The 144,179-nt window shown below is 38.5% G+C and overlaps 1 long non-coding RNA gene, 1 other non-coding gene and 1 pseudogene across 3 annotated transcripts; 1 reads left to right on the top strand and 2 right to left on the bottom strand.

The window, feature by feature from the left end:
* Positions 1-37,647: 37,647 nt before the first annotated feature.
* Positions 37,648-40,523, bottom strand: LOC143661771 (signal peptide peptidase-like 2A pseudogene; annotated as a pseudogene).
* Positions 40,524-40,761: 238 nt separating this feature from the next.
* LOC143661770 (uncharacterized) lies at positions 40,762-143,532 on the top strand. 2 transcript variants are annotated; one of them, XR_013164818.1, is made up of 4 exons: positions 40,762-40,948; positions 64,718-64,944; positions 143,019-143,182; positions 143,309-143,532. It is a non-coding gene; the product is annotated as an uncharacterized LOC143661770 (long non-coding RNA). The 2 variants fall into 2 exon arrangements; XR_013164819.1 differs by having other exon boundaries at positions 143,295-143,532.
* LOC143661786 (U1 spliceosomal RNA) lies at positions 105,005-105,167 on the bottom strand. Its single transcript, XR_013164839.1, has one exon. It is a non-coding gene; the product is annotated as a U1 spliceosomal RNA (small nuclear RNA).
* Positions 143,533-144,179: the final 647 nt, after the last annotated feature.

Genomic DNA, 144,179 nt, shown 5'->3' with positions numbered 1-144,179 from the left:
CGGAAAGAACACTGATTTAGGAGTCAGAAGCCATGAGTCTTTATCCTGAGTACTACTTGTGCTTTGGGACAACATTCTGGGTGACTTCTGTGGTTTTTGTGAGAACCATGAGAGGTAACACATGGAAAGTGCTTTGAAGAGCAAAGTACTAAACTGATAGAAACCATTCTTTACTTCCTAGTTATTTCAATCAATAGATTTCCCTCATTTCTCACTTTTCTGCATTTGGCAGGTTTGATTAATCACTATCTCCTCTTTTATCTCTTGCATGTTCCTGTTATATTCCTTTCTTTTGGAAGATTTTTCATAATTCTTTGGTTTTTCATTTTCTGCCCACTTCCTAGGTTTCTACCTTCATCATCTTTTCTTCCTGCTTCAAACTTTTTCTGTTAGTCTCCCATGGCTTCAAAATCCATTTATAGACAGTTGAATCCTAGATCTTTATCTTCAGTCCTGACTGCTCTCCTAAGCTTAAGACCTTCCTTTCCAAATTGTTGTATGCTTGGTATCTTCCCCTGTGATTTGTTCCTTGGGCACCACAAAAACTAAGATGTTTCAAAAACAACTTCTTATATCTCAATCTATATCTTCTCTTCCATGTGTCCACAAATGGCACCACCTACTGTTTGACTTCAGCTAGAAACTTCAGAACCATCTTTAACTCTTTATCTTCCTGAATGCTATGGCAATGTGGAGATGGAAGAGAAAAGGGAGAAATATAGATGGAGGATATTGGAAGGCAAATCTTTTAGTGAGACAAAGAGAGAAAAGGGAAGCATGGAGGTGCTAAGTGGTGACAGAAAGATCTTAACGGGTACTATAAGTCATGCTAAGGAATTTGGATTTGATCCTGAGGGCAATGGACATCCATTGGAAAGCTTCAGGAGGGGAGAGATGTGATGAGTTTTGGGTTTGAGGAGGCTATACCTGGCTGTAGTGTGAAGAATGGATTGTAGGGTCTCAGACTTGAAGTGGGGGAGAATGTCAGGACCTGAATATAGTAGAGGAAAAAGATGAGATGACATAGAGGAGAAAGGATGAACAAAAGAAGGAACAAATTCAGGGTGTGGGATCAGCCAGACACGGTTGGATTCTTATGTGAAGAAGAAACCTGGAGGGCTACTCCTACCTCAGCTAAGGAGAAGGTGAAGGGGACTGGGAGGAGAAGGCTGTATGAGTGTGAGAATGTGGAGACAAGTAAGCCCATGAGAGTGAGAGCAGGACCAGCTCTCTGACCCAATATTTTGTCTTATCATAGTTGGAGTTTATTTTGCTGGCTGAGAATTGTAGAGAAAGATCAAGAGGTGAAGAATAAAAATAAGTTTGGAGTAAATCACAAAGGGAAGAACTTATTGTAAAAAACTGGTGCAAGACAACTGAAATAGGAACTGAAAAGAAAGCAAGGCTTATTTCCTTACAAACTATAGTTGTTGGTTATTCACAAGCCCTAATGAGGACCGATTTTAATTCCCAACTGTCTTAGTTTGTAAAAGCTGCCAGAATGCAATATACCACAAATGGAATGGCTATTAGAAAGGAGAATTTATTAAGCTGCAAGTTTATAGTTCTAAGGCCATGAAAATGTCTAAACTAAGGCATCCAGTGAAAGATACCTGTCCTAAGGCAAAATTGTACTCTGGCTGTGGACCTGTAAAACTCAGAAGTTATCTCCTAACAATATACAAAGGAGGGACAGTCATAGGATACATGTTTTCATTGCCATAGGGAGAAATAGAAAGGTAAATGGGTCACTGGACCCAAACAGTTCCTAAAACCTGCAGGGCAAACTCCATTGGTTTCCAAAGTCTGAGAGTCATTTTTTCTTGGGGCTTTAGAAAGCAGAAGTCCCACCTTTTCTAAAGGCCTACGTATTGGCCTGGCTCTTTCCAAATGCAACCTTGGGGGACACTGGGGAGACCACATTTTTCTCAGCTCCACCCTCTCCAAGCATCAAGGAAGCACCCAGGATCTCTGCCATCTCTGGAGCACATGCTCAACTCCTCCAGAACAATGGGGTGGTAGCCAGGCTCCCCACAATCCCCAAGGAATGGGCTCCACCCTCACTGAGTCCTGGAACACTGAAACTCCTGACCTATGCCTTCAAGGCAAGAAAGAAATCTCAGCCAAGGCCAGGAGAGTCGACCTACCCATGCACTTGGAGAAGGTAAGTAGAAAGGTCACCTTCTCCAAGTTCATGGGTAGGTCCACTCTCCTGGCCTTGGCCTGAGATTTCTTGGCTTCAGGCTTTAGCTTCCATGGTTCTGCCTTTGAAGTCACTTTTCCTTCAATCTGCCCCTTTTAGTTCAGATTGGCTGTGGTTTCTTTTATACAGATCCCGCAACACTTTTGGTTTCCTATGTAGTATGCAGGGCTTGTAACCATCAGACAAGAGGACTTTCCACAAATCCTTCTTTGATAACTCCATCTCTGATTCTGGCCTTTTCTGAAAAAGGCTGACTGGTTCCCTGTTTGGTTAAATCCTCATGTGGAGCACTATTCTCTTGGGTCTCCCTTTCTGGAAACTTAGAATTTTTCAGACCATCACTATCTGGTTTCTTTGTATCTAGGAGTTCAATCCTTAGCTTATCTCTTTCCTGAACATTTCACTATAAGCTGCAAGGAGAAACCAGGCTGCACTTTCCACATTTAATTTGGAAATCTCCTCTACTAAATATCCAAGTTCATAGCTTTTAAAATCTGCCTTCCATCCAAAAACCAGTAATCAATTTTGCTAAATTTTGTGCCACTTTAAAATAAGGATCACGTTCCTTCCAGTTTGCAATAACACATGCATCGCTTCTGCCTAAGGTCTTATCAGAGGTATCTTTAGAGTCCACGCTTCTACCAACAGTCTCTTCAAAACATTCTAGGCCTTCTCTATCAAGCTCCTCGCAACTCTTCCAGATCTTCCCCTTATCCACTTAAAAAGCCATTCCAAAATGTTTGATATTTGCAGACTGCAGCAGCACCCCACTTCTCCAGTACCAAAATCTGTTTTCATTTGTAAAAGCTGCCAGAATATAATATATCAGAAATGGACTGGCTTTTTAAAAGGGGAATTTATTAAGTTGCAAGTTCACAGTTCTAAGGCCATGAAAATGTCCAAATTAAGGGATCCAGGGAAAGATATCTTGATTCAAGAAAGGCCAATGGGTCCAGAACACCTCTGTCAGCTGGAAAGGCACATGGTGACATTGCTAGCTTTATCTTCTCATTTCATAAGACTTCCCCAGAGGCATTTTCCTTCTATATCTCCAAAGTTCCCTGGCTATGTGGGCTCTTGTCAACACTTTCCAAAATGGTTCCCTCTTAAAGGGCTCTACTAAATGACCCACCTTGGATGGATAGAGACACATCTCCATGGAAACCATCTAATAAAAAACCATCTAATCAAACATCTCCATGGACACAATTAAAAAAGATCCCACCCAGCAATAATGAATGATGATTAAAGGACATGGCTTTTCTGGGGGTACACAATAGCTTCAAACTGGCCCACCAACTATCAGTCCTGATCCCAAAACACTAATGTGGGACTACAAAGAAAAGTAAAGAAAAAAGTATGTTGTTTGGTGTTGCTCCAAAGCCTATATGAATCAGTCCCTGAAGATAAAGGATTTTTTCAAAGATGCAATGTTTATAAATTCATAGTTGCTTTTCTGCTTATAAAAATGTGAAAGCGGTAAAGAAAAGTCAGGAAAGAGAAATTACTTATATCTGGTGCCTCTGCTAATAGAGAGTTGGGGTTATGCTAATGAGGCAGCATTTGTTATTTTGTTGGGAATAATTAGAGAGGAGAGAAATGTCTATTTCTTTTTCAGTGTGACCTGTGACCTATGAAGGGAGTGGCTCAGGGTGCTGACTCAGGTCAGTTTCTACAGTGGACTGAATTCTGCACCCTGCAAAGGCATGCTCTTAGTCTTAGTCTGTGAACTTAGGTGTGAATAGGACCTTCTGCAGATGTTAGTTTTCTTTTCTTTTTTTTCTGCAGACGTTACTTTTAGTTAACAACTAAATCCTTGTTACCTGAGGCCTTATAAAGAGTATCTGGAAGTGACAGAAGCCAGAAAGTAAAGGACATTGCCATATGAGGGGTGGCAGAGATACGAGCTGAGGCACCCGCAAGGATTGCCGGCAGCCAGCACCAGACTGCTGCAGACACCAGGAGAAAGCCAGCCTTGTGCCATCTTGATTTGAGACATCTTCTAGCCTAAAAACTGTGAGTTTAAGCCAACCCATTCTGCGGTATTTATCATAGCAGCATGGCAAACTGAGACAGTTTCTATCAGGCTCTTTAATGCTCTGGGAAAAGTTAATGTGGGTAAAGCTTATGCCTTAGGGAGGAGATTAGCAAATTCCACCTTCTATCCCTATGGGAAAGTGGGCACTTGCTCCTTAGTTTCATTAGATGACTTAGTAGTCTTTCCTTAAAATGTGTAAACTTAAGCTTTTTTTATTTTTCAGAAAAAATAACTCAATGAAGATTAAATTTCATTTAAAAACTCTTCAAATTCTTATATAGTCCTTGTTAGTGCACATCCAGGTATGTTTAAGTTGTTTCATGCACTGGACTTTAAGAATCGTTCAGACACTGGTCTCTTTATTTCTTCACGTGTTCTGCAGGAGCTCTACAAGAAATGGATTGTAAAGGCTTAGGTGAACAAGTCATTTCCATGCCTGAGTTTTCTGCTTAAATCACCCACACATTCAAGCACTTAAAGCCAGTAGCTTCATTTCATACGTTTGATGCAATTTTTCAGAACTAGTCTTCTCATTAAGCAACAGATATTTCCATATATTGAAATGCCCCTTATAAATGTATTTTATCAAAAACTGAGAAAAGGATCTCGAAACCATTAAGTCAGGTGTTTTGTGGTAAGAAAAGAACATGCAGGTTTCCTAAGAGGCAGAAGCTCAAGGCTATAGCTAAGTTTCGAGAGAGCATGGCATATCATTTAAAGTGGGATCCTGATGGCCTTGTTGAAGTAGATAATGATGCTTACTTCTAAGTGAAGGCTCACTTGAGAGTGAAGATTTGCTTTGATATTAATATCACAAATATGGATAAAGTGTTGAACCAGCTATTATTACTGGAAGTACAAATTCTACTGCCTCTCATTCCAACATCAGAATAGTCCTTCATACATTTTGTTCTTCCCTTTCTAGTATGTCACACTCTATGAAAAAAGAAAAACTAAATAAATGACACTGAATCAACATGCCTGATAGATCTTGTTACTTTGATAATTAAGAAGATTGTAACTAATACTTTGCCTTTTTTGTGAAGAGACTGAGGTGCAAATTTCCACATCAAATATGATTTTCTGAAATGAAAGTGATAATTTTTAAATTCATAATCTGTATTTTGTTTTGATAAAAGGAATATTCTTAATAGCTGGTTCAATACTTTAGGTCTTGCCAGTACCATGAGAAGGCCAGATAACCACATCTTAATTTATGGCTATTTTTGTAAAAATGGAAATTATTGCTTGTATTTCTAAAATAAAGGAAAAAGGAATGCCCTTTTGATCCCTGCAAGGTGCCATGACTCCTACCTGTTGCAAGTAATTCAGACCTTCTGATGGGCATCAGATGGTTCCCAGACACCTGGACGATTGATCAGGTTGTGTCAGTGGTTCAGGCACATGGAAATCTTTTGGTCATTTTAGTCATTTCCAGTTGCCTCTGTAACAGATTACCACAAACTCGTGGCTTTAAACTACACACATTATTCTTTTACAGAAGTCCAAAATCAGTTTTCACTGAGCTAAACCAAAGTCTTGACAGGGCCATGTTCGCTCTGTGGCTCATAATCAGTTTCCTTGCCTTTTCCCCCTTCCGGAGTGACCCTCCTCACATTATTTGGCTCGTGCCCCTTTCTCCATCTTCTAAATCCTCAGTGTAGTATCTTCAAATCTTTCTCTGCTAAGGTTGTCACATTGCCTTCTTTCTTTTCTACTAGAATTTCCTTTTGACTCTTTCTTGTAAGGAAATCTGGGATAAATTTAGGACCCACCTAGATAAACCGGGATAATCCCCTTAATGTAATCACACCTGCAAAGTCCCATTGGTTCTAGGGATTAGGACCTGGCTATCCTTGGAGGCTATTAGTCAGCCTGCCCCAGTCATGAATCCTCCTTCCATCCTTCCATTCCGTGAGTTCCTATCATATGTCCAGCCTTGTGAGAGTCCCTAAAGATACACAGATTAATGAGACTTTGCCAGTTTCTTCAAAGAATTCCATTCAGATGGGGAGACATATGCATATTAATGGCTGTAATGCAAGGGCACCACCAAAGAGGTTTAGAAATAGCTTTTTCACAGCATGAGAAGGGATGGTTAATTCTCCATCTGGAAAAGCCTTACCAAACTGGAAAAGCCTTAGACAGGTAGCCAATTAAAATATTTTAAGTGGAACATTAGCTTTTCAATCCAGAGAAGAATGATGAGGATGGTAAGGAATTTGTAAACTGCCATCTGAGGAACGAGTAAATAGCCTAAGAGAAGAAAACTTGGTAGTGGATATTTTTGGGAGAAGAATTGTTCTATCTTCCTGTTGCATTAGAGAAGAATTGTTAGTAATTAGTAGAAATACTGGGGAAGCAGATTTGTTTCCACATAGGAATGGACTTCACAATATAGTGTGAAACCTTGTCACTAAGAGTGGTGTGTAGAGCAGGATGGTTGTGTATTGGGTTTGGGAGGAAGCATTTCTATTTATATGGGAACTTTGGGTAGGCATTTTCCAAGGAAGAATTCTGAATTACAAAGACCAAGAAGATTTCAAAGTTATTTGGGGAATTCACATAAGGAAAGTTATGAGTTAGGATAGGTTATGAAATGAGGTGTTAACAAAAAGCACCATAAAACACCTTATATTTATTGCTCATGCTACATGTCCATTAAAGGGTGACAGGTGCTCTGACTTATATTGTCACACTCAGGAATCCTGGTTGACATAATCTGGAATATTGTCAGCTGCTGAGGTAGGGGAAGGGAATTCTAGAGTGTCTCACACTGTCATCGCCTCATATTAAAAATGTCCCCAATTTATCACCCAAAACCAGTTACATGGTCAAGCCTACTACATATCTGGAAGGAGGAGAACCAGAAATATGGATAAAAAGACACAGTATCCACCATAATCCAATTCCCTGGACACTAAATATTTGGCTCACTTTCCTTCCTGCACACAGGATGCCACAAAATCACCCCAAGAGAGATTACTTCAAAACCAAGTTTTCCTGGGCGAAGCCTAGAGTCTCCATAGGCAGTACATTTGTGACTCTTGATTGTGAAATTTATGAACTGGAAATACAATTTATCTACCTCCCGGCCTCTGCAATTCAACCTCTGTCCAATAATGGAACATGGGTAGGATAACCACAGTAAACACTCCCATTCTAAAAGGAAAACATTGGGAGCAATAGATACTGATCTGCAGCAATTCTGAAACTCACCTTCATTTTTGAGGGACTCTTACACTATACGGTCATAATGTTCCTAGATTAGGCCCCAGTAGACTTCCTCAGAGGACTCTATAGCTCATGCACTATATCCCTTGTTTTTTTTTTTTTAATTTTTTATTAATTAAAAAAAATTACAAGAAACACAAACATTCCCAACACATACACTAGCAATTCACAATATCATCACATAGTTGCATATTCATCATCATGATCATTTCCCAGAACACTAGCATCAATTCAGAAAAAGAAATAAAAAGACAACAGAAAAATATAACAAACAGAAAAAAAAAATTCTACATGCCATACCCCTTACTGATCCCTTTCATTGATCACTAGCATTTCAAACTAAATCTATTTTAATATTTGTTCCCCCTATTATTTAATTTTATTCCATATGTTCTATTCATCTGTTGACAAGGTAGATAAAAGGAGCATCAGACACAAGGTTTTCACAATCACACAGTCACATTGTGAAAGCTATATCATTATACAATCATCGTCAAGAAACATGGCTACTGGAACACAGTTCTACATTTTCAGGCAGTTCCCTCCAGTCTCTCCATTACATCTTGGATAACAAGGCGATATCTACTTAATGCATAAGAATAACCTCCAGAATAGCCTCTTGACTCTGTTTGGAATCTCTCAGCCATTGACACTTTGTCTCATTTCACTCTTCCCCCTTTTGGTCAAGAAGGCTTTCTCAGTCCCTTGATGCTGAGTCTCAGCTCATTCTAGGGTTTTTCTCAATCCCTTCATGCTGAATCTCCACTCATTCTAGGATTTCTGTCCCACATTGCCAGGAAGGTCCACACTCCTGGGAGTCATATCCCACATAGACAGGGGGATGGTGGTGAGATTGCTTGTTGTGTTGGCTGGAGAGAGAGGCCACATCTGAGCAACAAAAGGGACTCTCTTGGGGGTGAGTCTTAGGCCTAATTTTAAGTAGTATTGACCTATCCTTTGTGGGGTTAAGTTTCATATGAACAAACCCCACTGGGGCCTCAGCCTATAGCTTTGGCTGTCCACACTGCTTGTGAGAATATCAAGAATCCAACTGGGGGGGTTGAATTTTCCCCCATTCTCACCATTCCCCAAAGGGGACTTTGCAAATACTTTTCCACTTACTGATCAAATCACTCTGGGATTCATCAGGGAATCACTCTGGACAAACCAACAAAATCTCATGTCCTACTTAAGGTTCCATGTACTTATGTTGTTCAACCAACTATCTATATAAGTTATACTAGGACATGCACTAGTCAAAATATAAATTTTGTACCAAATAAACATTTCTTGCTTTAGTCTCACACATAAGTTGAAATTTTAAAATACTAATTACCATCAATTTTCAGCACCCTGTATAAAATGATATTCCTTTGTTCTTCCTCATGCAAAAACACTTTTTAAATTTGTACACTTAGTCACCACCACTATACACTCCAGGCACTCCTAGATCACACCATCTCAATCTTTATCACCTATTTTTCTTTGTGATTTCATTTATGCCTCCAGCCCTCCTCCCTCCATCATTCTCACACTCAGCCTCACCCAGAGTTTTAACATAACTGTATTACAGTTAGGTAGTATTGTGCTGTCCATTTCTGAGTTCTTACATTCAGTCCTGTTGCACAATCTGTATCCCTCCAGCTCCAACCACCCAACATCTTACCCTATTTCCATCTCCCCATGGTCTCTGTCACCAATGAAATATTCCAAGTTTGTTCACTAATGTCAGTTCATATCAGTAAGACCATACAGTATTTGTCCTCCTGTTTTTGACAAATCTCACTCAGCATAATGTCCCCAAGGTCCATCCATGTTGTTACATACTTCATAACTTTATTCTGTCTTACAGCGGCACAACACTCCATCGTATTTATATGCCACAGTTTGTTTAGCCACCTGTCTGTTGATGGACATTTTGGATGTTTCCGTCTCTTGATAATTGTAAATAATGCTGCCATAAACATTGGTGTGCAAATGTCCATTTGTGTCCCTGCCCTCATGTCCTTTGAGTAGAGACAACATATAGATGGGTCCTGTTTTTTAATCCATCCTGCCAGTCTATGTCTTTTGATTGGGGAGTTAAATCCATTACCATTTAGTGTTATTACTGCACAGGTAGTACTTTCTTCTACTATTTTGTCTTCTAGATTTTGTATGTCATATCTGGTTTTCATACTACATTCTTCTCCTGCCTTCATAAATAGTTCACTTTGCATGAACCATCCTAATTTGAAGGCACTATCTATTTCCACTTGAGACCTTGAGTACATATATTATCAATCCTCATTGTTCTCAGATTCTATATTTGCAAATTCTCCTACTTTCTAAAATTTATTTGTAACTTTTGCGATTCTTTCATGGTTATTCACGGACAGCTGCAGATGGCAAAAATTTTGTGATTCCCATTGCACACTTTCCCAGCTGAGGTTGAACAAGGTGTTGTTCTTGTTTTAGCTTTCATACTATGAATAAATCATCTTTTCATGTTATATTTAGTGACATGTTTTTTGAAATTTTGTTCCTTTTGTTGATGAGCTCATGGTTTAAAATGATCCCAAGCATAGTGCTGAAATGCTGCTTAGTGTTCCTAAGTGCAAAAAGGCTGTAACATGCCTTATGGAGAAAATATGTGTGTTAGATAAGCTTTGTTCAGGCATAAGTTATAGTTGCTGTTGGGTGTGAGTTCAGTGTTAATGAATCAATGCTGTATATTAAATAAGATGTCTTTAAATGGAAACATATAAAACAACATGATATGTTGATTCTTCGAAGAAAAACTTGTGACCAGAGGCTTGCAGGAATCTTCCCCTGTATTTTTCCTAGGAGTAATAATGGGTCAGCATTTGCTAATACAGTGTACTTTGAGACTTTATAAAACACGGCCACTGTGAATAATGAAAATTGACTATATATACACATGCAAAAATGTATATATTTATACTTTAAACTTCCTCAACATGATAAAGGGCATATATGAAAAACTCACAGCTAACATCATGCTCAATGGTGGAAGACTGAAACATTTCCCTCTAAGATCAGGAATGAGACAAGGATGCCCACTGTCACCACTATTATTCAATATTGTGACAGAAGTTCTAGCCAGAGCAATTAGGCAAAAAAAAAAGAAATAAAAGCCACCCAAATTGGAAAGGAAGAAGTAAAACTTTCACTATTTGCAGATGACAAGATCCTATATTTAGAAAGCCCAGAAAAAAACTATTATAAAGCTACTAGAGCTAATAAACAAATTCAGCAAAGTGGCCAGATAAAAGATAAGTATGTCAAAATCAGTACTGTTTTTATAGTATTTACATCTACCCAATTTATTTTAAGCTTTGTCCCCCTGTTATTTATTTTTTATCCATAGTTGTTACTCATCTGTCCATACCCTAGATAAAAGGAGCATCAGACACAAGGTTTTCACAATCGCACAGTCACAGTGTAAAAGCCATTATACAATCATCTTCAAGAAACAAGGCTACTGGAACACAGTTTTACAGTTTCAGATACTTCCCTCTAGCCACTCCAATACAGCATACACTAAAAAGGATACCTATATAATGAGTCAGAATGACCTCCAAGGTAACTTCTTGACTCTGTTTGAAATCTCTCAGCCACTGACACTTTATTTTTTCTCATTTCTCTCTTCTCCATTTTGGTCAAGAAGTTTTTCTCAATCCTTTGATGCCAGGTCCCAGCTTATCCTAGGATTTCTGTCCCACATTGCCAGGAAGATTTACACTCTTGGTAGTCATGTCCTGTGGGGAGTGGTGATGGTGGAGGGGAGTGAGTTCACTTGCCTTTTGATTAATTTTTTTTCCATGGAGACATGATCATGACCTTTCAAGATGGGTCTTAATCCACTTATTAGAGTTCTATAAGAGGGAGACATTTGGAGAAAGCACAGAAAGCTTAGACAGCATTGCCCGTGTAGATGTTAAGCGAGGACTCAGAGAACCTGAAGGACCCAGAACCTGGAGAGAGCTGAGAGAAGCTAAGAGATGAAATCCAGAGTTTGCCCCTGGGAAGTTAAGAGAGAGCCCACACTGAGCCCTCAATCTTGGGGTTTGCCCCTATGAAACTTATTCCTGGAAAGGAAAAGCTAAGACTACTTATACTTATGTTTAGAGTCACCCCCAGAGAACCACTTTTGTTGCTCAGATGTGGCCTCTCTCTCTAAGCCAACTTGGCAGGTGAACTCATTGCCCTACCTGCCATGTGGTACATGACTCTTAGGGTTTAAATCTCCCTAGCAACATAGACAAGACTCCCAGGATGAGCCAGGACCCAGCACGATGGAATTGAGAAAGGCTTCTTGACCAAAAGGGGGAAAGTAGAAATGAGAGAAAGTAGAGTTTCAGTGGCTGAGAGATATCAAACAGAGTCAACAGGTAATCCTGGAGGTTATATAGATATACCCTTTTAGTTTATGGTGTGTTGTAGTGGCTAGAGGGTAGTACCTGAAACTGTTGAAGTGTGTTCCAGTAGCCTTGTTTCTTGAAGATGATTGTTGTGGTAGTTAGATTCAGTTGTCAACTTGGCCAGGTGAACATGCCTAGTTCTGTTGCTGTCGACATGAGCCAATGGTACGTGAACCTCATCTGTTGTTCATTGCATCTGCAGTCGGCTAGGAGGTGTGCCTGCTGTAATGAATGATGCTTGATTTAATTGACTGGTTCTTAAATGAGAGAGCTCAATGTAGCACAGCAAAAGCAGCTCAGCATACCTCATCTCAGCACTCGCAGTTCAGTCCAGGCCTTTGGAGATGCAGAAAGGAATCACCCCAGGGAAAGATGTTGGAACCCAGAGGCCTGGAGAGAGGGCCAGCAGAGATTGCCTTGTGCCTTCCCATGTAAACAAAGAACCTCAGTCAAAAGTGAGCTGCCTTTCCGCTGAAGAACTATACATTGGCTAAATAAATCCCCTTTTATTGAAAGCCAGTCCATCTCTGGTGTGTTGCATTCCACCAGCTAGCAAACTAAAACAACTGTATAATGGATTTTACAATGTGACTGTGTGATTGTGAAAACCTTTTGTATAATGCTCCTTTCATCTAGGGTATAGACAGATAAGTAAAAAAAATGGATAAAAATAAATAATAGGGAGGATAAAGGGTAAAAAATTGGGTAGATTGAAATACTAGTGGTCAATGAGAGTGAGGGTAAGGGATATGAGATATATGAGTTTTTTTATTTTTACTTTCTATTTCTTTTTCTGGAGTGACCCCAATGTTCTTAAAATCATCATGGTGATGAATACACAAGTATATGATGATATTGTGAGTCATTGATTGTATACTATGTGTGTGAAGGTTTCTCAATAAGAATGTTTTTTAAAAAAAGTTTGAGGTAATGCAAGGAAAGAGCCACAAGCCAAAGAACATAGGACTCTAGAATATGAAAAAAAGGCAAGAAAACATCCTCCCTGAAGCTTCCAGAATAATTCAACCTTGCAAAATGCTTTTATTTTAGACTTCTGGCCTCCAGAATTGTTTTAAGTCCCAAGGTTTGTGGTAATTTGTGATAGCAACAATAGGAAACAAATATAGATTCTCTCTCTAAAATATGTTCCTACTCATACTCTGCCTAGATCTGTATTAATCCACTGAATGCATATGTTGCAATATGTTTTTAAAAGTATTACTATCTGACTTTCCAGATGTTCATATATCCTTAAATACAGACATAGTAAGTTACTCATCTCTTTATGTTCAGCACCTGCAGAGTTAAACAAGATAGATATTGGCTAAATGAGTGAAAAATTGTGACACTGACATCTATTAAGATACATTCAAATTTCAATCTTAAAACAGATTTTCCCACTGCTCAACAAATAACTATTTACAGCTTTCTAAGTGTGAGGCTCTGTGCTTAACACACAAAAATATATGAAAGCTTGAGCAAGACATTTATGAAAATTTTTCTTGCTGAAATTTTGTTACAAAATGATAGACTTGACTACAAGTAAATCCAGAGGTGAATGTTGATATTAATTGTGTACAAGAGTATGATTTAAATTTCAAAAGGACCAGATGGAATGCATAGGAAATTGATCTTTTTTTTTGCATGGACAGGCATCAGGAATTGAACCCAGGTCTCCAGCATGACAGGTGAGAACTCTGCCTGCTGAGCCACCATGGCCCGGAAATTGATCTTATACCATGTGTGCTGGTTGGAAGCAATGCACCTCATAAAATCCATGTTCTTTTAATCCAATTTTGTGGGGGCAGATCTATTGATGGGTGGGACTTCTTGATTAGGTTGTTTCCATGGAAATGTGACCATCCAATTGTAGGTGAGACTTTTCAATTAGTTGTTTCCTTGGAGATGTTGCCTATTAATTGTAGGTGGGTGTTCTGATTAGGTTGTTTCCTTGAGATGTGACTCCACCAATTCACAGTGGGTCTTAATCCTTTCCTGGAACCTGTTGTGAAAGAGAACTCAGAACTGAGAGATGAAACTAAGACAAAGACATTTGGAAATGCTGAGTTAAGAGATGAAATCTAGTTTGCCCTGGAGAAACCCACAGATGTTTTGAGAGAAAACCACTGAAATCAAAAGCTGAAAGCAATGAACCAGCAAATGCCTGCCATATGCCTTCCTAGCTGACAGAGGTGTTCCAGACACCACTAGCCTTTCTTCAAAGTCAAAGTATCTTTCTCTGGATGTCTTAATTTGGACATTTTCATGGCCTTATAACTGTAAACTTGTAACCTAATAAACCCCCTTTGTAAAAGTCAATAAAAGAGGGCCACACAGATGCTCAGAAAGTGAAAGCAATGAATCTGCAGCAAGGAGCAGCAGATATCATCACGTGCCTTCCCATGTGACAGAGAAATCTCAGATGCAATCCTTCTTTCTTGAGTGAAAGTATCCTCTTAGAAATTTAAATTTGTAGCCTAATAAATTCCCTTTGTAAAAACCAATCCATTTCTGATATATTGCATTCTGGCAGCATTAGCAAACCAAAACATGCTTCTTGAAACTTTTTAAAAATTATGTTCTTAAACATTTAGAATTGCTCTATCATTCTGATAAATTGACTCTCTTTTCACTATGAAATAGTTCTCTCTATCTCTACTAATGTTATTTTTATGATCTAAAGTTCATCTCTTTCAAATTTCAGGGTATGTTCAATAGCTTTCTTTTGTTTAGTATTGCCTAGTGTATTATTTTTCCATTCAGCTTTTCTTAAAATATTGTTTAGCAGTTCCTCTTCCTGAACCCATGTCTAATGTGGAACACATATATTCTGTTTTTACTCCTTTAGGAATTACCCTAAAAATTCTGCCATGCATATTTACCTCTAAAAAGTACAAAGTGGTTTAGTATTTTTCTCTATATTTCAGAAAAATACAAAGACTTTAGAATGCTTGCTCCTAATTTCTTTTCTTGGTGTATGTGATATTATTTGTTAGTATTTCATCTCTATCTTTTAAATTTCTTTTTCTGCCCCATACATTCGACATTATTACTATGGTTTTAGATTGTTAATGTTGTTCAGATTTTCATATTTTTACCATTTTCTTTTATTCATATTTTTCTTGGATATTGGGATTATTTTCCTTCTTGAAGTGCATCTTTGAGAAGATCTTTTAATTGACTATTTATTGAGGTTAAACTGTCTTATTTTGTGAGTGAAAATCTCTTTATTTTGAAGAACAGTTTTACTGAATGTTAAATTTTAGTTTGAAGAATTTTCTTTCACCATTTTATGTATATTTCCTACTTTCAGTAGATTCTAATTTTGTTATTATGTCAGATGTCAGCATAATTGTACCTTAGTAGTTAATCTATAGTTTATTTCTGTCAGCTTTGTAGATTATTCCTGAGTTTTTTTGTATTCTTTGGTTTTATTCCAGTTTGTCTTTTATGGATTATTTATATTCATTGTGTTTGGTATTTGTATTTTTCATTAGGTTTAGTTTTAACCATTACCTCTTCAATTGTGCTTCATTCCCATTTTTTCCCCTTTCTTTCTGGAAATCCAATTAAATGTATGTTGGACATTTTCCTTCTGAATCATATGATTTAATCTTTCTTTTATATTTAAAAATTATCTTTCTTTTTGAGCTACATTTTTGATAATTTCTTCAGCTCTTGTTTCCAGTTCATCAATTTTACCTTTAGCTTGTTCAATCGGCTGCTTAATTCTTTCACAGTGTTATAAATTTTAATCATTATGTTTTTACATTCTTGATATTCTTTTTCATTATTTTCCAAGTTGTCTGATCATTTTTTATAATCTATTGAGTTAAATAAAATAAATTGTTTATGTACATTGATATTGCTAGGTGTAACTCCTTTTCTGACAAGTGACAGGGAATTGTTAAAAGTTTAAGTACAAAAGTGGGGACTTTTTGAAAACAAAATAAAACAAAACCAAAGCAGAATATACCCTGCAAAAATTTCAGTGTAAGCAACAATGAAAATAAGCTGGTTTTGGTCCAATAGAGATAACCTATCAAAAATAGACAAATAATTGTAATAACAAATTTTGGGTTATTTCCTATTTTGGATGATCCTCCTTTATAATAAGGAAACTTGTTCTAGTTTGCTAGCTGCTGGAATGCAATGTACCAGAAACAGAATGGCTTTTAAAAAAGGAATTTAATAAGTTGCTAGTTTACAGTTCTAAGGCTGAGAAAATGTTCCAATTAAAGCAAGTCTATAGAAATGTCTAATCTAACACATCCAGGGAAAGATACCTTGGTTCAAGAAGGCTGATGAAGTTCAGGGTTTCTCTCTCAAGTGGAAGGGCACATGGCAATCACAGTTAGAGTTTCTCTGTCATCTGGAAAGGCACATGGTGAACACGGTCAGGGTTCCTCTCTCATCTGGAAGGGCACATGGTGAACATATGGTGTCATCTGCTAGCTTCTTCTCCTGGCTTCCTGTTTCATGAAGCTCCCTGGGAAGCCTTTTCCTTCTTCATCTCCAAAGGTTGCTGGGAGGTGAACTCTGCTTCTCGTGGCTATGTCATTCTGCTCTGCTCTCTCTGAATCTCTCTTTCTCCAAAATGCTTCCTTTTTTTAGGATTCCAGTAGACCAATCAAGGCCCACCCAAATAGGTGGAGACATGCCTCCCCTAATCCATCTTAACAACCACTCTTAATTGAGTTACATCTCCAGGGAGATGATCTAATTACATACAGTATTGACTAGGGATAATTCTGCCTTATGAAATGGGATTTTGATTAAAGCATGGCTTCTCAAGGGTACATACATCCTTTCAAACCAGCCCAAGCCTAAATGTCAACCAGTAATTGCAACTTCCCCTTTGGAAATTACTTAGTTGTCTATATAAGCTAATGTAACTTGTATCTATTTTGAGATTCTTATTTTGGTTTCATCTCTCCCTGCTCAAGCAGTTTCTTTTTCTGTAAGCCTATTACACTGATTATTATTGGTGACTCTGTTTGTTTTGACAGTTTCTGGCATCAGAAGTAGGATCTGGAAAAGACACCAATCATCCCCATGCATGTGAGTGACCAAGTGTTGGTGCCCACAGAACTGTGTCCACTGCTCATAAGGTGTAGGTTTCTCCTGGATCTGAGCTCCACTTTCTTTGTATTAAGCTCTTTGGGTTTATTGTTAGACTTTGTTTTGGTCTAGTGCAGATGTCTCTTTGGTGAGTACCTGATTCTGTCTGGGTAGAGAAGGTATGGAAATTCTGGTACACCTTCAGACAACTGCCTTTCTGCTTGTGGGTCCCCTGTATAATTTCCATTTTCAGAACCCTCAATTGAATCTAGACTCTTCTCAATTTAAACTTAAATCTCTCTGTTCTCATTCAGCAAAGCCACCTGTTACTTTAATTTTTTCCCACTATGGCCCTAGTTCATTTTTGCATTTGAATAAAAGGGTAAGTTTCACTAGGGATGACTTGAGTTCACATTGGCTGTGTTGGGGGACATTTGTGCTAACTAAAACAATATATTTGAGATGTATACTTAAAAAAGAGGTTCCCAGACTTCATAAAAGGGGTGAAGAGCATTTTTCAATTGGTATTCAGAAGCTTCTGAAGAACAAAATGACTCTAAAATAACTTCATTAAAAGATTATTGAAGGCACACAGAAGAAAATCTAAAAATTCTTGATACTAGTCCTATTGCTCTCACTTAGAGTCCCACAGGACCCCCTCACCCACTTCCCTGTTCACCTGATCCCTAGGGTCCTGTAAGTTATTTGCCTCTAAAAATGAGACCATTTGCAGAATCCAGTGCTCTTACAGGGGGTGAACTTTGTCCCCTCATAAAGGATTTCCAGGACCCCACGAAATGATATCAACTAGTTCAGATGTTCTTTTGCCCATGACCCTAACCTCTTATCACAACAATAGGGCCACCAAATGATGAGCCTCGCTTTACTTTGTGAAATGTCTTCTCACAAAATAAAATTACATTCCATATCACCCAGTGCCTTTATGCATGGCACAAGTTCAATTAGACTTCCATTTTGAGGACACACCAAAATAATGACCATAAAAAATACAAATGGACATTTCCAAGCAATTACCTAAATAATCTCTAATCAAAATATTTTTTGAAACATGCTGGCTTCTGTTGCCAGTGAATCTTAAACATCTTTCAATTGGCTATTCCTCTTTGTACATTAACCAAAACTTCAGCTCACGAACTGGTACAATGCTTGGCCAACATAAATCTAGAGACTTTTTTTTTTTAATCTTTTAATTTTATTTTTTTAAATACCAAAAAACACAAAGAAAATGCAAACATTCTTATTTTGATCATTCCGTTCTACATATATAATCAGTAATTCACAATATCCTCACCTAGTTGCATATTCATCATCATAATAATTTCTTGGAACATTTGCATCTATTCAGAAAAAGAAAACAGAAAAAAATTTTATGCATACCATACCCCTTACCCCTCCCTTTCATTGATCACTAGCATTTCAAACTAAATTTATTTTAACATTTGTTCCCCCTATTATTTATTTTTATTCCATATGTTCTACTCATCTGTTGACAAAGTAATCTAAAGACATTTTAATGCACCCAAACCCTAGGCTTACCTAACTACAATTTACCCTTCAGAAGCATAGAGGTCAATAGACACCCACTATCTGTCAAGGCAATGACAAAAGGCCAATATATTTATAATAATCTTGTAGTTTTTTCTCTGTGACTTAACTTTTCATGTTTTTAAGAGTCAAATTATTCAATACATGGTTAAAACTTTGAGTTGTAAGTTTTTATTGTGTTCATTTAATGTTTATATATGTGATTTTTTCAACCTCTAGATGGTATTGCCAAAATAATATGTAAAATTCCTTAAAGGAACTTTGTTCAACTTGACTTTAGAATAAGCACTTATATAAATTAAATACCCCTAAAGTCCAGGAATTAAAGAAATTGAACTTTTAGTGCTTCAGGTATTCTTAAAAATTAACTCACGTGTTTTTTAAAAAATTCAATTTGACTCAATCTAGGTAGATTTTTAACAAATGAGACTAAAACTTGGTTAAATTTGAATTATTAATGCTAGATGCAATACAAGAATTTTTATTTCTACTTGGGTATTTTTGTCTTAATTTCTTTGGTCGATCAAGCAAATTCTATGAAATGGGTCAGGTTAAACAATGGGAAATTATTCATTCATGATTTTGGGCTAAAAAAGTCCAAATATCAAGATGTCCTAAGGGGATACTTTCCTTCTGAAGACTGATGTTCTGGAATTGGATGCCAGTGATCCTTAGTTCTTGGGTCCTCTGTGACATGGTAATGTACATGGTGGATTCTCCAGTTTCTCTTCCAGGTTCCATTGAATTTCAACTTCCTTCTTCTGTGGCTTTTTATCTCTGTATGGATTTCATTCTCATAATAAGATTAAGACCTATCCTGACTGGCTGAGCCATACCTTAACTGAAGTAACCTTATCAAAAGGTCCTTCTTACAATGGGTTCACACCCGCAGGGATGGATTAGACTTAAGAACATGTTTTTCTGGGGTACATACAGCTTTTAACCACTGCAATATTCTTCCTAAATTTATAGAAGTCTAGGATTTATTGATCAGATAAATGAAAATTATATTTACTAGATGCTTAAAATGATAAAGTTTGTAAAGCTTGCATTAATCGTTATTTTGACAAAGTTCATTTTAACAATAATTGTGTTTTATAGAATGTCCACTTAAAGACAATTTTTAGAATCGTTTTGCTAAAAGTATGTAGGGTACATAGAATGTATTTTTAATGAGAGAAAAGAGGAAGGAGTTTTTTCCTGAAGTAAAAGGACTGGTTGCTGAATAAAAAAAGAAAATGTAGGACAAAACCTTAATGGATGTGAAAAGTTATAGAAAGTTTTTGGAAAAGGAATTTTGTCCGGGACTTCTCGCTCAGCGTCAAGCCCCCGGCCGGCGAAGGGGACAGAGGAGAGAGAGACAGACGCAGACAAACCGACTTGAATGGCAGACACGAATCCGTAACACGCGGCGGTTGTGAGCACAGACTTTTACTGGAGCTAAGCTTGCATTCTTTGTAACAGGTTCCGCGCGGGCTAAAATACCCCACGGGGGAGCAACCTCTATGCGGCCGTCAGGTACGGCTCCCTGCGGGTCGTCTCCCTTTCCCCGTCCGGGTAACGCCTTTATATACAAAATCCAAACCCAATGGGCTAACGCCACGTATACAAGGGTGATTGGTAGACAGGGTTGGCGGGCGCGTACGTCATACGCGGAGGCAGGATGCGGGCGCCATCTTGGCTCACTCGATGGGCGGGGGGAACTCTAGGGCAGGCTGCGGCGTGTCCACTAGGCCCGACCCGGGAGGCGGCTCTCCACAGAATTTCATTTCATGTAGTTAGATTTTGGTGAGATTTGATGGGTTTATTTGTAAGATTTTTTAAGAGCTTTCATGTCAGAAAGTATACCGATTTTGGTCCCTTTTTGTTATAAGAAGTTGTAAAAGTTTCTCTTTCTTTGGAGTGGTCAATGTAAAACTAAATTGTAAATTGTGAATCATCATGCTACCTCTCAAAATGACTTCTTAATTCCTATTAGTACTTTGATTAAATAGGGAACCAAGTGTTTTTCTGTAAGGACTGATGATCTTGCTTAAGTATGTATTCAAACATTTTAAAAACTTTAACCATTTTGTTTCCTGTAAGTTAAATCCTTGATGTCTTTTTCTAAATATTTAAAAAAAACATTTTTATTGTGTAATATAACACATACACAGAAATGCAATATATTTCAAAGTATGTTGTAACAAGTAGTTATAGAATAGCTTTGAGAGTTTGCTATGGATTATAGTTCCACAATTTTAGGTTTTTCCTTCTAGATTCTCAAAGACACTGGAGACTGAAAGAAATATCAACATAATGATTCAGCAGTTATACTCATTTGTTAAATCCTATCTTCTCTGTTCTAACTCCTCCTTCTCCTTTGAGCATTCTCTCAATCTTTAGGGGTATTTGGACTATTCCCATTCTAATTTTTCATGTTGTAAAGGGGTGTTGATAATATGAGATAGGAGGATAGAACTGGTTGATGTTCTTGGAGAGACTGGCACCTCTGGGTTTCAGGACTTATCTGGCCGAGGAACCATATGAAGGTTTTAGTTTTCTGAAAAGTAGACCTAGGGCATGCAACTTTTGTAGAATCTCAGATAGAGCCCTAGGTGTTCTTTAAGGTTAACAGGAATGATATTGGTAGGGGTTTGGCAAACCTCGACATTAGCAATATCTAGCTGAAGCTTGCATAGCCTCTTGACTCTATTTGAACTCCCTTAACCACAAATACTTTTTTGTTACATTTATTTTCCTCCTTTTGGCCATAAAAGCATTGCCAGTCTCACAGTGTCAGGGCCAGGCTCATCCCTGAAAGTCATGTCCCATGTTGCCAGGAAAACACACCAATGGATGTTATGTCCCACATATGGGGGAGGATAATGATTTCACTTGCAAAGTTGGACTTAGAGAGAGAGAGGGAGGCTAAATCTGAGTATCAAAAGAGGTTCTCTGGAATTAACTCTTAGGCATAATTATAGTTAGGCTTAGCTTCTCTGTTACAGAAATAAATTTCATAAGAGCAAGTCTCAAGATCAAGGGATTGGCCAATTGACTTGGGAGTTCCTAATTTTTGAGAGAGTATCTGGGGTCACCCAGGTGGGAAACTTTAATAGTTCCATATTTTTTCCCCAGTCCCTCAAGGGACTTTGCCAATACTTTGTAATTATCTGCCCAACACACTCTGGAATGTATTCAGGTATTACAGTAAGCTATTCAGAATTATAAGCCCTCATTCCCATTCTGGGCTCCATGTATTTGGGTTGTCTAAATGAGCTATACAGACAGGTTAAGTAAGATTGTGTCTACAGAAACTTTAGGTTTTGGACAAAGTAAAGCTTTCTTCCCTTGGTCTCATACAGTAAGTGAAGTTCTAAAATACAGGCACTGTCAACTGTCATCCTTTACCCTATGTTCTGATTTACCTTAGTTCCAACCAGATCAGCTTCATTCTTAGCTTTGATTGAAGCTCAATCATTTTTGTTTTCTTTAACAGTTGTTGTATGTAACAATGTGACTTTCAGAGCTTCAGAACTGCAACCCTGAGTCTTAAGTGTCACACAGGTACCCAAAGTTCCAAGGTAATACCAGGTGATACATATATAGCACAGCATCTCATAATCTAGAAATAACAAAAGTTCAGGAATAAATGGGACTGCCATTAAAGCTTACAATTTAGGCCCAGATTTTCTTATAAGTATTTTATAAGAGATATTATAATATTTGTCCTTTTGTTACTGACTTTTTTTGCGCAACATAATGTCCTCAAGGTTAGTTCACCTCATTGCAAGCCTATTGACTCCATTCCTTTATGTAGCTGCACAATATTCCATCATATATATATATACACCACAGTTCACCTTTCTTGTTCTCGGTCATTTTACCCTTTGGCTACCTCCATCAATTAGACATCATGGATAATGTCTGAAATAAAAACTCCATGTCTCACATTATACTCATTTAGTTGTATGGTCATCATCACTCTCAATTCTAGACACTTTTCAAATTGCTCCAAAGAAAAAAATAACAGATAAAAAACATTGTTACCAAAGAGAAAATCCAAAATTCCCCTTAACTTTTTCCCTCTGTCCCCAATTACTTACCCCTAGTATTGCTGTGGTATTGGTGGTATACCCTTGTTTTGGTTTACTAAAGCTGCTGGAATGCAATATTCCAGAAATGGGTTGGCTTTTATAAGGGGAATTTATTAAGTCACAAGTTGACAGTTCTTAGGCCATAAAAATGTACAAACTAGGGCATCCAGAAAAAGATACCTTGACTCAAGAAAGGGTTGATGGGTTGATGATATCCTGGGTTTCTCTGTCAGCTAGGAAGTCACATGGCAATATCTGCTAACTTTCTTTCCTGGCTTCTCAGTTCAAATGGCTTCCTTAAGGATGTTTTCTTTCTGCATCTCCAAACATCTCTTGTCTGTGTCAGCTCTGAGGCTTTTTCTAAAATGGTTCCCTCTTGAAAGCTTCCAGTTAAGTGACCCACCTTGAATGGGTGGAGAATCATCTCCATGGAAACCACTTAATAAAAATGTCCTCCACCAATTAGGTGGGTCAAATCTCCATGAAAACAACTTAACCAAAAAGATCCCACTCACAAATGGGTGGGTCACATCTTCCATCTAATCAAAAGGTCTTACTATAAACATTATTGAATCAGGATTAAAGACCATAGCTTTTCTGGGGTACACAACCATTTCAAATCAGCACATTCTACCCTCTGGACCCCCCAAAGACATGTTCTTTCCACACACAAAATACATTTATTCTATTACAATATCACAAAGCTTTAAACCATTTCAGTAACAATACAAATGCAATGCAAAGTCAAAACTAGTACAAAATCTCATCAAGGTCAGTCACAGGAATGGTTTGTCTTAAGGCAAAATTCTCTTCTGGTTCTGGCTCTGTAGGTCTCAGAACAAGCTATTTGCTGCCAACATACAAAGGAGGAACAGTCATAGAATACATGTTCCCCCTGCCATAGGGAGAAATCAAAAGGAAAACAAGGATCAGTGGACCAAAACAGTTCTGAAAACTTGTAAGACAAACTCCATTAGATTTAAGAGTCTGAGAGTCATTATTATAGTTTGCAAAAGCTGCCAGAATGTAATATACCAGAAATGGAGTGGCTTTTATGAAGGGGAATATATTAAATTGCATGTTAAGAGTTCTAAGGCCATGAAAATGTCAAAATTAAAGTAAAGCTATAAAAATGTCCAAACTAAGGCATCCAGGGAGACACTTTGGTTCAAGAAGACCAATGACATTCATTGTTTCTCTCAGCTGGGAAGATACATGGTGAGATCTGCTAGCTTTCTCTTCAATGGCTTCCCCAGGGCTCTGTCTGTTCTGTTGGCTCTGTTGGTTCTTGTAGGTCTCTGACTCTTTCCAAAATGGTTCCCTCCTAAAGAGTTCAGTTCTCAACTCATCTCTTTCCTGTCACATTTTACTGAAGCTACAAGGAGCAATAAGACTGCATTTTCCACATTTAGTTTGAAAATTTCCTCAGCTAAGTATCCCACGTTGTCACCTTTAAATTCTACCTTCCATTCAACAGCAGTAGACAGTTTTGCCAATTTCTGTGCCTCTTTAAAACATGGGTCACCTTCCTTCCAGTTTGCAATGACACATTTCTAATTTCTGTCTAAGAATTCATCAGAGGTATCTTTAGAGTTCACATTTCTACCAACAGTCTCCTCAAAACATTCTAGGCCTTCTCTATCAAATTCCTCACAATTCTTCCAAAAATTTCCCCTTATTCATTTGAAAATCTTTTCCAACAGGTTTGGTATTTGAAATCACAGCACCCCACTTTTCTGGTACCAAAATAAATTTTGGTTTGCTAAAGCTGCTGGAATGCGATATACCAGAAATGGGTTCACTTTTATAAAGGGAATTTATTAAATCACAAGTTGACAGTTTTAAGGCTATAAAAATGTACAAACTAAGGCATCCAGAGAAAGATACCCTGATTCAAGTAAAGGCAATGATGTTCAGGATTCCTCTGTCAGTTGGGAAGGCACATGGCACTGTCTACTAGCTTTCTTTCCTGGCTTCTCATTTCAAATAGCCTTCCTGGGGGCATTTTATTTCTGTGTCTCCAAACATCTCTTGTCTGTGTCAGATCTGAAGTTTTTTCTAAAATGGTTCCTTCTTAAAGGTCTCCAGTCAGTGACTCACCTTGAAAGGGTGGAGACACATCTCCATGGAAACCACTTAATCAAAAGTTCCTACCCCCAATTAGGGGATCAAATCTTCGTGAAAATAACTTAGCCAAAAATATCCTACCCACAATTGGGTGGGCCACATTTCCATGGAAACAAATTAATTAAAAGGTTCCACCATAAACAATGTTGAATCAGGATTAAAGAACATGGCTTTTCTGGGGTACACAACAATTTCAAACCAGCACACCCTTATACCCTTCTATCATTGACTCTTTGTACAAGATTCATACTTTTGATGTAGTTCATGCAAAAGCTTATTTATTGAACAGAGAGAAACAAGTCCTAGAGAATCGTGGAGCAAGAGAAGTAGCTACTCACTTTTGATAGGGAAGCTGAGAGGTGAAGCCCCTCTGGAGGGCAATGTGGTGGTTTCACAAGAGGCTAGGGTTGGGGTTGCCATATGATATTGCATATGGAACTGAGAGTAGGAACAGGAATGGACATTTATACACTGGTGTTTGCTGCAGCAGCATTCTGTGATTCACAATGGATGGAGCGATTTGTAATGGATGGAGGTGGACTGAGGGTATAACAATTGAGAAATGGAAGGGGACTGTGGTGTTTACATACAATGGACATTGAGTGGTTGCAAGAAGAAATGAAGTTGTGAGGCATGCAACTAGGTGAATGAACCTTAGGGACAGTATGTTAAATAAAATAAATATAAATATCATGCCTCACTCATATGGATTAACTATAATATACAAACTCAGAGAGTTGGAGTGGAGAAAATGTTGGGCCTATTGTAAAGGTCCCTAGATTGTAAGATCTTACAACAATCACGTATATTTAGGAGTTATGTAACTGATATTTATAAATTCTGTGATACTGAGCTACTTGTATATAATCTGGTCATTCCCTATAACTTTGGGTATTTATGTGGTACTTGAAATTCAGAGTTAGAATACGGACACTGTGATAACTAGCATTATGCCATTCAGCAACTGTTAAAAAAAAGGTGAAAAAGTGATCAGACTTTGTTTAGAGATGTGAATGAAGCTGATCTGGATAGGACTAAGGTAAATCAGAATATTGCGTAAAAGATGATATGGCCCATATTTTCACACTTTAATCTCTGTGTGAGACCAAAGGGAGAGATGCTTATTTAGTGTAAAATTTATATTTTGGGTAACACATTATGTAATTTAACTTGTATGTCAGTTTACTTGAACACCATAATTACATGAAATCTTGCATAGGGCATGAAATCTTTTTTTTTTTTTTTGGTATGATGCATGGAAGGAGTCACATTTCATTCTTTTTCTATGTGAGTATGCTGTTATTGCAGCACCATTTGTTGAATTTTTGTTTGTTTGTTTCTTTGTTTTGGGGGGAAGTGCATGGGCCAGTAATCAAACCCAGGTCTCCTGCATGGCAGGCAAGAATTCTACCACTGAACTACCCTTGCACTCAGGGCATGAGATCTTGTGGGTTTGTACATGTTAGCATGATGCCATGATATGTCCTAGAGTAATCTGGGCAGAGAATAAAAGGTATTTTCAGACTCCCCTTGGGGGACTGTCATGGTTAGGTTCATGTGTCAACTTGGCAAAGTGGTGGTACCTGTTTGTCTGGTTGGACAGCTTCTGGCCTATCTGTTGCAATAAGGACATTTCATAGAATTAAATCATGGTCATGTCAGCTACATCCACAGCTGATTACATTTGTAATCAGCCAAAGGGGAGTGTCTTCTGCATAAGTAATACTTAATCTGATCACTGGAAACCTTTTAAGGAGAATTCAGAAGAGACAGACTCTTCCTGTCTCAGCTGATGGGAGTCTCTCCTGTGGAGTTCATCCAGACCCTCCATCAGAATCATCGGCTTCACAGCCTGCCCTGTGGATTTTGGACTCTGCGTTCCCATGGTCACATAAAATTTTTTTTATATAAATTTTATATTTGCAAGTGTTCCCTGTTGATTCTGTTTCTCTAGAGAACCCTAAATAATACATCTTGGTACCAGGAGTGGTTCTTAAGAAACAGAATCTTAAAAATGGGTTTTTATGAATGGTTTCTCACTCTGACTGGGCTCAAAGACACTAAGGACTCTGATTCCCATAATCAGAAAGACACTGTTATGGTGGGAAAGGCCAAGTGGAAACCACTAGAACTGCCCCTACTGAGCAAAATTGTAAATCAGAAGCAATACTGGATTCCTAGAGGGATTGCAGAGATTACTGCCACTCTTAAGGACTTGAAGGATGCAGGGTGGTGATTCCCACCACATCCCCACTCAACTCTCCAAAACAGATGGGTCTTGGAGAATGACAGTGGATTATCGTAAACTCAACCAGGTGGTAACCCCCATTGCAGCTGCTGTTCCAGATGTAGTATCATTGCTTGAGCAAATCAATACATCCCCTGGTACCTGGTATGCAGCTATTGATCTGGCAAATGCTTTTTTCTCAATAGCTATTAGTAAGGACCACCAGAAACAGTTTGCTTTCAGCTGGCAAGGTCAGCAATATACTTTCACTGTCCTACCTCAGGGGTATATCAACTCTCCAGCCCTATGTCATAATCTTGTTCGCAGAGACCTTGATCGTTTCTGCCTCCCACAAGACATCACACTGGTCCATTATATTGATGATATCATGTTGATTGGACCTAGTGAGCAAGAAGTAGCAACTACTCTAGATTTACTGGTAAGGCATTTGCGTGTCAGAGGATGGGAGATAAATCCAACAAAAATACAGGGGCCTTCCACCTCAGTGAAATTTCTAGGTGTCCAATGGTGTGGGGCATGTCGAGATATCCTTTTGAAGGTGAAGGATAAGTTGGTGCATCTGGCCCCTACTCTGACCAAGAAAGAAGCACAATGCCTAGTTGGTCTTTTTGGATTTTGGCGACAACATATTCCTCATTTGGGTGTGCTACTCCAACCCTTTTATCGAGTGACCAGAAAAAACTGCTAGTTTTGAGTGGGGACCTGAACAAGAGGAGGCTCTGTGACAGGTCCAGGCTGCTGTACAAGATGCTCTGCCATTTAGGCTGTATGATCCAGCAGATCCAATGGTGTTGGAAGTGTCAGTGGCAAATAGAGATGCTGTCTGGAGCCTTCGGCAAGCCCCTATAAGAGAATCACAATGCAAACCCTTAGGATTTTGGAGCAAAGCCTTACCATCTGCTGCAGATAACTACCCTCCTTTTGAGAAACAGCTTTTGGCCTGCTACTGGGCCTTAGTAGAGACTTAATACTTAACCACGGGCCACCAAGTTACCATGAGACCTGAGTTGCCTATCATGAGCTGGGTATTGTCTGACCCACCAAGCCATAAAGTTGGGTGTGCACAGCAGCACTCCATTGTAAAATGGAAACGGTATATACGAAATAGGGCCACAGCAGGTTCTGAAGTCACAAGTAAGTTACATGAAGAAGTAGCCCAAATGCCCATGGTCTCCACTCCTACCACATTACCTTCTCTTTCACAGACCAGAGCTATGTCCTCTTGGGGAGATCCTTACAGTGAATTGACTGAGGAAGAGAAAACTCAGGCCTGGTTTACAGATGGTTCAGCATGATATGCAGGTACCACCTGAAACTGGACAGCTGCAGCACTACAACCCCTTTCTGGAGTGTCCTTGAAGGACAGTGTGAGGGGAAATCCTTCCAGTGGGCAGAACTTCGAGCAGTGTACCTGGTTGTTCACTTTAATTGGAAGGAAATCTGGCCAGAGGTGCATTTGTATACTGACTCACTGGCTGTTCCTAATGGTTGGCTGGATGGGCAAGGACTTGGAAAGACCATCATTGGAAAATTGGTGACAAAGAGGTCTGGGGAAGAAGTATATGGATAGACCTTTCTGAGTGGGCTAAAAACATGAAGATATTTGTGTCCCATGTGAATTTGCATCAGAGGGTGACTTCAGCAGAGGAAGGTTTTAATAATCAAGTGGATAAGATAACCCATTCTGTGGATACCAGTCAGCCTCTTTCCCCAGCCACTCCTGTCATTGCCCATTGGGCTCATGAACAAAGTGGTCATGGTGGTAAGGATGGAGGTTATGCATGGGCTCAGCAACATGGACTTCCATTCACCAAGGCTGACTTGGCTACAGCCACTGCTGAGTGCCCAATCTGCCAGCAGCAGAGACCCACACTCAGCCCCTGATATGGCACCATTCCCCGAGCTGACCAGCCAGCAGCATAGTGGCAGGTTGATTACATTGGACAACTCCCTTGATGGAAGGGGCAGTGATTTGTTCTAATTGGAATAGACACATACTTTGGATATGGGTTTGCTTTCCCTGTGCATAATGTTTCTGCCAAAACTACCATCCATGGGCTTACAGAATGCCTTATCCATCGTCATTGTATTCCACATAGCATTGCTTCTGATCAGGGAACACACTTCACAGCAAATGAAGTGCGGAAATCGGCGCGTGCTCATGGAGTTCTCTGGTCTTTCCATGTTCCCCATCATCTAGAAGCAGCTGGATTGATAGAACGGTGGAGTGGTTTTTTGAAAACTCAATTACAGTGCCAACTAGATGGCAATACCTTGAAAGGCTGGGGTAATGTTCTCCAGGAAGCTGTATATGCTCTGAATCAGCGCCCGCTGTATGGTGCTGTTTCTCCCATAGCCAGGATCCATGGGTCCAGGAACCAAGGGGTGGAAATGGGAGTGGTACCACTCACTATTACCCCTGTGATTCACTAGGAAAATTTTTGATTCCTGTCCCTGTGATCCTGAGCTCTGCTGGTCTACAGGTTTTAGTTCCAAAGTGGGGAGTGCTTCCTCCAGGAGAAACAACAATGATTCCATTGAACTGGAAGTTAAGACTGCCACCTGGTCACTTTGGGCTACTTATGCCACTGGATCAACAAGCCAAGAAGGGGATTACATTATTGTCTGGGGTGATTGACCCTGACTATCAGGGGGAAATAGGACTGCAGCTACATAATGGGGGTAAAGAAGAGTTTTCTTGGAATATAGGAGATCCCCTAGGGCGTCTTTTAGTACTACCATGCCCTGTGATTAAAATCAATGGAAAACTGCAACAACCCAATACAGGCAGGACTACCAATGGCTCTGAAATTTCAAGAATGAAGGTTTGGGTCACCCCACCAGGCAAAGAACCACAGCCAGCTGAACTGCTTGCTGAGGGTAAAGGGAACATGGAATGGGTAGTGGAAGAAGGTAGTAATAAATATGAACTTTGAGCGCGTGATCAGTTACAGAAACGAGGACTGTAATAGTGTTTTGTTCATGTTATACTATTTTAGTTGTAAGATATCAAGTTTAATAATGAATATTACCCAAGGATTTGCACCCTATTCTGGAGAAATTTAATGTGTTTTCAGTTATATGCAGGACAGTTGAGTATTATTAGGTGAAAGAACAAATGTGTGTTTTATTGTTTTTTTATTTAGAAATTTGGTATGGTTTAAGGTGGTATGTACAGCTTCCAAGTTGACAAGGGGTGGACTGTCATGATTAGGTTCATGTATCAACTTGGCCAAGTGGTGGTGCCTGTTTGTCTGGTTGGACAAGTGCTGGCCTGTCTGTTGCGATGAGGAGATTTCATAGAATTAAATCATGATCATGTCACCTACATCCACAGCTGATTAATTCGTAATCAGCCAAAGGGGAGTGTCTTCTGCAATGAGTAATGCTTAATCTGATCACTAGCATCCTTTTAAGGAGGATTCAGAAGAGACAGGCTCTTGTAAAAACAAAATGTGGTATACACATATGATGGAATATTATGGAGCAGTAAGATGAAATGAGGTCCTGAAGCATATGACAAGATGGATAAAACTAGAGAACATAATGTTGAGGAAAATAAGGGAATAAGATATCCCTTTTTAGTTTATGGTATATTGGAGTGGCTAGAGGGGAATTACCTGAATCTGTTGAGCTGTGTTCCAGTAGCCTTGATTCTTGGAGAAAACTGTATAACTATATTTTTACAATGTGACGGTGTGATTATGAAAACCTTGTGTCTGATGCTTCTTTTATTCAGGGTATGGACAGATGAGTAAAAAAAGTATAAAATAAATAAATAATAGAGGGATATGAAGGGTAAATATGAGGTATATTGAAATGTGGGTCAATGAGAGGGAGGGGTAAAGGGTATAGGATGTATAAGTTCTTTTCTTCTTTTTATTTCTTTTTTTGGAGTGATGCAAATGTTCTAAAAATGATCACATTGAGGAATACACAGCTATGTGATGATATTATGAGCCATTGATTGTATAGTATGGTTGGGACATACATGTGTGGATATTTGTCAAAATTATTTTTAAAATATTTTAAAACTTATTTAAATTTGTAGTGTTAATTGATGAGATACATGGTTCTATACAACTTGTTTCAATCATGTTCATCTTAAATATGTCAGTATTACTTATAACTAATGAACTACCATCAATTCTATCCATTACCATGCATTTAAGTTCAATTTCATAAGGTAACCATTCACCTAACATCAGCTCCTGTGTATCTCTAAGTCCCCTATATTGTACACTATAAGACTCTGAGTTTACCTTTACAAGAGTCATACTAACAAACCCATACAATATTTGCCCTTTTGTATCTGACTTATTTCCCTCAGCATTATGTTCTCTAGTTTTATCCATCCTGTCATATGCTTCAGGACCTCATTTCATCTTACTTCTCCATAGTATTCCATCATATGTATATACCACATTTTGTTTTTCCACTTTTTGGTTTATGGGCACTTGGATTGTTTCACTTTTTTGCAACTATGAATAATGCTACTATGAACAGTGATGTGCAAATGTCTATTTGTGTCACTGCTTCAGCTCTTCTGGGTATATACTGAGTAGTGGTATTGCCAGATTGTAGGTCAACTTAGTAATTTAGTTTTCTGAGGAACTGCCAAACTGTCTTCCATAGTGGCTGTACCATTATACATTCCCACCAGCAGTGAATAAGTGTTCCAATTTCCCCTTAGCCTCCCCAACATTCATAGTTTTCTGTTTAATAACAGTCATTCTTATAGGTGTGAGAGGCTATTTCAATGTAGTTTGGACTTGCATTTCCCTTATAACTAATGAAGATGACCATCTCTCTATGTGTTTTTAGCCAATTGTATTTGCTCTTGGGAAAAATGTTTATTCATATTTTTTGTCCATTTATAATTGGGCTGTTTGTTGTTTTGTTGTTGTGCTATATGAATTCTTTATATAAACTGGATATCAAACCCTTATCCAATATGTGAGCGTGTTGCTTGAAAGGATTATGTCCCATTGAAAAGTCATGCTTTAATCCTGATCCAATCCTGCTGTGGAGGCAGCCTTTCTTTTAATCCCTATGTAGCACTTTGGGTTGGAAACTTGATTAGATTATCTCCATGGCCATGTGAGTCACCCAATTATAGGCATTAACCTTTGATTAAAGGGAGATATGACTCCATCCACTCTAGGTGGATCTTGATTAGCTTTCTTGAATATTTTAAGAGAGGAAGCATTTTAAAGAAAGCTTCAGAGGACAGGAGAGCCACAAGACCCAGGAGAGCCCACACAACCAAAGACCTTTGAAGATGAAGAAGGAAAATACCCCAAAGGAACGTCATGAAATGAGAAGCCAGGTGAGAAAACTAGCAGATGTTGCAATGTTTTCCATATGCCTATCCATTTGAGAGAGAAACCCTGAACTTCATCTTGAGCCAAGGTATCTTTCCTGGATGCCTTAGATTGGACATTTCTATAGACTTGCTTTAATTTGGACATTATCATGAGCTTAGAACTGTAAACATGTAACTTAATAAATTACCCCCTTTAAAAGCCATTCTGTTTCTGGGTTATTGCATTCCAGCAGCTAGCAAACTAGAGCAGATTTTGGTACCAGAGAAGTGGGGGCTACTGCAGTTTGTAAATACCAAACACATTGGAATGGCTTTTTAAATGGATAAGGGGAGGATTCTGGGGGAATTGTGAGGAGCTTGATAGAGAATGCCTAAAATGCCTTGAAGAGACTGTTGGTAGAAATGGGAACTCTGAAAATACCTCTGACAAGACTCTAGACAGAAATGAGGCATGTATTATTGAAAACTGGAAGGAAAGTGATCCTTGTTTTAAAATGGCAAATAATCTGGCAAAATTGACTAGTGGCTTTGGCTGGAAAGCAGGTTTTAAAAGACATGAACTTGGATATTTAGCAAAAGAGATTTCCAAATTAAATGTGCAAAGTATAACCTGATTTCTTCCTGCAGATTATAGTGAAATGCAACAGGAAAGTGATAAGCTGAGAACTGATCTCTTGGGTACAAAGAAACCAGAAATTGATGCTTTGGAAAATTCTGGCCTTCCAGTAAGGGAGATTCCAGAGAATAGTGCCCCACGTGAGGATTTAACCAAATGTGGAACCAGTCAGCCATTTCAGAAAATGTCAGGATTAGAAATGGAATTATCCAGGAAGGATCCGTGGAAACTCCTGCTGTCTGATGAGAATGATCCTTGCTTAGTGCATAGAAAGCCAAAAAAAGTGCTGCAGGACCATATAAATGCAGCCATTGCCAGTCTGATCTGGGGAGCTCAGAAAAGGGACAATATGAAGGTAAAATGTTTTCAGAGGCAGAACCATGGAGGCTGCGGGCTGAAGTCAAGAGGCCTCAGGCCAGGAGAGTGGACCCACCCAAGCACATGGAGAGGGTGAGTTTTCCCTGAAGGCAGAGGATGGACCTTCCACTTCCTTGCAGTGGAACAGTCATGCATCCTCAGGCCTTGGAGAGGGTGGAGCACACTCCTTGGGAATTAGGGAGAGACTGGCTGCCACCACATGGAGGAGTTGAGCATGTACCCTGGAAATGGCAGAGTTCAGGTGTGGTCCTGATGCTTGGAGAGGGTGGAGGGAGGAAAAAGGTGGTCTTCCCAATGTCCCCCAAGTTTGCACTCAGAGAGGTGGGCTACTGTGTAGACCCTTGGAAAGTGTGGGACTTCAGTTTTCTAAAGCCCCAAAGATAAATAACTCTCAGACTTTGAAATCTAATGGAGTTTGCCCTGCAGGTTTTAAAGACTGCTTGGGTTCAGTGGTCCCTGTGTTCCTTTCAATTTCTCCCTATGGAAATGGAAATATGTATCCTATGACTGTTCCTCCTTTATATGATGGCACCAAACAAGTTGTTCTGAGTTTCATAGGTTCAGAGCCAGAGAAGAATATTGCTTTAAGATAGACCATGCCTGTACCTGACTTTGATGAGATTTTGTACTGTTTCTGACTTTGTATTGTGTTTATATTGTTACTGAAATGCTTTAAGTTTCTCTGATATTGTGATGGAGTGAATGTATTCTGTATATGGGAAACCATGTCTTTTTTTAGGGTCCTGAGGGTGGAATGTGTCCATTTTAAAGGATTATGTATCCTAGAAAAGCCATGTTTTAATCCTGATCCAATCCTGCTGTGGAGGCAGCCTTTCTTTTAATCCCTATTCAGCACTTTAGGTTGGAAACATGATTCGATTATCTCCATGGAGATGTGACTCATTCATTTGTGGGTATTAATCTTTGATTAGAGAAAGATGTCTTTCCACCCATTCCAGGTGGATCTTGATTAGTTTACTGGAATCCTTTAAAAGAAGAAGCAGTTTGGAGAAGGCTTCAGAATGATGGGAGTACAACAAGACCCAGGAGAGCCCACACAGCCAGAGATCTTTGGAGATGAAGAAGGAAAATGCCCCAGGGGAGCTTCATGACACAAGAAGCTGTGAGAGAGTTAGCAGACATTGCCATGTCGGCCATGTGCCTTTCCAGTTGAGAGAGAAACCCTGAACTTCATCGACTTTCTTGAAGCAAGATGTCTTTCCCTGGATGCCTTAGATTGGGCATTTCTATAGCCTTGTTTTAATTTGGACATTATCATGAGCTTAGAACTGTAAGCTTTCAATATAATAACCTTCCCCCTTTAAAAGCCATTCTGTTTCTGGTATATTGCATTCTGGCAGCTAACAAACTAGAACAGTGGGTTTCCAAATATTTTGTTCTATTCAATTGGTTCCCTCTTAACCTTTTTGACAAACTCCTTTGAGCATAGAAGCATCTGATTTTGAAATGTTCCCATATCCTTTTTCTTTTTTTCATTGCTGGTGCTTTCAATATGTTCTAGTTTGCTAGCTGCCAGAATGCAATATACCAGGGATGGAATGGCTTTTTAAAAGGGGAATTTAATAAGTTGCTAGTTTACAGTTCTAAGGCTGAAAAAATGTCCCAATTAAAACAAGTCTATAGAAATGTTCAATCAAAGGCATCCAGGGAAAGATACCTTGGTTCAAGAAGGCTGATGAAGTTCAGGGTTTCTTTCTCAAGTGGAAGGGCACACGGCAAGCACAGTCAGAGTTTCTCTCTCATCTGGAAAGTCACATGGTGAACCTAGTCAGGGTTCCTCTCTCATCTGGAAGGGCACATGGCAAACACGGTGTCATCTGCTAGCTTCTTCTCCTGGATCCCTGTTCCTGAAGCTCCCTGGGAGGCATTTTCCTTCTTCATCTTCAAAGGTCACTCTTGCTGGTGGACTCTGCTTCTCGTGGCTATGTTGTTCTGCTCTCTCCAAACCTCTCTCATTCTCCAAAATATTTCCTCTTTTATAGGACTCCAGAAACTAATCAAGACCCACCCAAATGGGTGGAAACACATCTCCCCTAATCCAGCTTAACAATCACTCTTGATTGGGTTATATCTTGAGGGAGATGATCTAATTACAATTTCAAACATACAGTATTGAATAGGGATTACTCTGCCTTTATGAAATGGGATTTTTATTAAAACATGGTTTTTCTAGGGTCCGTACATCCTTTCAAACCAGCATAGGGTGTAATGTTTAAGAGGTTACCTCCTATTACTAGGTCTTGAAGATGTTTCCCTGTATTTTCTTCTAGGAATTTTATGGTACTGGTTCTTATTTTTATGACTTTGATCTGCTTTCAGTTAATTTTTGTATAGGGTGTAAGGTGGGGTCCTCTTTCATTCTTTTGGCTATTGATATTCAGGTCTCCCAGACCCATTTATTGAAAAGACTATTCTGTCCCAGTTCAGTAGATTTGTGTGCCTTGTTAAAGATCAATTGACCACAGATTTGGTGGTTATTTCCACCTTCTCAATCTAATTCCATTGATCATTTTTTCTATCTTTGTACCAGTACCATGCTGTTTGATAACTGTGGCTTTATAAATCTTTAAATCTGAACGTTAGTCCTCTGTTCTAGTTTGCTAGCTGCTGGAATGCAATATACCAGAAATGGAATGGCTTTTAAAAAGGGGAATTTAATAAATTGCTAGTTTACAGTTCTAAGGCTGAGAAAATGTCCCAATTAAAACAAGTCTATAGAAATGTCCTATCAAAGGCATCCAGGGAAAGATACCTTGGTTCAAGAAAGCCAATGAAGTTCAGGGTCTCTCTCATCTGAGAAGGCACATGGTGAACACAGTCACAGTTTCTCTCTCATCTGGAAGGGCACATGGCGAACACAGCATCATCTGCTAGCTTTACCTCCTGGCTTCTGGTTTTGTGACGCTCCCCGGGTGGTGGTTTCCTTCTTCATCTCCAAAGTCTGCTGGCTCGTGGACTCTCTGCTTTATGATGCTGCAGCATTCTCTGCTCTCTCTGAATCTCTTTCATTCTCCAAAATACTTCCTCTTTTATAGGACTCCAGAAACTTATCAAGATCCGCCCAAATGGGTGAAGACATGTCATCACCTAATCCAGCTTAACAACCACTCTTGATTAAATCACATCTCCAGGGAGATGTTCTGATTACAGTTTCAAACATTGAAATATTGAATAGGGATTATTCTGCCTTTATGAAATGAGATTAGGATTAAAACATGGCTTTTCTAGGGGACATACATCCTTTCAAACCAGCACATCCTCCCACTTCATTTTTCTTCTATAGGATATTTTCAGTTATTTCAGGTCTCTTTCGCTTCCACATAAATTTGATAACCAACTTTTCCAAGTCTTCAAAATAGGTTGTTGGAATTTTGATTGGTATTTCATTGAATCTGTAGATCTATTTGGGTAGAAATGACATTTTAACATTTACTCTTCCTATCCATGAGCACCCAATGTCTTTCCACCTGTTTAGGTTTTCTTTGAATTCTTTTAGCAATGCTATGCAGATTTCTGTGGACAGGTCCTTTATATCCTGCTTAAGTTTATTCCTAAATACTTGATTCTTTTATTTTGAATAGAATTTTTTTCTGTAATTGTCTCCTCATTTAGGTCGTTTCTTGTGTATAGAAACATTACTGATTTTTGCACATTAATCTTGTATCCTGCTACTTTGCTGAATTAGTTTATTAGCTCAAATAGCTTTGTCATAGATTTCTCAAGATTTTCTAAGTATAGGATCATGCCATTTGCAAGTAATGAAAGTTTTACTCCTTCCTTTCTAATTCTGATGATTTTATTTCTGTTTCTTGCCTGATTGCTCTAGCTAGAACTTCTAGCACAATGCTGAATAATAGTGGTGACAGTGGGCATCCTTGTTTCATTCAATATTAGGGAAAATGCTTTCAGTCTCTCACTGTTTAGTATGATGCTGCGTGTGTGCTTTCATATATGCCCTTTATCATATTGAAAAAGTTTCCTTCAATTCTTACCCTTGAAGTGTTTTTATCAGAAAAGGATGCTAAATTTTGTTGAATGCTTTTTCAGCATCAATCGAGATAGTCATGTGATTTTCCCCTTTCAATTTGTTGATGTGTTGTATTATATTGATTTATTTTATTGTGTTGAACCTCCTTTGCATGCCTGGTATAAACCCCACTTGGTTGTGGTGTATAATTATCTTAATGTGTTGTTGAATTAAATTTGCAGGTATTTTTTTTTTTTTTGAGAATTCTTGCATCTATATTCACCAGGGAGATTGGCCTGTAGTTTTCCTTTCTCGTCCCGCCTTTATCTGGTTTTGGTATTAAAGTGATGTTAGCTTCATAAAATGAGTTAGATAGTCTTACTTTTTTCCTCAGTTTTTTTTGAAGAGTTTAAACAGGATTGGTGTTAGTTCTTTTTGGAATGTTTGGTAAAATTCCCCTGTGAGTGGGCTTGAGCTTTTCTTTATAGGAAGATTTTTGATGACTGAATCATTTTACTTGTGACTGGTTTGCTGAGGTCCTCTATTTCTTCTCGAGTCAGTATAGGTTGTTCATGTGCTTCTAGGAATTTGTGCATTTCATCTAAGTTGTCTAGTTTGTTGCCATATAGTTGTTCATAGTATCCTCATGACATTTTTTTTTTCTTCAGGGTCCATGGTAACAACCCCTCCCTAATTTCTAATTTTATTTATTTGCATCCTCTCTCTCTTTTTTTCTTTGCCTGCTGAGCCAGGGGTCCACAATTTTATTGATTTTCTCAAAGAACCAACTTTTGCTTTTATTGATCTTATCGTTTTTTCTGTTCTCTCATTCATTTATTTCTAATTTTTTTTATATCCATAAGTTTTGATATGATTTTTTTCTCATTTTCATTCTACTCCAGATATTTACTGTTGTCTCTTGCAATTTCTTCTTTGACTCACTGATTGTTTAAGAGTGTGTTATTTAATCTGCATGTATTTGTGAAAGCCCTGGATCTTTGGTGGCTATTTATTTCCAGCTTCATTCTGTTGTGGTCAGAGACAGTATTTTGAATAATTTCAATCTTTTAAAATTCATTAAGACCTGTTTTGGGTCCCAGTATATTTATCTATCTTGGGGAATGTTCTATGAACACTAGAGAAGAATATATATCCTGGTGTTTTGGGGTGTAACAATCTACATATATGCCTGTAACGTCTAATTCATTTGTCACATTGTTTAGGTTCTTTATGTCCTTACTGATCCTTTGTTTGGTTGTTCGATCTATAGAGGAGAGTGGCTATATTGAAGTCTCCTGCCATTACTGTTGAAACATCTATTGCTACCTTCAGTTTTGCCTCATGTACTCTGGAGCTCCTTGATTGGAAGCATAAATACTTATGATTTTTATTTCTACTTGGTGAATTGTCCCTTTTATTAATATGCAGTGTCCTTCCTTATGTTTTTTTTAAATTACACACCATATGCTTTATTTAGTGTGAAAGCACAACTTTAACATAGTTAAAAGCAAATGCATTTAATTATTTATGTTGTAATTGTCAGTACCAGCTCATAAAAATATATATTTTAAAGCATGTAATTGAAGACTTTTTTTTCAGATTGTCAATTCAAAAGTTGATTTAAAAAGTTGACCTTTATTTGTAGAGAATGAATGACACATTATTGCAGGTCCACATAACATTACTGTTGGATAATCTGATCATCAGCCATCATAGGGTTTTCTTCATTTGCTGCACAGTCCACATGATCCATCATCTGATAGTTGCTACCTTTCAGAACTTTTAAATTTCCTGACATCTCCAACCAACAAATGAGGCAGTAATAAGAGTACAAAGGTACTAAATAGCGGAGAGCAGGTTGCCCCTTCTTCATCAAACAACAAATGTATGTATCATGCCAACAGCGCAGGCAATTGTAGAGGAAATGTAGTATATAGAAGAATCAATATGAACATCAAATCTTTAACAGTATGCAAACAACAGGCCTGGTACAATAATATCTCCAAAACCCAATATTGAAACTGGCATGAGGCATACGTGCATTACTGAGAACTAGATCAGCTTTGGTACCCTGGTAACTTTTCACCATTTCCAAAAGGTCCACCTGCAAGTTCAACCATGATGTTCTCATCATTTTTTTGTGTGATGAATGCAGTTATGAAAACGAAAACACATCATAGAGGAGAAGGCCTAGAAGTATCACACATGACTTGAAGTTGTGTAACTTCAGTGTTTAAATTAAGTTCAGATAGAAAGCAATTCCCAAGATATCCTGTAAAATCCAAGCCTACCTACCTTCATTTTGAAACACAGCCCAAACAATGGGTATTGCTGTACATATTCCAGAGAGAAAAAGAAGTTTTACTTCAATGCTTTTGCCATGACACACAATCGTGCATAGTCCACATGGGATCTTATGAATTAGTGGAGCAACACAATCATACAGACTCACTGCTGACTCTATGCAGAAAATTGCTATACTAACATACACCAATCATTTGTAGAAGAAATAAAGTAAGACCAACAGGACACAGCAGATGGCCACAAATATTACAACTGTAAGAGGACTAAAAGTTAAATATTCCTCCTTCTTTCTCCTCATTTCTTGATCTTCAGTGTTTGTCACTGCCTTCAAGTTTTCTAATTCAATTAGTCCACTCCAGTATCCTCCTAATGCCACTGTGACCACAGCAATTATAAAAATAAGCACCATAGTACAGTAAAAGTTAGATCATGATGGAGAATACATTTTCACTATAATATTATTTCCAAGATTCGGCTTCATATTTTAAAAGTCTTTGAGGCTTATAAAGGCAATCAATATTTTTCACACCATGAAACTCAGATTTGATCCCTGAGAGAGGAAATTGGACACTGTTATTAGCAACCAACAATGCTTCAGCACCTCCTTTTTGTGCACTTCTGGCTTTTTCAAGAAAATGGCAGGTGTCCCGCTGCATTACAACAGCTTTGTTCTTTATCCCAGCAGGAGGAATATCAGAAGGTTTGCACAGTGGTGTGGCAGGCAGATTCATAAACTAATGTAGGTCACATTTTCTAGGGTTCTCAGAAGAGTTGTCCAATGAAGGTTACATAGCATCCAGTAGCCCTTAGATGGTAAAGGTGTGCCATTTCCAGATGCATGCAGGATAGCTTCCTAAGCAGCTGTCAGTGGTGGCAGGAAGCCCCAGAGCCAGACAGCCTTGGCCTAGGGTAGGCGCCACTGCAGCCCCATGGGAATTGTGCGCTCCCGGCGTCTCAACTTGGCGGGGGAGTGGGGGGAGATTAGTGGGGGAGTGGGGGTCGGGGTTGGGGAGACTCCAGGTCTCACCACAGGAGTGCCTCCAAGGCCTGGCCTGGTGATGGTGGGCCGCAGGGCTCCCGAGACCGCCATTGCTACCGGGCGAGCCACGGCACCGCCGACTTCCTCTTCCGGCCCCACTCGGAAGTCGCGCAAAGCCCTGTGGGAGACCCGGAGTCCTACATCCACCCGCCTGCGGACGGCATCGCTCTCTCTGCATTTTGGGGCCACGAGGTTGTCCGCTGCAGGTGTGGGCGTGTTTCTTTCCAGTCGCCTGACCTCAACTCTCCCCCGAGCTTAGGGAACTAAAAGGACCTTTCCTTCCCCTAGAAGTTGGTGAGCACCTGCCTACTTCCCCAGTAAGTACCTGAATCCTCCAACCAAAAGTCTAGTCATCCTTAATTCATCTTCCCATCAGCAGGTCGTGTCCGCTCTAACTGAAACTTTCTCCAAAACTCTGTTCAAAAGTGTACGAATCACCATATCTAGGTCAACAACATCACTCACCTGCAAGCTCGTCTCTGTTTCTGCTCCAATCCAGCAGTTCTTTACCTGCAGAGCAGTATTATAGTGCTCTTTTAAAACTGCAAATCAGATCATGCCACTCCCCATCACACTTAAGAACAAAATCAGAACTCTGCTCTGGCCTACACAATCTGGCCTTCTTCTATAACTTTGTCGTCAACTATTTTCCCATGTTTTAAAACACACTTGGGTTTTCTTTGGTTCTTCTGGACTTTGAACTGGTAGCTCTCTTGCTGGAGTGCTCTCTCTCTGAAACTTGGAAGCCTGACTCATTGATATTCAACTATCAACTTAAATGTCAGGATATACCCAATCTAAAGTAACTGTCCAGTCACATTCATATCACATGGCTTATTTTAATTCTCTGTGTTCTAGTTTGCTAAGCTGCTCAAAGCAGATACCATAAAATGTGTTGGCTTTTACTGTAGGAATTCATTAGCTTACAAGCTTACTGTTTTGAAGCCATGAAAATGTCCATATCAAGACACCGTGAAGAGGATGCTTTCTTCTTGAAGACCCGTTACTGGCAGCCCTGGACTCCTCTGTCACTTGGCATGGCACATGGCAGTGTCCACTGGTCTCTCCATTCTATTCTGGGTTTCCTTGCTTTCATCTTCTTGCTTCTTTGGTTTCCCCCTTCCTTATCTTTTATGACATCTTTACATTTAAAGTCTATTTTGTCTGATATTAGTATAGCTATTGCTTTCTTTTGGTTACCACTTACATGGGGCATCTTTATCCATCCTTCTACTTTCAATCTATTTGTATCCTTGGGTCTAAGAAGATCCTCTTGTAGGCAGCATATAGATGGATCATATATTTAAATCCATTCTGCCAAAATGTATCTTTTAATTGGTGAATTTAATCCATTAGCATTGAAAGTTATTACTATAAAGGCAGTTCTTGAATCTTGAATCTTATCCTTTGGTTTTTATTTGTCAGATCTATATATTCTTTTCCCTTTCTCTATTTTTATCCTTTCAATCACTGTTACTGATGCTCTTCAACTCTGAGCTCTCCTCTAGACCTCCCTCTCCTGAATTTTTTTTTCAGACCACAGGATACCCTTTAATATTTCTTGTAGGGCAGGTCTCTTGTTAACAAATTTTCTCAGTATTTGTTTTGTCTGTGAAAATTTTATTCTCTCCCTCACTTTTTTTTAATCTTAAGAATATTTTATTTTAACATTCATATTTTGAAAACAATTTTGTCTGCTTTGTATAGGTTATTCTGAAGTAATTGCAGTGCTTGAATTTTTCACAGGACAGATACAAAAGGAGTCTTGAGTACACACCTTTGGTTTTGATTTTGAAAGGGCAAAGATTGGACATGGAGTGTGAGAAGCAGAAATTTTGGTGAACATGAATATATGGGACCCAATACTCACATTGTAAAAGGAAATGTTTCCCATGCCCACATCCAGAAAAATCCCCACACGGGGGATTTGGATTTCACACAATTTAGGAATAGTACTGGCAGAGAAGCAGCTCTTATTTCTTAAACTCACAATCCAGAATCCAAGTTCTGAAGACAGCTGGACCCTCCCTTTTCAATTAACAGAGTCTTTACAAATGTCCAGAGTCCATTCTTTGCTTGCTGCCATGTCCACCTCCCAGAGGAAGTTTCAGCCCAGGACACACAAGGCAAGGGTGAATCTTTCAGCATGCTTTTGCTGTTTCTGCTTTATATAACCACTGTGAACACTCCTTAGGTCATCAGAAATGATGAGGAATTCATTGGCTGTGTCAACATCCCTGGTCATATGCACTTGGAAATTCAGCATTCTTGATTTCTTCTGGAGAATCCCCCTCATTTTGGGTTCCAGATCCTTGACCTTGGAAACCAGCCTCCCAAGGTTCCAACTGGACTTGATCTCATTATCCTAAGAGATCGCCAAGAATTCTGGGCCCAATATGATACCCTCAAGTGGTTTCTAGGCAGCAAATTGATGCATTGGAAATAGCCCTTGTATCCACATTTTAGGACTTTGGGTTTCTCAAGAAGGACAGGCAGATAAAAAAATCTTCTTACCATTAGAAATTGTTCAGTGATGGAAACAGTCTTTCCCAGTCATGGATTCTCCTCTGATCTCTGATGGCTACACGGATATGTCAGTTCTCTCTCCCTCCCCCCACCTTTTTTTTTTTCTGCATTGGCAGATAGCAGGAATCGAACCTGGGTCTCCAGCATGGTAGGCGAGAACTCTGCCACTGTGCCACCATCGCCCACCCTTTCTCCCTCACTTATAAAGGACTAATTGGCTGGGTACAGAATTCTTGGCTGCAAGTCTTTCTCTTTCAGAATCTTAAATGTACCACTGCCTTCTTTCCTCCATGGTGCCTTTTAATTAGTCTGAACTTAGTCTTACGTAGTTTCCCTTGTTTGTGGTGGATCATTTTTCTCTTGCTGCTTTGCTTCAGCATTTGAGAGTCTTACTAGAATGTGTCTTGGAATAGGCCTATTTGGATTTATTCTGTTTGGGGTTCATTTGGCTTCTTTGACTTGAATGTTTATGTCTTTTAAAAGGGTTTTGAAATTTCCCCCCACTGTCTCCTCAGCTAATCTTCCCAGCCCTTTACTCTTCTCTTTCTGGAACAAGAATGATTCTTATATTTGTGCACTTCATGTTGTCCATTATTTTCCTGAGATCCAATTCCAGTTTTTTTCTGTCTTTTTTTTTGCCATTTGTTTGTTTGTGCATTCAAATTCAGTTGTCCTGGTCTCTCTCTTATTCTTTCTTCTGCCTCTTCAAATCTGCTGTTATGTGTCTATAGTATATTTTTAATTTGGTCTATAATTTCTTTCATCTCTGTGAGATCCACAATTTTTCTATTTATTCTTTCAAATTCTTCTTTATGCTAGTATCTTCTCGATGTCCTTTATTTCATTAGCTATCCCACTGAATTTATTTAGGAAATTTAAATGAGTATCTTTGTATAGTTGTTCCAAATTCTGTGTCTCCTCCTGTGTTTTAATATGTTCATTTGGCTGAATCATATCTGCCTGCATCTTCATGTGCTTTGTGCTTTTCTGTTGGCTTTGAGGAAGTTGTTTATATTGATAAAGTTATTTTGAAAATTGATTTCCCTTTCTCATCTAAGGTTTGTATTTGTTTGAATTTGTATTGGAAATTTCTTTTTGCTCTTGGTTTGTCAGTCATTTCCTGCCAGGCCGGGGCCCGGAACCCATGCAGGAGCTGCAATTCTGGTTGAAGATCAGTTGAGAGTGGGGCAGATAGGCAGTTTGCCAAACTGCACTTTCCATGTCTTCCCATCAGATGTCGCTTTTGGGCCCCCTCTTCTCCCCTGCCCAGCTGTCCCCAACTGTGGCTGCTGGCTGAGCAGGATGGAGACCTAGTGCACTTCTAGTTAAGCCCGCTGGTGTTGGTGCACACTGAAAGCCATTCACCCAGTGGCTGGGAGGTAGGCAGTGTGTACCTCTGCGGAAACTCCACTTGCAGGCCTGATGGGGCTGGTGGTTGCTGGGCTCCCACTTGGGATAACCTTGGGCTGTTGGACTGCTTATTTCAACTGCCCCTGCCCTCGGCCAGCCTTGAAAAACCTGGCAGCACTGTGTGGTGGACTTCACTTTCTCGGCTGTGCCTCTCTACCCGTGTACCTTGAGGTCTTTTTTATTTCTCTTAGAGTCGTAACCTTTAGACAAATATATAAACAAATGTATATATTTGTTTGGTTGTTTGAATGGGCAGGCCACGGAAATCGAACCTGGGTCTCCGGCATGACAGGCAAGAACTCTGCCTGCTTAGTCACCATGGCCCACCCAGAAGATATATTTTAAACCTCACTAAAAAGGACCTGGTTAAACTTATGAAAAGATTTTATTGTTGTTAAATAACTGGAAATTAACCCCTGCATGCATATCTACTAATTTCAATGGGCCTCTCTGTAGAGACTAAAATTGAATATTCATCCCTGTAAGTGATTATAAATTGAAACTGCCTAGCTATCAGGACCAACCAGTCCCAGAAGCAGATGACTTCACAGTTAGACAAACTTACTTGAGATCACAGAACCAGAAACATAGATTTACACTTTCTCTATTTGGTCCCTGTACCTTATGGTTTTTATTGATCCAACTGTCAGTCTTCCCTAGTGCTGAATTAAATCTTTAGTTATACTATCACTTCTATTTATTCCAAGTATTTTAAATTGAGAATGCCCTTTAGCTCTAACAACACAAAAAATCTCTGAAATAGCTCACCTAACCAATGGCTGGTTTTGTACAAAACTATTTGAAAAAAATGCCGGGAATTTATGAAAATCTAGCTCCTGCAAAGCACCAAAAAACGGACATGAAGTATGAGTAACTACTGATGCCAATATATTCACAGACTATACTGACTCCCATGCTAATGAAAATTTCCTATGTCCCTTTAAACTTTTCTATTTATATAGAATACCGACTGAGAAAACACCATTTATGAGAAGTTCTCGCTGACTTATATTATCAAATCTTATTTTTTTATCATTAGTATTTAAAATTGTTCCCTGCTTAAAATGACACTAGCCTTAAAATAAATGATACTAAATAGTCAACATTAAACCTTCACACATAAAGTTGCAGAATATTCAGAATTTACTTAGAATTCATTCAGCTGCTGGAATAAGGCTGTTATTTCCTTATTTAACACCACTAAGTCTGATGTTCTCTGGGGTCATTAATATTGCTGTTGAACTTAGGGAGAGGATTCTACCAAACAATGACTGAATTTGCCCCCAGTCTTTTGTGGCTCCTTACCAGAAATATTGTTTGTTCTTCTAATTTAATTAAATCCTCAATTTATTGGTCGTGCATGCTCTGCCATTCAAGGTAGTTCTACTTTGAATGTAGTTATACAGTTGCCTGATGTAATGTTTATTTCTTGTGAAAAAAAGCATATAGAGCATTTTCCTGATTGGTCAAGAAGCTATGAAATAGGACACATTGTGTCTTAAATGTCTATCCTAAATTCTGGCTGAATTAGCTAGAGTTCTCTAGAGAAATAGCATCAGCAGGATATATCAGTAAATATAAATTTATAAAAGTGTCTCATGAAACTGTGTGGATGTAAGAGTCCAAGGTCTGTAAGGCAGGCCACGAGCTGGCAGCTCCAATGAAGGTCCTCAACGAGCTCTCAGGAGAGGCTGGCTGGCTGGAGCAGAAAGAGGGATACTGTTTTCTGAATCCTCCTTAAAAGCCTTCTGGTAATCAGATTAAGCATCATTCATTTCAGAAGACACTCTCCTTGTAGATGCAGCCAACATTGTCATGATTTAAATACATGAAATGTACTCATAGCAACAGATAGGCCAGCGTTTGTCTGACCAGACAACCAGGCACCACCACCTGGCCAAGTTGACATGTGAACCTGTCCGTGACACCAGCCAAATAGTTATTTTAGGTGACTTTGTACATCAAGTCTCAACCTAACTCCTTAACACACTATAATATGGGAGTTTAAAATAGGTGAACCCTTGAAATTCTAAATGCCTAGCAGGGGGGCACTTGCACCCTGATCCATGAACATTGTTGCTTTTATGTTAATAGAGCTGGTAGTGTGGTAAATAATTTGAAAGTTTTACAACATCAAATTGGAATATTCCGTGATATTGATAAAGTACAAACATGTCCATGGACAAATTTATTTCCTGACATTGTTCCTTGTTCAGTGGAATTTGGGGGTGAATAACATGCGTTATGACCATATTTTAGTAATAATTACTGGAATATACATTTTTATTTCTTATTGTACCAGTTGTGTTTCAAAAGTTTGTTCAAATTCCTTGTCATCTATGAGACGAAAGGGTGCTCCTAGAATAGCCAGTCAAAAAGAAAATAAATTAGAAATGAGCCTGTCTCTGGTGGTGAATTGAAACTAAAATTAAAAGATACAATTTATAATAGGCTCTCTGACTGGAAAAGGGGGCCATAGCCATAATCCAGTCAAACAGGTAAGGAATCCTACTCCAAGGAGTCTTGAATATAATTAAACAGCCATCCCAAATACCTCACTACAATCAGGAAAGGAAAACCAATGTGAAAGTTAAAAGGAAAGAAGCAAAATAGAGTCTGCTGGGACCATCTCATATTGAGACTGTTATGACTGACAAGAGAAAAACTGATGGTGATGATTGGAGTGTGTTTTGGTCAAGTTCTTAATAAAATCATTAGAAAAATTACCAAAGTTCGGTGGCCGGGATGGGGAGAATATTAAATAAAAGAAATTGGCTGCTTGCATTGGCATTGCTGGGAGCAACCCTCTTCCCAAGAAGTGACAGGGACTTTATTGTTGAAGTGTTAACAATAAAAATGGAGGCTTTTTGAAAAAACAAAACAAAAACAAAATCAGAACGTACCCTGTAAAAGTTAAAGTTAAGTAACAATTGAAAATAAGCTGGCTTCAATCCAATAGAGATAGCCTATCAGAAATAGTCAAATATACTGTAATAACTGATCTTGGATCATTACCCAATTTGTAAGGCCTTCCTTTATAAAAAGAAGCTTAAATAACAAATTATTGTAATTTACCCATTGGCAATGACTTAGTTCTCTTTATAAGGTAATTTAGCTTGCTAACTGTTTTGAGAGTGTTGCTTCATTTGAGCTCTCCCTGATCAAGCAGTTTTTCTTTCAATGCACCCATTATGTTGATTATTATTGGTGACTCATTTTGACAATTGCTTTTTGCCCTTGATTTTTCTTTTGTTTAAAAATGTATTTAACTAAAAAAAAAACCTCAAAACAACTTTCTAGAACTAAAAACATGATTCTTCTAACTATAAAATTTGGTTGATAGTAATTAATATATACATACTGCTCACTATGTGCCAGTCACTGTTTAAGGGCTTTGCAATAACTAACTCAATTTATTCTCACAAATAATAGGTCAGGTACTAATAGTATCCCTACTTTACAAATGAGGAAACTTGAGTACAGAAAAAATAAGCATATTCTGAGGTCTTTCAAATACTAAATGGCAGAGTCAGTTATGCGTCTCTGTGTGTTTTTCAAATCAATTGCATTGAAGCACAATTTACTTATAAAAATGATAATTGTACATTGTGATGAATTTTAACACAGTTAAAGCTGTGCAATTACCATTATAATAAAAATATAGAAAATTTCCATTGCTCATCCCCAAATCCCTTGTGTTCCAACCCAAACCATCTCCTTTCTTCTCTGGTCTCAGAAAACCACCTGTCTGCTTGTTATTGCTATTGATTAAATTTTCCTTTGTCAGATTTCACATATGGGGTCATATGGTAGATAATTCTTTGTGTCTGGCTTTTTCACTCAGCATTTTTTTTTTTTTTTGAGATTCATTGAGGCATTGCAGTAGTTAATTCCTTTTTGTTGCTGAGTAGTATTCTAATGCGTGATATGGCAAGTGTTTTTGTCCATTTGCCTCTTGGTGAGCATTTGGATTGCTTCCAGGTTTTCACAATTCTGAGTAAAGCTTCTATGGCTTAAAGTATAAGTCTTTGTGTATACTTGTTTTTTATTTTTTATGGGTAAAAAAAATGAGGAGTGAGATTGCTGGGTCAAACAGTAGGTGAAATGTGTAACTTTACAAGAAATTGAGAAACAATTTTCTGGGGTGGCTCTGCTGCTTGGCATTCTTACCAGCTACAAGGGGTTCTAATTCCTGCACATCCTTGTCAGCACTTGGTATTGTTAGTCTTTTCAATTTTGGCCATCTTGGTGGCTATATGAGGGATCTTACTGTGGTTTTGATTTGTATATCCCTTATGACTGTGATATTTAGTATATTTTGTACATATTGGCCATTTTCTTTTGTAAATAGTCTGTTTGAATATGTTGCCCATTTTTTATGATGTCATCTTATTTTTATTGGGTGTTTTGTCTTGTAAGGGTTTTTTATACATTCTGGATAATAGCTTTTTGTTAGCTATAGCAAATATTTTTGTCACTCTGTGTGGATTCCCTTTTCATTTTCTTAGCGATATCTTTTGAAGAATGGGAGTTTTTTTTTTTTTACATGTACAGGAACTGGGAATCAATCCTGGGTCTCCAGCATAGCAGGCAAAAATTCTGCCTGCTGAGCCACTGTCACATTGCCCAGGAGTGGAAGTTTGTAACTTCAATGAAGTTCAATTTATTCTTTAAGACTGAAAATTTTCATGTTTTAGCTTTCATGTATGGGGCTGTGATCCACTTCAAGTTAAATTTTATGTATGGAGTAATGTTAAAGTCAATGTTAAAAATTTCAGTATGTACAACCAGTCACTCCAGCATCGTTTTAAAGGAACTGTCTTTTCAATATTGAAATATCTTTGCTCCTTTTGCAAAAATTGATTAAATATTTTTGTGTGGGTTTGTTTCTGGACTCTAGTCTTTTTCATTGGTCTGCATGTCTGTCCTTGTGCCGGTATCATACTGTCTTGATTACTGTTGCTTTACAGTAAGTCTGAAATGGGGTAATATAAAGTCACCTTTTCTGAATTCTTTTGGCTCTTCTAGGTCCCTTGTCATGTCCATTTAAATTTCTAAAAAATGGCCTATTGGAGTTTTTATTGGTATTAAATTTGTTCTGCAGATCAGTTTGGGGGATAAATGACATGTTAACAATTTTCTATTGAATCTTCAATAGAATCTCGACAATATTGAATCTTCCAATATAAGAACACAAACTGGCTCCTTCAGTGCATAGGTCTTGCATGTATTTTGTTAAATCTATCCCAAAGCATTTCATGTGTTTCAATGTTCATATAAATTGTCAATTATCCCAACTGTTCATTGATGGTGTGTAGAGATAGAATTGATTTTTGTATATTGCCCTTGTATCCTGCTGCCTTGGCAGACTTACTTATTATTGCTAATAACTTCATTGAAGATTCATTAAGATTTTCTACTTAAATGAGCATGCTGTCTGCAGATGAGGAACTTTCATTTCTTTCAAAAAGATGTATTTAACTGTATGAAATGTACTTATTTTATAGTCTTCCTAATAATTCCAATATTTAATGTTTAATTCTGTTTTATGTTGTTTATACTAATTCTTGTTTAGTGTTTTGAATTTTTGGTTGTCAGCTCATAATAAGTAAACCCAATCTGATGGGTGGGCCATGGTGGCTCAGCAGGCAAGAATGCTCTCCTGCCATTCCAGAGGACCCAGGTTCGGTTCCCGGTGCCTGCCCATGTAAAAATAAATAAATAAATAAATAATAATAATTAAAAAAAAAATACCAACCCAAGCTGTGGATGTTTTTTTGAGGCCTCTGTTAAAAGCGGGATCTTCCATGGAATATTTGTATTTGCTTCTGACAAACACCCATGACAAAACAGAACTAGGTCCACTTTATATTAAAAATCTTCAATTTAAGTTTTTCTAGTCAGAGGAATAGTGCAAAACTGAGCTTGTATCAGGCTCCAAACCTGCATGAGGACTGGCTAGTGGTCAATAATTTTTAGGGGAGATTTTTTCCTTTTAATCTCTAGATATTTCCAAAGATAATGTAATTACAAATGTAATTTCCATTTATTTCTTCCTCTGTAGGGTTTAGCCCTTCCTGAATTCTGGCCTAAAGGTGGTGGTCTTATATATGTAGCTACCTGACCTAGTAGGTGGTCTTATATATGTAGCTACCTGACCTAGTAGGTTCAAAGCTCTTTCTCCGATCTATTTCCTTGCTCCTTGTTCTATACCAAAGCTCTAGAACAATTTGAGTCTGTAGATAGCCAAAAGTATCCAGAATCTTTAGTACTTGCTATTCTGACTGGTCTCATACTTTCACTTTATTTCTGGTCTCTGAAGACTTGCTTTATTTTCTTTGGTATCATACATTCGTTTAAATATGTGTGTTTAAATATATAAAATCTGGGACACTTTTAGAGTACAATGGAGCACTGTGCACTATTACTCATATGTAACAGGCATAAACCAGGAATGTCCTGAGCGAACCAGTACATATGCTTAGGACATTCCTGGTTTATTTATTTGACCTTCTAGATTTACGTCTCTCTTTCAAAATCTCACCATATATTCAGAAAAGAGGTGAAAATTTCATCTGTGTTCCTGAGTCATTCCCTGCCATGTTATTCTGGACTCTGGAACCTGCAGCTGCCCTGACTCAACTGGTGCAAAGCCAATTTTTGTTACTTGGAACAAAATACCCACTGATAGAGAAGGTTATGGATGAGCTTACTGGTGTGACTTTGCAGAATGAGAAGATTCTAGTAAAAAAAATCTGTCTCCAGGAATGTCAACCTTTAAGAGATGAACAGAGGCAGAGTCCCTCAAAAGACAGTGAAAAGGAGCTGCAGAGAAATAGGGGAGACAATGCACTATGTGATGACTAGGGAAGAAAAAGATTCCGGGAAAGGGAGGTTAACAGTATCCTATGAGAACTGAGTAAGATGAGGACTACAACTGTCTTTTGGGTTTAGAAGGATGTTGTGACCTCACTGAAAACTGTTCTGTGGTACAGAAGCCACTTTACATTGGTTGTGGGGTTGGTGGGAAGTAAGGGGGTAGAGACAATGGATGTAGACAATTATCTCAAGAGCATTGGCTATGAAGGAAAGGAGAGAGCTAGAAGGACAGGGACTCAAGATCCCCAGGAACTTCTGTTTTTGTTTTACTTTGTTTTTAAGAAAAAAGAGACTTAAGGATATTTGAACATGGATGTGAAAGATCGTGAAGAAATGGAAAGTTAGAAGAATGAAGAGCGAGAAGATACTGATATAATAACCCCTGAGGGAGAGGAGGGAATGGGAGCTTCACTGCTCTTTGGGCACCAGGCTGCCCTACAGAGACAACAAAACCTTAAAGAAGGTCCCTGACTTCCATAAAATACAAGGTCAAAGCAAGCTATTTTACATTTCTGTCTGTTTTTCTGAACCTCCTTTGCTTTGCCCAAAGTGATAACTTTTTTTAACTGAGAAAAAGAGGACCAAATGAAATAAACAGTTTCAAGTTTATGTAGGTGTTGGGCTGTGAAGTACAAAGCATTAAGAATGTTCTAAATGTTCTAAGTCCAGAACACTTTCATTTGGGATATTTTCTAAGAATTACATCCCCAGCTGGTAGCAAATATTCATGAACGGGATCAGGGAATGGCACACAGGAGACTTCAAAGGGAATTAGTCACAAAAAATAATATAAAAATTTTTTTTTAAAAAACCAACAAAAGAAATAGTCGCGTTCTTTTTTTGAAAATGGGTGATGAGGACAGTTGTTAGTTGCATTATTTTTCTTTATAACTATTCTTTTTAATGTACTCAATATTTAATAAAAAGCTATTAAAAAAACTCATTGTATAACAGATAAGAAAGTGTATCTAGAAGATTATGTTCCAGTTCTTAGATGGTGGTTCATGAGTATTTGTTTTATATGCATACACATGATATGTATATATGTATACTTTCCACATTTGCTGCTTTATAACCTCCAGATGATGGATTTGAGAATGTTCTTAAAAGGCATAGTTAGGAAACACTGGCATAGAGAAAAGGGATCCTAAATCTGGGGATTTGACTCGATAACCTAATCCTTGATTAGCCCTCTGCTGAAAACATTTGTTCTGACTTGTGTCTGGTGATTTCTATCCATGTTATGATCTCAGCCATGTGGTACCATGTGGAGAGGTTACTTTGATGAAAACATAGAACACTATAATTCTAAAGGTCCCTTTCAAAGGTCAACAAGGGACATCAGGTACCAACTATTTTCTATCTGCCTTGCTGGGCATTAATATCATTTATTTCTCATGACAATCTTATGGGGATAGGTCTTGTTATTTCCGTTTAGACAGGAGGAAAGTGAGGCTCACATGGGTGAAATGATCATGCATTTAAACAAGTTAGGGCTAAAATTGATTCAAACACTCTTCAGTTGATTTTAAAGCCCTTCCTTTTTCTACCTTAACATATTGCCTTTGCGATCAGCCAAATATTTCATTTTGGGCAGGAGGAAACTGAGGCACAGAGGCATGAAGTGACTTGCTGAGAATCACACTGAGAGCTATGGTAGGGACAGGATGGGATCCCAGGACTCCCTTCCATTCTCATGCTCTTTCTAATACGCCATGCAGATTCCTGATGGTGGTAGGAAGCCATGGTCCTGGGAGCCCTGCTGAGGTTTCCCACACAGAGCTTTTCCCCATGTAAGTGCCCCCAGCAGAGGTTTGCACTCTGGACTGTTAGGTGCTACTTGGCTAGCTTGACTGTGACTGAACTCAGGCACATGTCTCCCTGCCAAAATGAAATACTTTGAAAGTGTCTGTCTCTGGTTTACTGCTTCTGATACATGAGAAAATTAAGGAAACTACATCAAAGCAAATGTTTATGAGTCACATCTTTTAGATGATGTTTTTTCAAATTTCCCTTGGAAAAGAAGTTGGGCTTTTTAACTGTTGCCTGTGTAAACCTACCTGGTACTCATTAATAAAGAAGGAAATGGTTGCCAGGCAGGGGCAGTGAATGTGGAGGGGTGACCACATGTGATGAATGTGGGCAGCAGGGAGGTTCATGGTTGAACAGGCTTTGTTCTTTGACCTGGTGAATAAAGGGGGCCACGTGTGGATTACGGATTGTGCTCAGCAGCCTCAGAATGCCTGAGGGTGCAGGAACTTGCACACGGTGCCTCTTCCTCATCACCCCCACCCAGTGACCTCACAATGCTCTCAGAATACCCTCCAGTTTTCTTGTTTCCACACCTTCTCTCTTCCAGGGATGTTCTTGCAGAACCAAGTTCAAATTACACCTTCTTCATGAAAATTTTTCTCATCCCTACATGGAGAGGACCTCTCTCCCACTTTAGAATTTCCCAGTGCTCTTGATATCTCTAATAGCGTTCTTTTCAGTTATTTCCTTTACATTACGTTTACGTTGATGTCCACTTCTGCTTTAGGTGCAGGATCAGACATTCCTTAAGGGCAGAGAATCCTGCCTTTTTCATCTTGTCTTCCCTGAAGGGTCTAGTATAGCACTTTCAAGATCAACAGATATTAACAATGTATTGAGCATATACAAATATATCTCCAAACACGTGGACCAGCATTTAGAACACGCAGATGACCTTCAGCCATTAATTTCTGAGTCCCTTCTGTGAATAATCTTATGGCTACTCTCTCTCACAGCCTTCAGCATCTTCCTTTCTTTCTAAGGGCTTTCTTTGGGGAAGAAGGGAGAATGTGTTCATGGAGTGGTCATTTTGGAGCACATGGCTGGGTGCCAGGGCATGAAGAAATGCTGTTTCTGTCTCGGATGGGATGCATCTGGAATTCTGGAAGAATACATCCTATCTTCTGTTGCCTTCAGGGTGCAAGGACTTGATTTTCACTAGGATTGAAGGTTGATTGTGCATTTTGTGCCTAAAACATCCTTCATAAGCTTACTCTAGCTCTGGAACTGGTGGAATTGAGGAGGAAGCAAAGACAACAGAATGCAGGCCAGGACAGAGGGCATAGACAGGGGGACTCAGGGAGGAGGACAGGGTGTTCTTTGGGGCTAGAAATGCTCCCTCAATGTCTTGCTCCCTCAGCTCTGCCTCCTCTGAGAACATCAGAAGTCTAAGTGGGGGCCTGAGAGAGGTGGTTTGGATAGGGCTCTGAAGAACCTGAATGGGTTTTAGAGAAATTTGAAGGCAAACAATGAGGAAGGAGTGCTGGTACCAGAAATGTTCTTCAGAGAAGAGGGAGCGTGGGGAACTAAAACTAGAGGGTAAGAAATAAGAGAAGAGCTAATTCTGGGAGGGAAAAGTAGCACACAACCACAGAGCTTGGATTCCAGTAGTTTCAAACACATTCACTGGGACCCATGCAGAAACAGTCTGACTCCCAAGTGACCAAGAGAACTAAGAAATATACTTTTGGCTCTGGACTGAAGGGTGGCTAAGAAAGGGAAAATACCATCAAAAGATGTAACCCTGAACCCCAAACCCACCTGATTTCAAAGTAGTTCTTAAACCCAGTAATTTCTTAAAGCAATAAAGTAACTTGTGGACTGTGAACAGTTGATTGCTGATAGGGTAAGATGCAGGGAGAAGAACTGAGCAAAACAGAACTCTGAACTCTTACTGATGCAGACAGAAAGTCACCCAAATAGCAGATGAAAGTGGCCTAAGGGCTTATTGCTTATTTTCTGGGGTGGGAAGGTAGGAAGTGTCAGAGTGGTTTGACATGCACTGGAGTGAGATAGGCCACATTTCATTCGGTCTCAAACTTGGTATTTTATGGAAAGTTCTTGAGGGTTGGGTCTGGAACCATTTAGTTGTGTTACACATCTTCCTTGCCCTGTGTCCCACCTATTTCCCTTAGGATCATGAGAAATTGTCAATCTAGTTTTGAAGCTCAGGTCTCTATTAATAATTTTTTCCATGGTTAGATAGAAAAATACTTTTCAAGTAATTGGACCCTTAGGTTACAGAGCTGCTGTGACAAATAGCACACAATGGGTTGGCTTGATCAACAAGCATTTATCGTCACACAGTTTGGAAAGCTAGAAGTTCAAAATCAAGACATCAGCAGGCCATCAACACTACTTCTGGGATCAGTAGCATTCTGGTGATGGCAGTCATGTGTCACATGGTGATCTCTCCCTCCTCTCTCACTTCTTTTGGCCATCAAAATACTTCAACATGCATTTTTTTGAGGAAATGATTCAATCCCCAACAAACTTCCCTTTGGACTCCCAAATACGTCTTTTTTTCATATGCAAACTACATTCACCCCATCCCAATAACCCAAAGCCTTAACCCATTTCTTAACTTAACCTTTGGGCTTAACTCCAAGTCCAAATTCTCATCAAAATCAGTTAAAGTTGGGGTCCATCCTGGGGCAAAATTTGTCTGTGGGCCCATGGAACCTGAAAAAAGTTATCTGCTTCCAAAATATAATGATGGGCCAACCATAGAATAGACATTCCCATTCCAGAAGAGAAAAATTGGAAGGAAAAAGGGGTTGTGTGCTCCAAGCAAGTCCAAAACCCAGAAGGGCAAACTTTGTTAGATTCCAAGATCTAAGAATCATCTGTGGATCAATGCTTTGTCCTCTGGGCCCACTGGAGTGGCAGCCCCACTTTTCCAAGCTCTGTAGCAGTGGCTATATTCTTTTTGAACAGTGGGGCACAGGTCCCACCCTCTATGGGCACCAGGATGATAGTCAGACTCTCCCCAAATGCTAAGCATTGTGGTGGTGGCTACATTCTCCTTGAATGCTCCAAACATTGGGGCAGAAGGTATGCCTCCTCCAAGTACCAGGGTAGAAGAACTGCCCTATCCATAGGCAGGGGCAGAAGCCCCTCTTTCTTGGACCAAGGAAATTTCTTTAATTCAGATCTCTGAATCCATGGTTATCCCCTTGAAGTAATTTTTCCTTTATTTCATTCCATCTCTATATTTTCTGGCAGTGCTTCTGCTCATATAAAAATTCTCAAAAACCTCTTCAGTTGTGTGTCAGTTCAGGGGAGTCCAAATCATAAGACAAAGGATCTTCCACATATGCTTCATGGATAAATGAATTTCCAATCCTGGCTTCCTTTGGAGATGGTTGACTGAATCCATGAGTCTCTTAATCTCCTTGGCAAAGGGTGGTTCAACTATTTCATCACTTTGTGTCCCATTATCTGGGAACTCAGTCTCTAGAAGTCAGGGGAGGCCCCAGTAGAGCCACTCTGAACCTGGACTCATAGTATGCTATCTGGATAGGCTAAGAGTTTTCTGAATCATCAATTGCTAGTTCATTTTTGCTAGTTCAGCCCTCAGTTTATTCTTTTCCTCTCTCATTTTACTATAAGCAACAAAGAGTATCCCAGTCCACATATTCCATACTTATCTTGGAAATCTCAGTTATATCTCCAAGTACATTGTGTATAAAATCTGCCTTTCATCTGACATCAGAGTACAATTTTGCCAAGTTCTCTGCTACTTTATAACAAGGATCACCTTTCTTCCAATTTCCAATTATGCATTATCACCAGAAGCAACATCGTTGTCCGTATTTTTACTAAGGATCTGTTCATGATGATATATGTATATATTCTAAATCTACAGCCTTTGTTAATTTCTGAGTTCTTACCAGATATTTATATCTCTACCAAAAGCCTCTCCAAAGTAATCTAGGATTTTTCTATCATCTTAAATATACCCAATTCTTGGTACCAAAATCTGTGTTAATCAGGGTTCTTAGGAGAAACAGAACTGACAGGATTTCTCTCTCTCTTTATCTGCCTGTCTATCTTTCTGTATTACTTTGTTAAGCTGTCATAATGCATTATACCAGAAACAGGATAGCTTTTAAAAAGGGAACTTATTAAGTTGCACCTTCACAGTTCTAAGGCTATAAAAGTGTCCAAACTAAGGATTCCAGGTAAAGGTATCTTGGTTCAAGAAGGCTGATGGGTCTGGAACACCTCTGTCATCTGGGAAGGCATGTGGCTGGCATCTACTGGGTCTTTGGCTTCTCCTTTCAAACAGCTTCCCCAGAGTCATTTTCTTTCTTTATTTCCAAAAATATGGTCTCTTGTTGGCTCTGAAGCTGTTTTTGAAAATGGTTCCTTCTTAAAGGACTCCAAAAAGCAAGCCCACCTTGAATGGGTGGAGACACATCTTCATGGGAATAACCTAATCAAAAGGTCTCACCTACAATTGTATGAGTCACATCTCTACGGAAACAACTTAATAAAGATGATCCTACCCAGCAATATTGAATGAGGATTAAAGACCATGGCTTTTCTGGGGTACACAACAGCTTCAAACCAGTGCATTCTACCCTCTGGAACCCCAAAAGATATGTTCTTTCCAAATGCAAAATACATTCATACCACCACAATATCACAAATCCTTAAACCATTTCAATAACAATAAAATACAATACAAAGTCAGAAACAGTACAAACTCTCTTCTAAAAAGAGAGGTTTTTTTTTTTTTTTTTTTGCCTACTGTCCTAAGGCAAAATTCTCCTCTGGCTATGGACCTGTAAAACTCAGAACAAGCTGTCTGCTGCCAATGTACAAATGAGGGACAGTCATAGGATATGTATTCCAATTTCCATAGGGAGAAACTGGAAGGAACACAGGGGTCATTGGACCCAAACAGTTTTGAAAATCTTCAGGGCAAACTCAGTTAGATTTCAAAGTCTGAGAGTCATTTATCCTGAGGGCTTTAGAAAGCAACAGTCCCACCTTTGGAAATATCCTTGAAAGATACTGGGGAGACCACCCATTTCTCACCTTCACCCTTTCTAAGCATCAGAGCAAAATCCAGCTCTCTGCTGTCTCTAGGACACACCTTTAAACCCTTCAGAACAATGCAGTGGCAAAAAGGCTCTCCCCAACTTTCAAAGAATGTGTTCCACTATCCTCAAGGCCTGGGGCAGCAAAACACTTCCAGAACATGGAGGCAGAAGGCCTGCCCCCTGCCTTTGGGGCAAACTCACCCTCCTCAAGTGCATGAGTGGGCCCACTTTTTTGGCCAGAGGTTACTTGAATTCAGACTTTAGCTTCCATGGTTCTGCCTTTGAAGTTATTTTCCATTCTATTTGTCCCTTTTCTGTTCCCTTTAGTTCAGACTTGTAGTGGTTTTATTCATACAGGTCCCACAATACTTTTGCTGGTTTTCTATGTAGGATTCAGGGATCATAACCATCAGGCAATAGGACTTTTCACACATCCTCCCTGGATAACTCTATCTACACTCCTGGCTTTTTCTGAAATGGCTGGTTAAATCCTAATGTGGGGCACTATTCTCTGCAGTCTCCCTTTGGGAATCCCAGAATTTTCCAGACCATCAATTTCTGGTTTCTTAGTACCCAAAGTTCGGTTCTCAGATTAGTCTTTCCTATCACATTTCACTATAAGCTGCAAGGAGAACAGGCCACACTTACCACATTTAATTTGGAAATCTCTTCAGCTAAGTGTCTCAGCTTGTGACTTTTAATATCAGCCTTCCATTCAATGCCAGTAGACAATTTTGCCAGATTCTCTGCCATTTTAAAACAAAGGTCTCCTTCCTTTCAGTTTGTAATAATATGTGCATCATCTCTGTCTAAGGCCTTATTGGGAATATCTTTAGAGTCTAAATTTCTACCACTGGCTCTTCAAAGAATTCTATGCCTTCTCTATCCTACAGGTCTTCCAGAATATTCCCCTAATCCATTAAAAACGCCATTCCAACTTGTTTGGTATTTGCAAACCACAGAATCCCACTTCTGGTACCAAAATCTGTTCTAACTTGTTGAGCTGCTAGAATGCAATATACCAGAAATGGAATAGCTTTTAAAAAGGGAACTTATTAAGTTGCAAGTTCACAGTTCTAAGGCTATAAAAGTGCCCAAACTAAGGAATCCAGGTCAAGAAGGTCAATGGGTCTGGGACATTTTTGTCAGCTGAGAAAGCATGTGGCTGGCATCTACTGGGGTCTTTGACTTCTCACTTTGAAAGCGTCCCCAGGGATATATTTTTTCTTTATCTCCAAATGTGTGGACCTTCTGTTGGCACTGAAGCTTTTTTCAAAATGCTTTCATCTTAAAGGACTCCAGTAAGAAACCCCACCTCGAATGGGTGGAGACACATCTTCATTGAAACTACCTAATCAAAAGATCCCAACTATAATTGGGTGGGTCACATCTCCATGGAAACAAATTAATAAAAAGATCCCACCCAGCAATATTAAAGAACATGACTTTTCTGGACTACACAACAGTCAAACTAGCAGACTATCTATCTGTCTGTCTGTCTATCATCTATCTATCTATCATCTATCTATCTATCTATCATCTATCTATCTATCTATCTATCTATCTATCTATCTATCTATCTATCTATCTATCTATCTATCATCTATCTGTCTGTCTGTCTATCTATCTATCTATCTATCTATCTATCTATCTATCTATCTATATACCTATCTATCTATCTATCTATCTATCTATCTATCTATCTATCTATCTATCTATCTATCTATCAATCATATATCAAGGTATTTATTATGTAGAATTGTTTCATGTAACCATGGGGATTTGCAAGTCCATAATCTGTGGGGCAGGTTGCAAGCTGGAAACTCTGGTAAAGACAATTCTGAAGTCTGGCAAATCTGAACTCCATAGGACAGGCCACAAACTGGAAAATCTAATGAAGATTATTCTGAAGACTTAGGAATCCATATTCCCCACGGGAAACTGGATGACTGAAGGTGAGGCAGAAATTCTTCTTCATGATTCTGAAATCCTTGGTCCTGGCTTTTAGGATCTCAAGCTGATTGGACAAGGAAATGCCCCACATTGTGAGGGCAATATCCTTCGTTGATTGTAGATGCAATCAATGGTAGATGCAATCAAGTGATTATAGATGCAAGTCTATCTATGAAATACTCTTACAGTAGCAATCAGGCCATGCTTTTTTGACCAAACAACTGGACACCCTAACCTAGCCAATTTGAAATATGAAATTTACCATCATAGTCCCTGCTTGTGCTTTGTGCTTTCTTTTCCTAGCTGTATGTGACAGAGCCCAGCTTGGCACTTGTCCCAAGCTCTGTCATGGATCTTTCAGCTCAAGTTACAGTAATGTCAGTCCCATGGGTTTTCCACAGGCTTTCAGAAGAATTGAGGAGGGGATGGTAGTTATCTATGTAAACAGGGATTGAAGATCGTGGTGTGAGTGGAAGAGGGAAGTGGATGGGGATTGTTATTAATTTATTGGAATGGATATAGTTGTGCTTATAAAAGGTTGACAAAAAAGCAAACATTTGGAACTAGAAATGTCCCCTTCTTAATCTTCATAATTAAACTGAAGAAGATTTTTTAAGTGGGAAATTTTGAAATTAAAGTGATACACATTGCACTTTTAAAAGTAAACCCTTAAAAATTCAGACATGGTGAAGGGAAAATATGTTTTGATAAGATAGCAGTGATAATTGGAAAAGTCACAACCTAAACATTTGATGATGAATGGAGCATGTGTTCAAAACTAGCTTCTCTTGGGTCACTGTTTCACCAATGTCCTAATGGTGCCTTTCTTGGCACCCTGGAGAATGTGGGCTCCAGCATCTAAGGAAACCTAACCAACCTATTTGTGCATTTGAGTATGATGGGTAGGGCATGGTAACACCACAAGTATGACTCCAAGGATGTACAAGTAAGCAGTGTATGTGAAAGTAAATCTATCTTCCTGTGTTTTCTGGGTTAGCTGCTTTCCATAATAAGCAAAAAGGCCATTATGGAGAGATATGTCCTCAGTCAGGTGAACCTCCAAAATGACCTTTGATTCCAATTATAAGGTCTTAATGAAGGAGAATTCACATAGTAATCACATGGGCCTTGTGTTTGTACTGGCCAAACAGCATTTGAAAAAGTTCTTCTGGGTCTAAGTCCCTGTTTTTTTTTTTTTTTATGGATACTACCAAGAACTTTTTGCTCTCTGAAATAACTGAGCATCACCAGATAAAGTGAACACACAGAAAATCTCTATCCCAACCTTACACTATATGAAAAATAAACTTTAAATAGATCATGAGCATAAATGTAAAACCTAAAACATTAAAACTTCTAGAAGGAACTATTAAGAAAGAGTGTTTGCCACCTTGGGGTAGTGTTTTAGTTTGCAAAAGCTGCCGGAATATAATATACCAGACATGGCTTGGTTTTTAACTTACAATTTATAGTTCTTAGGCAGTGAAAATGTCCAACTCAAGGCATCAACATGATGATACCTGGACTCTACAGACAGACTGCTGGCAACTGGGACACCTCTGTCATATAGAAAGGCACATGGCAACATCTGCTGGTCTTTCTCTCCTGGGTTTCATTGTTTTCAGCTTATGGCTTCAGTGGTTTCTGCCCTTACCTTGTGTGTGTGTGTCCTTGTCTCTCAGTTTCTCTGGGGCTTCTTTGAGCTCTCTGGCTTTTTCTGTGCATCCTTTATCCTCATATAAAGGACTCCAGTAAGGAGATTGAGATCTATCTTGTATGGGTAACATTTCAATTGAAATAACCTAGTCAAAAGGTTGAACTACACTTGGTCTGCACCCACAGGAAAGGATAAAAAAAACATGACCTTTTCTGGGATACATAACAACAAACCACCACAGGTAGCCAAAGACTCTAAAGACAGGTTACAAAAAAACACTAACCATAACAAAATTGATAAGTTGGACATCACAAAAATTAGAAATGTCTGCCCTTCAAAAGATATTAAGAAAATAAGAAGGCAGGTGACTGACTGGCAGAAAATCTTGCAAGTAATATTTCTGACAGAGGCCTTGTATCCAGAATATATAAAGAATTCATATAACTCAATAATAAGAAACCAAACAATCTGATAAATAAGGGAAAGAGATTTGAATAGATATTTTATAAAAGAACATACCAAATGCCAAAAAGCACAAGAGAAGATTCTCAACATCTTTAGTCATGAGTGAAATACAATTTAAACTATTGTAAAATATCAATATGCATCTTCTAGAATGGCTAAAATTTAAAAGACTAGTAATTGCAAGTGTTGGTGAGGATGTGGAGAAACTAGAACTCTTGCACACTGCTCATGGGATTTAAAATGGCACAAGTATTTTAGAAAACAATTTGGAAGTTTCTGATAAAGTTAAACATATACTTAACTATGACTTAGCCATTACACTCATGACTTAGCCATTCCACTTCTAGATATTTATCCAAAAGAAATGATAACATATATCTACAATTCAAATGTCCATAGCAGCTTTATTAATAATAGCTCTCCTGTGGTGGCTTGGAGCTATGTAGAAAAACAATTTCTTAAATTTATCCCATTCCTGAGGGTATGAGAGAGACAGAGGGAAAGACGGAGGGAGGGAAGGAGGAAGGAGAGAGAGAGAGAGAGAGAGAGAGAGAGAGAGAGAGAGAGAGAGGGAGGGAGGGAGGGAGGGAGGGAGGGAGGGAGAGAGAGAGAGAGAGAGAGAACCATAGGGGAGTAGCCAGAAGCTGAAAGTTAATGGAACTGAGAAGCCAGGAGAGGCTACCATGTGCATTGCCATGTCACAGAAAAGTTCAGAACGCCAGAAGCTTCTGGGAGAAAGCATCTCCTTGATGATATCTTGATTTTTTACTTCTCCTAGCCTCAAAATTGTGACCCAATATATCCCCAATGTTTAAGCCAAAGCCATTGAATGATATTTGCTTTGGTTGCAAAGAAACTAAAATAGTCCCAACTGTTTAGTCATTCAAAAGCCCCTTTAATAAGAATGGTTGGCTTATAGAACATCTCAAACAATAAATCCTCTAGGAAACTTTAAGGCGTTGTCCCTCAGCCATCTCAGGAAAAGCCCACCATATAAAAGCACTTCTCTTAAGGAGATATGTGGATGGATCTTTTGGCTGCTAGAGTGAATTCCAAGAAGATTCACAAATTTTTTAAAGGACTTAATATGTAGAAACCTTGTCAGTTGGATTGAGAGTTAGAAAAGGTCTTTATATCCTCAATATTATACAAGCAAGAATGAGGCTGAAAAACTACTCATCTGCAAACATGAGCCACATTTAATTAAAAAGGAATGGTGACTCAGAGGGTAGAACTAAGAGCCTGGATGGTGGAGCCAAGAACCATGGTGAATTATTCAGGCCTTCAGACCTAATCAAGGGACTTTCAACATTTTCCTGGCTGGGTTTCAGAATTGCTATGAGCCAGTGAATCCCATTTCCAGCTTTTAAAAACAGGATTGTCTATGGCTATTATCCTATACCTGTCCCACCATTGTATGTGAAGTCTGTGGGGCAGACAACTTGTCTCTTTAGTATCACGTGTCTACAGATTGAGAGGAACTGAACTTTACGAGCTATACTTAAAGAACTACACCTGAGGAATCTCACACCCAGACCTGATTTAGGTGATGAAATTCTAGAGTTTAAGCTGATGCTGTAATGGGTTGAGACTGTGGGGGACTTAAAAGAGGGCAAATGTATTTTGCATGTGGGAGAGATGAACCATTGGAAGCAAGAGGGAAACTGAAACAGGCAGCCTTCAAGATAGCCCCCAATGACCCCCACCTCCTGATTCAAGTTCTTGTGTAATCTCCTTCTTGAGGCTTGGACTTATTGACTTACTCCTAATGAATAGAAGACATACAACAGAAGTGATGTGATATTGCTTTAGAGATTGTATTATAAAAAACAGTGGCTTCCACCTTGGATGTTGTATTAGTCAGGGTTCTTTAGAGAAACAGAACCAATAGGATACACTATAAGTATATCTCACACAGCTGTGGGAATGGAGGTGTCCAAAATCTGTAGGGCAGGTTGCGAAGTTGGCATCTCTGATGAAGGGTCTCAACAAAATCTGCAGGAGAGGTTCATTGGCTGACAAGCAGTGAAAAGTCTCTCTTCGTCCTTAAAAGACGTCAACAGATTGGATTATATCCTTTGTGGGAGACACACCATTAGTCAGCAGTTGATTGTGGATGTAATCAGCCACAGCTGCAGTCAACTGACTGAGGATTTAATAAACCAGCCTTCCACTTTATCAACCAGCCACAAAATATCCTTGCAACGGTTAAGCCAGTGCTTGCCTAACCAGATAACTGGGCATCACCACCTGGCCAAGTTGATACAGAACCTAACCATCACACATATCTTCTCTCAATTACTTTAGTGTTCTCTTTTCATTGCTTGCTCTAGGTGAACCAGCTGCCACATTCAAAGCAGCTGTGTGGAGAAGCCCATGTGGTGAGGACCAAGACCTGCCAACAACCACTGGCATGGGAAGCAGATCTACCCCAACCCCATCCCAGTTGAGCCTTCAAATAAGACCACTGCCCAGCTGATAACTTAATTGCACCTTCGTGAAAGACCTTGAACCAGAAGTCTCCAGTAAGCTGCACCCAGATTCCTGATTCATAGAAACTGTGAGATACTGTCTGTTATGTTAAGCTGCTAAGTTTGGGAATAATTGGTTACACTGCAATAGATAACTAAGATAGAATAGTTATAAATCTTCTCCATTTTCCTATTAAATTTATAAGCTATATTGGCTGGTTTTTAAATTTTAAGCTAAACTTCCATTCCCAGATTAAACTCTATTTGGTTATGATATAATTTATATGGACATTTCTCAATTTTCACAGTTCCAATATACATGAATTTCAATTAACTTAGTTTCATTAAATAATATCAGTCTTCCTGTAACATGGTTCAAATTTCAGTTACCATGGTATATTAACTGTGAGGAACTGCATAAAGTACAAACTTTGTTGCTAGCTCTTCAGCCACAAATCATTATATGACATCTTAAGTGACCAATCATGCCCCTTCTTTCAAGATCTAACAGCAATTGGTCATTGTGCTTCTGTTATTCAGCTCCTGGTCTCCCCATGAAAAACCCATGTGACATCTTAAAAAATGGGTAGTTGACAAATCAAAAAATGTTTTTGCATGAGAAAGAACAAAGGGATGTCAATATTGCTGGGTGTTGAAAATAGATGGTAATTCATATTTTAAAACTTTAACTTATGTGTGATGCAGAAGCAAAAAAATGTTTATTTGGGACAAAATTTATATTTTGACTAGTGCATTTCCTAATATAACTGAACACCATAAGTACTTGGAACCTTGAGTATGGCATGAGATTTTGTAAGTTTGTCCAGAGTGATGCCCTGATAAATCCCGGAGTGATTTGAACAGTGAATAAAAAGTATTTGCAAATTCTTCTTGGGGGAATGGTGAGAAAGAGGGAAAATTCAACTTCCCCACTTGGAGAAGGCCTGAAATTCTCACAAGCAGTGAGGATGACAAAATCAATAGGCTGAGCCCTCAATCTTGGGGCTTGTTCATATGAAACTTATCTCCACAAAGGATAGGCTAAGCCTACTTAAAATTAGGCCTAAGAGTCATCCCTCAGAGAACCTCTTTTGTTGCTCAGATGTGGCCTCTCTCTCTCTCTCAGCCAACACGGCAAGCAAACTCACTGCCCTCCCCCTCTCTACATGGGACATGACTCCCAGGGGTATAAACCTCCCTGGCAACATGTGACAGAAATCCTAGAATGAGCTTGGATTCAGCATCAAGGGATTGAGAAAACCTTCTTGACTGAAAGGGGGAATAGAGAAATGAGACAAAATAAAGTGTCAATGGCTGAGAGATTTCAAATAGAGTCAAAGGGTTATCCTGGAGGTTATTTTTATGTATTATATAGATAACACCTTTTTAGTTCAAGGTGTATTATAGAAGCTAGAGGGAAATGCCTGAAACTGTAGAGTTGTGTTCCAGTAGCCATGTTTCTTTAAGATGATTGTATAATGATATAGCTTTCACAAAGTGACTGTGTGATTGTGGAAACCTTGTTCTGATGCTCCTTTTATCTATGGCATGGACAGATGAGTAAAAAATATGGATTAAAAATAAATAAATAATAGGAGGAACAAATGTTAAAATAAATTATATAGAGGGAAATACTAGTGGTCAATGTGAGGGAACAGTAAGGGTATGGTATATATGAGTTTTTCTTTTTTATTTTCATTTCTTTTTCTGGAGTGATGGAAATGTTCCGAGAAATGACCAGAGTGATGAATATTCAACTATGTGATGATATTTTGAGTCACTGATTGCACACAAAGTGTGGAATGTGCATACATTAAGAATGTTTGTGTTGTATGCTGATTGGTTTTATTAATAAAAATTAAATTTAAAAATGAGTATTTGAAAGCGTGTATTGGCAAACAAAGATGAAAGCACAGCAAAGATTAACTGATAGCTCTGTAAGTGAAATTAATAAAAAATAAACAGAGTTATAGGAGAAATAGCTCTGGGTAAGTTGACACTGCTACAATTTGAGAGACTCTAGATATGTAGCCAGAGAAACTTAGTTAAGTAGAACTTAAAGCTATAAATTAGGAAAGTGATTTGTGATGAAAAGGATGAAGCTGTCTCAGGGGAAGTGATGTTGGCAAGGAAACGTCACATTAAAAGAACTCTTGGAGGTATTTCACAACATTGAAAGTTCAAAGGATAAAATGTTGGAAGCTGATCCAAACTTACAAAGGAGTGTGAAAATTCGCCAAGGCCTAGAAAAGATGCTCACTCGGTATCCTAAGTTTTAATGCAAGAATTCAGCAAGCATTATTCAAGTATTATTTAAAAAAGAAGCAAGAAATAAAATACTTTAATTTTTAATGATTCTAATATATTACATTGTGCTGAATAAATATTAGGTTATTATTCTTTTCATTTCTCTATACATTTATAACTAAGAGCAATGTTTTGACAAACATCTTTAAAGGTCATGATTGTTGAATCATTTTTTCCCATTGATTATTAAGATCGCTCTGCCCAGCTTCAACTTGCATGGACATTTTTAAGGACTTGCACTACTATGAAAGGTAAGGACTGTTCACACACACACTCACCCACACACATTTTGACTTTTAGTTTGATTTGTTAATATTTTTGGGAGGGCGGTGATTTTTGCCTGTGTTCATGAAATACGGGCCTTGCAGTAGGCTGGTTTTCTGCCCCATAAAGACTTATTCTTAAACTTAAACCATTCCTGTGGGTGTGAACCCATTGTAAGTAGAACTTAATGAAGCTGTTATTTTTTGTTAATATGTGGCCCAACTGAATGAGGTTGGGCCTTGATTCTATTACTGGAGACTTTATGAATGACAGCCATATGGAGGAGAAGCTGAAAGCCAGCAGGAACCTGGAAGATAAAGGAGAGTACATCATCCTGTACATCGCCTTGTGTGCTGGATTGAAGGGAGGTATGTCCCCTAGAAAAGCCATGTTTTAATCTAAGTCCCATTTCATAAAGGCAGAATAATCCCTGTTCAATACTGTATGTTTGAAACTATAATCAGATCATCTCCCTGAAGACTTGATTTAGTCAAGAGTGGCTGTTAAGCTGGATTAGGTAATGACATGTCTCCACCCATTTGGGTGGGTCTTGACTGGTTTACTGGAGTCTTATAAAAGAGGAAACATTTTAGAGAATGAAGGAGATTCAGAGAGAGCAGAGAATGCTGCAGCACCATGAAGCAGAGTCCATCAGCCAGTGCTTTGGAGATGAAGAAGGAAAATGCCTCCTGGGGAGCTTCGTGAAACAGGAAGCCAGGAGAAGAAGCTAGCAGATGACACTGTGTTTGCCATGTGCCCTTCCAGATGAGAGAGGAACCCTGACTGTGTTCATCATGTGCCTTTCCACTTGAGAGAGAAACCCTGAACTTCATTGGTCTTCTTGAACCAAGGTATGTTTCCTTGGATGCCTTTGATTGGACATTTCTATAGACTTGTTTTAATTGGGACATTTTCTCAGCCTTAGAACTGTAAACTAGCAACTTATTAAATTCCCCCTTTTAAAAGCCATTTCATTTCTGGTATATTGCGTTCCAGCAGCTAGCAAACTAGAATACCATGTGACGGGAAAGCCAAGGAACACAAATATCACTCTCAGCCAGCCCCAGAACACTACAGTATTCAGTGAAAAAGCATGATCTTGCTGATGTCTCAACTCTGGATAACCTACCTTCAATGCCCTAAGCCAATAATTTCCTGTAGTTCAAGCCAACCTGTCTTGTAGTATTTGTAATCACAGCTTGGAAAAGAAAACAGTTTTTGGTATTGGAAAGCAGGGCACTGCTATTACAAATACCTAAAAATGTGGAAACGATTTTGGATTAGGTGATGGGTAGAGGTTGGAAGAATTGTGAGATGCTTAATAGAAAAAGCCTAGACTGTTTTGAAGAGATGGTTATTAGAAATATGGACATTAAAGGCACTTCCAATGAGGCCTTAGAAAGAATGGGAATGTGTTATTGGAAACTGGAAGAAAGGCAATCTTTGTTATAAAGTGGCAGAAAATTTGACACAATTTTGTTCTGATATACGATAGAAGGCAGAACTTGCAAGCAATGAACTTGGATATTTAGCTGAGGAGATTTCAGAGTAAGTGTAGAAGTGTAACATGGCTTCTTCTTGAAGCCTGTAATAACATGCAAGAGGAAAGGCATAGATGAGAATTAAACTCTTAAGCACAATGAAACTAGAGATTGTGCTTAAACAACAAGAAACTATTGGCCCATGGTTTTTAGGCTAGGAGATGCTTTCTCTCTGAAGACTGGCATTCTGGGCTGGCTGCTAGTGATCCTTGGCCCTTGGCTTTTCTGTCACATGACAATGCGCATGGCAGCATCTTCTCTTTTTTTCTTCTGCTTCTTTATTTAATCAGGTCATATTTGTTAACTGTGCTATATAGGTCTTCTAAAGCCTTACTGATTTCTTGTCTGCTTGTTCTGTTGGCTAATGAAAGGAGTGTTTGTTGAATTCTCTCTCTGATTTTGGATCTGTCTGTTTCTGTTTCAATCCATTGATCTTTGCTTCATGTATTTTAAGCCATGTTGTTGGATATATACATATTTAGGATTGTTATAGTTTCCTAGCAAATTGAATACCTTTTATTATTAAGAAATATTCTCCTTTTGTTCTAGTTATTTTTAACCTTCCAGTGTACTTTGCTGAGGCTGGTTGTGCTAGCTTTTTTGTTTTTTTGAGTAAGTTTTTGCATGGTATATCTTTTTCCTTTCACTTTCAATATTTCTGTGACCCTATACTTAAGGTGTGTCTCTTATAAGTAACATAAACTTTTTTTTTTAATTCAATCTTATCTTGTCTTTTAAGTGTACATTTAGTCTATTTAAAGTTAATGTAATTACTGACACATTTGCATTTATATCTACCACCTTACTATTGTTTTCTATTTAGCTGTTCTATGTTCTTTCTTTTCTTGCCTTCTTTTGGATTAATCAGATTTTAAAAAATTCTTTCATTCTGACTTCTTTTATTTATTTATTGGTTATATATTCTTTTACTATTGTTTTAGCGGTTGCCATAGAGATTATGACATGCAAACTTGACTTATTGTGACCTAATTAATATAAATGATTACTTTTACCATTTTCTTGACAGTAATAGAGCCTTGGAATACTTAACTATATTTAGCCTCTTCCCACCTTTGCATTATTGTTGTTATGCATTTTAACTCTTTCTATATTTTAAACCTAACAAGCTCAAACCTTAGTTAATAAGGAAGTGTTAGTTTTCCAATGCTGCTATGTATCTTTCCCCAGCTTCACCCAGATTGGCCCTGAAAAACCCATGGATAAATTGGTGCTTTTCATTCATACAAGAAAACTTATCCCATTCACATACATTTTATTCTTTGTCCAATTTAGCTCCAGAAATTCCAATTTAAGAACAAAAATTTAGCAAAGGATATAGGATTCATTTGTCCAGTATAGCATGCCTCCATTGTACTCAAAACTGGCAAAGAATTTAAAATAAAACATTTGACAAAGTCAGCAGTTGCTAGAAAGAAATCCAGAGTAGGGAGTCCACCAATTACTTGAGTGCTGGTTTGTACTTCCTCGTAGTCATCATCAAAAGGGTTATGGCGTTGGTGATGGAGGGTCTGGGCCTCCTTTTGATCCTTGGCCCACTTATATTGACTGTCCTGATGGATGTCCTAGATTTGGTCAATGCAAAGAATCAAGATATGGAAGAATCTTACTATCTTAAAATCTCAAGAATTTCTTTGATTCCCAGAGATCTTTCAAGATCTGTGCTTATCTTATATGACAATATGGTAAACCTGATATATTTCACTGAAGGCTGGAGGAATTGACATTTATCAAGGCATAGTTTCTGGCCTGTGTCTTTCTGATGATCCAATAACTTGAGGAGTTGCTCTTCTTGCTTCTTTAAAGTCTTCCTCAGTACACCTCTGTCTTTCAGATAAACTATCAACTTCTGGCAATTCAGGTCTCCATTATTTCTTTCATTAGTTTTGGATATTATAGGCTCCTAAAATGCTTGGAGATATTTGTTCAAATTGATACAGACATGCAGGGCAGAAAATACATTTCTCTGTTTTTAGCCAAAGGAAATTAATAGTGAACCCTCAGAAATCCGAGGCTAAGGACTCTGAATACTCCTCCACGCATCCTGTACACAGTTATGGAGCACTGGCTTAATTTAATACATCTATTTGGAGTCAAGAATTCCATGAATTTCCAAATTTTGAAAAATTTTCTTAATTATCAAAAGGAAGAAGGATGGGATTAAGAGATTATGGCATTGACAACAGTTCTTGTGTCTCTTAAATCATTAATCTTGTTCAGGAAAATCTTAAACTACTTTCTAAATGTTTTGGGGCTTACAGATGTGTCTGGTACTGCCTCCAACTCATGAAGACTGAAAACTTTAAGCTTAGAGGCTACTTTTCCAATCTCTTTTTCCACTTCTTTGGAGAACCCCAAAATTGGACTTTATGCCTGGATGCCCCCTAGCACTCTCAAGTTGAGGGTACAGGATTTAGGTGTTATTCCCTTTCCTTCCTTCTTTTGGTAACATAGGACATATATATAGCACCACCATGTGATTTTCATATAAACAAAGACAATGTCAAAGGACATGCTATCAGTCATTATTCCAGGACAAAATGTATAATCTGGAACTGCCCTAGGTACACTAGAGCTTTTGGCCTTCCCAGGCACAAGGCTCATCAAGAGAATAGTTTAAATATCCACCTGCAGCTCTGTGTCAAAACTTTAAAGGGGAAAGACTTTGTCTCAGCAAAAACCATAGAATATGACTTTTTATTTGTTTTTTATTTTTTGGCATGGAGACCTTTTATTTTGATTATACATTTTACTGATGCACTATTAATCCCCAGATAATCCCTGATAAATTCTAATCCTCCCAGAGATGAGGTTAGCTCTACTTTACAGTCTTAAAACTGTTGCTTTTTTCTATCCTAACTGTATCACTAGAGGTTGTTTCTCTAGCAGCTATATCTGGCTTCAAGTTTCCATCCCTTCTATAAGCACAACCATACAGATCAGTAGGTCTGATCCATGGGAGAAACCCTAGAACATTGTCCTACGAATCCCTGCTATTGGGGATAGAATTTGACGGTTCCACTCCCAGCTGAGAGAGAACTTCAATTTGTTGGGTAGCATCTACTTCAGTACCTTCATGAAGGCTTGCGTCCAGGTCCATGTTACAGCCTTATATTTTATCTATCCCATATGTGAATTTTATCTTTGGTGTCTGACAAATTCAGTCGGATGTATATAAATGTGGATTTAATTTTATTCATTGGGTTTTGCACTAGCTCCCCTGATTCTGAGGATTCATGTCTTTCATCAGTTATGAAAAAAATATGTCACTATATATTTGAATTTTTCTCTCCCTTATTTTTTCCACTGTTTAAAAATAGAGCAGCAGAGAATATGGGTTTACATACTAATCTCCAAGCTTTTCCTAAACTGTTTGAAGAACGTTTTAGAGTTATAGTACTCTGGTAAATTCACACAATCCTGAATTCTTCAGAAACATCTTCTCTATTCCTCTGCAAGGAATTTATGCCATGCCTCAGCAGTCTCAACAAAATCTGTGTTATTTTTGAGTGGCATTTTTTTTTTTGGGGGGGGTGCAAGGTTCGGGAATCAAACCTGGGTTTTCCACATCAAAGGTGGGCATTATACCACTGAACTACTCGTGTACTCTTGAGTGGCATTTTAAAGGACTAATACAACTGGATCCATTTAGATTTCACAATAGTGTTCTCCTAACAATTTAGGAGCCACAGTGGTGATGTACACTTGTTTTGTTAAGAGTGTTACTGGATAAGAGAGTTATTGGATAAAAACTATGAAACAAGCATCTAAAATGATTTAAGACGTCAAAGAAGGAATCAACAGCACAAGAAAAGAACAAGGCACTACTTTTTATAAAGGTTAAGTTGATTTGAAGAAGAGCCAAGATGAACTTTTAAAAATCAAAAATAGAGTCATGAAAATAAAAAAACTCACTGAATATGGTAAACGGAGGAGTAGATACAACTAGGAGAATTAATGAACTGGAGGACTGAGCAGAAGAAACTCCTAGAATACAGCAAAATAGATAGCAAAATGGAAAAGAACAAAGAGAGGTTAAGGGATATGGGAAATAGAATAAGATTCAATATATATTTCAGAAGAATTCCAGAAAGAAAAAACAGGAAGGGTGAAAGATCTTGAGTTTTTAGAAAAATCAGGCTTATATTTGATATCTGTGTTGCTTTGAAAGGATTTATGTACCCTAGAAAAGCCATTTTTTAATCTTAATCAATCTTGTGGGAGCAACCATTTCTTTTAATCCTTATTCACTAATGTAGGTTGGAAACTTGATTAGGTTATCTCCATAGAGAGGTGACTCACCCAATTGTGGGTATTAACCTTTCACTGGAGGAAGATGAGACTTCACCTATTCCAGGTGGGTCTTGATTAGGTTACTGGAGTCCTTTAAAAGAGGAAGCATTTTGGAGAAAGCTTCAGAATAATGGGAGAGCGAAAGAGCAGAGTCACAAGAATGATGACAGAATGACGAGGGCCACAAAACAGAGAGCTCATGCCACCAGAGACCTTTGGAGATGAAGAAGAAATGTGTCCCCGGGGAAGCAAGGAAACAAGAAGCCTGGAGAGAAAGCTAGCAGACACCACCCTGTTTGCCATGTACCTTTCCAGTTGAGAGAAAAACCTTGAACTTCATCGGCCTTTCTTGAGTGAAGGTAACCTCTTGTTGGTGCCTTAATTTGGACATTTCTACAGACTTGCTTTAATTTGGACAGTTTCCCATCTTAGAACTGTAAACTTGCAACTTAATAAAGTCCCCCTTTTAAAAGCCATTCCATTCCTGGTATATTGCATTCCAGAAGCTAGCAAGCTAGAACAGTATCCAGTTTATAATTGATACACAATCTAATCCATGCTTACTAAGTGTACAGTTTGATGAATTTTGACAAATGTATACAGTCGTGTAACCACCATTACAATCAAGTAATTAACCCCCCAAATTCCTCATACCCTTCTGTAATCAATCCCCTTCCCCTGCAGCCTGGAACAATCACTGATCAGATTTTTGTACAGGGGGTTTTGCCTTTTTCAGAAAATGGAAACCATAGATGGAACCATACAGTATGTAATATTTTGTATTTGGCTTCTTTCACTTGGCATAAAATGCTTTTGAAATTCATCCATATTTTTACATGTATCAGTAATTCATTCCTTTTTATGGCTATAATTGTGAGAAAGTTTTCCCTGGTCAGAAGTCATTTGAGAAGCTCTGCCTAACACTGTGATGGTTCAGGAGACATTTCTCTGTAGCTAGCTCCTCCATCTCTGGAGGACCATTTTGAAGAGGACTCTTTGCCACCAATCACGCTGGCAGAAAAGCCTTCTCTCTAGGTGCTTCTGTGGAGTACTACTGTCCAAAAAAGGACTATAGAATGACAGGCATATTTGGAGCAACAACTACTACACCGACAGGGTTCTAGGCTTGGTACTCTTACCTCAGACAACAATCTTGAGGTAATGAACATGAAGCGAGATGAGATGGCATAAGAGAATGATCAAATATAATTTCACAAATCAGTGGAGGAGCTGACACTAGCATTTAGAGACATACCTCTGGCTCCAAATACCATTTCTCGAAACTGGCAAAAGGTCAGGATTTCTCGTGGTAACCTCACAGTGAAAAAAAAAAAAACACAAAAATTGAAGGCCAGTGCAGGCCTAAGAGGTATCAATTAAACAAACAGCTGGGGAAAAGGAAACACCTCAACAAAGCCTCCTGGGAATGCCTGCATCTTCCCCGTCCTGATGCCCTTCAGAGCCTGTGCTGATGACTTTTTGGGGAATGCCAACCCCCTGTCACCCCCCTGCCTCTTGAGCAGACAGGATGCAATACTGAAAGGGTGTTTGGAAAAACGCCTTCAGCTTGTAGTGCTCTCCCTAACGTTCTCACCAATCTGCTGGTTTAAAAGTCTTAATTCTGGAAAGTTAACTTTGAGTATACTTCCCCCTGGGGTCAATCCAGGGTCTCTCTGCAGGTAGGGGTGGAAGAGAGTTACTCTCCAGGTGGGAGCCACTGATTAACCCTTTTTCCCTGTCAGGGCCCTCTTGGGGTGTGAACTCACCTTGGCACTGCTTAAAACCAAAGGCAGGAGGTGAAGGGATAGGAGATCTATTGGAGAAAGTACAAGGAGGCTCACTGTCGAGGCCTCAGAATGGCCCAAAGCTCTTCTTTGAGGAAGTCATCCTGACCCCTTCCAATGATAAAATCAGATTTCTGGCATTGAGTGTGGCCCTGGTGCAAGGAGCCCAGAGCTTGAACTTGGTTCTGCAGCAGAGGTCCTCCGAGGCCCACTCCAAGGATGGTGCCAGTCCAAGCAACACTTTCACTAGGGTGACATGGAATGCCAGTAACCTTTCTAAAATGGTAAAGACTCTCCTTTATTCTGCAATTGTGTTTTTCTCTCTTTTTGATGTCAGAATATTATTTCTAGTATGGAATTATTATGGTGGCAAGTGAGGTGGTTTCAAAATGTATTCAGTTAGTGATGTTAAAAGTTGACAATTATTGGGTCTCAATTAAAAAAAATAAACAGTTTTCTATGAAATCCTCAACTGTGAGAACCACCATTTTTGATGATCCAAGGGAAAGACTGGTTCTCCAGAGGCTTGGGATTGGAAGGGGGTGTATTTTTTAGACAAATAGGTTTAAGGTTTCTTGCTCCTAGTTTTATGCAGCCCCTACCCTCCACATGCACTGTTTCTTAATAACACCTTGCTTGCTCTTTGCTTTGACCCAGTTTTCTCCTTATTCAAATCTGCCTCACCAAGAACACAGTGAACTTGGCCAGAGACTTGTGGCGTGTCCATCTCCATAGCTTTGATATTTACACTTCCGCTTGACTAATGGCCTGCCTCTTCTCCTTCAGGACAGAAGGGAATGTCTCCTTCTCTTCTTAATGATATTTTTGGCAGGCTGCAGTGAAAAGGATCATATTAATTCATAAAGTATCCATGGAACAGATTCTAATTTGGGGATATGATTTGAAAGTCCTGAGTCGTCCTCAAATATCTTCCAAAGAGGTCTGCCTTAAATCCTCACAGATAGTGAGTACTATTCAGGAGTCTTTCAGTAAAAAAAAAAATTTTTAGATTTACTTGAAGCTTGATCTCACTGGGGACAGGTAGTATATTGGCATAGTTATATGGCACTGTATAGTCCTCTCTCATGAAGAATTTATTTGATCATCATTTTCTTATTTCAACTAGTACATCACAGGGGCAGGTAGGTTTTGATGTAGGGATGAGATAGAACGTGCATTAGGGTTTCCTTTCCTAGCTTGCTTAGATTCCCATTCTTAGTGGAGTAGGTTGCCAAATATAGTCATGTTGTGTGTGTGATTGTGTGTTTACAGTGTTGTGTGTGGTCTCCAAACACAGGATGGAAATGAAGACTCCTTAATAAGAGGGCAGGAAGCTAAAAGAAGGTACCAAGATGCATGGATTAAAGATACTAGTTACAAACTCTGCTCTCTTCACCATTTGGTCCAGCACCAGCCCTTAGTTTGAGGAGCAGCCTATCCCTAACATGTATGGGGCTGGGTAAGAGTCAAATAGAAGCACCAATCCTTATGTCAAATATTTATGCTAATGGATGTTTAAATGAAAGTATTCTATCTTTCTAGCTTGACAAATATATATCTAAAGTGACAACAGGGAAAAATATGTATAAAGTTATAGATTGTATTTGGAGTTCAACAAAACATTAAAGATCACTGAATTTAACTTAATTATGATTCTGCATGTCTGGATGGTCTTTTTTTAGGTGTGTTATATTTGCATAAATAATAAAATAAAAAGATGTGCAATTCAGTACTTATATATGTATTTAATGATGCTTATTTTTCTTACCTTCATTACAGCAAAATCAGAAATTACAATGTTACAATCAAGATTTTTTACCTGTGTTCTATTAATGGTAAATATCAAAAGAATATTAAAAATAAAACAGAATTTATAGTGCAATTTAAATATGTTTTCATTATAAAATATGTTTATGTAAGGAAAAAATTAAAACTTTTTATATATATATTTAAAATGTTATTTTTCTTTTAAATATTCAAAATTATTTAGTAAAGAAAAATTATAATTAATGGATATCAACATTTAAAATCAACTTAATGAAGCTGATTTGCACATTTAATGTTAAATATTTGAACATTTAACTGAAATGCTGAATTTTTTATAAAAATGATATTGCTTGTAGTTCTGGTACTTAATATTCTTCAGTACTGCAAATCTATCATTATCATGCATATGTGGACATATATATGTATATATATATTTTGTGTATATATATATATATATATACACACAAAATAAAAAGGTAATATTAATTACTTAATAAAATGCTTCTCAGTTTCCACATAGAACTGTTACAAACATTGCAATTACCAAGTACCTCTAGAATCTGGACTAGAATATGAAAAGAAGCAAGAAAATATATTATGGCATTTCTTGAAGATAATACTTTGTTATTAAAGAGATGATTTCCTTTATACTAAAGATTTTAAATGATAATTTTAAATGATAAAAATAGAATTGTCTTTCTTTTACCCACATGCTTTTGCATACTTAGGCATTCTTCCCTTACTCTGAAGTAGTGTCTGGCTCTGATGTCGGTAGTGGCATAACCTTGTGGGATCCACGACTGGCTTCCAGTTATGGTGGAGTAGCTATATTGGCCCAACTTTCCTGCCTATTCTAATTTGAAAGCTGCTGGAATGTGATATACCAGAAACAGAATGGCTTTTAAGAGGGGGAATTTTTTAAGTTGCAAGTTTACAGTTCTAAGGCTGTGAAAATGTCCAAATTAAAGCAAGGTTATAGAAATGTCCAATCTAAGACATCCAGGGAAAGATACCTTGGTTCAAGAAGGCTGATGACATTCAGGGTTTCTCTCTCAGCTGGAAAGGCACATGGCAAATATGGCGATTTCTGCTAGCTTTCTCTCTAGACTTCTTATTTCAGGAAGCTCCCCCAGGAGCATTACCCTTCATCTCCAAAGATCTCTGGCTGTGTGGATTCTTGTGGCACTAAGGCTTTTTTTTCCTAAAATGGTTCCCTCTTAAAGGGCTCCTGTAAGCAACCCCACCTTGAATGGGTGGAGATGCATCTCCATGGAAACCATCTAATCAAAAGTTACCACCCACAACTGGGTGGGTCACATCTCCATAGGAACAATCAACAAGCTTCCACTGAGCAGCATTGAATGAGGATTAAAGCACATGGCTTTTCTGGGGTCCACAAATTCAAACTGGCACACTGCCTATAACATTATTAACTCTAAAAAACATTTTCTAAAGACCCAAACAATTGTTTGAAGGCACTGAAGAGTGGGCAAAAGCAGGCAGAGCTGGAGGTTATTAAAAAACTACTAGATGAAAATCTACTAGATGAGATCTACGTTTATCAGAATTTTCCACTGAGAGTGTACCCTAGTCCATGCAATGTGGAATCAGATAATTCTCAGGCAAAAATCCGTATCTTACTGTATAAGGAGTCAGATAGGGTATGGACCTGTCAGAGTGGCATATAAATGCCAACCAAATCATTGAATGACTCCTGAAACACGTCTGTACAAGGCATAACTCCACAGATATTAGAGGGAAAGAGGGGCTGGAAGGCAGAAAGAACTGAGCTTCTCATCCCAGTAAAGATAGAGTTTGGAGTTCTAGTTCAGCCACATGAGAGTGATTTGGTGGTGGCTTTGGGTTGTCCAGTGAAATCCCGGAAGGACCATGTTAGCAATAACGACCATGGTGCAGGACTAAGTGATTTGCTCTAGAAGTAGGGCAAAACCAACAGAGAGGTGTTCTAAAAAAGCCTAACATCAAGCCTCTACAAATTTAAAGTGATCAAGAGGAAGAGAATAGAATCCAAGTTTTCTGTACTACACACAATTCACAATGTACAATATACAATGCAAACTACTAAATATGTGAGGAAACAAGGAAATTTGATCCAAAGCAGAAAAATCAGTAAATAGAAGCAGATTCACAGATGTCCAGATGTTTGCATAAGCAGACAAGGACTTGAAAATAACTACCAAAAATATATTAAAGAATCTACAGGAAGAAAGATATAAATTGAAGAGTTAGGGAATTTCAGAAGAATGTGGAAACTGTAAGAAACAACCAAACAGAAGTCCTAGAAATGAAAAAACTGCATAATATCTTTATGTTAATTTTTATTGATATATTATATATTCACATACCATGTAATCATCCAAAGTGTACAATCAAAGGCTCATGATATCATCATATAGCTGTGCATTTATCATCACAATCAACTTTTTTTTTTTGGTGAAAAATAACATATATACAAAAAAGCAGGGTGGGCCACGGTGGCTCAGCAAGCAGAGTTCTTACCTGCCATGCAGGAGATCTGGGTTCGATTCCGGGTGCCTGCCCATGTTAAAAAAAAAAAAAAGCAATAAATTTCAAAGTGTATCACAACAAATTAGTTGTAGAACAAATTTCAGAGTTTGGTATGGGTTACAATTCTATAATGTTAGGTTTTTACTTCTAACTTCTCTAAGATATTGGAGACTAAAAGAAATATCAATATAATGATTCAGCAGCATACTCATTTGTTAAACCTTACTGTGCTGGTTTGAAAGGATTATCTGTCCTAGAAAAGCCATGTTTAATCCTGATCTCATTTTGTGGAGGCAGCTGTTTCTTCTAATCCCTATTAGTACTGTAGGCTAGAACTTGATTAGATTATCTCCATGGAGATGCGACTCACCTAATTGTGGATATTAACCTTTGGGGGGAGATGTGGTTCCACCCATTCCAGGTAGGTCTTGATTAGTTTCCTGGAACACTTTAAGAAGGAACCATTTTGGAAAAACAGTTCAGAGCAGTGAGAACTATGAGAGCCCACACAGCCAAATATCTTTGGAGATAAAGAAAGAAAATGCCCCTGGGGGATGTTCACGAAACAAGGAGTCTGGGGAGAAAGCTAGCAGATGTCACCATGTTCACCATGTGCCTTTCCAGTTGAGAGAGAAACCATGAACTTCATCAGCCTTTCTTGAGTGAAGGTAACCTCTTGTTGGTGCCTTAATTTGTACATTTTTATAGACTTGCTTTGACAGGGACATTTTCATGGCCTTAGAACTATAAACTTGCAACTTAATAAATTCCATCTTTTAAAAAGCTATCCCATTTCTGGTATATCACATTTTGGAAGCTAGCAAGCTAGAACACCTACATTCTCCCATCACCTTTGATCCTTCTCCCACTCTTTAGGGTATTTGGGCTATGCCCATTCTAACTTTTTCATGTTGGAAGGGGCTGTCATTAATATGAGATAGGGAAATGGATCTAGTTGATGTTCTGCAAAGGCTGGTCCCTTGGCATTTCAGGATTTATCTGGTCCAGGGACCCATCTGGAGGTTGTAGATTTCTGTAAAGTTATCCTGGTGAATGGGATCTTTGTAAAATCTCATGTTATGCCCTAAGTGTTCTTTAGGATTGGCAGGAATGGTTTTGGTTTTGGTTTGACAAGCAACATCTAACTGAAGCTTGCATAAGAGTGACCTCCAGAGTAGCCCCTTGACTCTGTTTGAACTCTCTCAGACACAGATACCTTATTTGCTACATTTCTTTCCCCCCTTTTGGTCAGGATGGCATTGTTGATCCCTGTGGGGTCCAGGGTATTTGAAGATGTAAACAGTCTGCTAAAATGGTTGCCTAAAGAATTTCTGGGTCTGAACTTCCAGGGGAGAATGATTCAGCACATGATCCATGTTAGATATTATATATAATGTGTCAGCACATTATATAATCTTTTGGCATGTGGCCACGTTTGTGTAACAATAGTATAAAAACCTTCGCTATGTAGATTGCAGTGCAGTGGGGAATGATTAAAGCGTGACCACTAGACTGGCGGCTCCTCGTGCTTTCTTTCAATTCACTACTGGGCCAGAACAACTGATCCTTGAGCTGGGACCTGACATTTGGTGGAGTTGGCAGGATACAGTGAGTGGCCCCTCTGCCTTGGATCGGATGTGGCCCCCCACAAGCTTGTGCTATCCCATAGCTGCATTGGTCTGCTCTGGAGGCTTGGGATCATGTAGATCCCACCCCACAAATTATTGCCAAGGCTTTGAAGGGCCTTGAAGCTGACATCTCTATTCCCCAGAGCAGTATGGTGGGGAAGGTGTCTTGTATTCTTTTAACCATGCTGTGAAGACAGCATAAGGAAGCTTTGGCAGCCCAAGTCCATGCTCAGAAGCTGCAGCAGAAACAAGAAGAATTAAAAACCTGGGTCTGAACCCTGGAAGAAGTGGCAGTGCCAGGGCTGCCTGGAATGGAGGGAGTCAGGAGTGAGTTAGTGCCATCCCAGGCAACTACTGCCCCCTCATTTCATGCCTGCCCATAGTAAAACAACAGGTTGAGCACAACCAGTCCTTGACTCTGGGGTTGGACCACAGGTCCGCTGACAGATGACATACATTGTGTATACTCCAAAGGGACTCGAGGATCTCATGAAATAGGTACAGAACAAAACTGGCAAAGAACTCCTGGCATGGCTGTTACATCTGTGGATCAGTGGGACCAACAGCCTGGAACTCTCAGAAAGCAAAATGGCTCACCTAGGCTCCATAGCTACCCATCCATCCCTAGGACAATGTGTACAAAGCAGCTGATGAATAGCACAAGGAAATCATTCATTGTTTAACTGGTTGATGAGTCTGGCCCGACAGCTCTAGCAAAATCCAGGAGAACTCCCAGAGACTATAAGTAAGTGGACTACATGTATGGACTTAGTCCAAATCATCTGGGAAATGGGGATGCAGCAGATGATGTTCCAGGTCTGGTATAGAATCCCTGATAATTAGCCATTTACCACCTGCATGAAAGACATGATTTTGGGCACTGCACCCCCGCTGGTAGATTTGGTGCTTTGGCTGTGATTTTGGCCCCTGATGTGTACTGTATCGTGCATGAAGTAATCACAGCCATAGCAAAATTGGGGAATGTAGAAATATGCAAATGAGAGAAAGGGGGTGCGTCCAGTGTAGAAAGGAGTAGGGCTACCACCTGAATGGAAAACACCCTGTGTATGGTGAGGGGCTGGCAAAGCTGATGGTCTCACCAAGGTATCTAGGTTACAAATGTGGGTGGGCTTGTTGGTGTCAGGGGTGGATCCAGAGAAGATTGATCCACAGGGCCATTGAAGTATTATTGGCTTTGTGGGAAGAGTTACCTGGAGAGCCATGATTCACCAAACTAAAAGGGAAAAAGCAAACAGAAAGTCACCCATTATGCTTGCGTGATGTCTTACAAAGTGATGGGGGTAACAGCCTTTGACTGACAGGCTGGCTGAGAAGCCCAGGTGGGGGGTAACTGGGAGACTGGAGGACGAATGTAGAACTATCTATACACTGGTCCCCTGACAATGTACAACATGTCTTAGCTGTAGTGGATACAGGGGCAGAGTGTATGCTGCTGTATGGAAACCCAGACAGATTTGATGGTCCCCTGATCCATACTGATGGGTACAGAGGATATATGGTTCAGGTAAGACAAGCCACAGTGGTGCTGGGTGTTGGTCATTTGTCACCCCGAGCCTATATGGTGTACATCTCTGCCATTCCAGATATATATTGGGCATGGACATTTTACAATGATTGACTTTGAGAATAAGTCAAGGAGAATTTGGGTTGCAAATTCCTTGGGTATGAGTAGCGAAATCAGTGAGCCTTCATCAACCCCCAGTGAGCCTATTGGAGCCCTGAAGAGTCATGAAGGTATGGCAACACCAGTTTCCTGAGGAAATTGGGCAAAGACCCTACAGCTAGAAAAGGCAGGAATCGTAAGGATGTCCCACAGCCCCTATAATTCCCCAGTGTGGTCCATCGAAAAGCTGGATGGCAGGTAGAGAATGACTGCTGATTACCCTGAACTTAACAAAGTCTACATGCTGCAGTACCATCAATGACTGATATAATGGACCAATTGACAATTTCCCTGGGACGATACCACTATGTGGTGGACTTGGAAAATGCATTCTTTTCCATTGACCTGGCTCCAGAGAGCCAGAACCAATTTGCTTTCACATGGGAAGGGCAGAAATGTACCTTTGTGGTATTGCCACAGGGCATCTACATAGCCCTACCATTTGCCACAGGTTCACAGCTTAAGACTTGGCCACCTGGCAGCATAGGTCCATGATTTCCTTATTTCATTATATAGATTATATTATGTTAACCTCTGATTCTCCTATAGCTCTAGAAGGAGACATGGACAGTTTGCACAGTGCCTTGGATACCTGGGGATGGGCAATCAATGAGACCAAGGTCCAAGGGCCTAGATTGTCTGAAAGTTCTTGGGAGTTTTCTGGTCAGGTAAGATCAAAGTTATTCCAGAAGCAGTAATAGATAAGACCCAAGCATATCTGAGACCAACTGCTGTAAAGCAGTTGCAAGCTTTTGTGGACCTCTTGGGGTACTGGAGAGTGTTTGTGCCCCATCTTGCCCAGATTTTATGCCCTCTGTACACCCTGGTTAAAAAAAAAGGACTCTGTAGGACTGGGGGGATGACCAGGAACGTGCATTCACAGAAGCAAAAAGGTCAATTGTGCATCCCAGGCACTACAGGTGGTGGATATGGTGATTCCTTTCCACGTGGACATGATGACCCATGAGGTAGGCTTTGGTTGGGGACTTTGGCAGTATCGGGGTAGCACAAGGTTCCCATAGGATTTTTGTCCCAGTTATGGAAGGGAGCAGTGGTGAGATACTCCCCCATTGAGCAGCAATTAGCCACTGTCTATGCTGCCCTAGCAAGCGAGTCCATTAAGGGTGCAACAGGTGTTGGTGCATACCACAGTCCCTATAGCTGGCTGGGTGTGTCCACGGATGACAGCTCCCCATACTGGTATGACTCAGACATCTATCCTGGCCAACTGGGGTTCCTATCTAAAGTAGTGAGCAGTGCTTAGCACCAGCCCCCTCGCTCAGGAGTTTCACACTCTTTTGGGCTCAATGCTTCAGGATTTGCCAGGGCCTGTGTTGTCTCAGTGCTGGAACAGTCTAGTCCATATATGGAAGGACAGCCCTCTGTACCAGTGGATGCCTGGTACACAGACAGGTCTAGTAGAGACAATCCACCCCATGGGATGGTGATGGGAATACAGCTGGATACAGATGAGATCTGATTTGAAATAGGCACAGGACAGAGTAGCTAATGGGCTGAATTCTGTGTGGTATGGATTGTCATTATGCATGAACAAGGGCCCTTGAATATTTGTACTGATAGTTGGGCAGTGTATCATGGCTTAACTCTTTGGTTGTCACAGTGGGTGGCTCAAGAACGGACAGTGGGCAAATGCTCTACTTGGGGGCATCCCATGTGGGATGACTTGTTTAAGTGCCTGATATGGAAGACCAGTAGAAATTGCAAGTGATAGGGACTCCCATTTTACTGGGTTTATGGTCCAGAATTGGGCCAAAGGTCTGGATATACAGTGGACACTGCATGTCCCATAAAGACTGCAAGCTGCTGGAATGATTGATAGGTCCAATGGTCTTCTGAAAGAGAAGCTTCAGATTTTAGCTCTGGGAGAGCCAACATTGAAGGGGTGGGCTACCTGCTTGACCACCGCTGTTCACTTATTAAATGAACAGCCTCGGTGCACAGGCTATTCCCCTTTAGACTTGGTAATAAGGGGATGGGCATTGCCCTGCACATACAAATGGAAGGAAGTGATGTATTAGAAAGACCCCATGTTTTGGAAGGGGGGTTATTATTACCAGCCCTCCATGTTTTGTGACCAGGATAAATGGAGCTGGCAATGAAAAATAATAACAGAAGCCCCTTCATGGGTGGTATGTCTTTTACCTTGGGGAGACAGGAAAACCCAAGGTTTACAGGTACAATCTTGTATTGTAAGGTGACCAGCCCCTGTGCGCATGTCCCTTCTTGACAATGGGAAAGGTTCTTTGCTTTGAGGAACTTGTGTTCTGCATTTCTGGCCTATACCCCTCATGCCTATAGAGCTTCATCCTGATCATGCTAGCATGGCCTGAGGGGACCTGATTTGGTACTCCTGCCCGGGACAGAAACATGTGGCTGCCACTATTCTTTTGCAGGATGAGCAGGTGGCCTGCATTCTGCCCAAGGGATGAGATTTGCCTACAATGGTTTCTAAAGCTTTGCTCTCTCTTTGACTAGGCTGATTGCTGCAAACAGCCTGGCATCATGGGCCCACGCCTACACAAGGGTCTGCAATGCCTCTCATTGCTGGATATGTACTGAACTTCCAGCAGATGTGGCCATGGCAGAAAGCCCCTGCTACTGAACAGAACTGGGCCTGGTTAGTGCAGACTAATCACAGATCCCCAACCTGGGAAGAAGCATGGTGAGCCGTTGAAACCTTGCTTCACCATGACATGGACATCCCCATTTTTTTGATATGCTATCCCAAATGGCTTGGGATGGCTTATGGCTGAACATGTGGATCTGAGGGAAAAGGTGCCACAATGTATTGAGCACCATCAGGGAGACCCTTGGAGAGTAGCTGGGTAGACCCTCAAATCTTTTTGTAATGTTATCATAATGTCTACAGTCCCTAGAAAATGGTGGAATGGCCGCCCATATATAGAAACAAAACCAACTGATCAGCTTCCCCGGGGTTATATGTGGGTTTGTGGATGATATGGATGGCCCTACCTACCTGCTGATTGGATGGGACAGTGCATGTGGGATGACCCTATATAAAGGGTGAATCCTCACCTCCCTTCCAGAAACATCCCACAATTGGGATATGGTATATCACCATTGGTACCATGAGAAACGAGCTGCCTGGTGGTTTTATCCTTTATCCTTTTCCCTCCCAGGAGCCAGAACCATTAAGATATAATTAGACATTGAAACTCAAGCTGAGTATATGGCTCATGCCTTTAATCAAACAAGGCAGCCCTGACATTAATAATGGATGAGACCACCCAAATGAGAAAGGTTGTTTTACAGAATAAAATGGCCCTTAACCTTCTAACTGCTGTTCAAGGAGGAACTTGTGGCATTTTGCATGTTGAGTATATGTCCCTAACAATAAAGATTCTGTTGAGGGTGCTTTATATGAAATGGATGGAGAGGTAAAAGCTATCCAAGTCCTCTCACAAGACCTTTTGCAATCCCAGTGGACGTCCATGACTGGGACTTGGTGATGGGTGATAGTCACCTTGGCTTGTCTGGCAGGTTTTTTGTAGTCTTTTGTTGCATCCTCTATTGTTGTGGTCTGTGGGCCCAAGGTGCTGCCCTGTGGAATAAGTTATCCTCCAAAACACAAGTCATTTAAGGGATGGAGTGTGGGGCCATGGTAGTCGAAGATGTAAACAGCATGCTAAAAATGGCTGCCTAAAGAGCTTTCAGGTCTGAAATTCCAGGGAAACATGATTCAGCAATGTTATATAACCATGATTCAGCACCTGTTTATATAATCATGATTCAGCATACATTATGTAATCTTTTGGCACGTTGCCATCTTTGTGTAACAATGGTATAAAAACCTGTTGCTGCTAGATTGCAGTGTGGAAGGGAATGATTAAAGCAAGACCACTCTATTGATGGCTCCTCATACTTTCTTTCAATTTACTACTGGGCCAGAACCACTGATCCTTGAGTGGCGACCTGACAATCCCACAGTGCCAGGGCCAGACTCATTCCTGGGAGTCATCTCCTACACTGCAAGGGAGATTTTCACCCTTGGATATCATGTCCCTTGTAGGGGGAAGGGCAATGGTTTCACTTGCAGAGTTGGGCTTAGAGAGAGAGGCCACATCTGAGCAACAAGAGGTCCTTTGTAACTCTTAGGCACACCTCTAGGTAAGCTAAGCTTCTCCACTACATACATAAGCTTCATAAGAGCAAATCTCAAAATCAAGGCTTTGGCCTATTGATTTGGGGATCTCTAATGTTTGACACAGTATCAGGAGTTTCCCCAGTGGTAAGATGTAATAGTTCCATATTTTTTCTCCCATCCCTTGAGGGACTTTGCCAATACTTTTTGGTTACCTGCTTAATATATTCTGGGATGTATCCAGGCTTTGCATTAAGCTATGCAGGGTTAAAGGCTGTCATTCTTATTCTGGACTTCCTGTGTTTCAATTGTTTAAATGATCTATCCAGACAGGAGGAGTTAGATTATGTGCTACATAAAATTTAAGTTCTGGACAAAAGAAATCTTTCTTCCTTTGATCTCAAAGAGTAGATGAAGTTCTAAAATACAGACAATGTCTTCCTACCCCTGTATTCTGAGTTATCTTAATCCTGACCTGATAGACTTAATTCTTATCTCTAAATACCAGGTTATGCATATATAAAATAGCCTCTCAAAAATCCAGAACTAACAGTTACTTCTCTGGATTACACACTGCTGTAAGAGCTTCCAATTAAGTTCAGGTTTTCTTATAAGTACTTTCTAAATGAGACCTTGCAATATTTGCTGTTTTGTTTCTGGCTTATTGACTCACCAAAGGTCCCACAGGTTCATTCACAACAGTGCATGCCTCACAACTTTGTTCCTTTTTTTAGCAGCACAATATATGATTATATGTATACACCGTCATTTGCCAATCTACTTCTCAGTCAGTGGATCCTTCAGACACCTCCATTCATTGGACATCATGCATAATGTCCAAAGTCAACAGTCCATCAACACTCTCAATTTTAGATAATTTCATTGTTCCCAAGAAAAAGATAACCAATAAGCACACCCTCACCAAATACAAAATCCCAACCTCCCATTAACTCTTGTCCCTCTCCCCATTATTTACCCCTAGTGTTGCTGGGGTACCATTGATGTTTTCCTGCTAAACATAATCCACAGCATGAACTAGCAGTTTCCCCCTGTACCAGGAAATCATATACTCTTTGTATAAGATCCATACCTTTGAGGTAGTTCATACAAGAACTACATGCAGTGTTAATCAGTGGGACACAAGGATCTATAGAACCCTTTTCAATCATGTCCACCTTCAGTATGGTAATGTTACTTATAGACCCACTAATGAACCACCTTCACTTCTATTTGTTCCCTTACGATTAAGTTCAACCTCATTAGCTAACCGTTTACCCATCTCTAGCTTCCATGTATCTCTGGGTCCCCTATATTCTGTATATAAGCCTCTGATTTTACCTTTACCGTGGTTATAAAATTGGAATCATACAGTATCTACCTTTTTTGTGTCCGGCTTATTTCACTCCGTTTTATGTCCTCAAGGCTCATTCATCTTGTTATGTGCTTCCAGACATTGTTTTACAGCTGCTTAATATTCCACCATATGTATATACCACATTTTGTTAATCCACACATTTGTTGATGGGCACTTGGATTGTTTCCATCTTTTGGTGATTGTGAATGATGCTGTGGTGAACATTGCTGTGCGAATGTCTGTTTTTGTCACTGCTTTCAGCTGTTCTGGGTATGTACCAAATAGTGGTATTGCTGGGTCATAAGGCAACTCAATATTTAGTTTTCTGAGGAAAGGCCAGACTGTCTTCCATAGTGGCTGTACCATTATTCCTTCCCACCAGCAGTGCATTAAGTGTCCCAATTTCTCCATATCCTCTCTTAACATTTGCAGTTTCCTGCTTGTTTACTAGCAGTCATTCTTATAGGTATGAGGTGGCATCTCATTGTTGTCTTGATATGCTATTACCTTTATAGTTAATGAAAATGAACATCTCTTCATGTGCTTTTTAGCCATCTGTATTTGCTCTTCAGAAAAATGTCTGTTCATATCCCTATCCCATTTTATAATTGGGCTTTTTTGTTCCTTTGTTGTTGAGTTTTATTATTTCTTTATGTATACAGGATATCAAACCTTTATCCAATGTGTAATTTCCAAATATTTTCTCCAATTTAATTGGCTGCCTCTTCACCTTTTTGACAAAGTCTTTTGAGGCACAAAAATATTTGACTTTGAGGAGTTACAACTTATCTATTATTTTCTTTGTTGCTTGTGCTTTGGGTGTAAGGTTTACGAAGCTGCCTCTTATTACTGGATCTTGAAGATGTTTTCCTACATTTTCTTCTAGAATCATTATGGCTCTAGTTCTTATATTTAGGTGTTTGATCTACTTTGAGTGGATCTGCACTCTCAGTTTGATTCCATTGGTCAATACTTCTATCTTAGTGCCAGTACCATGCTGTTTTGACCACTGTGGCTTTATAGTGAGTTTTAAAATCAGAAAATGTCAATCCTCCCACTTCTTTCTTCTTTTTACTTTAGGGTGCTTTTAGCTATTTGGGGTCTTTTTCCCTTCCAGATGAATTTGGTAACTAGTTTTCCCAAATCTTCAAAGTAGGTTGTTGGAATTTAGATTGGTACAGCATTGAATCTGTAGATCAATTTGGGGAAAATTGACATCTTAACTACGTTTAACCTTCCTTTCCATGAGCAGGGAATGTCTTTCCACCTATTTAGATCTTCCTTGATCTATTTTAGCTGTGTTATGTAATTTTCTGTGTACAAGTCCTTTAATCCCTAGTTAAGTTCATTCCTAGATACTTGATTCTTTTAGTTGCTATTTTGAATGGAATTTTTCTCCTTAATTGACTCCTCAGTTAGGTTATCGCTTGTGTATAGAAACATTACTGATTTTTGCACATTAATTTTATATCCTGCAACCTTGCTGAATTTGTTTATTAGCTCAAATAACTTTGTTATAAATTTCTCAGGATTTTCCAAGTAAAGTATCATGCCATCTGCAAATAGTGAAAGTTTTACTTCTTCCTTTCCAATTTGGATGCTATTTATTTCTTCTTCCTGCTTGATAACTCTGGCTAGAATTTTTAGTACAAGGGTGAATAATAGTGGTGATAGGGGGCATCCTTGTTTTATTCCTGATCTCAGGAGGAAAGATTTCAGTCTCTCTCAATTGAGCATAATGCTGGCTATGGGTTTTTCATATATGCTCTTTATCATATTGAGAAAGTTACCTTTGATTCCTACCTGTTGAACTGTTCTTTTCAAAAAAGAGATGAATTTTGTCAAATGCTTTTTCAGCATCAAATGAGATGATCATGTGATTTTCCCCTTTCAATTAGTTAATGTGCTGTATTACATTAATTGATTTTCTTGTGTTGAGTCACTTTTGCATTTCTGGTATAAACCCTACTTGGTCATGGTGTATAATTCTTTTAATGTGCCGTTGGATTCTGTTTGCTAGTATTTTGTTGAGAATTTTTGCATCTATGTTCATTAGGAAGATTGGACTTTAGTATAGCCTCTTTACCCAGTTTTGGTATTGAAGTGTTGTTAGATTAAAAAAAAATGTGTTAGGTACCTATATATGTCTGTTAGGTCTAATTCATATATCAAATTGTTTAAGTTTTCTATTTCCTTGTCGATCCTCTGTCTGATTGTTCTGTCTATAGAGGAGAGTGGTGTACTGAAGTCTCCGGCTATTACTGGTGAAATATCCATCACTCCCTTCAGTTTTGCCAGTGCTTTCTGTAGGTACTTTAGAGTTCCTCGAATGGGAGCATAAACATTTATGATTGTTATTTCTTCTTGGTGAATTGTCCCTTTAATTAATATTTAGTGTCCTTCTTTGTCTCTTATGATGGCTTTACCTTTAAAGTCTAATTTGCCTGATGCTAGTATAACTGCTGCTTTCTTTTGGTTACAGCTTGCATAGAAGATCTTTTTCCATTCATTCACTCTTAATCTAACTGTATTTTTTAGTATAAGAGGCATATCTTTAAACAGCATATAGATGGATTATGTTTTTTGATTCATTCTGTCAGTCTGTATCTTTTAATTGGTGAGTTTAGCCCATTAACATCCAAAGTTATTACTGTAAAGGCATTTCTTGAATCTACCATCTTATCCTTTGGATTTCTTTGTCAGATCTATATATTATTTTCCCTAATTGTCTTTTAATCTTTTAAATTACCATTACTGGTACTCATCAGTTCTGAGTACCCCTCCAGATCTCTAAATCCTGCCTTTTTTTTTCCCAATTTTTTTCTTGTAGGGCAGGTCTCTTGTTGACTAGTTCTCAGTCTTTGTATTTGAAGATTTTAATCTCCCTCTCAATTTTTTTTTCTGTTTATTTTTTTTGGGGGGGTGCATGGTCTGGGGATTTAACCTGGGTCTCCTGCAAGGAAGGCAAGCATTCTACCACTGAACCACTCCCCCCTCAATTTTGAAGGACAACTTTGCTGGATAAAGAATTCTTGGCTGGAAGCCTTTCTAGTTTAGGATGTTAAATATACCACACCACTGCCTTCTTGCCTCCATGGTGCCTGTTGAGTAGTCCAAACTCAGTTTTATGTGTTTTTCCCTTCTCTGTAGTTGATCACTTTTCTCATACTGCTTTCAGGACTTTCTTCTTCTCCTCAGTTTTTGACAGTTTTATTAGTATGTGTCTTGGAGTAGGTGTATTTAGGTGTATTCTTTTTGGAGTTCATTAGGCCTCTTTGATTTGCATATTTATGTTTTTTATAAGGTGTATTAGGTGGAGTTCTCTAGAGAACCAGAATTAGCAGGAGAATTATAAAATTTATAAAAATGTCTCACGTAACCATGAGGATGCTGACTCCAAGGTCTGTAGTGTAGGCTGCAAGCTGACAGCTCCAATGAAGGTCCTCAATGAACTCTCAGGAGAGGATGGCTGGCTGAAGCAGGAAGGGTGATTGTCTCTCCTGAATCCTCCTTAAAAGCCTTCTGGTGATTGGATTAAGCATCACTTATTGTAGAAGACACTCCCCTTAGTTGATTTCAAATACAATCAGCTGTGGATGCAGCCAATGTGGTCACAATTTAATGCCCTCATAATAACAGACAGGCCAGTGCTTGCCCAACCAGACAACTGGGCACCACCACCTGGCCAAGTTGACACGTGAACCTGACTATTACATGAAGTTTGGATAGTTTTTCCCAACTTACATCTTCAACCAACCTCCCCAGTCCTTTACTTCCCTTTTCCTTCTGGTACACCATGGATTCTTATATTTGCATGTCTCTTGTTGTACATCATTTCCCTAAGAGCCAGTTCCATTTCTACCATCCTTCTTGCTGTTTATTCTTTGGTGCACTGTAGTTCAATTATGCTGTCTTCTAGCTCACTTATTCTTCCTTTTGCCTCTTCAAATCAGTTTTTATTGTCTCTAATAAATTTTTGTCTACAATATCTTTCATCTTTCTGAGAGCTGCCATTTTTCTATTTAATCTTTTGAATTCTTCTTATGCTTTTCTAAGAAGGATTCCTGATATCCCTTATAAAGTATAGAATGACTACTTGAATAGTCATTCCATATTTTGTTTCCCCTCCAGTGTTTTGATTTGGCATTTAGCTGGGCCGCTTCTGCTTGGATCTTCATTTGCTTTGTGATTTTTTGTTGTGTTCCAGGCATTTGATTATCTTAATTAATTTATTTTGCAAGTTTGTTTCCTTCACTTATCTAAAGTTTTGTATTTAATTGTTTTATGTTGAAGGTTATCTTTTGTACTTGATTTGTCAGTAATTCCCTGCCAAATGAAGGTTCAAATCTCATGTAGGGGGTACAGTTCTACTTGAGGCTCTATTAAAAGCTAGGCAGGGCTGCACAAGTAGTTCAATAAAGAATGCTTGCCCACCACTGGGAGACCCAGTCTCATTTCCCAGCCAATAAGTCCAAAAAATAATAAATAAAATAAAATAAATATGTGAAAAAACCACACCCCAAGAGTAATAGGCCCCAGCTTCAGAAGGATCTACCCCAAGATAAATTGTGAATGAACTCAGATTTATCCCCACAGAAGAGAGAGGAAATAATGAATAATAAAAATATAAATATAAATAATAAAATAAAAAATATCAATACTACTAATAAATATTTATACAAATATGTTTTTTAAAAAGGAAAAAAAGTTAGGCAGATAGGAGTTTGCTAGCCTGCACTTATTGCTTCTCACTAGTAGATGGCACTCCTGAGGCACTTCCTCCCCTCAAACCTGTCCTCCCCAATGCAGCAGCTGGCCAGGAAGATCGCATATATGACAGGGGAGCTGACTGTAGAGATCAGGAGAGCAGCTGACCTGCAACACCTGGTGCCCAGCTGATCTACCACACACCATGCCACACACCATTCCTGACAGAACAGTTATTCAAGGCACTCAGCCAGGTGACCACTCCCACCTCCCAGGGTCACGGCTCTTCGCAGTGGATGAAAAGCACCTTCAGACTCCCCAAGTCACTTCTGGCTTCATGGCCACCTGGGGAGTCCTCCCCAGCTGGCAGCTGGGGCAGACTGAAGTGGAGAGACAGTCAGTTCTCTCTGATCCACACCTCCTTGCATGCTGCTCTCCACCTCTGATGAAGATCATGGCCGATCTGACTCACCCTGCTCTCCCCATCCCAATCTCCCTCCCCACCTCTCTTCTCCCCAAGAAATAGTGAAGACCCTCTATGATCACTCACACTTCTGGGACTGCATTCCTGATTATATTCTCTCCTCATCCTCTATCTTGTCCCATGGAGCAGTGGTCAATTTAATCCATCCCACTTGACCATCTTTGATCCTTTATCACTACTTTTAAAAAACTTTTAGAGATCAATGCTTTTTTTGATGTTTATTTTATTTTTTGTCAACTTTTTAATTTAAGAAAACAAACAATGGGTGGGCCATGGTGGTTCATCAGGCAGAGTTCTCACCTGCCTTGCTGGAAACCTGGGTTCAATTCCCAGGTCCTGCTCATGTGGAAAAAAAAAGAGAGAGAGAGAGAGAGAAAGAGAAAGAAAAAGAAAGCAAACAATAGGATTAGAAACACCAACAATGGATATCTTAGTTAGCTTAGCCATAGGCATATTTAAATAAAGTATCCATATAATCATTGTAAAGCTTGTGTTTGTGCAGTAAGTTTCATAAACCAATTTAAAATTAAAACAACAAGGAAAAAATCTACATATTCAGAGAGCAAATTTCTTGAATTATAACACTAACTTAGGTACCATTTGATCAGCTTTTAAAACTGTGAATGTTTTCAAAATATCAAGTAGAAAGTTCTTACAAATATCTGCACTGCTATAGTAATGACCTAGGTTACTAAATATTTTCCTGATTTCAGGAAGATATAAATATTTTTACAACTAACATGTGGAAATGTTAACCGCTTAAAATGGATATCTAAGTTAGCTTATCCATAGGCATATTAAAAAAATCTAAGCAATCATCATAAAGCCTGTTTGTATAATATGTTTCATAAATCAAATTAAAATTGAAGCAAGGAAAGAAAAAAATCTATAAATACAGCTGTTGGAGTTACCTGAATTTTAAATATTAAGCAGTATCTTAAATACCATTTGATTAGCTATCAGAACTGTATGCATACTCAAAATATCAAATAAAAAGTTATTACAAATATCAACTTTGCTATAGTAATGAGCTATGTTACTAAATATTTCCAAATTTTTGATTTCAGGAATTTATTTTATCTAATATTACTATAACTTCCTATAGTTTTTAAAACCATTTGAAGTTATAAAATATAATTATATATATATTTATATGTATATACATACACAAGGAGAGAAAGAAAAAAAGCAATAATTTTCAAAGCACACTTCAGCAAACAGCTAAAGAACAGTTCCCAGAGTTTATCATGGGCTATGATGCCCTCAATTCAGATTTTTCCTTCTAACTGCTCCAAACACTGGTGGCTTTATCACAGTCATAACAATGGAATCATACAGTGTCTGTCTTTTTGTGTCTGGCTTATTTCACTCAACATTATGTCCTCAAGGTTCATCCATGTTGTCATATGTTTTGGGACATCATTTTGTCTAAATGCTGTAAAACATTCCATTGTGTGTATATACCACTGTTCTAGTTTGCTAGCTGCTGGAATGCAATATACCAGAAATGGAATGGCTTTTAAAAAGGGAAATTTGGGCGGGCCGCGGTGGCTCAGCGGGCAAAAGTGCTTGCCTGCTATGCCGGAGGACCTCGGTTCGATTCCCGGCCCCAGCCCATGTAAAAAACAAACAAACAAACAAAATACAATAAAACAAGAAAATGTTTAAAGATGTTTCCCTTTCTTCCTCCCTTCCTTCCTTCCATCCTTCTCTCTGTCTTTCCTTCCCTTCCTCCCTCTTTAAAAAAAAAAAAAAAAAAAAGGGAAATTTAATGAGTTGCTAGTTTATAGTTCTAAGACCAAGAAAATGTCCCGATTAAAACAAGTCTATAGAAATGTCCAATCAAAGGCATCCAGGGAAAGATACCTTGGTTCAAGAAGGCTGATGAAGTTCAGGGTTTCTCTCTCAAGTGAGATGGCACATGGCAAACACAGTCAGGGCTTCTCTCTCTCGGCTGGAAGGGCACGTGGCGAATATGGCATCATCTGCTAGCTTTCTCTCCTGGCTTCCAGCTTCATGAAGCTCCCTGGGAGGTGTTTTCCTTCTTCATCTCCAAAGGTCACTGGCTGGTGGACTCTCTGCTTTGTAGTGTTGCTCTCTCTGAATCTCTCATTCTCCGAAATGTTTCCTCTTTTATAGGACTTCAGAAACTAATCAAGACCCACTCAAATGGGTGGAGACATGTCATCCCCTAATCCAGTTTAACAACCATTCTTAACTAAATCACATCATCCAGGGAGATGATCCCATCACAGTTTCAAACACACAGCATTGAATAGAGATTATTCTACCTTTATGAAATGGGATTTATATTAAAACATGGCTTTTCTTAGGAGGCATACTTCCTTTCAAACCACCACAACCACATTTTGTTCATCTACTAATCTGTTGAAGGGCACCTGGATTGTTTCCATCTCTTGGCAATTGTGAATAGTGCCCCTATTAACATTGGTGTGCAAATGTCTATTCATGTCATTGCCCTCAACTGTTCTGGATATATACTGTATATTAGTATTGCTGAAATAGGGCAACTCAATATTTAGTTTTCTGAGGAATCGTCAAACTGATTTCCACAGCAGTTGAACCCACAATGAATAAGTGTTCCAGTTTCTGTGCATCCTCTCCAATATTTATAGCTTCCTGTTTGTTTACTAGCAGTCATTCTTTTTTTTTTTTTTTTTTTTTTTTTTTCTTTTTTTTTTTTATTAATTAAAAAAAGAATTAACAAAACAATTAGAAATCATTTCAATGTACATGTACAATCAGTAATTCTTAATAACATCACATAGTTGCATATTCATCATTTCTCAGTACATTTGCATCGATTTAGAAAAAGAAATAAAAAGACAACAGAATAAGAATTAAAACAATAATAGAAAGAAAAAAAAAACAAAAAAAACAAAAACAAAAAACCTATACCTCACATGCAGCTTCATTCAGTGTTTTAACATAATTGCATTACAATTGGGTAGTATTGTGCTGTCCATTTCTGAGTTTTTATATCCAGTCCCGTTGTACAGTCTGTATCCCTTCATCTCCAATTATCCCTTCTCTTTTTTTTTTTTTAATTAACAGAAAAAAAGAAATTAACCCAACATTTAGAGATCATACCATTCTACACATGCAATCATTAATTCTTAACATCATCACATAGCTGCATGATCATCATTTCTTAGTACATTTGCATTGGTTTAGAAGAACTAGCAACATAACCGAAAAAGATATAGAATGTTAATATAGAGAAAAAAATAAAAGTAATAATAGTAAAATCAAAACAAAACAACACAAAACAAAACAAAAACCTATAGCTCAGATGCAGCTTCATTCAGTGTTTTAACATGATTACTTTACAATTAGGTATTATTGTGCTGTCCATTTTTGAGTTTTTGTATCTAGTCCTGTTGCACAGTCTGTATCCCTTCAGCTTCAATTACCCATTCTCTTACCCTGTTTCTAACTCCTGCTGAACTCTGTTACCAATGACATATTTCAAGTTTATTCTCGAATGTCCGTTCACATCAGTGGGACCATACAGTATTTGTCCTTTAGTTTTTGGCTGGATTCACTCAGCATAATATTCTCTAGGTCCATCCATGTTATTACATGGTTCATAAGTTTATCTTGTCTTAAAGCTGCATAATATTCCATCGTATGTATATACCACAGTTTGTTTAGCCACTCTTCTGTTGATGGAGATTTTGGCTGTTTCCATCTCTTTGCAATTGTAAATAATGCTGCTATAAACATTGGTGTGCAAATGTCCGTTTGTGTCTTTGCCCTTAAGTCCTTTGAGTAGATACCTAGCAATGGTATTGCTGGGTCGTATGGCAATTCTATATTCAGCTTTTTGAGGAACCGCCAAACTGCCTTCCACAGTGGTTGCACCATTTGACATTCCCACCAACAGTGGATAAGTGTGCCTCTTTCTCCGCATCCTCTCCAGCACTTGTCATTTTCTGTTTTGTTGATAATGGCCATTCTGGTGGGTGTGAGATGATATCTCATTGTGGTTTTGATTTGCATTTCTCTAATGGCCAGGGACATTGAGCATCTCTTCATGTGCCTCTTGGCCATCCGTATTTCCTCTTCTGAGAGGTGTCTGTTCAAGTCTTTTTCCCATTTTGTAATTGGGTTGGCTGTCTTTTTGTTGTTGAGATGAACAATCTCTTTATAAATTCTGGATACTAGACCTTTATCTGATATATCATTTCCAAATATTGTCTCCCATTGTGAAGGCTGTCTTTCTACTTTCTTGATGAAGTTCTTTGATGCACAAAAGTGTTTAATTTTGAGGAGTTCCCATTTATTTATTTCCTTCTTCAGTGCTCTTGCTTTAGGTTTAAGGTCCATAAAACCGCCTCCAGTTGTAAGATCCATAAGATATCTCCCTACATTTTCCTCTAACTGTTTTATGGTCTTAGACCTAATGTTTAGATCTTTGATCCATTTTGAGTTAACTTTTGTATAGGGTGTGAGAGATGGGTCTTCTTTCATTCTTTTGCATATGGATATCCAGTTCTCTAGGCACCATTTATTGAAGAGACTGTTCTGTCCCAGGTGAGTTGGCTTGACTGCCTTATCAAAGATCAAATGTCCATAGATGAGAGGGTCTATATCTGAGCACTCTATTCGATTCCATTGGTCGATATATCTATCTTTATGCCAATACCATGCTGTTTTGACCACTGTGGCTTCATAATATGCCTTAAAGTCAGGCAGCGCGAGACCTCCAGCTTCGTTTTTTTTCCTCAAGATGTTTTTAGCAATTCGGGGCACCCTGCCCTTCCAGATAAATTTGCTTATTGGTTTTTCTATTTCTGAAAAATAAGTTGTTGGGATTTTGATGGGTATTGCATTGAATCTGTAAATCAATTTAGGTAGGATTGACATCTTAACTATATTTATTCTTCCAATCCATGAACACGGTATGCCCTTCCATCTATTTAGGTCTTCTGTGATTTCTTTTAGCAGTTTTTTGTAGTTTTCTTTATATAGGTTTTTTGTCTCTTTAGTTAAATTTATTCCTAGGTATTTTATTCTTTTAGTTGCAATTGTGAATGGGATTCGTTTCTTGATTTCCCCCTCAGCTTGTTCCTTACTAGTGTATAGAAATGCTACAGATTTTTGAATGTTGATCTTGTAACCTGCTACTTTGCTGTACTCATTTATTAGCTCTAGTAGTTTTGTTGTGGATTTTTCCGGGTTTTCGACGTATAGTATCATATCATCTGCAAACAGTGATAGTTTTACTTCTTCCTTTCCAATTTTGATGCCTTGTATTTCTTTTTCTTGTCTAATTGCTCTGGCTAGAACCTCCAACACAATGTTGAATAATAGTGGTGATAGTGGACATCCTTGTCTTGTTCCTGATCTTAGGGGGAAAGTTTTCAATTTTTCCCCATTGAGGATGATATTAGCTGTGGGTTTTTCATATATTCCCTCTATCATTTTAAGGAAGTTCCCTTGTATTCCTATCTTTTGAAGTGTTTTCAACAGGAAAGGATGTTGAATCTTGTCGAATGCCTTCTCTGCATCAATTGAGATGATCATGTGATTTTTCTGCTTTGATTTGTTGATATGGTGTATTACATTAATTGATTTTCTTATGTTGAACCATCCTTGCATACCTGGGATGAATCCTACTTGGTCATGATGTATAATTCTTTTAATGTGTTGTTGGATACGATTTGCTAGAATTTTATTGAGGATTTTTGCATCTGTATTCATTAGAGAGATTGGTCTGTAGTTTTCTTTTTTTGTAATATCTTTGCCTGGTTTTGGTATGAGGGTGATGTTGGCTTCATAGAATGAATTAGGTAGTTTTCCCTCCACTTCGATTTTTTTGAAGAGTTTGAAGAGAATTGGTACTAATTCTTTCTGGAACGTTTGGTAGAATTCACATGTGAAGCCATCTGGTCCTGGACTTTTCTTTTTAGGAAGCTTTTGAATGACTAATTCAATTTCTTTACTTGTGATTGGTTTGTTGAGGTCATCTATGTCTTCTTGAGTCAAAGTTGGTTGTTCATGTCTTTCCAGGAACCCGTCCATTTCCTCTAAATTGTTGTATTTATTAGCGTAAAGTTGTTCATAGTATCCTGTTATTACCTCCTTTATTTCTGTGAGGTCAGTAGTTATGTCTCCTCTTCCATTTCTGATCTTATTTATTTGCATCCTCTCTCTTCTTCTTTTTGTCAATCTTGCTAAGGGCCCATCAATCTTATTGATTTTCTCATAGAACCAACTTCTGGCCTTATTGATTTTCTCTATTGTTTTCATGTTTTCAATTTCATTTATTTGTGCTCTAATCTTTGTTATTTCTTTCCTTTTGCTTGCTTTGGGGTTAGCTTGCTGTTCTTTCTCCAGTTCTTCCAAATGGATAGTTAATTCCTGAATTTTTGCCTTTTCTTCTTTTCTGATATAGGCATTTAGAGCAATAAATTTCCCTCTTAGCACTGCCTTTGCTGCGTCCCATAAGTTTTGATATGTTGTGTTTTCATTTTCATTCGCCTCGAGGTATTTGCTAATTTCTCTAGCAATTTCTTCTTTGACCCAGTCGTTGTTTAGGAGTGTGTTGTTGAGCCTCCACGTATTTGTGAATTTTCTGGCACTCTGCCTATTATTGATTTCCAACATCATTCCTTTATGGTCCGAGAAAGTGTTGTGTAAGATTTCAATCTTTTTAAATTTGTTAAGACTTGCTTTGTGACCCAGCATATGGTCTATCTTTGAGAATGATCCATGAGCACTTGAGAAAAAGGTGTATCCTGCTGTTGTGGGATGTAATGTCCTATAAATGTCTATTAAGTCTAGTTCATTTATAGTAATATTCAGATTCTCTATTTCTTTGTTGATCCTCTGTCTAGATGTTCTGTCCCTTGATGAGAGTGGTGAGTTGAAGTCTCCAACTATTATGGTATATGAGTCTATTTCCCTTTTCAGTGTTTGCAGTATATTCCTCACGTATTTTGGGGCATTCTGATTTGGTGCGTAAATATTTATGATTGTTATGTCTTCTTGTTTAATTGTTCCTTTTATTAGTATATAGTGTCCTTCTTTGTCTCTTTTAACTGTTTTACATTTGAAGTCTAATTTGTTGGATATTAGTATAGCCACTCCTGCTCTTTTCTGGTTGTTATTTGCATGAAATATCTTTTCCCAACCTTTCACTTTCAACCTATGTTTATCTTTGGGTCTAAGATGTGTTTCCTGTAGACAGCATATAGAAGGATCCTGTTTTTTAATCCATTCTGCCAATCTATGTCTTTTGATTGGGGAATTCAGTCCATTGACATTTAGTGTTATTACTGTTTGGATAATATTTTCCTCTAACATTTTGCCTTTTGTATTATATATATCATATCTGATTTTCCTTCTTTCTACACTCTTTTCCATATCTCTCTCTTCTGTCTTTTTGTATCTGACTCTAGTGCTCCCTTTAGTATTTCTTGCAGAGCTGGTCTCTTGGTCACAAATTCTTTCAGTGACTTTTTGTCTGAGAATGTTTTAATTTCTCCCTCATTTTTGAAGGACAATTTTGCTGGATATAGGAGTCTTGGTTGGCAGTTTTTCTCTTTTAGTATTTTAAATATATCATCCCACTGTCTTCTAGCTTCCATGGTTTCTGCTGAGAAATCTACACAAAGTCTTATTGGGTTTCCCTTGTATGTAATGGATTGTTTTTCTCTTGCTGCTTTCAAGATCTTCTCTTTCTCCTTGACCTCTGACATTCTAACTAGTAAGTGTCTTGGAGAACGCCTATTTGGGTCTAATCTCTTTGGGGTGCACTGCACTTCTTGGATCTGTAATTTTAGGTCTTTCATAAGAGTTGGGAAATTTTCAGTGAAAATTTCTTCCATTAGTTTTTCTCCTCCTTTTCCCTTCTCTTCTCCTTCTGGGACACCCACAACACGTATATTTGTGCGGTTCATATTGTCCTTGAGTTCCCTGATACCCTGTTCAAATTTTTCCATTCTTTTCCCGATAGTTTCTGTTTCTTTTTGGGATTCAGATGTTCCATCCTCCAAATCACTAATTCTATCTTCTGTCTCTTTAAATCTATCATTGTAGCTATCCATTATTTTTTCTATGTTTGCTACTTTATCCTTCACTTCCATAAGTTCTGCGATTTGTTTTTTCAGTTTTTCTATTTCTTCTTTATGTTCAGCCCATGTCCTCTTCATGTCCTCCCTCAATTTATCGATTTCATTTTTGAAGAGGTTTTCCATTTCTGTTCGTATATTCAGGATTAGTTGTCTCAGCTCTTGTGTCTCATTTGAGCTATTGGTTTGTTCCTTTGACTGGGCCATATTCTCAATCTTTTGAGCGTGGACAGTTATCTTCTGCTGCTGGCGTCTGGGCATTTATTCAGATTTCTCTTGGTGTTGGACCCAGCAAGGTTGTAATATTTTTCGGTGAAATCTCTGGGTTCTGTTTTTCTTATCCTGCCCAGTAGGTGGCGCTCGTGGCACACGTTTGTCTGCGGGTCCCACCAGTAAAAGGTGCTGTGGGACCTTAAACTTTGGAAAACTCTCGCCGTCCGGGGGGTTCGCTAGCCGAAACGGCTTGAGCCGGCCCGGGGTCCGAACGCAGGGAGGGTTGCTGGTCGCCGCAGCCAGGAAAAGAGCCCGTCCGAATTTCCTAGTCGGCCCTGGGCAACAAGCGTGGCGGGAGGGCGCCAGCGGCAGCGGCCCGCCCGAGAGAGTGCACGTTCCCCGGGAGTCACGGGTTTGGAAGGGGCCTCCCCCACCCGTCACCGTTCTCCGCGGCCTGGGGGTTTCCGATCCAATTCTCTCAGTTGGTCCGGGGGCTGCGCGTGGTGTGGGCGCCAGCCGTCTTTGTTTCAGGGGACCGCCTCTCCAATTCTCCCAGCCGGCCCAGGAAGGGGGAAGGGAGTAACTCCGGCCGCTTGCCACCCCGCCCGGTAAGGCCCGCGCGCCTCGGCGATCTCACCCGAGCTGCTTCTCTCAGCCAGCCAGCCGTTCCAGGATGGGGTACGCTGTCTTTTTTATCTCTGTTGTGGCTTTGGGCACTTTCTGTATCGTTTCTACTCCCCTAGTAGGTGTCCTGGAGAAGAAACTAAGATCCGCGCGTCTTACTAAGCCGCCATCTTCCAGGAAGTCTCCTAGCAGTCATTCTTATAGGTGTGAGGTGATATCTCATTATTAACTTAATTTATAAGATAATAAATTAAGTGTTTATTATTTAAATTTGTGTTTCCTTTATAGCCAGTGAAGACAAGCAGTTCTTCATGTGCTTTTTGCCATCTGTAATTGCTCTTTAGAAAAAGGCTTATTCATTTCCTCTGTCCATTTTAAAATTGGGTTGTTTGTTCTTTTGTTGATGAGCTGTATAATTTCTTTATGTACACAGGACATCAAGCCTTTATCCAAGATGTGGTTTCCAAATATTTTCTCCCATTGAGTTGGCTGCCTCTTCACCTTCTTTACAAAGTCTTTTGAGGCACAAAAGCTCTTGATCTTAAGGAGTTCCTATTTGTCTATTTTTTTTTCACAGCTTGTGCTTTAGGTATACAATTTAAGAAGCTACCTCTTATTATTAGAACTTGAAGATGTTTCCCTACATTTGTTTCAAGAAATTTTATGGTACTGGTTCTTACACTCAGATCTTTGATCCATTTTGGATTAATTTTTGTATAGGATGTAAGGTAGGGGTCCTGTTTCATTCTTTTGGATTTTGAAATCCAGTTCTCCCATGCCTGTTTATTGAAGACTATTCTGTCCCAATTCAGTGGATTTGGAGCCTTATCAAAGATCAAATATCCATAAATTTCGTGGTCAATCTCTGCACTCTTGATTCTATTCCACTGCTCAGTCCTTCTCTCTTGTGCCTGTACCATGCAGTTTTGACCACTGTGGCTTTATAGTAAGCTTTTAAGTCAGGAAGCGATAGACCTCCCAGTTTGCTCTTCTGTTTTAGGATATCTTTAGCTATTCGAGGCCTCTTTTCCTTCCATATACACTTGATAACCGGTTTTTCCAAGTCTTCAAAGTAGATTGGGATTTTTATTCATATTGCATTGAATCTGTAGACTAGTTTGGATAGGATTGACATCTTGATGATATTCAACATTTCTATCCATGAACATGGAATACCTTTCCTTCTATTTAAGTCATTTTAAAATTTCTCTTAGCAATTTTTTTGTAATTTTCTGTGTTAAGTCCTTAACATCCCTAGTTAGGCTTATTCCTAGATACCTAATTCTTCTGATTACTGTTCTGAATGGAATTGTTTCCTTAGTTGTCAACTCATATAGGTCATTGCTTGTGTATTGAAACCTTATTGATTTTTGTACATTCATCTTTTATCCTGCCATTTTGCTGGATTTGTTTATTAGCTCAAGTAGTTTTACTGTAGATTTCTCAGGTTTTTCTAAGTGTAGGATCATGTCATCTGCAAATAATGAAAGCTTTACTTCTTCCCTTCCTATTCAAATGTCTTTTATTTCTTTCTTCTGTGCAATTGCTCCAGTCAGTACTTCTAATACAATGTTGAATAATAGTGGTGACAATGGGCATCCCTGTCTCATCCTTGATCTCAAAGGAAATGCTTTCAATTTCTCACCATTAAGTATGATGCTGGCTATGGGTTTTTCATATATGCCCTTTATGATATTGAGAAAATTTCCTTTGATGCCTAACTTTTGAAATGTTTTTATCAGGCAAGGATGCTGGATTTTGTAGAATGCTTTTTCAGCATCAACTGATATGATCACGTGATTTTTCCCTTTCAATTTGTTAATGTGCTGTATTACATTGATTGATTTTCTTATGTTTACCCACCCTTGCATTCTTGCTATGAATTCACTTGATCATGATGTATAATTCTTTTAATGTGGTGTTGGATGCGATTTGCTAGTATTTTGTTAAGAATTTTCACATCTATGTTCATTAGGGATATTGGTCTGTAGTGTTCTTTTCTTATATCATCTTTATCTGATTTGGGTATTAGAGTGATGTTAACATCATCAAATGAGTTTAGTAGTGTTCTCTTTTCTTCAGGTTTTCGGAAGAATTTGAGCAGGATTGGCATTAGTTCTTTTCGAAAAGTTTGATAAAGTTTTCCTTTGAATCCATCAGGCCTTGGGTTTTTTTTCTTTTTTTGTGGAAAGATTTTTGATGACTGATTGGATCTCTTTATTTGTAATTCATTTTTTGAGATCTTCTGTTTCTTCTTGAGTCTATATAGGCAATTCATGTGTTTCTAGGAATTTATCCATTTCATCTAAGTTAACTAGTTTGTTGGCATATAGTTGTTTATAATATTCTTTTATTTTTTTTAGTTTCTTCATAATCTGTGGTGACACACCCCTTCTCTCATTTCTGTTTTTATTTTATTTGTGGCCTCTCTTTTTTCTTCTTTGTTAGTCTAGCTAAGGGACCATTAATTTTATTAATTTTTTCAAAGAACCAACTTTTAGTTTTGTTGATTCTTTCTATTGTTTTATTGTTCTGGAGTTTTTAAATTTCTGCTTTATCTTTATTATTTCTCTTCTTTTATTTGCTTTGGGGTTAATTTGCTGTTTTATCTCTAAATTTTCCAGGTGAGTAGTTAAATCCTCAAGTTTTGCTCATTCTTATTTTTTATTTTTTATTTTTTTTCGTCTCACAAACCTTTAATACGTCATTCTCACATTAAACGACCAAAACCAGGGGAGAGCACAAATGCAGTCCCCTACTACCACAAATTATGCAGTCGAGTTTCCCACATTTGGGGAAATCGCAGGGGTCAACACATCCGGAGTGCAAAGATAAGCCTCGCCCTGGGAAAACCACCTATGTGATCATGGTATCTCCCCTGCCAGGTAAGTATCATTCTTGTTTTTTAATATAGGCATTTAGGGCAATAAATTTCCCTCTCAGCACTGCCTTTGCCATATCCCATAAGTTTTGATATGTTGTATTCTCATTATTATTTGTCTCCAGATATTTATTGATTTCTCCAGCAATGTTTTCCTTGACCCACTGATTATTTAAGAGTGTGTTGTTTAATCTCCATAATTTGTGAAAGCTTGGTTCTTTGGTGATTATTAATTTCCAACTTTATTCCATTGTGATCAGGAATTGCTTTGAATAATTTCAATCTTGTTAAATTTCTAGAGACTCAGTTTATGTCCCAGTATATGATCTATCCTAGAGAATGTTCCATGTGCACTAAAGAATAATGTGTATCCTGGTGTTTTGGGATGTAATGATCTATATATGTCTATTAGATTTAATTAATTTTTCTTATTGTTTAGGTTCTCTATTTCCTTGTTGATGCTCTGTGTGGTTCTTCTATCTATAATAGAGAGCAGTGTATTGAAGTCTCCCAGTATTACTGTTGATATGTCCATAGGTCCCATCAGTTTTTCCAATATGTGCTTCATGTACTTTGGAGCTCCTTGATTGGGGGCATACACATTTATGATCACTATTTCTTCCTAACTGAATTGTCCCTTTAATTAATATGTAGTGTCCTTCTTTTCTTCTTATGATGTTTTTACATTTACAATCTATTTTGCCTGATATTAGTTTAGCTACTCCTGCTTTCTTTTGGTTACAGCTTGCATAGAAGATCTTTTTCCATACTTTCCCTCTCAATCGGTGTCCTCAAATCTAAGATGCATGTCTTGTAAACAGCATATAGATGGATTATGCTTTTTGATCCATTCTGTCAGTCTTTATCTTTTAATTGGTGAGTTTAGTCCATTAACATTCAAAGTAATTACTGTAAAAGCAGTTCTTGATTCTACTATCTTGTCCTTTAGTTTTTATTTGTCAGATCTGTATATTATTTTCCTTCTTTCTCTCTTTTCCTTTAGATTACCTTTACTCATATTCTCCAATTCTGTGCTTTCTCCAGATCTCTCTTTTCTATCTTTTTAAATCAGCTGACAGGGCTCCCTTTAGTATTTTTATAGGGCTGGTCTCTTGTTGACTAGTTCCCTCAATCTTTCTTTATCTTTGAAGATTTTAATCCCTCCCTCCATTTTGAAGGACAACTTGGCTGGATAAAGAATTCTTGATTGAAAGCCTTTCTCATTCAGGATCTTAATAATATCATACCACTGCCTTATTGCTTCCATGGTGCCTGTTGAGTAGTCTGAAGTCAATCTTATGTGTTTTCCCTCATAGGTAGTAGATTGCTTTTCTTGTGCTGCTTTCAGGACTTTCTGTTTCTCTTCAACACCTGACAACCTGATTAGTATGTGTCTTGGAGTGGGCTTGTTCAGATTTATTCTACTTGGAGTCCACCGGGCCTCTTTGATGTGCATATTTGTGTTTTTTATAAGGGTTTGGAAGTTTTCTCTGATTATATCTTCAGTTAACTTTCCTAATCCTATATTCTTCTCTTCTCCTTCTGGGATACCATAATTCTTATATTTTTGCACTTCTTGTTGTCCATCATTTCCCTAAGATCCAGTTGCATTTTTCCCATCTTTATTGCCATTTGTTCTTTTGTGTGCTCTAGTTCTATTGTTCTATTTTCTAGCTCACTTATTCTTCCTTCTGCTTCTTTGAATCTGCTATTGTGTGTCTCCAGTATATTTTTATTTGGTCTACCAAATCTTTCATTTCTGTGAGTTCTGTCATTTTTCTATTTAACCTCCTGAATTCTTCTTTATTCTCTTCTAGCGTCTCTCCTGATATCCTTTATTTCTTTATAAATGTCTTTGAATAGTTTTCCCATATTCTGTCTCATCCCTGGAATTTTGATTTGGCCAATTGGCTGGGCCACTTCTGCTTGGATCTTTGTGTGTTTTGTGATTTTCTGTTGTGTTTGGGGCATTTGGTTATCTTGATATGGTTATAATGCAAGTTGGTTTCCTTCATTCTAAAGTTTTGTATTTACTTAGTTTTTGCTGAATGTTTCCTTTTGCACTGTGTTTGTTGGTTATTCTGTGAAAAATCAAGGTCCAGATCACATGTAGAGGATACAGTTCAGCTTAAGTGTCTATTTTATAAGGTAGGCCAGAGTGCATGGGTACTCCAGAATGGCTGACTACCACATATTCCTAGCTTGAGGTCACTCAGCACACAGGAAGCAGGTTCAAGATGAAAATGTGTCTTTCACAAAGATTTGAAGCCATTTGCCTGCTTCCAGCTCCCTGGCTGCCCCCAGGAGACTTAGTGATGTCCTCAGGCCATCCCAGCGCCAACTCAGGTGGGTATTGCTTCCTGTCCTCGCCCTCGGCTTCCGGGTCTGTCAGCTCGTTCAACGTTTCTGTTTTTTTATCCCCCAGTTGCCAGTGTCCTGTCCTTGATGCCACCTTTTGGGTGGGCCCAGGAAGTATGGGGGACTTTTGCAGTTCTCCCCAGGCTAAAAATCTACCAGACATCTTCCATCACACCTATTGGTGCCTGGGTTTACACCTTGGTGGGGAGCACAGGAGGCAGTCCACCTGGCAGGCAGCCCACTGTGGTGGCTGTCTACCCTGGTGGTAGCCCACCCTGGCAGGCAGCTGCTGCATACCTCTCATGATTATTCATTTCACAGCACTCTAAGAGGCCTCAGTGCAGCTGGGAACTGATTTCTAAAAGAGGAGCAATTTCTTCTCACTTGTTTACTGTGGGTCCTGGAGCAAAACTGAGATCAATACTTTTTATACAGTTACATTTTAAAACTTGGAAGAAGCAAAATATTGAGTTACGAAAATTAAAATATTTTATTACACTCATAATTACCAAATGATTACCTTTACCAAAGGTCTTTATTTCTTTCTTCTGCTTCAATATACTTATCTAGTGTCTTTTCTTTCAGTCTCATGAACTCCCTTTAGCATTAATTTTGGGTGAAGTGTATAGGGGCAAACTCCTTCAGTTTTTATTTGTCTGGGGATGCCTTATTCTCTTCCTCATTTATGAAAGACAGTCTCACTGGATATAAAAGTTTTGGTTGGCAGTTATTTTCTTTCAGCATGTTGAATATTTTTTCCCACTGCCTTCTTGTCTTCATGGTTTCTGTACAGAAATCGGCATTTAATCTTATTTGGGCTTCTTTGTATATAACATGTTGCTTCCTTTTCAGCTTTTAGAATTCTCTTTTTTCCTGGCACTTGACAGTTTTGCTACTATATGTATGGGCATGGTTCTGTTTGAGTTTACCTTGTTTGGGGGTTATTGGGCTTCTTGAATGTGCATATTCATGTCTTTCATTGAGTTTGGGTAGTTTTCTGCATTGTCTTTGGATATACCTTCAGTCCCTTTCTCTCTTTTGCTGGGACTCCATAATGGTTATATTGTTCATGGTGTCTCACAAGTTTCTTAAGCTTTGTTCACCTATTAAATTATTTTTTCTCTGTACCTATATTGAGAGTCTTATATTGTTCATTAATTGTTTTCCTGCTATCCTTTAATTCAATTTTTGTGTTTTCCTTTTTTGATATTTGAGCATATCGAAGATCACTTTTTTGAGTGTTTTTCTGGTAAGTGAAGTGTGATGTTCTTCATTGATGCTTTTGCATTTTTATCTTTTGCCTTTAGAAGGATCAGCATTTTGTATTACTTTATTTGACTTCAATATTTTGTTGCACACTGTACATTTTAATATTTTACTATGTTAACTGGCATTAAGTCCCTGAACTATCTATTTCTGAAGTTTGTATCCAAAAAAGTAATATGATAGATTCAGAAAGTAATATGATAGATTTCCCTGAGTATCATGAGCTAAGAAAAACAAAGACTAAAAGAATCTATCACAGTCTTTGAAAATTGTCTTTGTGTTGCTGGTTCTCTCCTTCAAACGTTAGTTCTACTATCCAAAAGATCAACTGAAGATGCAATGTTTTATGAACCTGCATCTATTCCTGCATGTATTCTCTCATGGCTTTAGAAATTCCCTTATTTACAGATTTCTGAGTATCCCTTCTATGCCTATGAAAGAGATTTACCTTCTCTCTGGGTTATATGTCTTATGTCTTAACAAATTTAATCCTTTGCTTCAGATCACTTGGACTTGTTTCTTACAGTGTTTCAGCTGTCACAAGCTACTTCTGCATGCAGTGCAATATCTGGGAGGGTGAGACAGAGCCAAGTATTCTGGCTGTCTTTCAGGCTGTCGTTGGGTAGATTGGCCCCAACATACAGGCACCTTGGTATGCACATAGGGGTTACTCTGCTCCCTCTAGACAGGGCCAGCAACCTACTATGGAAATACAAGCTGGCTTCACATCACACCTGAGAGGGTATGGTGAGGGAATTGCAAGGGTGCCTGGAGCTACTCCCATTCTTAAAGCAGTGTTTTCTTGACTTGTCCCTCATCTAGTTACTGCAACTCATCTAGTTCAGGAGTTTGAGAAAATGACTCTGCTGGTTTTTGCTAGTGGCTCAAAGATTCTTTGGGGGAACAGAACCCTTGAGCATCTTACACCCCCATCTTGATTGAGCAGAAGTTTAGACAAAGTTTTGAAGTACAAATGACCAGTCTGTGTTCAGTAATTTTTGTATTTCTCTTGTTTTTATTTGTGTCTCCTCTAAGTTCTCTTCTATCTTTTGTTATTTTCCCATTGAGTCTTTTCTGTTACCCTTTCCCAAATCTTCACAGCCATATAATTGTTTTTATGGTAGTAGGCTGATGGCCTACTATTTTCTTTTTTCTATATAGGCCTGCTTTATTTCTTTATTTGATATTTTACATTTAACTCTTTAATCCACTTGATATTGTAAAGGAGGGATCCAGCATTAGTCATCTTTTTACCCAATAACCAACTTTTGAAACCTTTTCTTAAAATGATTGCTTATACTTTGGCTTGTGATGGTTGCTTTCTTACATATTAATGCCAAACTGAAGAGTAACTATTGTATTTTCATTAATCAATTTATTCAATTACTTTTTTCTTTATTGAGATGTTGTGGGTTTATAGAAGAGGCTTGCATAAAACACAGGACTCCAATACACCACCGTACCACCAACACTGCAATGTGTGGAACATTTGCTACAAATGATAATAGCACATTTTTATTAAATTTTTAAACAGCTTTATTTAAACAATATACAATCCATCAAAAGTATAAAATCAATGGCTCTTGCTATAATCACAGAGTTATGCACTCATCAACACGACTAATTTGAGAACATTCTCATTGCTTCTAGGAAAAAATATCTCATACCCCTTATACCCTTCCCCTATTATTGACACGTAGCTTTGAAATAGTATCTTCGTTACAACTGAGAAAAGAAGATTATAATTACACTGTTAACTATGCTCCTTTAATTTGAACCAATTATATCTTTTCCCACATACTACCCTATTGGTAACACCGTGTAATGGTGACATACATTTGCTATGGTTCATGTAAGAATTTTCTTCTATTTGTACAATTAGTCATTATCCACAACATCTCTCTATGTTATATGGTCCCAAGTTGCATCCTCTAGCTTTCCTTCTAGTGAAATACATGACCTGAGACTTCCCCTTTCAACTATACTCACATTCAGCACTGTTACTTAAACTTATAGTATTGTGCTCCCATCACCTCTATCCATTTAAAAACAGCTTGACTAAAAATTCTGTATGCCTAAAGCATCATGTGCCTGTTCTCTACTCTCTTTCTGTCTCCTGTTAACCTATACTCTAGATTTTAACTCCCAGAGTTTGCTCATTATAATTAGTTCACATTAGTGAGACCATACAATATTTGTCCTTTCTTTGTCTAACTTATTTCTCCTGACTTAATGTCACAAGTTCATCTATGTTGTTGCATGCATCAAGACTTCTTTCCTTCTTACAACTGTATAATATTCCATTGTGTGTATATATCACAGTTTGCTTATCCACTCATCAGTTGATGGATATATACTCAGTTTCCATCTTTTGGCAATTGTGAATAATGCTGCTATGATATCAAAGTGAAAAGTCTGTTTGCATCCCTGCTCTCAGTTCTTCTGATTATATACCTAGTGTTCTAGTTTGTTAGCTGCTATAGTGCAATATACCAGAAATGGAATGGTTTTTAAAAAGGAGAATTTATTAAGTTACAAGTTACAGTTCTAAAGCTATGAAAATGTCCAAATTAAAGCAAGGCTATAGAAATGCCCAATCAAAGACATCCAGGGGAAGATATCTTGGTTCAAGAAGGATGATGATGTTCAAGGTTTCTCTTTCAACTGGAAAGGCACATGGTGAACAAGGCAACATCTCTAACTTTCTCTCCAGGCTTCTTGTTTCTTGATGCTCCCCAGGGGTGTTTTCCTTCTTCATCTCCAAAGGTCTCTGGCTATGTGGGTCTTATGGTTCCCATGGCTCTGAAGATTTTTCCAAAAATGTTTCCTCTTTTAAAGGTTCCAGTAAACTAATCAAAACCCACTTGGAATGGATGGAGTCACATCTCCCTCTAATCAAAGGTTAATACCCACAATTGGGTCAGTCACATCTCTATGGAGGTAATCTAATCAAGTTTCCAACCTAAGTAGGGATTAAAAGAAATGACTGCCTCCATAACAGGATTGGATCAGGATTAAAGCATGGCTTTTCTAGGGTACTTAATCCTTAGAGACAGGCACACCTAGTAATGGGATTGCTTGATCATATGGCAGTTCTATACTTAGCTTTCTGAGGAACAGCCAAACTACTTTCCAAAGCAGCTGTACCATTTTACCTTTCCAACAGCAATGAGTATGTTCTTATTTCTCCACATCCTCTCCAATACTTGTTTCGTTTCTGCTTTTTTTTTTTTTTTTTTAAATAATGGCCATTCTGGTAAGTGGTTTTGGTTTGCATTCCTTAATAGCTAGTAATGTTGAGATACTTGATAAATGTCTACTCAAGTCTTTTGCACATTTTTAATTGGATTGATTGTCTTTTTATGGTTGAGTTGTAGGATTTCTTTATATATTCTCTATAGTAAACTCTTATCAGATATGTGGTTTCCAAGTATTTTCTCCCATTGAGTAGGTTCCCATTTTACTTACTTGACAAAGTCCTTTGAAGCACAAAAGTATTAAATTAAATGAGGAGCTCCTTGTGGCAACCCAGGGGTCAGAAATTGAAAGCCTTAAGTATGTGGCAGCCTGCATGGCCAAAGCACAACACCAAAACATTAAAACTCCTCTCCCTTACTCGCCATTGGGAATCAATTCTCACAAGACTCCGCTGTCACCAAATCTCACAAAACTTTTCTGAAACCCCATTGTAACCAAATCTCATGAGACTCTGCTGAACTTGAAAAGCACTCTTTCTTCTTTTGCTTGTACTGAGAGTGCTGACTTCCATTTCGCAACCAGTCACCATTGGGAAGAATGCTCTCCTGTTAGTAAGTCACTAATTTAAAAACTCATGGGTAACTTTCTGTCTGGTGTGTTCTTCTGTCTTGGGGTAGAATTGTGTTGGAGTATTTTGTGATGCATTCAGGAGACCAAAGAGCTGCTGACTATAAAAGGCATGAGTACTTGGAAGGGAGACTCCATGGGAGGGAATCCTGGGATGGCCTGCAAGCTTCATGTGGGGAGGTTTGGCAACCCTCCTGGACAAGTGGGGATAACCGAGGGACTATGGAGATGCTTATACACTCCCCAGCTGGACTAATATCCCCCCTGCAACAGGCCACAGGACAGTTGGGATTTCATAAGAGAAAGGAAAGCCACCAGGCCACTGTGGTTGGAGCCTGGCCACTTTTGGAGGCCATGCAACCAGCTATGGAAGAGACCTTGAAAGCCAAAGTGACAATTTACCAGTTGAAAGAGGAACTTAATTTAAAGAGAGATATAGGGATCACCCAAGCAGAGTTAAAAGATGCTTTAAATGATAGGTTATATTGGGTAGATGAAAATCTGGAAATATTAGCATGTCATTATGTAAGAGCATGGGGACAAAAGTTACCTAAGTAAGACATACTGTAACTTTCCCTGATTGGGATTCCAAAGTCTGGGACCTAGAGGATTTTTCTTCAAATTATGAGGATCCCCAGTCTAACTTGGAGAAGGAAGATGAAGGGTATAATTTTTTTCACCTCCTGAATCAATGTAAGATTAAATTAGAGCATATTCCATCCCTCTGGGCACCCAGGTGGATGGTAATGATGCGACTGATGTGGTTCCAGCTCCAGCCACACCCATCGAGCAAAGAATACATATTACAATGTGAGATTTTACCACTTCTAAATTATGAGAAATTGGGAGTCAATATAGGCAAAAACCTATAGAACTTTTATCAAATTGGCCACTGCAATTGTGGGATACCAGTGCAGATGATATATTGCTCTCAGGACATGAGATCTTAATGCCCTGTCTCACCATTCATCCTTCTCTGCATCAATGGATATATATGTTAGCTCTTAGAATGGAAACAGATTTGCTACTTAATTGACTCATATTCCAGTGCAAGGAGGTGTGCCCCAGCAAGGGGGATTTGGCTATCAAACCCCCTATTGGAACACTGTTGATGAACTATAAGGTGTATTGAGGGAGGAGTTCCAGGAAGATGGCTGAATAGAACAGCTCAAGATTAGTCCTGTTCCATGGTAAAGTTAGAAAAGAGAAAGAAGGGCGACTGAGGCAGCGATTTGGGAGTGCAGCTGACCTGGGAGAGTCTTCTGCACCACATGGGGCAGCCTGGGTTGCAGAGGCTGAGGAATTGAGAGGCAGAAAGCTGGAGCCTGGTGCAGAGGCACAGATCCATGGAGCCTGCTGGAGTGCACAGAACGGAGCCCGGGACTAGGAAGTAAGCCAACTGCATTCCTTGTGTGCTCTGCCCTCACCAGGGCAGTCTTGTGACTGGTGACTTACCCCACACCCCATGCACCCGAACCCCATCACCTGTTCCCATTCCCCGCGCTCCAGGTGCCCCTACCTCACCAACCCCAGAGCACATACCTGCCCCCACCCCCACCCCAAGTGCAGACCAACCCACCTCTGCTGCACCCCTCCCAAGCACTACCTCCCACAACTTGTTCTCTGCAGGCTGTTGCCAGTACATAGAGGCTGCGGACACTAACCTTCATACCTAGGCTACCCCTGCCACCCCCTCCTATGGTGTCATACAGCCTCACTCTGCCCCCACTGAACTCTGTGCATCCCTTTATGGCATTCCCAGGTCCATGCATGTGTACTTTACAGCAATCTTAGAACTGTGCATGCACATGACCCTCAGCCTCACTTCCCCGCTCTGAGAAAGTGACAACCTGTGCAGCCAGGTCACATCTGCCTCCAATCCACAAAGGCGTAATGCCGACCTGCTGCCATAGCTCTCTACACATGCACACAAAGGGTCCCATGCCTTAGACCAGTGCACACCAGGGTTATTCTTCCCATACCTGTGCACCTGCACAGCCACATCCCCTCTGGCCACTGGGTGCTGACATTTAAAAGCATCAGCATAACATCACTACCCTTCACGTATACCTGCCCTGAAACAAATCACTGCACTGAGTGCCCCACCCCATGCCCTGCTCCCTGCTGTACAACCATGCCACAAACACAAGGCCTTAGACTACTGAAAGAAATCAACTCCCAAAGTAAATCAATCAAGATATTTACATGTGACGAAGACAGCAGAAGATCACTAAGCACATCACAATGCAGACAGATATAGCCCTGCCTAATGACCAAATTAAAACACCAGAGGAGACACAAACATTGGAACAACTAATCAAAGATGTTCATACAACTCTACTTAATAAAATAAGTGGGATAGCAAAAGACGTAAAGGAGAGCAAGAAGACAGTAGAAGAGCACAAAGAGGAATCTGAAAGAATAAATAGAAAAATAGTGGATATTACAGAGATTAAAGACTCTATTGACCAAATAAAAACATACTAGAGGCACACAACACCAGGTTTGAAGAGACAGAAGAAAGAATAAATGATATAGAAGACAGGATGATTGACTTTGAAAACTCAAAACAACAAATGGCAAAAAATGATGGAAAAATTGAATGGGAACTCAGGGAAATGATAGACAAAACAAAGCACACAAATATAAGAATCATTGGTGTCCCAGAAGGAGAAGAGAGGAATAAAGGGCTAGGAAGAGTAGTTGAGGATATAATGGGGGGGAAATTTCCCAACCCTCATAAAGAACATAAATATACAAGTCAAAGAAACCCAATGAACTTCAAACAGAATGACTCCAAATAAGCCTTCCCCAAGGCACATACTAATCAGTCTGTCAAATGTTAAAGAGAAGCAGAAAATCCTGAAAGTGGCAAGAGAAAAACAGTCTACTACATACAAGGGAAACCAAGTAAGATTGAGTTCAGACTACTCAACTAGCATGCTGAAGGTAAGAAGGCAGTGGTATGATACATTCAAGATCCTGAAAGAGAAAGATTTCCAACCAAGAAATCTGTACCCAGCCAAATTGTCCTTCAAAATTGAAGGAGAGATTAAAGTTTTCACAAACAAATAAGTCCTGAAAGAATTTGTCAACAAAAGACCAGCCCTAAAAGAAATACTAAAAGGAGTTCTTCCAGCTGGAAAAAAGAAAAAAAAAGACAGGAGAGGGAGGTCTGGAGGAGGGCACAGAATTGAAGAGTACCACTAGGGGTAATTTAAAGAATACAAAGAGAAAGAGGGAAAAGAATATATAGATCTGACAAATAAAATTTAAAAGATAAGATGGTGGAATCAAGAAATGACTTTTCAGTAATAACTTCGAATGTTAATGGACTAAACTTACCAATTAAAAGATACAGATTGGTTGAATGGATTAAGAAACATAATCCAGTTATATACTGCTTACAAGACACTCATCTTAGACACAAGGATACAAATAGATTGAAAGTGAAAGGACGGAAAAAGATTTTCCGTGCAAGGTGTACCAAAAGAAAGCAGGAGTAGCTATACTAATATTGAACAAAATAGACTTTAAATGTAAAGAATCATAAGAGACAAAGAAGGACACTATAAACTAATTAAAGGGTCAATTCACCAAGAAGATATAACAATCATAAATGTTTATGCTCCCAATCAAGGAGCTCCAAAGTACATGAGGCAGACATTGGCAAAACTGAATGAAGTGATAGACGTTTCAACTATAATAGTAGGAGACTTCAACACACCACCTTCCTCTATAGATAGAACAACCAGACAGAAGATCAACAAGGAAATGGAGAAGTTAAATAACTTGATAAATGAGTTAGACCTAACAGACATATATAGGTCATTGCACCCCAAAGCACAAGGATATACATTCTTCTCTAGTGCTCCTGGACATTCTCCAGGACAGAGCACATGCTGGGGCACAAAACAGGTCTTTATAAATTTAAAAACTTGAAATTATTCAAAGCACTTTCTCTGATCACAATGGGAGGAAGCTGGATCTCAATAATCACCAAAGAATGAGAACATTCACAAATAAATGGAGATTAAATAGCACACTCTTAAACAATCAGTGGGTCAAAGAAGAAATTTCTAGAGAAATCAGTAGCTACCTGGAGATGAATGAAAATGAGAATACAACTTATCAGAACTTATGGAATGTGGCAAAGGCTGCGGTGAGAGGGAAATTTATTGCCCTAAATGCCTATCTTAAAAAACAAGAAAGAGCAAAAATCGAGGTCACCTGGAGGAACTTGGGAAAGAACAGCAAACTAACCCCAAAGCAATAGAAGAAGAAAAATAACAAAGATTAAAGCAGAGGTAAATGGACGGGAGAACAAAAGAACAACAGGAAGAATTAATAAAACCAAAAGTTGGTTCTTTGAGAAAATCAATAAAATTGATGGGCCACCAGCATAACTGACAAAGAAAAAAAGAAAGAGGATTCAAGGAAACAAAATCATAAATGAAAAGGGTGCATTACCCCAGAAACTGAAGAAATAAAAGAAATCATAAGAGGATACTATGAACAACTATATGCCAACAAACTAGGCAACTTAGATGAAATGGAAAGATTCCTGGAAATGCACAAACGAGCTACACTGACTCAGGAAGAAATAGAAGATCTTAACAAACCAATCACAAGTAAAGAGATTCAATCAGTCACCAAAAATCTTCCTACAAAGAAAAGCCCAGGGCCAGATGGCTTCACAGGGGAATTTTATCAAACATTCCAAAAAGAACTAACACCAATCCTGCTTAAACTTTTCCAAAAAATTGAGCAAAAAGGAACTCTATTTGACTCATTTTATGAAGCTAATATCATTTTAATACCAAAACTAAGTAAAGATGCTATAAGAAAGGAAAACTACAGGCCAATCTCCCTAATGAACATAGATGCAAAAATTCTCAATAAAATATTAGCAAATCAAATCCAACAGCACATTAGAAGAATAATGCACCATGACCAAGTGGAGTTTATACCAGGAATGCAAGGATGGTTCAACACAAGAAAATCAATTAATGTAATATGGTACATTGACAAATAGAAAGAGAAAAATGACATGATCATCTCAACTGATGCTGAAAAAACATTAGACAAAATTCAGCATCATTTTCTGATAAAAACACTCCAAAAGATAGGAATCAAAGGTAACTACCTCAAAATGATAAAGGGAATATATGAAAAAACAATAGCCAGCATCGTACTCAATGGGGAAAGACTGAAAGCTTTTCCCCTAAGATCAGATACAAGACAATTTCAACATTGTGCTAGAAGTTCTAGCTAGAGCAATCAGACAGGACAAAGAAATAAAAGGCATCCAAATTGGGGCGGGCCGCGGTGGCTCAGCGGGCAGGGTGCTTGCCTGCTATGCCGGAGGACCTCGGTTCGATTCCCGGCCCCAGCCCATGTAACAAAAACGGAGAAACAGAATACAGTAAAACAAGAAAGTGTTTAAAGATGTTTCCCTTTCTTCCTTCCTTCCTTCCTTCTATCCTTCCTTCCTTCTCTCTGTCTTTCCTTTAAAAAAAAAAAAAAAAAAAAAAGGCATCCAAATTGGAAAGGAAGAAGTAAAACACTCATTATTTGCAGATGATATGATACTATACTTGGAAGATACTGAGAAATCTACAAAAAAGTTACTTGAGCTAATAAACAAATTCAGCAAAGTTGCGGGATATAAAATTACTGTGCAAAAATCAGTAGCATTTCTATATACAAGCAATGGCCTAGCCGAGGAGTCAGCTAAGGAATAAATTCCATTCAAAATAGCAACTAAAAGAATCAAGTATTTAGGAATGAACTTAATTAAGGATGTAAAGGATTTGTGCACAGAAAACTACGTAATGTTGATAAAAGAAATCAAAGGAGATCTAAATAGGTGGAAAGACATTCCCTGCTCATGGATAAGAAGGCAAATATAGTTAAGATGTCAATTCTCCCCAAATTGATCTACAGATTCAACACAGTACCAATCAAAATTCCAACAACGTACTTTGAAGATTTGGAAAAGCCAACTATTATAGTCATCTGGAAGGGAAAAGGACCCCAAATAGCTACAAGCATCCTAAAAAAAAAGAATGAAGTGGGAGGATTAACATTCCCTGACTTTAAAACCTATTATAAAGTCACATTGGTCAAAACAACATGGTACTTGCACAAAGATAGAAGTGTTGACCAATGGAATTGAATGGAGAGTGCAGAAATAGACCACCAAATCTATGGTCAACTGATTTTTAACAAGGCCCCCAAATCCTCTGAATTGGGGCAAAGCAGTCGTTTCAATAATTGGGCCTGGGAGAACTGGATATCAATAGCCAAAAGAATGAAAGAGGACCCTTATCTTACACCCTGCACAAAAATGAACTAAAAGTGGATCAAACACCTAAATATAAGAACTAGCACCATAAAGCATCTAGAAGAAAATGTAGGGAAACATCTTCAAGACCTAGTAATAGGAGGTAGCTTCCTAAACTTTATACCCAAAGCACAAGCAACAAAAGAAAAAATAGATAAATGGGAACTCCTCAAAATCAAATGCTTCTGCATTTCAAAAGACTTTGTCAAAAATGTGAAGAGGAAGCCAACTCAATGGGAGAAAATATTTGGAAATCACATATTGGACAAAGATGTGCTTTCCTGTATAAACAAGGAAATCATACAACTCAACAACAAAAGAAAAACAACCCAATTATAAAATGGGCTAATGATATGAATAGGATTTTCCTGAAGGGCAGATACAGATGGCTCAAAAGCACATGAAGAGATGTTCATTTTCACTGGCTATAAGGAAAATGCAGTTCAAGACTACAATGACATACCACCTCACACCTATAAAAATGGCTGCTATTAAACAAACAGGAAACTACAAATATCAGAGAGGATGTGGAGAAACTGGGACACTTATGCACTGCTGGTGGGAATGTATAATGGTGCAGCCACTATGGAAGACTGTTTGGCTGTTCCTTAGGAAACTAAATATTAAGTTGCCCTATGACTCAGCAATAGCTTTACTTGGTATATACCCAGAAGAGCTGAAAGCAAAGACACAAACAAACACTTGCATACCAGTGTTCATGCCAGCATTATTCACAATCGCCAAAAGATGGAAACAAGCCAAATGACCATCAACAGATGAGTGGATCAACAGAATTCGGTATATACATACAATAGACTATTATGCAACAGTAAGACAAAATGACATCCTGAAGCACATGACAAGATGAACCTTGAGGACATAATGCTGAATGAAGTTAGCCAGACACAAAAGGATAGATACTCTATGAGTCCACTTTTAATGACCAGCATAAAGGCTTTTAATACATACAGAAGATAGGGAACTTAGAGGTACCTAGAAGCTAGAGATGGGTGAACCATTAGCTAATCAGGCTGAACTCCAATGTAAGGGAATAGACAAGAGTGAAGGTGGTTCTCTAGTGGGTCTGTAAGTAATATTACCATGTTAAAGATGAACAAGATTGAAAAAGGTTATATAACCCTACATGTCCCACTGATTAACTCTAGAAATATTAATTAGTTCTCACAAGAATTACTTCAAGATATGATTCTTGTATAAAGAATGTTTAAGTCCAGGGTATGGGGGAAAACTGCTATTGCATGCTATGAGCTACGTTCAAAAGGAAACCAACAGCACTACCACAGCAACAGCAGAAGTAAATAATAGGGTGAGGGACAAGAATTAGAGGAGGCTTAGATTTCTATTTGGCGAGGGTGTGTTTATTGTTTTTCTTTCTCTTGGGAAAAATGAAATTATCTAAAATTGAGAATGTTGATGGACTATGGACTTTGGGCCCTCTATATGATGCCCGATGAATGCAAGTGGTTGAAGAATGCACTGACAGAGATATAGATTGGTGAACGATGGTGTAGATTTATGAATGATGGTTGTGCTGCCACAGCAAGGAACAAAGTTGTGAGGCATGCAACGATGTGAATGAACATGTGGGACATTTGGTGAGACAAAATAAGCCAGAAACAAAAGAACAAGAATGGTATGGTCACTGTTAGAAAATGCTTATAAGAAAAGAGGGGCCTAGATTGTAAGTTTTTAGAGCAGATATGTTAAGTCCAGAGTGGTGATTATCATTTCTTGATCTTGAGAGGCTGTTTAATATATATAATCTGATATTCAGAGATAAGAATGAAGTCAAGCAGGTTGGGGTTAAAGTAATTCAGAACATAGGGGTAAGGAAGACAATATCTGTATTTTAGAACCACACATACTCCTTGAGACCTAGGGAAGAAAGGTTTATTTGGCCTGGAACTGAAATTTTCTGTAATGCATTATCTAATTCAACCTATCTGTTTAGCTCATTTAAACAACTGAAACACAGGGAGCACAGAATAAGAAAGAGGGAGCCAAGATGGCAGCTTAGTGAGGTGTGGGATTTAGTTTGTCCTCCAGAGCAGTTAGCAAATAGCCAGAAACAGTACAGAACAACTGCTGGGGCCACATCAGTGGCTGGACACACAGCATACACCAGTCTGGACAAGCTGGGTCAGCTGCAAGCCCACCCAGAACCATGAGTCCCTCAAGCCACAGTGGTTGGCCCCCTCCTCCACAGGTTGCTTCCCAGAGGGAAAGGAAAGGGACTTCACCAGCAGCAAGGGACTGAGCTCTACCAAGCTCCAATTTGTGGAATTAATTAACAAATTCTGACTACTAAAAATAGGTCCCCAGCTCATCTGAAGCTCCAGTAAAAGCTGAGGTTGCTGGTTTTTGCTCTGATGCAGAGGGGGCAGAGCAGATGGAAAAAGAAAAAAAAAAACAAAACCACAGAGGTCTTTTTTTGGATCAGACAGCACAAAATTCTTGAAAGGGCCTGGGTCCTGAAGGAAAGGAGGGGACACATAGGACTTGGAGATACACAGAGCAACATACCAACTTAAGCTCTTGATTGGCAAACCCAAGGAATGGGGTTCCTGCTCTGAAAAGGAATTTTTTTCAGCTTATCTTTTTTTGTGGCTGTGTTTCATGGCTTGACTTCAGATACAACTACAAGGCTTCTCAGGCTCCAACTGCCCCAGGCAAGGGCGGAATTAAGCTTGTCTGAGCTTGTCTAGAGGCTGTGCCTTCCACAGGAGAGTTGTAGGGCCCAGCTCAGGTGGAATCCCTCCCTCAAGGAATTCAGACCCCAGGGTATGGAAAAATGAAGAGATTAAAGCCAGCCTACAACCTCTCCTCTGTCTCAACCATACCCGCAGCAGAAAGAGTCTGTTGAAGTTAAATGTACCACATCACCTTAGGCTTGCCAGACCCACAAGTGTGCTGGGCAGGATAGGAAAAACACAGTCTAGAGGCTTCATAGAAAAGTCTTACCCTGTGGGAAAACTGATGCAGGTGACTTTTTCCTTCTGAGTGGAAGCCAGTTTGGTCTGGGAAAATGTGACTGGGGGCTATAATACCTAACAGGACTCTCCTAAGGCAGGGAAAAAAGCACCATACAAGCAGGGCAAGAAACAAGAAAACAAGAACTGAACAATTCTGATCTGTTAAGCAAAACCTGAGCTAGAGGTCTAGAATAAGCTGAACTGAATGTCAAAGAACACATAGACAGCAAAGTCATCCAACAAGAAAATCCTAGTTAAAAAAGCAAAAACAATCTCCAAAATAGACTAATTAAGGAAATTAAATGCCTAGACACCAGCAAAAACTAATGAATCATACCCTAAAAATTGCAGTTATGGCCCAAAATAACAAACCAACAATTCAAATGAGATACAGTAGTTGAAACAATTAATTCAGAATGTTCAAACAGACACAGAACATCTCATCAAAAATCAAATCAGTGAATTGAGGGAGGATATAAAGAAGGCAAGGGATGAACAAAAAGAGGAAATCAAAAGTCTGAAAAAACAAATCACAGAACCTATGGGAATGAAAGAGACAGTAGAAGAGGTGAAAAAAAGAAGAACAATGGAAGCCTACAATGTTAGATTTCAAGAGGCAGAAGATAGGATTTGTGAACTGGAGAATGGAACATCCGAAATCTGACAAGCAAAAGAAAATATAGGAAAAAGAGTGGAAAAAATATGAGCAGGGACTCAGGAAATTGAATGACAACATGAAGCACATGAATATACATGCTCTGGGTGTCCAGAAGGAGAAGAGAAGGGAAAAGGAGGAGAAAAACTAATGGAGGAAATTATCATTGAAAATTTCCCAACTCTTATGAAAGACTTAAAATTACAGATCCAAGTAGCGCAACGTACCCCAAACAGAATAGATCCAAATAGACATATCCCAAGACACTTACTAATCAGAATGTCAGATGTCAAAGAGAAAGAGAGAATTTTGAAAGCAGCAAGAGAAAAGCAATCCATCACACACAAGGAAGCCCAATAAAACTACATGTAGATTTCTCAGCAGAAACCAAGTAGGTGAGAAGACAGTGGTATGATGTATTTAAGATACTAAAATAGAAAAATTTCCAACCAAGAATTCTATATCCAGCAAAATTGTCCTTCAAAATGAGGGGAAATTAAAACATTTTCATACAAAAAATCACTGAGAGAATTTGTGTCCAAGAGACCAGCTCTACAAGAAATACTAAAGGGAGCACTAGAGACAGATAGGAAAAGACAGGAGAGAGAGATGAGGAGAAGAGTGTAGAAATGAAGACTATCAGTAAAGGTAAAAAGAAGAAAAATTAGATATGGCATATAAAATCCAAAAGGCAAAATAGTAGAAGAAAATACTGCCCTTACAGTAATAACACTAAATGTTAATGGATTAAACTCCCCAATCAAAAGACATAGACTGGCAGAATGGATTAAAAAACAGGACCCATCTATATGCTGTTTACAGGAGACACACTTTTGACCTGAGGATAAACATAGGTTGAAAGTGAAAGGTTGGGAAAAGATATTTCATGCAAACAACAATCGGAAAAGAGCAGGAGTAGCTATACTAATATTCAACAAATTAGACTTCAAATGTAAAACACTTAAAAGAGACAAAGGATACTATGTATTAATAAAAGGAACAATTCAGCAAGAAGACATAACAATCATAAATATTTGTGCACTGTGCCAGAATGCTCCAAACTACATGAGGCAAACACTGAAAAGAGACTTCAATTCCCCACTCTCATCAATGGACAGAACATCTAGACAGAGGATCAATAAAGAAACTGAGAATTTGAATAATACAATCAATGAACTAGACTTAACAGACATTTATAGAACCTTACACCCCACAATGGCAGGATACATCTTTTTTTCAAGTGCTCATGGATCATTCTCAAGGATAGACCATATGCTGGGTCACAAAGCAAGTCTCAATAAATTTGAAAAGACTGAAATCATACAAAACCCTTTCTCAGATCATAAAGGAATGAAGTTGGAAATCAATAATATGCAGAAGGCCAGAAAATTTACAAAAATATGGCGGCTCAACAACACACTATCAAACAACCAGTGGATGAAGAAAGAAATTACAAGAGAAATCAGTAAATATCTCGAGGCAAATGAAAATGAAAACACAACATATCAAAATTTATAGGATGCAGCAAAGGCAGAGCTAAGAGGGAAATTTATTGTCCTAAATGCCTATATAAAAAAAGAAGAGCAGAAACCAAGGAATTAACGATTCACTTGGAAGAACTAGAGAAAGAACAGTAAACTAACCACAAAGCAACCAAAAGGAAAGAAATAATGAAGATTAGAGCAGAAATAAAAATTGAGAACGTGAAAACAATCAAGAAAATCAATAATTTTATTGATTATAAATAAATAAATAAATGGAAGTGCATACCATGTTCATGGATTGGAAGACTAAATATAGGTAAGATGTCAATTCTACCTAAATTGATTTACAGATTCAATGCAATACCATTTAAAATCCTCAAAGCTTACTTTTCAGAAATAGAAAAACAAATAACCAAATTTATCTGGAAGGGCCCCAAATAGCTAAAAATATCCTGAGAAAGAAAAATGACATTGGAGGTCTCATGCTACCTGACTTTAAGGCATATTATGAAGCTACAGTGGTCAAAAACAGCATAGTACTGGCATAAAGATAGATATACTGACGAATGGAATAGAATAGAATGTTCAGAAATAGACCCTCTCATCTATTGACAATTGATCTTTGATAAGGCAGTGAAGCCAACTCACCTGGAACAGAACAGTCTCTTCAATAAATGGTGCCTAGAGAACTGTATATCTACATGCAAAAAAAATGAAAGAGGATCCATATCTCACAGCCTATACAAAATTTAACTCAAAATGGATCAAAGTCCTAAAATTAGATCTAAGACCATAAAACTTTTAGAAGAAAATGTAGGGAAATATCTTATAAATCTTATAATAGGAGTTGGTTTCTTAGAACTTATACCTAAGGCATCAGCATTGAAGACAGGAATAGATAAATGGGAACTCCTCAAAATTAAACACTTTCATGCATCAAAAAACTTTGTCAAGAAAGTAAAAAAGACAGACTACACAATATGAGACAATATTTGGAAATGATATATCAGATAAGGGTCTGGTATCCAGAATATATAAAGAAATTGTTCAATTCAACACTGAAATACAAATGGCCAAAAGCCACATGAAAAGATGCTCAACTTCCCTGGCTATTAGGGAAGTTCAAATTAAAACCACAATGAAATATCATCTCACACCCACCAGAATGGCCATTATCAATAAAACATAAAATGACAAGTGCTGGAGATGATGTGGAGAAAGGCACACTTATCCACTGTTGGTGGAAATGTAAAATGATACAACTGCTGTGGAAGGCAGTTTGGCAGTTCTTCAGGAAGCTAAATATAGAATTGCTATATGATCTGGCAATATGATTGCTAAGTATCTACTCAGAGGATGTGAGGGCAAGGACAGAAACAGGCATTTGCACATCAATGTTCATAACAGCATTATTTACAATTGCCAAGAGATGGAAACAGCCCAAATGTCCATCAACAGACAAGTGGCTAAAGAAGCTGTGGTATATACATATGATGGAATATTATGCAGCTTTAAGACAAAATAAGTTATGAGGTATGTAACAACATGGATAGACCTTGAGGACATTATGCTGAGTGAGATTAGCCAGAAACAAACATTATGCTGAGTGAGATTAGCCAGAAACTGTATGGTCTCACTGATGTGAACTTACATTAATGAATGAACTTGGAGAATTTAAGTTAAGAACAGAGACCATCAGGAGATAGAAATAGGGTCGATTTTTGGTAATTGGAGCTGAAAGAATACAGATTGTGCAACAGGTCTGATTGTAAAAATTCAGAAATGGATAGCACAATACTACCTAACTGTAATACAAAAATGCTAGTACACTGAATGAAGCTGAATATGAGAATGACAGAGGGAGGAGGTCTGGGGGCACAAATGAAAGCAGAAGGAAAGATAGACAATGAAGACTGAGATGGTATAATCTAGGAGTGCCTAGAGTGTACAAGGATAGTGACTAAATGTACAAGTTAAGTAATATTCTTTCATGAGGAAGAACAAAGGAATGTCAGTATTGCAGGGTGTTGAAAATAGATGGTAATTCATATTTTAAAACTTTAACTTATGGGTGAGGCTAAAGCAAAAAATATTTGTTTGATACAAAGTTTATATTTTGAATAGTGCATCTCCTAATATAACTTATATGGACAGTTTAATTGAACACCATAGTACATGGAACCTTGAGTAGAGTATGAGATTTTGTAGATTTGTCCAGAGTGATGTCCCAATAAATCCCAGAGTGATTTGAACAGTGAATAAAAAAGTATTTACAAAGTCCCCTTGGGGGAATGGAGAGAAAGAGGGAAAATTCAACTTCTCCATATGGAGAGGCCTGATATTCTCGCAAGCAATGAGGGCAACAAAATCAATAGGTCAAACCCTCACTCTTGGGGTTAGTTCCTATGAACCTTACCCCCACAAAGGATAGGTTAAGCCTACTTAAAATTAGGCCCAAGAGTTCCCCCCAGAGAACAAAAGAGTTGATCAGATGTGACCTCTCTCTCAGCCAAACACTGCAAGCAAACTCACTGCTCTCACCCTCTCTATGTGGGACATGACTCCCAGGGGTGTAAACCTCCTTGGCAATGTGGGACAGAAATCCTAGAACCAGCTGGGACTCAGCATCAAGGGATTGAGAAAACCTTCTCGAATGAAAAGGGGATGAGAGAAGTGAGACAAAATAAAGTGCCAGTGGCTGAGAGTTTCAAATAGAGTCGAGAGGTTATCCTGAAGATTATTCTTATGCATTTATAGATAACCCCTTTTTAGGTTAAGGTATATTAGAGAGGCTAGAGGGAAGTGCCTGAAACTGTAGAGCTGTGTTCCAGTAGCCATGTTTCTTTAAGATGATTGTATAATGATACAGCTTTCACAAGTGACTGTGTGATTGTGAAAACCTTATACTGATGCTTCTTTTATTTACAGTATGGACAGATGAGTAAAGAGTATGGATTAAAAATAAATAGTTAATAGGGGAACAAATGTTAAAATAAATTTGGTAGAGGGAGATAATTGTGATCAATGAGAGGGAGGGGTAACGGGTATGGTATGTATGAGTTTTTTCTTTTTATTTCTTTTTCTGGAGTGATGTAAATGTTCTGAGAAATGATCATGGTGATGAATATACAACTACATGATGATATTGTGAGCCATTGATTATACACCAAGTATGTTCATACATTAAGAATATTCATATTGTATGTTGATTGATTTTATTAATAAAATTTTTTTTAAAAATAAGAAAGAAGTCCTTTAACCCTGTATAGATTATTGTAATGCCTGGATACATCCTAGAGTATATTAAGCAGATAATCAAAAAGTATTAACAAAATCCCCTGAGGGATAGGAGAAAATATGGAATTATTAAACCTTACCATTACGGAATCCCCTGATACTGTGTCAAACTTTAGGGACAAACCAAATCAATAGGCCATGCCCTTGATCAAGAGGCTTACTCTTGTGAAGCTTATGTAGGTAGTGGAGAAGTTTAGACTACCTATAGGAATGCCTAAGAGCTACTTTTGGAGGATCTCTTTTTTTGCTCAGATGCGGCCTCAGTCCCTCTAAGCCCAACTCTGCAAGTGAAATCATTGCCCTCCCCACTATGTGGGACATGACATTAAGAATGAAAGTCTCCCTGGTGGCATGGGAGATGACTGCCAGAGATGAATCCAGACCTGGCTCTCTCGGATCAACAATTCCATCCTAACCAAAAGGGAGAAAAGAAGTGTAATTATTAAAGAATCAGTGGCAGAAAGAGTTCAAATAAAGTCGCCAGCCCCCAACCAGGACCATTCCAGCCAATCCTAAAGAACACTTAGGGAACAATTTAAGATTCCACAAGGGTTCCATGCACTAGAGTACCTTTCTAGAAACTTACAACTCTAGGTGGCTCCTTGGTTCGGATAAGTCCTGAAACCTAGCCCAGCCTCTCCAGAACATCAGATAGTTCCATCTCCCTACCCCATATTAGTTATATACCCTTCTTATATGAAAAATTTAGAATTGCCACAACCCAAACACCCCTAAAGAGAGGGATGGAAAGATCAAAGGTGATGGTGGAGTTAATACAGAGAAGATAGAATTTAACAAATGAATATGAGTGCTGAATCATTAAATGATATCTCTTTTAGTCTCCAGTATTTTAGAGCAGTTAGATGTAAAAACCTAAAATTGTGAAATTGTAACCCATGTTAAACTCTGAAATATGTTCTACAACTAATTGTGGTGCTGCACTTTGAAATTTATAGCTTTTCTGTATATATGTTATTTTCACAATAAGAGGGAAAAAAGTAGATTGTGATGATAAAAAAAAATATTTAAGCCCTCTAGCCTCCTATATTCTGTAGTAGCTAGAAGGAAAAATGTGAGAGGATTGTTTGGTAGCCTATGGCAAACTCTGGGATCTGTCCTGTAACCACTTATTGAAGAGTGCTTTGAAAACATTGCTTTTTTATTTCTTTGCTTTGTATATATGTTATACTATACCATAAAAAAATTAAAAAAAAAAGAAATGTATGAGAAGATTCTCTGGGGGTAATGAAAAATTTCTATAACTTCTTTTGGGTGATAGCTACATGAATATATAAAATTGTCAAATGTTACTTTATCTTTTTAATGTAAATTATACCTCAATTATAACAATTCATTAAAATCTAAAGTAATATACAAAAAAAGATGTATTGAGGGGGCTAGGGATGAAGCATGTGGTTTATACACCAAATGCCATTGGATCAGATAGTTTTAAGTTTCACTGAAGGAATTAATGAGACAATACTACATGCTGCTCCTAATCAGTGATATGGGATATTGGTGACCATTCTTAGTCCACTTATAGGACAACCTATCTCACAGTCTCCCCAAATGATTGCACTCCTGGGAGAGACAGATCACCTAAAGCAAAGGGGAGCTGAAGTCAGAACTATGGGTCATGTCTTGAGGGGACATGATGGTCCAAACCAGGTGTCCCGTAAACAAGTTTGGAGAGACCTAATAGCTGAAGGAACTAAAATTAAGGATTTGATGGGCAGCCAAGTGTAGTATGTGTTAGACTGTGGAGCAAGCTACCCAAGGAGCAGAGCTTTAAGTTGGAGCCAGGTAACTAGAAGAGGATGTGGATTCTGGCTGAACGACACAGCTGACAGCAGGTAAATGGCCCGTACCCCCTGGCCAAGATGGTCATGGAGGCCTCTTTCCCCCTAACATAGCGAGTGGATCAAGATTCCCAAATAGGAACAATACATGGAGACATTGGGGTTTCGAGATCACATATAGAACTATTTTTTCGGTCCCCCACCAATGAACACAGGGTTTTGGCCCTAGTAGACACCAGAAAAGAATGCACCTAAATATATGGGAAATGGCCATGAATGGGGGGCCCTTTGATAACCATTGATGGATAAAGGGCCAAAGTATTGAAATAATACAACAAATACTAATGCAGATTGGTCAGTTACCACCTCATAGGCATACAGTATACATATTTCCTATTCCAGAACAGATATTGGGAATCACTATTTTCAAAATATCATTTTGCAAACTACTATAGGGGAATTCCGTGTGTGGTGCTGGGTGGTCAAAACCTTCCAAAGAGGACATGCTAAATGGTTACCAGCAAAGGTACTTTTCCCCAGATGCATGGTGGCAGTGCATAAATATAAAGTTACCAGGAGATCATCAAGAAATTTTTGTCACTATTAAGGAATTGGAAAGAGTGAACATTATAATCCCCACTCACAACCCATTTAATAGCTCAATCTGGCCAGTGAAGAAACCTCATGGTGCCTAGTGGATGACTATTGATTATAAATAACAAAGTAACTCTTCCTGTTACAGGCCTTAATTAGGTTACTAAATTAGGCCAATTTCCTTTTTTTTTTTTTTTGGATCTTGCTAATGTCTTTTAAAGTATTTCTTTAGACCCCTCCAGCCAGCCTACATTCACCTTTATGTGGGAAGGACAATAATGGACATTTACCATGCTACCACAAGGATATCTTCCAAGTCCCACCATCTGCCATAGTTTGGTTGCCAAGATTTAAAAATGTGGAAACCTCCGGCAGAGGTCATTGTTTTTCATTATATTGAATGTTTTATGTTGTGACAGTACCATGCTGTTTTGGCCATGGTAGTTTTTAATATGCTTTAAAGCCAGGCAGTGTGAGTCCTCGAACTTTTTTTTCTTTCTAAAGATGTTTTTGGCTATTCAAGATAACTTGCCCTCCCAAATAAGTTTGTTTATTGGTTTTCCATTTCTAGAAACTAAACTATTGGAATTGTCATTGGTATTGCATTGAATTTGTAAACCAATTTGGGTACAATTGACACCTTATCTATGTTTAGTTTTCCAGTAGATAAACACAGAATCTCCTTTCATTTATTTAGGTCTTTCTTGACTTCTTTTAGCAATGTTTTATAGTTTTCTGTATTTCTTTACCTCTTTGGTTAAATTTATTCTTAGATATTTGATTCATTAGTTGCTATTGTACATAGATTTTTTTCTTGAGTTCCTCCTCAGATTGCTCATTACTAGTATACAAAAACACTACTGATTTTTGCCTTTTGACCCTGTAACCCACTACTTTGCTGAACTCATTTATTAGCTCTTGTAGCTTTGTTGTAGATGTTTTTGACTTATAATTATAGAATATGTCATCTGCAAATAGTGAAAGTTTTACTTTTTTTTTTTCCAATTTGGATGTGTCTTATTTCTTTTACTTGCATAACTGCTTTAGCTAGAACTTCCAGCACAATGTTAAATAACAGTAGTGACAGTGGGCGTCCATGTCTTGTTCCTGATCTTAGAGGAGGTATTTGTCAGGGTTCCCTTGAGAAACAGAACTCACAGGAGATATCTATAAATGTGAGATTTATAAAGATGTCTCACACAACCATGGGAATGGAGAGTCCAAAATCCATAAGGTGGCCTGTGAAGTTGGCAGCTCTGCAGGGTCTGGATGAACTCCAAGGACAGGCTGACTGGCTGCAGAAGCAGTGAAGAGGTCTTTCTTCTTTAAATAACTGAGTATATCATCTTATTTGTGGGAGATGTGCCCTTAGTTGATCACAGTTATAATCAACCACAGGTGCAATCAACTTACTGATGATTTAATACCAGCCACAAAATATCCTTGCAGAAATGGCCAGGCCAGGGCTTGCCTGACCAGACAACTGCATGATCAGTTGAACAAATTGACACCACAACTTAATCATCACAGAGGGATAATTTCAGTCTTTTACCAATTCGTATGATGTTAGCTGTGTATTTTTCATATATGCCCTTTATCATGTTGAGAAAGTTTCCTTCTATTCCTATTTTTCAAAGTGTTTTATCAAGAAAGTGTGCTGGATTTTGTCAAATGCCTTTTCCACATCCATCAGGATGATCAGGTGGTTTTTCCCCTCTGAGTTCTTAATGTGGTATATTACATTAATTGATTTTTCTTGTGTCAAAATATCCTTGCATATCTGGAATAAAACCCACTTGATCATGTTGTATACTTCTTTTTCTGTGCTGTTGGATTCTATGTTGGGAAAGTATTTTGTTGAGGCTTTTTGCATGTATATTCATTAGAGAATTGGTCTGTAGTTTTCTTTTCTTGTAGTAACTTTGTTTGGCTTTGATATTAGGGTGATGTTCGCTTCAAAGAATGGGTTACATAGCATTTTTTCCTCTTCATTTTTTTGAGGGAAGAATTTGAGCAGGATTGGTATTAATTCTTCTTGGAATATTTGGTGGAATTCCCTGTGAAGTCATCAGGTACTCAACTTTTATTTGTTGGGAGTTTCTGATGATCATTTCAATCTCTTTATTTGTCATGGTTTGTTGGGGTGGGGTCTTCTATTTCTTCTAGAGTCAGTGCAGGTTGTTTGTGTGTTTCTAGGAAATTGCCCATTTCATCTACATTGTCTAATTTGTTGGTATACAGTTATTCATATTATCCCTTTATGATCTTTCTTATTTCTGTGGAATCAATCGTAATGCTCCATCTCTCAATTCTGATTTCATTTATTTGCATCTTCTCTCTTTTTGTCTTTGTCTAACTAAGAGTTTGCCACTTTCATTGGTCTTCTCAAAGAACCAACTTTTGATTTTATTGATTCTCTCTATTTTTCTCAATTTCATTTATTTCTACTCTAATCTTTATTAGTTCTTTCATTCTTACTGTGTGATTAGTTTTCTGTTCTTTCACTAGTTTCTCTGGGTGTGCAGTTAGGTCTTTGATTTTAGTTCTTTCTTCCTTTTTTAATGTTGGCATTTAGGGCTGTAATTTTCCAGTTCTCTGGCTTTTAAAATTTGTTAAGACCTGATTTATGCCCTAGAATGTAATCTCTCCTAGAGAATGTTCCATGAGAACTTGAGAATAACATATATCCTATACATTCAAATGTATATTTGTATATAGAAAATTTATATATTTTTGTCTTTTATAAGGGTTGGAAATTTTTGGCTATGATTTCTATATGTCTGTTAGGTCTAGTTCATTTATCATATTAGTTAGGTTCTCTGTTTCTTTATTGATCCTCTGTTTAGATGTTCTATCTATTAAAGAGAGTGGTACTAAATTATTGTAGATATGTCTATTAATCTATCCAGCTTTGCCAGTTTGCCTTATGTACTTTGGGGCACTTTGATCAGGTGCATAAATATTTATTACTGTTAGCTCTTCTTGGTGAGTTGTCCTTTCCATTAGAATATAATATCCTTCTTTGTCTCTTAGGACATTCTAGCATTCAAAACCTATTTTGTCTGATACTTGTATCACTTACTCAGCTTTCTGTTGTTGTTACTGCTTGTGTGGAATACCTTTTTCCAGCCTTTCACTTTCAGCCTACTTATATCTTTGGGTCTAAAATGAGTCTCTCGTAATACCAGCATATAGTTGGATCATATATATATTTTTTATTAATTAAAAAAATTAACTAACACAACATTTAGAAGTCATTCCATTCTACATATACAATCAGTGATTCTTAATATCATCACATAGCTGCATATTCATCATTTCTTAGTAATTTGCATCAATTTAGAAAAAGAAATAGAAAGACAACAGAAAAAGAAATAAAATGATAATAGAGAGAAAAAAATAAAAAAATAAAAAAGAAACAAACAAACGAACAAAAACTATACCTCAGATGCAGCTTCATTAAGTGTTTTAACATAATGTTGTCACGACTGATCCTATGAGTCTGTGAGGAAAATAGGCCAGCTTGTCTATTTGACCATGAAAAATTCCAAGAACCCTTTCTGTGTCTGTTTTCTTGGCCTACCTCAGTCCATCTGCCCTCTTTCAGCAGTGGTATGTGATCTTATGTCCTCTATCCTTCAAAACTTGCTATTAGGTATTTCAGTATAGAATATTCCCTACTAGCCCAAGGTTACATATCTGATAAGCAAATCTAAATACCAGCATATTGGATTTTTTTAAAATTGAATTTTGAGAGTTTTAAAAACATATTTTGATATGAACTATCAACTATCAGCTTTGAAAATGTTTCCTTTCAATCCATGTTAACAATGTATTTTGGAGAGAAGTTTTTAAGTTTGATGAAGTCCCATTTTTATATTTGTTTCTATGCATTTGGTGTCATATCTAAGAAATCTTTGCATGGTTTAAGGCTACAGGGATTTTCCTTTATGCTTCCTCCTAGAAGTTTTATAGGTTTTACATTTAGATCCATGATTCCTTTTTGAGTTAATTTTTGTATAGGGTCACACATATGAATTAAAGTTCTTTCTCTCAGTTTCTCTCTCTGTATCTGGATTTCCATTTGTTCCAAATATTCAACCATTTATTGAAAAGAGTATTCCTTTCTCTGATATATTAGTTTTATGCCTTAAAATTAAAAATAAGCAAATGATTTGAACAGACACTATACCAAAGAAAACGTATAAATGGCAAATAAGTATATGAAAAGATGCTCAACGTCATTAGTCATTAGTGAAATGCAAATTAAGCACAATGAGGTTCCGCTATGCTCAAATTAAGAAGACTGACCATATTGGTGAGGATTTGGAGCAGCTGGAACTCTCACTCTTTGTTTATGGGAATGTAAGAAGGAGCAACCACTTTGGAAAACATTTTGGCAGTTTCTTAAAAAGTGAGACATATGATCTACCATATGATCCAAACATTCTATTCCTAGGAATTTACCCAAGAGATTAAAAAAAGTACGTGTCCATACAAGACTTGCACACAAATGTCTGCAGCAGCTTGAAACAACCCACATGTCTATCAACAGGGGAAAGAGTAACAAACTATGGGTTCTGGTTTGCTAACACTGCTGGAATGCAGTAGACCAGAAATGGGTTGGCTTTTAACTATGGGGACTTTAAAAGTTGCATGCTACAATTCTAAGGCCACGAACATGTCCAAATTAAGGCATCAACAGGAGGATGACTTCTCTGAGGACAGGCTAATGGCATCCAGTTTACCTCTGTCATCTGATAAGGCTTCGACTGGGTTCACTTCTGGGTTCTGTTGCTTCTTAGGTTCCATGTGTCCTTGCTTGCTTCTCTGGGGACACCCCTCTGAGCTCTCTGTGTCCTGCAGGTCTTCTCTAAGTGTCTCCTGGACATTTGTCTCTCTCTGTGTCTTTCACTTGGTTTCACCTCTCTCCTCTCTGAGAGGTATCTATCTGTCTTTGATCTTCTTATAGAGAACTCCAACAAGGGGATCGAGCAGGGTCACATCTCCATGGAAACGATCTAATCAAAAGGTCCCACCCAACCACAGGTCTGCCTTCAGCAGAATGGCTTAGAAGAACATAGTCTTTTCTGGGGTACATAACACCTTCACATCAGCATACTATGATATAACCACACATTGGAAGGCTACTCAGCAATAAAATGAATGCACTATTGATACATATGACAATATAGATGACCCTCCAAATAATTATTATGGTGAAAGAAGCCAAGAATAAAGAAGTGTGTTCTTTATGATTCCACATATGTAAAGTTCTAGGACATTCAAATAAACCTGTAGTTACATAAAGCACATCGGTGGTTGCCTGGGGATGGGAGGAATGATGAAAGAAGAGAGCACAAAGAGTATGAAGAACGTTTTGGTGGTGATGGACTTATTCGTTATCCTGATGTGATAATAGTTTCTTGGGTATATACAGATGTTAAAACTTATCAAATTGTGTACTTTAAATATGTGCATTTGACTATGTCAATTATGCTTCAATAAAGTTGTTTTTAAAGATTATATACATGCCTGTGAAAGAATTGTACATCAATGTGTGACCCTGTGTCATCAAAACTAATCTAGCAACATTTAACAACAGCTGAAAAGTAGTCTGCTTTTTTTGTTTATTTTTTATCTAGTAATTCCATTTGGGGGAAATACTCAAGGGAAAAAAGTCCAAAGGAAAGAAATCAGTCTACCTATAGTTATAGTGCTGCTATTCACAACTGTGAAATATTGGCAGTTACTCAAATGCTCTGCAATTGAGGACTGGCTGTGCAAACTATGGTACATCGAAATCATTAAATATTGTATATGCTTTAAAAGTATTAGCTGCATATACTATATCTGTATATGGAAATAAGTATATAAAGTCATCTAGTGAGAAAAGTAGCACAGAAAGAGTATACTCTGAATAAAATCATGTAAACATGTGCGAATTAATATTGATGATGATTGGAATATAAAATGATATAAACAGCTGATACTTTACGTTTGTATTTTTCCTTGTAATGTTATTAAAGTGTTTGGTGATTTAACTCCTACTATACCTAATAGAAAAAATGAGGGCGGGACGCGGTGGCTCAGTAGGCAGAGTTTTCACCTGCCATGCCAGAGACTGGGTTCGATTCCTGGTGCCTGCCCTTGTTAAAAAAAAAAATGATACTGATATTACAAGATTTTAAAAGTACTACATAAACTAACAGGTAATTACATGATCAACAAAAATCAAAGTACCCTAACGTAGCCATCGCTTTGAGGGATTTCAAATGTCACCAGATCCTTCTCAATAAGCCACTGTGACACCACCAACTTCTGAAATTGTCCTCTTTCGTTCTGTTCCTTTGATTTAATTGTTGAAGATCCCTTAATATACAACCATGTTACCTGATAAAAGTGTGGATACCCCAAAATGTTTTTACTATCTATAGAATCTATGGGGCGGGGGTCTTAACCTCTTTCATTCCTGCTAATGGTAATTTATGTCTTCACACTTTTCTTTTCCTTATCTGTTTGGCTAGAGTTTAACTAATTTTATTGATCTTCTCAAAGAACTAGATTTTGGTTTCAGTGAATTTCTCTATTCATTTCTGTTTTCTATTTGTCTTCTGCTTTGATCTTTATTATTTCCTTTCTGCTTTGTTTGCCTTTAACTTTCTCTCCTTTTTCTAATTTATTAAGGTAGAAGCTGAGGTTATAATTTTGAGAGAAGATGTTCATAATTCAAAGAAGATGTTCGCTTCTTTGAATTCTATGAATTTCCACCTAAGATGGGTCAATCATAAGACTCACATTGTTTGCTTCCTGTCTCTCAGGGATGACTGTCATTCATTGCCTGATGTCCAGCATTTGCTAAATCTTCGTTTCATACAATTTGACATTTCTTTTTGGCCTGTAGTCCCTGTTACTCTGTCTTAACTGGAAGAAGTCCCTCCAATGAGTTTTAGCACCTTAATCTATCTTTGCTAATTTGCCTGTACTGGTAGACTTGTTGGTTTTAGTGGCTTCTGCATATACTAAATGTCATGCCTAAGCCCTTTGCGTTTCTAAATCTTCCACCAATTTACCGAGAGTGTCTGTTTTATCCTATTGTAATTCCATCTCATTTTTCATTCTCATCCTTGATGTGCAATGACCTTTGTGTCTATTTTTACAAGTTTCTAAGCCTGTGGAGGGCTAAGCATGATAGGAGAATGATGGCTTCCTTGACATGAGTTCTATGGCTCCTTGTAGCCAGTAAGGTGGCACTAGGGCTGCAAGGTGGAGGATAAAGCATGGGAGATACCACCAGATGCTTACAAATGATAGTTTTGATCCTTTCATATTGTAAATTCTGGCACAGAGAGCTCAGAAAATGTTCTTTTTTGTTTGTTTATTTATTTGTAGTCAAAGTGAACAATGGATGGAAATGTTGGGAGGAAGCTTTCTGAGATGGATCTTTTTTTGAATATTGTCCCCTTTTATCAGGGCTACTGAGTCTCAGAATAATATTTAAATGAAAATGGAAGCTCATTAAAACTTCTTGGAGTGATGGCAGTATCGTGTCCTCATCTCTGCATAGCTGCTTGGTGCTGTTTGCCTCCAAATGAAGTCACCTGAATCCAAACAGCTGGAATTAGAAATACACAATTTTCTTTTTAGAAAGAATGAGAATTAAAGGAGACAAAATTTCAGTCTACAGAAATGTTGTATTTGTGTCCAGCGGCAAAAGTGCTTTGTCCTTGGTTTCTGCAAGTGATTAGTAGGCTTGCTGAACTTCCATCTAAAAACCATCCCATGTCACCACTTGGATTTTTAAAAATTTGTTTATGACCAGCATGTATGTGTGCTTACACAGTGCTAAAATCCACCCTGAATTGATCTATTTAAAGAAAACTAAGGTAAATTAGTTATTCAAATGAACTGATTATTTACTCAGATCAAAAGGTTTATATTGCTCTTTTTTTAATATACTCAAACTTCGACCTTCTGGAATATTAAAAAACAAGCACCATAGGGGAGGCTGCAAGTTGAAAACTCCAATAAAAATAAGGTTAAATTCCTCAGGAGAAGCTAGATGGCTGAAGTAGAGACAGAAATTCTTCTTTCTGCCTTTGTAATCTCCAGTTCTGGCTTTTAAGACTCCCAACTATTTGGATGAGAAGACTCTCCACATTGCTGGGGGCATTGCTGAGAGTAGTCTCCTTTTGTTGATTATAGATGAAGTCAGCCAAAAATGTAATCACTTGATTATAAATAAAAATCCATCTAAAAAATACTCTTACAATAACAGTCAGGATAGTGCTTGCTTGACCAAACAGCTGGACAACATAGCTAGCCAAGGTGACATGAATTGACCACCACAGAGAGCTATCTCTTTTAGGAAGGTGTACCCTGTTTTAGTTTGTCAGGTCTGCTGGAAGAAAGTAGCACAGACCAGTTGGTTTGAACAAAAGGAATCCATTGTCTTACGGTTTTGGAGGCTAGAAGCCCAAAAATAAGGAGTCAGGAGGACCGTGCTTCCTGCAAAATTTGTAGAATTCTGGTGACGGCTTTTCATAATTTCCATCTCTCTATTGATACTCTGTGTTCATCTGTCATTTTCATGATTTCGTTTAGTTCCCAGAAATATGTTAATAGTTCCATATGTTTCCTCTATCCCTCAAGTGATTTTGCCAGTACTTTTCTATTATCTGCTTAATATAGTCTGGGACATATCCAGGCATCACATTAAGCAATACAGGATTAAAGGACCTCATTCTTGCTCCAGGCTCCCTGTGTTTGGATTGTTTAAATATGAACCTATCCGGACTGGTTGAGCTAGATTGTGTGCCACAGAAAATTGAGGTTCTTGATAAATAAACCTTTCTTCCTTTGGTCTCAAAGAGTAGGCGAAGTTCTAAAATGGAATGTCTTCCTCACACCTGTATTCTGAGTTACCTTAATCCTGACCTGACTGGCTTCGTTGTTATCTCTAAATACCAGATTATACAGATAGAAAACAGACTCTCAAAATCCAGAAATAAAAACTACCACTCCAGACTAAACGTGACTACTATGAGAGCTTACAATATAGGCCCCTGTTTTCTTAAAAGTATTTTCTAAATGAGATCATACAATATTTGCTCTTATGTTTCTGGTTTATTTTGCCTCACCAAATGTCCCACAGGTTCATTCACAATGTTGCATGTCTCAGAACTTGGTTCCTTTTTGTAGCAGCACAATGTTTGATCATATGTCTACACCATTGTTTGCCAATCTACTTCTCAGTCAGTGCATCTGTCAGCCACCTCCATGTACCAGGCCTCATGTATAATGTCCAAAGTCAACAGTCCATCAACACTCTCAATTTTTCTCCTTCAGACAGTTTTGCAGATTGTAGAATGCATGGTTAGCAACTTCTTGCTTTCAGCACTTTAAATATGTTCTCCCACTGCCTTCTTGCCTCCATAGTTTCTAATGAGAAACCAACATTGAATCTTATTGAGTGTCCCTGTGTATTATGTGTTTCTCTCTTACAACTTTCAGAATTCTGTTTTCGTCTTTGGCACTTGACAGTTTGATTGTAATGGGTCTATTTCAGATTATTCTGTTCATAGTTTATTGAGTGCCTTCGATACGTTCATTCATCTCTTTCATTATATTTGGGAAGTTTTCAGCCATTATTTCTTTAAATGTTCTCTCTGCCCCTTTCTCTCTTTCATTTCTTTCTGGGATTCCCACAATGTGCTTGATGGTGACCCACAGGTTTCTCATTTCTTTCTGGGATTCACTGTGCACTTCATTCTTCCTCGTTCTGCTTCTCAGACTGGATGAGTCAATGGTCTTATCTACAAATTCACTGATTCTTACTTCTGCTAATTCCAATATGATTTTTAACCCCTCTATTTTAAGTTTATGTTACAATGGTCTTTAGTTCTGTTTGGTTCCTTTTCATAATTTTCATCTTTTTATTGATATTCTGTGTTCGCCTGTCATTTTCATGATTTTCATTAGTTCTTTGTTCATGTTTTCCTTCAGCTCTTTGAGCTTATTTGGAAACTTTTTTTTTCTTTTTAAGTCTTTGTTTGATGTGTCCTAGGTCTGGTCCTCCTCATTGATGGTTTCTATTGCTTTAATTTTCTCCTTTACCTGGACCATCACTTCCTATTTTTTGTATGTTTTGTAAACTTTTGTTGAGACCTGGATGTTTTGATATTTTAATGTACTGTCACTGGAATTTATAGTCTGTGGTATCTGCTCCTTAGGCTTGTGTGATGGATAGGTTCTGGTGTCAACTTGGCCAAGTGATTATGCTCAGTTGTCTGGTCAGGCAAGCACTCGCCTGACCATTGCTGCAAGGATGTTTTGTGGCTGGTTAAAAAACCAAAGACTGGTGTATGAAATCATCAGTCAGTTGATTCCATCTGTGGCTGATGACATCTCCTGGTCTCGGGCACTGCAGTGTATGTCCTATAGCCAGCAATTTCTTGCCCCAGGCAGCCACTTGAGGGTTCTCCCAAAGTGTTCTGTGGGAGAGTTCCTTGAACCCCCTTCTACATGCAGTGCAAGTTCTGGGATGGTGAGTCTCTCAGACCACCAGACAGGGCCAGGTGTACACACTCCCAGTATGTGCATGATAGCTACTCTGTTCCCTCTGGGACTGGGACCAGGAATCTGCACTGGGAGGATGGATGGCTGTGTCTGAGCTGGTGAGGGGTGAGGGGAAGGAACAAGCCGGGGTGCCATGATATCTTACTGCTTTTAAGTAGCCTGTTTTTCGATCCCACTCACCCTGTTACTGCAGTGCTTTTATTATTTTTGGAGCTTGGAGAAAGATGTTTCTGCCAGTTCTTGCTGGTTGTTCAAAGCTTCTGTGGGGAGACACAGCCCTGAAGCATCTCACTCTGCCACCTTGATTGGGACAGGACCGTAGGAGCTTGTTAAACCTTAGTAATTCATTAGCTTTTCAGATTTGGCTTGTATTTTGGTGTAAAGGCAGGAAGAAAGAGGAAGGAAGACAGCAAGTAAGAAGTTCTAGGATCTCCTCATATTGCCAGGGCAAAAACATGAGAAATTATAAACTTTAAACTGAAAACTTAAAAATGAATTATTTCAGGACTTCATGAGTTGGTCATCTCAATATTTTTAAATAACTTAAATAGAGCTTCTAGATCAGGACCACTAAAGAATTCAAACTAGATGACATTTGAAGGGCTTTAACAGTGGGACCTGGCTGCCCTCCCTTCCAGGAGGGTAGACCACAGTGATAGTAAGACTCAGGAAGTACACTTTCTCCTACCTGAGCAAGTTGATAGGTTAGTATTGCTGTATCAGCAGAGTCTTGGAACTTGCAAATGGGGCTAAACCTCTGTATATACAGGTTACTGTTTGTTTCCCCATTGAGAGTGCACTTGGAAAGGAGGATGGTTTGCTCTTTTACAAATCCCATTGGCTTTCTTTTTTGCTCATTTGTTTCCTTTTTGAACCATTTTATTCACACGTCATACAATCCAGCCTAATTGTATTGACATACCTTCATCACCATATTCTGTATGAAGACATTTCTTGTCTTCCACAAAGAATCTGTACCCCTTTCCTGATCCCCTCACCCATCTACGTTTAGTTTTTGCATAATGCCTTTGTTACAATCACTGGAAGCATATTACAATAATACTGTTGACTATAGACCTTAGCTTGCATTGATTGTACTTTTTCCCATGTGACATCTATTTTCAACACCCTGCAATACTGACATTCATTTGTTCTTACTCATGTAAAAATGTTTTTTAATTTGTATATTTAATTACCATCACTGTACACTTTAGGCATTTCTAAATTATACCATCTCGGTCTTTATCCTCTGTCTTTCCTTCTGGTCCCATTGACTTTCAATTGAAAGTTTGAAAAGCTGCTGAGCCTTCAAGAAATTGAAGGTTATGTGAGGAGGTCTTTCATTTTCCCAAGGAGGGCATTTCTCTTTTTTTCACTCCAGAGGATGGGGTAGATATAGAGTAGTTCCAATTCTAGAATTCACTAAAAGACATTTCACGGACTTTGGCGAATATTATTGGGAGGGCTTCTTCCCAGAAAAGTGGATGGGTTGCCTCCTCCTTCCTCTGAAGCAGCTTTTTGACCGCTATTGCATCTGCCTTTCTCCCATTTGGTGTCCAGTTTATTTTGTTCAAATCTTCCTGGAGCACATTCTTGTGGAGAGGCCAAGTAACACATTTTTGAGGTCATATGTGAGATCGTTAGGGATCTAGGATTATAGAGAGGTTGATGTGGCATTAGATAAAGAATTTACTTCTATTATTTCCTGGTTAGAGGTATTAGCATATTCAATACAGTAGACTCCCAAGTTATCTTCAAGGTAGGAACCATCTGTATACCAGATAGCATCTACATTATCAATTCTGATTGCTTGTACATCTATTCAAGGGGTTAATAATGGGTCAGTTTAAGGTATACAGTCCTGGGGAATTTTGTCAGACAGTAAAGTAGCAGGATTAAGGTTGTGACATGAACAAAGGAGATGTTGGGAGGGGATAGTAATAAAATTTCATAAGAAGTTAATCTGTGGGTAAAAAGGACTTCAATGGAATAAGGGACATCAATTGTCAAGGAGATTCCACAATTAGTTTTTTGATTGATTCCAAAACTTTCCCTAGCATGCAAAAGGGGAGTCTCTTGGCAAAGGCCTCCAATTGCTGGCTATAATATCCTAGAGGTCTATGATGGTCTCCCTGCTGTTGTGTAAGGAAACCTAGGGTGTTCCCTTCTGTTTCATGCATGAAGAGAAAAAGGGGTACTGGCATACTGTAAGAATAAAGTTAAGTTTAGCATTCACACAAAATGGCACAGGATAAGAGAAATGGAACTCACCAAACAAAGTGATGCAAGACAGCTCAAACCAGTCTAGCAGGCAGGGAAAGGAGAGTGCCTCTGACACAAGCCTAGAATTGGTGCTTATACAGGTAAAAACAAGTTTAAATAAATGACGACCAGAGTCACTGGAATATAAAACTTAATCAAAAGCAAACACTTTTGATGGGAAATTTGAAATAGTTAAGCTTCTTGGATAGACTGTAACCTCTGGCGTAGCCAGTTAGTGGAGAAACAGGGGAGGGACCTGTGTGCTAGGCATAGGGAATAAATACCACTGCTTTTGTTTGCTTGGCACGCCAACCATCATGTTTTTTTGGTTGTGTGCCCATTCTTGCAAGATTGTGAATAAATTCTTTTCTTCTCCACAATTAAGTGAGCATTTTTTCTCTTTCAGGTATGGCTGCATTTATAACAATACCTCATTTTATTGTGCTTCAAAGATAATTGGTTTCTTACAAACTGAAGGTTTGTGGCAACCCTCCATCGGGCAAGTTTATTGGTGCCATTTTTCCAACAGCATGTGCTCACTTTGTGTCTCTGTGTCACATTTTACTTAAGGTATGTACCTTGTTTTTTAAGACATAGTGCAATTGTTTACTTAATAGAGTACAGTGTAGTATAAACATAACTTACATGCACTGGGAAATTAAAAATTTCATATTGTTACCAGATTTTGGCTTCCAGGTTCTTGGCTGCACCAGTAGAAAAGAATTAAAGAGCACGGCACAGATAGTCCCAGTAAGTAGAAAATTTATTGAGTACACACACACAGAGAAAAAAGCATGCAAAATGGAGGCAAGAGACTCCCAACAGTGGGACCATCTGCTTTTATTGCTTCACTTGCTTCCCTCCCCCTTCCTTATTCAAGGTCCTTCTTTAGAACAATGCTTCTTCTAAGCATTCCAAATTAATCTGACCCTTTTGAGAGAAAGATGTGTCCTTGGAATAATTGAAGGAAATCTCTTCCAAGAAGGTTGAACTGGGGCAGAGAGTCCAAAAAAAAAAAAAAACCTGCCTTATAAAGTTTCTAATTGAAAGATAATTGGGGATAATGAAAGAGGGCCATAGGTTGGAGACTCCTACCATTCCAATTGTTTCTGTTCTCTGGGGAGGAGGGCAATGAGAGCAGAGGAATTAAGACAGAGAAGGTGGTCCCAGGATCTTTTATAGCCTGTGTGTACCCTTGTTTCCAATGATCAGATCTATTTTGCCAAATTGGCAATTGGATAAACCTCTGCCATTTCCCCAGAGCAACACTAGCAGTTGCCTTGTGAGCACCTTGTTTTCTTAGAGAGCAAAGAACATTGAGGGGTTACTGCTGCTTTTGTTTTTTGGAGACAGTCTCTTTTCCAATGTCCAGGTTGTTTACAGTACTGAAACCCTGAACCCTGTTGCCTCAGAGTTTACTGAGTGCTTATTTTGCTACTGGAATTAGAAACTCATGGTTTGTGCTAAATATACTTGTGCTGTTTTAACTTTGGAGCAGTTCATTTTCTCAGTCCTTTTAGAGGTGTGAACTAGCTGGTCTCTAAGATTTCTAAAGCATTAGGTTCCA

This window comes from Tamandua tetradactyla, chromosome 17 (genome assembly GCF_023851605.1).
Source record: "Tamandua tetradactyla isolate mTamTet1 chromosome 17, mTamTet1.pri, whole genome shotgun sequence".
In the NCBI taxonomy this organism is placed as follows: Eukaryota; Metazoa; Chordata; class Mammalia; order Pilosa; family Myrmecophagidae; genus Tamandua; species Tamandua tetradactyla.
Note: the sequence above shows the minus strand (reverse complement) of the source record. Positions and strands in the feature narration are given on the sequence as shown.